This window comes from Xenopus laevis, chromosome 1S, assembly GCF_017654675.1.
Source record: "Xenopus laevis strain J_2021 chromosome 1S, Xenopus_laevis_v10.1, whole genome shotgun sequence".
Classification (NCBI taxonomy): domain Eukaryota; kingdom Metazoa; phylum Chordata; class Amphibia; order Anura; family Pipidae; genus Xenopus; species Xenopus laevis.
Window position 1 is genome coordinate 20,605,511 of NC_054372.1, and position 144,179 is coordinate 20,749,689.

Here is a 144,179-nt window from a genome sequence, read left to right on the forward strand (position 1 = left end):
TTTTGCCACAGCAGAAGAATACTTTACAGTAGAACGGATTTCTGTAGTAGATTGGACCTGGTTTACACAAATGAATTGGTATTTTGATTTGGTTGTCAAAATCTGATTTTGTAGGTTTCATACAATTGAAAGTCTTCTTTAAAAAATAGCATATGGCCGTATGGTATAATTATTGTGCATGGGGTAGGCTTAGCCAAAATGCAGAATTGTGATTGGCCGGGGTAAAACTTGTATACAATGTCGCCAGCCTCTCATAGCAAAAAGTCAGCCCATCATGGATTGGGTGGGTGATTCCTGTTTACACACTCTAATAATTGGCAACATTACACTCCTTCCACGTCTTTGTTGTCAACTAGATCAACTAGAACAAAGATGGCAGTAGCTGTAGTATAAATGGAGGTCCATGTGCTTATGCCCTAGACCAGGGATCCCCAACCTTTTGAACCTGTGAGCAACATTCAGAAGTAAAAGGAGTTCGGGAGCAACACTAGGATGAAAACTGTTCTTGGAGTGCCAAATACAGGCTGTGATTGGCCATTTGGTAGCCCCTATGTGGATTGTCTACCTACATTGAGACTCTGTTTGGCAGTACATCTGGTTTTTATACAACTAAAACTTGCCTCCAAGCCTGGAATTCAAAAATAAACACCTGCTTTGAGGCCACTGGAAGTAACATCCAAGGGGTTAGAGAGCAACATGTTGCTCACAAGCTACTGGTTGGGGATCACTGCCCTAAACCTTTCAGCCTAAGGAAGTGTTAATACAAAGTATAGATAGGACACAAGCAATGGATTCCTGAACTAGAATTAGTGCAGATCAAACAGTATATATTATCAAAGAAATAGCACCCCACTAGAAAAGAGGTTCCGTCTAAATATTCGGAAGGGTTTTTTTTTTACAGTGAGAGCTTTAAAGATGTGGAATTCTCTCCCTAATTCAGTTGTACTGGCTGATACATTAGATAGCTTTAAGAAGGGGTTGGATGGTGTTTAGCAAGTTAGGGAATACAGGGTTATGGAAGATAGCTTATAGTACAAGTTGATCCAGGGATTTGTCCGATTGCCATTTTTGAGTCAGGAAGAATTTTTTTCCCCTTTGAGGCAAATTGGAGAGGCTTCAGATGGGTTTTTTTTGCCTTCCTCTGGATCAACTGGCAGTTAGGCAGGTTAAAAAAAAGTTAAAAGTTTCAACTTGATGGACGTGTGCCTTTTTTCAACCTAACTTACTATGTATGATTAAGTGCCCCTTATGGACAAAACACGTAAGGCTATTTCATTGCTGAATACTTTTTGATCTGCACCAACTCAACCTTAGGGGCATGCATTGCTCATTGATATTTTGGGGCTTGGTTCCATAATATATTGAGTTCTTGGTGATGGTGACTAAGCCTTGCACATCTGTGTATGTAATAACAGAAAATAAACACAACCACTTGTGTAAATCAGGTTTAGATATTCCAAACAGAATACACATTCTTCTAGATTTCATTATTTTCATAAAGGATAATAAGCTTCTCCTAAACAGTCTGTATTTGTAGGGAGGTGGCAATGCATGAAAGCTGGGGACCCACCTGAGCTCTCTACCTGCAACTACCAGAATGCCATCACAGCTGAAGAACCATAGGTCATACTGCCCTGAGGAACATATTGAATATTTCTCACTATATATCTATATATCTATTTGTATGTTGTTCTCCTTAGGGGTCCATTGCTTTAAAACTAGTCCTCTTTCCCCCGAAAGAAAATTGGAAAAACATATTTTCCAAACAGTTGGTTCCATCTGTGTCATTGAAGATTTCACGGCAAATGAATGAAGTGCAACTAGCTGGTTTAACCTAACAATACAGAGAAACTCAAAGTAGTTTGGCGTAAAACGCGTTGGCTCTTTTCGGTACCAAAACATTTGCTTTCTCCCCATTCTGTACAAAAGACTCAGTGGGCTTTCTATATAGATTCTGTATACAAATAATGTCAAAGAGTGGAACACTACATCAGCTAATTAATATCTAACGATGTCTGGCAACGGAAGCATTATTCAAATGTAGCAAAAGGGGGTTTAGCGTCCCTATATTAAATTGTACCACTGGCCATATCCTAAGTAATCTGCCTATTCCTGTAATAAATAGGATAAAATAAACTGATAAATTATGTATTTCGTTAACAAAGGAATGAATGATCAGTATTTTGTCAGGATGCTTAAACTGTAAATAAAAAAAAATGTATATTTTATTTTTTAATATATATATATATATATATATATATATATATATATATATATATATATATATATATATATATATATATATATATATATATATATATATATATATATATATATATATATATATATATATTTTGACAAATGCCATAATTTAACAGTGCCGATGAATAACAACAACAACAACAAACAAACCGAACAGTGTTTAGACAGAAAGACATACCACACAAGGTATACAGTGCTGAGTTACCCAGCAGCATTCATAAAATTGATTTTTTTTTATAAAAAAATACACACACAAGCCTATTGTAAAAATAATCAATAGTTACATTCATTCCCAACGCATATTTGCAATAAAAACAAGAATCACTATCAACTTGAACAAAAACGAAAAAACACTGAGATGTTTTGCTTCTGAATCGAATGGGTGTGAAAGAAAACAAAATATGGTTGCAAAAAAATGGCAGGCATATTGTCCATGCAAACAACGGCCCGAAAGTATTTCAGTGCCGTATTGGAGGACAATGCAATAAAACAAAACTAAAGCATGAAACACGTTGACTTCCAGTGTGACACTTAAACATTTAAAAGGTCAGTATAATCTGTCACAAACACATAAAAAGGAAGCTCACCAAAGTATGGGATGAGTGTACTTAAGATATTATCTGTGCACCCGAATTAAAATAAAAAAAAAATGAAAACAGAAAAAAAAACCCACTCACACTTTTTGTTTTACAATCAATTATATAAGCATAAATTCAGCTTCCTAAATAGATTAGTATACAATAGTTGTTTCACCTTATATAATTACAATTGAATAGTCTCGATTAAGAAAAAAGTATTCAGTATTTAAAAGAAGGCTGCATTTACAGTGCATAGCTGTAACAAATAAAAGACATTGTCATACTTTATGTACAAGAACATAAAAATACTCCATCAAACCTGTTTCTTGCCAGTGGAGTGGGCAATGTTTGGCATCGCCCGACGTCTCTGGCAGGGAAGAAGGTTCATATCTGTAAATACTTTTACTACAAGTTTACAACGTAGCTTACAAACTACTTGGGCTTGCCTCCGATGTATTTATTATGTAACACCACATCCACTCATCAGAAAAAATAATGCTGAACAAGCTGTGAAATTGACCACGTGACAAGGCTTTTGATGTAGGAGGTCGACACTGTAGACAATTGCATGGGTGTCATGGGAGTCTAAGGACAGAGAAGCAGTAATAGTCTTGTGGCTGCTAGAAAAGAAAAAATATTTCCATGGTTTCCTCATCAGGTTCCCAATAGAAAAAAAATAAAGTCACTAAGGCATTGTCTGTACTGAACAGTTTTTTTCTCATTAGGAGTTTTGCTTTCTTGAAATGAAAGAAATGAGAGGAAGGATGGGGCGCACCATGGCATCAGTAGTTGTGAACCTAAGAATAATAAATATTTTGCCTTCACTGTAGAGCTTATCGAGTGTTCCCCGATGGAGGGCAGGTGGTCTTACCATTCATCAGTCATTGCTGGCACAATCCAGCAACACACTTCTGACACCCATGTTGGCCTGTGCGTTTTGTTTGATAATTACTTTGCCTCTTCAGTCTTCAGCAGCTTTGTTCATGTAAACCATTGTAATACAGAGTGTAAAGTAGGAGAAATTCCTAGGTTTAAATTTTAAGAGTCTGTTATTGAAGGACGCAATGTCCTTGAGGTATTCTCCATATTCCTAATCAGGCTTAGCGGCGTTGCTCGTTACCTACGCAGGCTTCTCTGCGCCTCCTTGAGCAAACTGTCAAAATCCATGGAGTCGTACTTGCTTTTGGTGGAAGCAGGATCAAAGTCATCTGAATTTGAATCTGAAACCGATAACAGACATTTAGGAAATCTGACCACAAGGTTGAGGCAAAATGGCTTTACACTTGCTTGTGATGAACTATTTACCTACTATTTACAGATATGAGATAATCAATGTTTCTGAAAATTAATCTGCAAAGAAGATCCTTCACTTGAGTAAATTACATAAAGGGGCAGATTTACTAAGCTCGAGGGAATAATTAAAATTGAAAAAATTTGAATTCCAAAGTATTTTTTAGTTACTTCGACCATCGAATCGGTCAAATTCGATCGAATCGAATGATTCGAAAAGATTCAAAGTAATAATTGTTTGACCATTCGATAGTCGAAGTACTGTCTCTTTAAAAAATACTTCGACTACATACTTCGCCACTTTAAACCTATTGAGGTTCAATGTTAGCCTATGGGGTCCTTCCCCTGCACTTTTGTAAGTTTTTGTGGTCGAATAAAAATCCTTCGATCGATCGCTTAAAATCGTTCGAATTGTTTGATTCGAACGATTTTATTGTTCGTTCGTTCGATTTTATTCGATTGAAGTATTTGCGGTAAATCTTTCGAATTCGTTTTCGAAGGATTTTACTTCAAGGGTCGAATTCAAGGGTTTTTAGTATTGTGATACGAAACTCTATAGTTAATATAGGTATGGTATATAGAATTTATATGAAAGTAGGGAGGGGTGTGTGTATGGATGCTGGGTTTTCATTTGGAGGGGTTGGACTTGATGGACTTTGTCTTTTTTCAACCCGATTTAACTATGTAACTATGAAATTCGACCCTTGATAAATCTGCCCCAAAGTGTGTAAATAACAATGAAGATCCATCTAATGGTAAAGCATAATGTGGTGTGCCCCTAGGTTACAGTATGATCTCCCTTCATGTTGACCAAGTGCCATTGTTGTATAAAGATTTGTTTTTTAAGGAATTGCTAAAACTTTGCTTGCATTGTACCATTTGTCAGCTGTTTGGTCATCAGTTTTGGTCATCATGAGGCTTCAATAATTTTTCTCCAAAGAAATGGATACCCAACTCATAGCAGTGACCACAAATATGTAGACATAGATGGCTCCCTTCTGGATTGATATCCTTGCATATGGCAAAACTTGGACATCAAGGTTTTGAGACATCATTTCTGACAACACCTTCAATGATCACCTGGGGCCCCACATCACAGAAGGTGGTGGACCAATTCATTTGTGATCTTGATCACATTTACATTTATAAGAGAAAAGAAAAAGGTATGAAGGGTACTTTTCTAGAAGCAGTTATAAAAATGTTTTGGCTGCACTAGAGCAACTTTGAAAACACAGCAGGTTGTTGCCTACTCGCCCATCCACCCCTTTCCCTGTTTTTAATGATACCAACTGGATTGAAGTAAATAATCCCATTTATACATAATTTCCCAAGGGAGCTTTCAAGTATCAGTAAATAGATAAGGGATAATAGAGGTGTTAATTTACAACAGAAGAGCTTTCAATCAAATGGACTTCCATGATATGCCAATAGGAACAAATGGATGTCACTCAAGAAATAAAAGATATGCATTTGCCAATAAGCAATTTGTATTGAAAACACATGAATATGTAAAAGGAAGTCATCCTTTGGATGTTAAGTATAATGTGGGCTAATTTCTTTAGATAAGTTAATCATGGAGCAACAGTGACTGTTCTAACAATCTATTTACACTCCAGCTAATGCAGCGCTATTCTACACATTCTCTATCCCATTGTGCATCCCCTGCTTAATACCTATCAAGTGTGAGCCAACACGGCTCTCTAAATGTCGCTGAACAACAACTCTCACATTTTAAGGCTGTTGGTGTGCTTGAAGTTCTGCTGGTTGCCTATAAATCATGTAGAGCACTAGTGGATTAAGGACCTCTTGGGTGTGGAGCTTCCAACTATAAGGGCAACCTCACTTTGGCAAATGCACAATATGTGTGCTCAAAATGGCAACTGCACAACTTAGTCCAAATGATCACAGCCAATGTGATGTGTGTGATCTCTATGTGTGTGTTTTTTTTATTGGGTGCTCCAGCACCCATTTCTGAACATACTGTTGTGATATCTACACATACTAGTTAGATATTGGATATTAATGGACTGGTGTACGGGAGGAAATTAGACAGTAAGATGAACAGGGACAGAAATGATTAAATGGTTTTGTACACAGTTCAATCTTGCTATATAATAAAAATATAATGATAATGCCCTTACCTAAGTCTGCATAGTTGGACTTGCACACCTGCTTTCTTTCACAAAAGCAAACCTCAAAGTCTGGCTCATTTGACCTGCGCAGCGTGTATCCATTTTCAAGAGCAGCAAAAGCGTCACAGGTGTAGCGATAGGTGATGAATCCGTAACAATTGCTGTAACAAACGTCACAATAAACATTGTGAGCTCTGGTGTCTGTACATGTTAAATAACATTCCTCAAAGCTCGGGAGAAACCCTTCCTCTTAACAGGAGCAGATTGGTACCATAGCGGCTCGTATAACACAGCTACTGCATTCATTTATCAGTGTGATTGTCCTGTCATGGAGCTAAATACTTATTTCTGAGGGAAGTGATCTCAACTAGCAAGACTAATAAATAAGAATGAAAGAAAATAAATAAGACTTTGAACTCAATGTGTCATCTGTCACTTCCTTCAGTATAAACTCCTACACCCACAATCTTGCTGCAATGCTTTCTCTTCCTGACTTGGAAGTCTCATCAGAAACAGCAATCACTGAAGTTTCTTACCCATCGTCCCGCAGATTTACTGTGCATTCCTCAATTTCTCCAAAAACCTCAAACCGTGCTCGCAGCTCCGTGCGGCTCATGCTAGATCTCATTTTACCCACGAAAATCACTCTATGTTCTTCCTACACAACAAAACCACACAGAGTATTTTAATGTAATAAAAGTAACAGACAGTGACTTATTATATTATTATATGGGATGAGAGGAGGAGAATATATAACAAAGGGAACTGAATGCTATAGATGTTGGTGGAAAAGAGAGGCAAAGAAAAAGAGAGACCAACAGATAGATGTTGCAAACTGAAAGACATATGGATAGGGAGGTAGTTAGGTGGACAGATGACAGATTATAAATGAAGAGCAGGTTGTCAGATAGTATACAGTCATATGAAAAAGTTTGGGAACCTCTCTTAATTCTTTGGAGTTTTGTTTATCATTGGCTGAGCTTTCAAAGTAGCAACTTTCTTTTAATATATAAAATGCCTTATCGAAACAGTAGTATTTCAACGGTGACATAAAGTTTATTGGATTAACAGAAAATATGCAATATGCATTATAACAAAATTAGACAGGTGCATAATGTGGGCACCCCAACAGAGACATTACATCAATATTTAGTTGAACCTCCTTCTGCAAATGTAACAGCCTCTAGGCGCCTCCTATAGCCTTTGATGAGTGTCTGGATTCTGGAAGGCGGCATTTTTTAGCATTTGTCCATACAAAATCTCACCAGTTAAATTTGATTGCTGCCGAGCATGGACAGCCTTCTTCAAATCATCCCGTAGATTTTCAATGATATTCAAGTCGGGGGACTGTGATGGCCATTCCAGAATCTTGTACTTCTCCCTCTGCATAAATGCCTTTGTTGATTTAAAAGTGTGTTTAAGGTCATTGTCTTGTTGGAATATCCAACCCCTGCGTAACTTCAACTTTGTGACTGATCATTATCCTGAATTCTTTGTTGATATTGGGTTGAATTCATCCGACCCCAGTCCCTGAACTAGCCCCACAGCATGATGGAACCTCCACCAAATTCGACAGTAGGTAGCGGGTGTTTTTCTTGGAATGTGGTGTTCTTCTTCCGCCATGCAAAGCACTTTTTGTTATGACCAAATAACTCTAAATAAAAATTTATGTCTCATCAGTCCAAAGCACTTTGTTCCAAAATGACTGTGGCTTGTCTAAATGAGATTTTGCATACAACAAGTTACTCTGTTTGTGGCGTGAGTGCAGAAAGGGCTTCTTTCTCATCACCCTGCCATACAGATGTTCTTTGTGCAAATTGCGCTGAATTGTAGAACGATGTATAGATACTCCATCTGCAGCAAGATGTTCGTGCAGGTCTTTTGAGGTGATCTTTGGGTTGTCTGTAACCATTCTCACAATCCTCCGCTTATGCCACTCCTGTATTTTTCTTGGCCTGCCAGACCTGGGTTTTACAGCAGTTGTGCCTGTGGCCTTCCATTTCCGGATTATATTCCTTACAGTTGAAACTGACAGTTTAAACCTCTGAGATAGCTATATTTTAGCCTTCCCCTAAACCATGATACTGAACAATCTTTGTTTTTAGATCTTTTCAGAGTTGCTTTGAAGATCCCATGCTGTCACTCTTCAGAGGAGAGTTAAACAGAAGCACAACTTGCAATTGGCCACCTTACTGTAAATATTGTACCTTTTCTCATGATTGGACACACCTGCCTATAAAGTTCAAGGCTTAACAAGCTAATCCAACCAATTTGATGTTGCCAGTAATCAGTATTGAGCAGTTGCATGCATTCAAATTCGCAAAATTACAAGGATACCCACATTTTTGCACAGCCAGTTTTTCACATTTGATTTCATACAACTGAATACTGCTTCGCTAAAAATGTTTGTTCAGAAAACACCCCATTTCATGGGAAAAAGTGGAGTAAATTATTATGCCGGCTGAGAGGGGTTTCCAAACTTTTTCAAATGACTGTAGGTACTCTATAGCCTAATTATATGTTTTTGCCGATTTTTCCAATATATTACAGAGCATTCGGTTTTAAAGACCACTGTATCTTTTATATTATAGTTTGCTTAATGTGAATTTTCCCTGGGCCACACTAAAGCCTAAATAATGACACCATTTCTCAGACGTGCATTAGTCAGGTATATTGAGGAAGAATGAAATATATAAGGTAATTAAATATGGATCACAGTCCCTCTTGTATTACTGCTGCTGATGGAACTGCACGCTACAGTAAATGAAAATGGTTTTAAAAATGGTTTCTATGGAACTTTAAAAGCACACTAAAACTTGCTGGATATTTTTTGAATGTTTGTCTGTTCAGAAGTATATATTGTTTATTATTCCTGTTGCATAGCTTTCCCCAGTGTTTAGAAATGCTTGCATATGCGGAAATTGCACATGTAAACCCTAATCCTCCCCTGTCAATGTAGGCCACATTTGATGATCTCACAGTACAACAGATAGGGAGACAGCCAGAATTCTCCAATGTATAATAGCAAAAACTTTGCACTGGTAAGGCAGACAAGATGGCCATACACTGGCCAATTGTGCAGGACGAATAGTTGGATAATAATAAGTTGCACGTTCTGATGATACAGTATAAAAATGTGCCCATCTCAAGAACCTACAACTACCCATAGATATCAGTTGGGATCAATGAATATTGCATGGAAAGTACGATGTATAAACAGCAAGTTTGCCAAAGATTATTATATTAATAGCCAGAAACACAGAACAACATTAACTGGATTTGGAATAGCAATGGTTATGGTTTAATTCAGAAGTTGTGGTTTATGGTTTGATTCAGAAGGTATGTTAGCGTCCCCTTTCCTATAACCCAACCCTGGCTTCCTGTGTTTGAATGTTAATGGATATTACAGATTGTTCCCGATGATTCTGTTTTTATATTCAGAATGTGGTTGAATGTTATTGTGCCTGCTTCTATTACTCTACAACAATTCTCCTAATGTGCATTTTACTTGATGTTTCTGTGCTGTTTATATGAATTTCCAGCTACTAGAGAAGAAGCAGTGAGGCAATGATTTATTTCTTCTGACTGCTGGTGAATTATGATCCCTTCCCCATTAATACTAAGCAACGTGGGAAAATCCATACTATGAGGCTGCTTTATAGCACTGTCCTTCAACTGTTATTCAGGAAAACCCTCCAGATGTAATGTGCCACCCTCTGAAGCCTTGAACCTCTGTTAAATAGGTGGCCTTACATGTGTATGATGGATTATTCAGTCCACCCAAGGGGTTTAACCACAGAAATGTGTATTTTTATACCTATATATATATTTTTTGTTACAGCAATTTAAATAACTAAATATAAGCATTTATATAGTAAAGGTGGACAACCTACGACCTTCCAGATGGTGATGCAGTTTGCATTATGTAATATATGAAATAATATACCTCTATAAAAGGAAACCACGGGGGGTACTGCGAACAACAAAAAACCTGAAGACCCATAGTGAGTGTGACTTATGTCACAGAGTTAGTAGCACTATAATACCTATAAATAAATGCCATGGGAAGGCATTAAATATAAGGTTATTTGATGTCAAAAGGAAGGATATTTCTGCTAAGGGATAACTTACAATGGCTTTTTGCCTTTGTCTCTCTCTTTGTTTTGCTCTCTCGGATTCACGCTTTTTATACTCCTTGCGGTACTCCTCCCTCTTCAGCCGTTCATGTTGGTATTCCTCATAGCTGTCATATCTATAAAATGGATACGCAAATGAACCACACGCTAAAAGCGGAGACTAAAAATGTAACCACTGTAAATGATCATAAATGAAAGAGGGTGCCAATGAAGCGTTCCATACCTGGGCCTACGACCACGCGGTGACCTTGACCGTGCATACATTGGAGAACTTTTTTCTCTGCAATGATCAGTCTCAGAGTAGCAGCAAGACCTTTAAGCAAGGAGAAAGACCATATTAAAATACAAAGCATGGAGAAAGGAGTTGATAAAACACCATGGTATATAGTGGAAATTATAAAGGGCTACTACAGCCAATAATTGCATTTGATTGTAATGTGTCCTTCCTCTCTTGTAACTGCAGACGGTTTTCAGATGCCCCACCCAAAATCACTGATCAACTTTGAGTTATTCATAAGGTATAAAGGGTAAGGTCAACATGAGTCAATTTGGACCCTGCCTTCACTCTTTGCACTTGTTTCCAGATGTTTTGCACATACTATGTGTCATGGGTCACCTGACTCTGTAATTGATATGCATTCATATACTCTTCTTCAGCTCTAATACTGTGTCTATGTAAAAATTCTTACGTAGCAGCAGAGGATGCCACACTGCAGCTTGTAGGGGTCTTGGACCTGAATGTCTTCCACTCTTTAAAGCAGCAAAGTTATTTAGAATACAATTGTTCTAGTACTAAATACGAGATAAGCAGGGCTCAAATGGCTCTCTATGTACTTTGATGCCAAGAAAATGGAGTTTTTTTTAAGATAGAATCAAGTGTTTTCACTTATTTGGTGTTATTGAACCTTTAACCAAATGTCACTTATAATGATAGCAGTTCATGCCATACAGGGACCTGTCATGGATATTCCCTTCTTCCATTTATCATTTGAATACATTTTTTCATTGTATTGTACAAAAATATTGCAGTTACCACAAACATGAATATATTTTTAAAACTTGTTTTCTGGTATTGAAGCAACCTTGTACAGATCAGGGAGACCAAATCACACCTTGTTTCTGTGTTTTCTGACCAATGCCCCAACAGAGATTTTTTTGGGGGGTCCCCAGTTAATAGTATATAATCTCCTTATATTCCACTTTATGGGAATAAGTGATTAGACATGTTATGTAGGTCAACTAAGAACTATTTAAAATTATATATTTTACAGCTGCTTATAATACCATTATCTTTCATTAACCCTTTTACCCTGCTTTTGTCCAGCTGAATTTCAGCTAGTATCATGATCTTGCAATGTTGAAATCATTGTATCTGAATCCAGTCTTCATGGACATGCACATTATTCAATAGTCTTATATTAGGAAACTATTCCGTATCATCTTCTAGATAAAATTGTTGATGGGTAATGGACGGTCTTTATATAGGCAACACTTTTTTGAAAATTTACCGTAAAAAAAAAAAAAAAAAAAAGGAATGTTTCTCTTGTAGGTTTCAAATATTCTATCCTTCATGTCCCTGTCATTACCTCCTGAACTATCCAGCAAGTGCCTCCTACACAATCTAATCATCCTCACAACTTTACCTCCTCCAGTATTTTAATCAATTTATCCTTGTTTTCAACCAAGAGCTTCTCCAGCTGAACTTCAGCTCGTATCCTTCTGAGACTTCTATCTCCAGCTCTTTGTCCTATTACACAATCTAATCATGCTCTACGGCAAACATATCCCTCTTTTACATTCTGAACGAACCGTGCACAATCCAACCAATTTTCCTCTCGCATGCACAATAATTCATTGTGTAGATATTAAACCATTGTTTCCTTCACATTTAACTAAATGCATTATGATTTTGCAAAGTTTAAATCATTCTATCCTAATGCAATCTTCATGGACATGTAAATTATTTGATTGCTAGTACATTCTTCTAATCACTCTGCATCTGCTTGGAATGATGGTTAATTACTCATATGGGCTACATTTCCTAAGTTAGAATAGATAACTAGATGACACAGGGTCTTATGACTATGTTTTATAGGCTTCTCAGATGCCACAAAGGACAGTTTCCTTACCCTCAATAACTGTTAAATAATGAAACAAAGTCCAGACGATATGAAAATATAACTCTTAGCAACATTCCAATATGTATGAATTAAAAACAGGCCTGGCGGAGAGCTGGCTTCTACTGCATTGTTTCTAGAGTCAGAACCAGTAGCACAGAAGGGACAGATGGAAACTGCTTTCAAATGCAATTGCATTGAGGATTAACTATAATATCACTGACCTTATATTGGGAAGTTGGCCTTCAGTATATACAACTGTGAAGAAATACATATATGGGAATGGGAGGAGAGAGTTCAGACTGAAGGTATAAGCATGGTTTTTATGGATACAATGATGTCCTTACTTATTACTAGCCTTTGCTTGCAGCTTATGGGATTGTAATATTACTCCGGTACCATCTACACTATAACCCATTTGCTTTCAGGCAGTTTTTGAGATCAACCGCACTTCAGCATTTGGTCAAGGTCCTAATCTCATACCAAGATAACAGACATCATAAATTACATTTGTGCATTAGCCATTTTGTTGTTGCTCAATGAATATCTAGACCCGAAAGTCAATCTAGAGCAACAAGCATCCCTTTAGGTTGGGATCCACTGCTTTGGACTTCTAGGGCTTTAGCCTTTAATGTGTTTCCAAAACAATTGGAAACACATAGATGGGTAAGAATCCAGGCAAGCCATATCCATTTATATTTACTGTACCTAAAGTCAGGCCTCATAAATATATTACATTCAGATATACACACACACACACGGAAACTTTAAAACCAAAACATACCCTGATGATGATCTGCTTGATGGAGATCTGGATCTTGAACGAGAATATGGAGAACGAGAAGATGATCTGAACTGTGAAAAGGACCTAGATCTTGATCTAGAGCATATCCTTTGTGAAAACAGGGATGTTGGTGGGGATACTGAATATCTACTTGGAGAATTAAAAGTAGAGCAAGACGGTGATTCATCAAATAATGAATATGACTGTGTTTCATCCCAAGTATAGCACAGTTTATCATTTTCATCCTCGCTGTCATCAAACAAACTATCTATTCCCAACCCGGCAGTTAGAAACAAAGGTAGTCTTGACAACTGTTCATCACTGTATTTACTGTCCACCAGTTCACTGATTTTAGTTTCATTGTTGTAGACTGCCTGCGTTGGGTGCCCAAAGTGCTTGTTGAGTTCGGCTCGTATTTCCTGGTCCTGGAGCGGTTTCCTATGGCTGTTCTGAGAACTTGGCATTGTGACTGGTAAGCTGTCTTTCTGGCATTGCTCTTGGTCAGTGTTTGAACAGACTTGCAGTTCTTTGCCAGGCAAAGGATCCTTACATTCAAGATGTCTTGAGGCCTGTAATTGTTGTGATAAACTAATATGTCTTTCAGATTTTGAAGTCATAAACTGACAGTAGTCGTGGTCTCCAAAAAGTCGTAAACTAGGTCGCTTTGATTTTTTCTCCTCTTGTCCAATTACCACAGTCGCTTTACTGAGCTGTGCATAAAGTTCTGATTGCTCTGGACCTTTCTTAGCTGGATATAGAACTTGGATACTGGAAGACTCAATGTAGCGTGATTTTTTAGCAGGTGGCACAGAAGATTTGCAAGATTTCAACTTAGGAGAGGTCCTGAAGGGGTTCTCTTGGTTGGCTTTGTGAGGAGGTGTTGTAGGTGGAGTTAATCCTATATGAAAAAGTACATTGAAATTTTATAAAAGAAAATGCCACAATAAACAGAGCTTTACAATCATACTCACACAACCGTTCTACATAATAAGACATATACGCACACATTACACAGAATAAAGCAATTACATTTTCACATTCTAAATATAACTAGTATTTAGGGTCAATGATTTGGTCCTGTCTGTATGCAGTCTATCAACAGAACCAAACAGTGGACATGCAATAAACACTCATTTAAGATAGACCAGAGAGTGCAACTGACAATATAATATTTGGATTTTGAGCAGCAAGAAAGAGATGGTTGTGCTATACAACAACAGTAATTTGGGTGGGTTGGTTAAGGGGGTTTAGCGGATCCTTAGAAGCCTTCAATTGGAAAGTTAAATATTGAATGCTGTACATAAGAATGCCACTACACTACCAACATAGTTTTAAAAAACAGTAAATGAAATTTACAAATTCACAGTATGTTAGCGTAGTTATTTTTATAACACTTAGTGGCAGATTTATTCAAATTCAAGTTTTTGATTTTTTTGGGGCCAAAACTCACAAATTAAAATTTAAAAGCACCAACTCGAATGTAAATTCGTATGCGAGATTTATCACACCTCGACCGTTCTAATTCGAATATTCGCCACCTAAAACCTGCCAATTTATTTACAAGTCAATGGCAGGGGTCAGTTGACCCCTTTGAAGATGTAAATAGCCTTCCTGACATTCAAGTTTTTTTTTCGGAGAAAAACTCAAATGAAGTTCATTTCAATTTGATTAGAGTTTTCGGGTCAAAATTTTATTATTTTTTCTTAAATAAGATAATAAAAGTAATTCGACCTTTAATAAATCTGCCCCTAATATGGTGGCCAACAGCTAAGCAACCTAACTATTGTGTTTTATTTTGTTTCTTCACTTCATTAACTTGGTAAAGCATTTCTAATGCACAAATATATAATTTTAAGCATAACCAACGCAGCTGTCAAATATGTGGGCAAATGAGCAATTTCGGTTACCACTGTGGCTTTTGAATTATTCCGCATAGATTTTAAGCAATAGCTAATGTCAGTTAATCTCACTCAATATATGCAATTATTGCCAAAGTATTACATTTCACTTATGGATCAATGATTTAATTGTTGCTGCTTCTAGTGTCCACATTCTAGAGCTTGAGTGGAACTTATTGAAGGAATTCTAATGCGATACTATGCTCTTAATACCCTGCGCCCTATAGTCCCCCAAAATTTTAAAGACTTGCAACCAGAATAAAGCTACGTCTTAGTAAGGTTTCATTTTCAGAAGTTATACACTTTGTTTACCTAAACTGTAGACTGGGAAATAATGATATTAATTGATTAGCTCAAAGGGAAATAAATATTGCATTTTAAATTTACTTTCTGAGCAAGTGCCTTAAAATAAAACCGAATTAGTATTAGTACTATTAAGTAATTATGTCGACAAACTCACCAGGCTACTGGTATTAAAACAAGTATAATTATAGTTTCAGTAAAATGTCTTTTTACGGAAAAACATGATTTTCTGTAAATTGTAGTTATCAAATGTATATTGGAGAGTTTCCAGGGATTGCATAGTCTTTCAATGCCAAAGATTCTCAGGTGGAATGAGATCAGCACTTTAGTGGGGCCACTATAGGATGTTCACCTATTTGTTTATCAAATGTGATTTTGTCTCATGTTCAGGGTCGTTGCCCTGTTAAAAAATGAACTTTTGCACAGATCTTTTTTTTCAGCAGCCTGAAACAAGTTTTCTAGCAGTATTTTTCACCATCCATTCTTGCTTCTACTTAATCAGCCCAGTCCCTGCTGATGAAAAGTAGCCCCAAAGCACACTGCTGCCACCACTATACTTCTCTGTAGGTATGGTGTTTTGGGAGTGGGAAGTATTCCCCTTTTTCCATGATGACCTGGGTGTACAAACGCAAGGTCCCACGCTTCTGGGCTCGCACACACTTTAGTCAAGCATAGAAGTTTAGGAAAAAACCACACTCACCGACGTGGAAGAGTGGCTTGGGTGCGTCGTCCTGAACCCGTAATTGTAGGTGATTTGCACTCAAGACCAAAAAACCGGCAAGCACTCCGTAGTCCACTCGTAGAGTAAAACGTTCAAGTTTGTTTCAGCAAGTTAAAAACATCACGTGCATTGTATCAAACAGCTATTTGAATCCACATTTCAAAAATGACATCATCAGCTAATTTTTGGTTTTAATTGGCACTAATTAGCTGATGATGTCATTTCTGAAATGTGGATACTATGTCACTATGTATGACTTCGATTCGAAACGCTTCACGATTGTGATGTTTTTAACTTGCTGAAATAAACAAACGTTTTACTCTACGAGTGGACCACGGAGCGCTTGCTGATTTTTTGGTCTAACGTATGTACTTGTCTAGCAAACCAGAGAAACCAATAAGCAGACAGCATTTACTAGCAAGCTGTTTGAAAGCAAATATATGATCGATATGGGTTACTAGATGTGTCAAACGTCAGACTACCCTGCAACCTCCCAACATTTTGGAAGTAAAAAGGAGGGACAAAAACATTTTTACCATTCAAAAGTAATTTTTTTGACCACGCCCTTTCTGTGGCCACACCCCCTAATTACCGTGTTCATTTTACAAAATTTGGCAGGTTATGGAAGATTGGAAATATTTCTCCTTATCTAAACTGTTTTTTTGTGTTTTTGTGTCTCAGAATTGTAACAAAGTATCTTATTTGCACCTGTTAGCTGTTCTGTGCTCTTTGCGAAAAGCCAATTACCCGGTAAGTGAGAAAACTTGTTTCTTTTTCGGGCTGTTCAGTTCAGAGAAAATAGGGACTTTCCAGTACAAATGAGGGACTGCAGGTTGAGCTGTCAAAAGAGGGACTGTCCCTCTGAAAAAGGGACAGTTGGGAGGTATGCTACACCATAAGATGTTAATGCTGTAAATTGTGGCTCTACAAAATATTACTATATGTACCCTCAATACATATTCAAACAACATATTTCAATTTAAAATTAGCCAATTCCATATATAATTCATTCATTTTCAGTTTCAGTAGCTTAAAAATAAAATATCACTAAATTACATTTCAGTATAGGATTTTTTATCCAGTAAAACGAAAGAAATGGTCAGGGACGTCAATGTATATTTAAGGCTGTTACTCATTTGAGTTCTTATTCCTAACTTTAAAATGTTTAGTTCAGGTCATCAAGCCGCATTACTCCTAACACGGGTGCAAAAATACCAGCGGAAATTGTTCGGGACATTATGAAATGACTGATCATTTTATTTTCTAATTGCTTATGGTGCTTAGCTGCTCACATTTTTAAAATGGCATGTCATTCAGGTCAGGTTTCAGTGGAAGGTGATCTTTCCACTTTAAGGATTGTTTAACTTAATTATGATGTTATCTGAAGTTTGCCTTGCCAGGTAGGACTGTTACCTTACAAACAGTGAAATTCCAAAAACTCCTAGCACTAACACACATAGAAATACAGGTGGCCATTACAGGCTGCAGACGACAGACACTGTAACACTTGCACAAAGTATAGGCAGTGAAACTCTGCTCAGAAATGTCGACTATGTTTTTTTATTGCTGTCTATTTTCTTTTGTCAAAGGAGCCCGCTGTGCACAGCAACCAACAGCTGCTATTACCAAGAATGTAATGGGTGTCAGACAAATCGCATAACACAAACAGTCAGGACTATGTAGGTCATATTTCTGCAGAGCAGAACCGTAGCAGTATTTATGATTGCACTATTGAAATGTGCTCTATAATAAACAAGTAGCTCTGTATCACTCACTTTTGGATTTTTAGCATCCATTCATAGTTTTACTTAAGGAAAAAATCCATATATTTTTGGGTTGGGGAAAAAAAACCAGGAAGCTTTCTGCAGATGTCTGCGTGTCTGTGATGTAAATTGTCCAAGTCCCATGGGCAGTCATTACTATTCCACCTGGGAACTCCATTTGAGATCCAGTAACACATAAGAAGGCTTTAGTCAAGCCTTCCTCATTAATGATTAAGATGATAGATCAATATAGGATGGTGATCAGAAAAAGAGAGAAAATGTCCCAAGGTTATGATGAGGGTAGTTTTTTATGGTGGTGTATAAATGTAGACACTACATAATCTACAATAACTACAATAATGATTCTTTAGGTGTATCCCAATATACTGTGTTGCCTGCTTAGTCAAATCAACAATGTCCAACCTTTGGCCTTTTGGTTATTTAACTACAATTTCAACGATAGTTGAGAACCACAATGGAAGTCATAGGGAAGCATTATGGGCTTCTCAGGAATAACCCTGCAAAATAGTTTTTTTTTCCTAATAAAATTTTCATAAGAAGTATATTATATTATATGGAAACAAACTTCTGTACAACACAATATATATACAGTTATATAGTTATATATAACTACACATTTTCTTCTTATTTAATAATTTCTATAAACATATATCTGTTTTAGAATATGAAACATCTGCCAATGCTTTTGCACAGTCAATGGATGCCCTCAATGATGCTTGGAAAGCCATTCAGTAGGTGAGAACAGCTTGAATAATGCACTGTGCTGGGTTTCCAAGTAGAATGGTAAATCTTTTATCTGTTCTTTGATTATATTGATGATATATGGAAGACGTCAAACTCGTAAAGCCCCCAGGTCAGTGTGCAGTGGCATGAGAGTAAAATCGCCTCTCTTCTCAAGGCATTCTTTTGAATTTCTAAGGAAAACCATGCAATGTAATATATATGGACATCCCATTCTACTCTACTGAAGAAAACACACATCAACAAACCTTTTTATGTCACCAAAGGGGGTTGCAATCTTCTCAGAAACAAAATACCAGCCTTCCTATATATTTTATATTTCTTCTCTATGCATCCCTATCTGCAAGTGATCCTCTATCTTACCTGAATATTTTTTCAAGGACTTACAACTAAGCTGAATGTCATGCATATGCTATTTCCAGGGTGACTAGCTTTGTTTTGAAATTTCTAGACCTGAGGCTTTCACTGGCCAAACAAGCATTTAGGGGTATGCAGTAAAAGAAAGAGACTCTGGTGGGCCCATATCAAGTAACGTCAATTTATGAACTAGTATGTCAGTATGAACTAAAAAAAAAAAAACAACCTCATCCACCTCATTCACTTACATCCACTAACTTTACTGAACTGATTTTGGTTGTCCTGTACCAGGAGGTATCAGAACCAATTACAATATTTATTTTAAATGCAAGCATTCGTTTTCTAGCTTCTGTTTTTTTTTTCTAGTTGACAATTTGCCAAATCATAAAACATTACTAGGTTAGCAGCTGATGTCCATGTAATGAATTGGTCTCCCGCTATACCTAGAGATTCCCCCCAGGATATGACAGCAGTAAAACACATAATATTTATTATGGCATTGCTGCTGCTGATGACCTACAGCAGCAGTTCCGTTATCAGATGCAGATATGCCACATGAGGAGTTCCCATCCCCATTGACGTCTTCTGTTAATAAATGATTAGGAGAAAATCCCACAGGAAAGTTGCCACAATAAGTCCTTCTAATTCCTTCAGTGGAAACAAATAAATGCTGTGAGAATCAATACATTCAACTAATTGCATGTGATTGGGGGCCTAGGTAACTCGGTCAAGCTCTTTAGCCACATCAGTCCTTTGAAGCCTACTCACCAATTCATGCATGCTCATTAAGGTTATTCTGTGCAGGTTACTTCTCTCTGGAAAAATTGCAAATTGACATTTCCAGGTTGAAATATTAAATTTTCATGTGCAAATTTACATGTAATATTAGTGTCATGGCTACCAACTTCCACAAACTCAGGTGGAACAATTAAAAAGCCCAGAGAGACTGTATTTGTACCTGGAGCAGAGAACAATCCTACTCCAAAGCCAAAGGAATTGGCTCCTGTATAATTGCAGCCTTCAATAAACTTCCCCACAACCAAGGTGATGTCTAAGTTGTTGATGTGACTAAATAGTTTTTGCTAAAGTGGAATGCAAAGGATATGCTTCTGCAGCCCCTTTAAAGTATATTGCTAGAAGAGTGCTGTAAACAAGCTCATGGGGGTCATGGGTTGCTTCAGTTGTGACCCTATTTCGCCACCGTTTGTTCTGATTATCAGTCCAAAGCAGTCACATTATTATTATTTCTCACATGCAGCTTTCCAGAAAGAAAACTAACCACCAACATCCTAACAGGCCCCCCGTTCAACTAATCCGCAAAACATGAGCCTGGAAATAACATCCTCCAGCCCAACTCATTTAAAAGCGCTGTAGGGTCTATTTGACATTTGTAAATCCATGTTTCAAAGAAAAAGTTTAGGTTTTGCTGAAAATGCAAGTTAGTAAAATAAAAACGCCACGAGAGGGAATTATCTTGTTGGATTTTATTAGATTAGAAGCAAGGACTTTATAAAAAGGGGAGCTACAGCGAAAATGAAATTTTAATATAAGCTTCATCATACTGAAGTAAGAAACTTTCTCAATACAATCAATTAAAACATCTGCATCATTTCTGAAATAATCAAGTTTATATTCACTATCCCTCTCTCAGCATTTGTTTCTCTTCATTCTGTCTTCATGCAGCAGTTGGGTGTCGGATGAATCCAATATATCTTATTGGGGGGCTCCTTTCCTAGAGCTCACTCAAATAACTGATTCCAGTACAAACAAAACAAATAACTGTATTTTGGACAAATTCTGCATGTAGAGAGACATAGGGGCCGATTCACTAAGCTCGAGTGAAGGATTCGAATGAAAAATACTTCGAATTTCGAAGTATTTTTTGGGTACTTCGACCATCGAATTGGTTAAATTCGTTCGAATTCGTTCGATTCTAAGTAAAAAATCGTTCGACTATTCGACCATTCGATAGTCGAAGTACTTTCCCTTTAAAAAAAACTTCGACCCCCTACTTCGGCAGATAAAACCTACTGAAGTCAATGTTAGCCTATGGGGACCTTCCCCATAGGCTTGCTAAACTTTTTTTGATCGAAGGATTTTCCTTCGATCGTTGGATTAAAATCCTTCGAATCGTTCGATTCGAAGGATTTAATCGTTCGATCGAACGAAAAATGCTTCGATCGATCGAACGAACGTTTAGCGCTAAATCCTTCGACTTCGATATTCGAAGTCGAAGGATTTCAATTCGAGGGTCGAATTTCGAAGTATTTTTTACTTCGAAATTCGACCCTTAGTGAATCTGCCCCTTGATGTCTGGTGATTTTAATAGAGTGAGCTCTAATACATCTTCTAGGCAAAAGGAGCCCCCCCCTTATAAGATATATTGGATCATTCATCTGACACCCAACTCCGGAATGAAGACAGAATAAAGAGAAACAGATGCTGAGAGAGGAATAGATAATTATTACTATGATTTTCCTTTTCTTTCAATTAAGTTCTGGGTGCCAACGTAACCCTCCCCCCCCATTTATTAGTTCACATGCATGCTTGGATCAGCACACAAATGACAAGAAGTTAAGCCCAGGGCAGTACACTATAATCTTAATTAAAAGGTATACTGTTAAAATAAATTAACTTTATCTGTATCTAAAAATTCTTGATGCACCAGGATTTGGCCAAGATTCTGGCTCTTTCAGCAGGATTTGGATTCAGCTGAACTAAATCCAAATCACTCAAACATGGAAGTCAAATTCTTTTTAACGGTTCTCTTTCCTCCTCATTTCCCTAATTGACATATGCAAATTAGATTTGCCGGTATTCGGCCGAATCCTAAAATAGTGGATTTGTAGCATCCCTACTAAAAACTGTGAGTAATATTATGTATAATTAGGTTAAAATCTTTTCTAGCCGCATTGGGGATTCAACTGAATTTTCCACCAAAGATGGTTGGTTTGAATACTGAAACTAATTTGAACATTTAAATTTCAGGAAAATCCCAAAATTGCATACATTATCAATAACATTCACCATTGTAGCTGACCACTGCAAAAAATACTAGGATCCAGCCAAAAATCAAAGTGAATCCTGGATTCAGTGTGTAAAATAATAAGCCGCAGATTACAGTATATTACTATAAGTTCTTGGGCCACAAATATCCTATACGATAATGATATTTAAGATGAATTGGTGTGTCAGAGCACTTTGTAAAATTGTCTGACAATGCATTTTTAACATTTAAAACAAAAAAAAAAAAAAAAGTTTTCATACCTTGGTGGAGCTTAACCTTGAAAATATCATACTATAAACCAGCATGTGTAAATTCTTTTAAAATCAAAACATACTCCTTCAAGTTTAAAAAAAGAAACCAGGCTTCTGATCTATCTGATCTACAGAGCGCCTGTTTGTGTACTGGTGTTTAAATAAGCCGGTAATGAGTGACAGTTTAAAGAAGGCAGCTGAATGCTATCTCTTAATACTTCTTTCTGCATGTTCTGTAATCTTATCACCAGCACGTTTCAATAATGGTTGCCTTTCCTTGTTACAGCCTTGCTTAAAGAAATAGGCCAACATAAGAACGGAGTTAGTAGTCATATATTAAAATAACAGAATTACTTGAATTAACAAACGGAAGTAGGTCCAGTGAGTGGGTCACCACAGGCAACGAAGACCCCCCTCTGCAACTTGTATTACTTCAAATATAAATCAATATCAATAGGGAATCTACATTTCAGATATAGAACAATCTGCTGTACAGAAGCCCTTCCACCTCTGCTGGCCAATCCACTTTCTTCCTTCAACAATCAAATGGGAAAGTTGGTCAAACTGGTGGGTTTGGACAACTGATCAAACCCTACACATTTTTAGACCAGCTCCGTGTAATGTCATCCAGTAGAGGTGGTCTATATAGTAGAGGTGTTCCATACTGCAGATTCTTGACCAATCTGGTTAAATTTGGATTGGGGCAAATCTAGATAGTCTTATACATTTCATTTCACAACAACAGAAGGTTCAGAATAATAATGGTCGTCAGAACCAAACTTCAAATTAAGTAGCTCTGTTTAAAAAACAAATTCAGGGAAAGCAGGTCCTTCAAGACTCCCACCCCCCATCTATCTCACACTGCAACACATTCCAAACAGACATGAACTGTGTAACTATGTTCCCCGGCAGCCTGTTCCTCTGGATCTACAACCTGAGCCAGCATTTTAAGCCTCATGGCTACGGTTCATGGAAAGAACAAGCCCACAATATGATGCAGGGAAATCACACACAGTGCTCGCTAAATAGGCAGAAGATATTGAATATAAAACCAGATCTCAGTTTTAATAGTTGGTTCTGAGCTGGTTTTTTCGTGCTGCTGCAGATAAAATGGATGATTTACTGTCCACTTCAAAAATAAACTGCTAGGTGTTTGGTAGCTGTAAAACAGTCCCTGAAGAATTTTATGTCACAGATATATATGATCACACAGAAAAGCACCGAGTAGGGATGTTAAGTGCATGGACCTGCTGCTGTCGGACAGAGGCTTTTGGGAGTTCCCAGCTACCAAGCTGCCTTCAGAATGTAGAGCATATAATAAATCTATATTATTGGTACAGGTATGGGACCTGTTATCCAGAATGCTTGGGACCTGGAGTCTTCTGGATAATGGATCGTTCCATAATTTGGATCTTCATACCTTAAGTCTACTAGAAAATCCTTTAAACATTAAATGAATTCAATAGGCTGGTTTTGCTGCCAATGAGAATTAATTATATCTTAGTTGGGATCAAGTAGAAGGCACGGTTTTATTATTACATAGAAAAAGGGAATCATTTTTAAAATAATTTTTACATTTTGGATTATTTGGATGAAATGGAGATGCCCATTCCGTAGTTCTCAGCTACCATTATATATTTTAGATTCAGGTATGGGACCTGTTATCCAGAATCCTTGGGAACTAGGGTCCTCTGGATAATGTATTGTTCCATAATTTGGATCTTTGTACCTTAAGTCTACTAGAAAATCCTTTAAACGTTAAATGAACCCAATAGGCAGGTTTTGCCTCAATAAGGATTAATTATATCTTAGTTGGGATCAAGTACAAGCTACTGTTTTATTATTACAGAGAAAAAGGAAATTCTGAGCTCTCAGGAAAACTGGTTTCCCTGGCCCTCTCCATATCAGCACTCTCCGGGATAGCTCCTCCCCTCACCATCAGGAAGAACCCCTCCCCCAAGTAATTAAATACCATCCACAGGAACTCACCCGCGTCTTTTTTTAGTTCTTCTTCACCAAACACTCCTTTGAAGGAGTCTTTTTCCCTGAAGGGTAGCAGGGGCCTGCGGAATGCGGTCCGGAACAGAGGTTTTTTGGCTGCAAAGCCTTTTTTCCTCGCATGGATGTCTTATTGCGGTAGGGTCCAATCCCTGACTGTCCTCCCGTCTGTGAGACTTGGTGGCTGGCCGCTTAAAGCAGCATCGGTAAGGTCTGTGCTGTAATGCTCCATGTTCCCCCGTTCGGCAGCTTACCCGATACGCGGAAATGCTATCGGCGGCCATTGCATACTGGGTCCTACCTCCTGCGCGCGACAGCACAGGAGCAGGATACGTCATTTTTGCCGGACGGGGAGGGTGGCGGAAGATGGTAGCGTGGTAGTATAAAGATACACAGGAAGTGGGCTGCGCTGAGTATCTGGCGTTCATTTGTTCTGTCCACGCCTGAGGCGCGAGCCATATCCTTCTCTGTAAGTAAGGTGCCTGGATGGATGCCTGTTGGGGCCAATTATTTAGTCCCAGTTTTATTTTATTTTGTTTTATTTTTAGGCATTCTCTGGGTTACCAGCCGCCACCCTCGCAAGTCTACCTTTCAGGTTGAGGTAAAAAAAAAAAAAAAAAAAAAAAAAAAAAAAAAAAAAAAGGGAGATATTGGTCTATTGGTCTCTAAACTTCTTTATTTTCTTATTGGCAGTGATGAAATCTGCTAGAACCAAGGCAAAAGAAAAGAAGGCCTCTTCTCCTGGGCCAAGTGCATCTGCTGAGGATTTGGGAACGTGCATAGCATGTTTGGAACCTCCTCTGCCAAATAAAAGGTTGTGCCAGGTGTGTTTGAATGAAGCAGCCGGAAGTTCGACCTTCTCTCAATCCGACGTCATGTCTTGGATTAAGAATGCGGTGTCCCAGGAAGTGTCTTCAATGGTTTCGGGCAGAAATACTAATCGGGGGCATCCTGATTCGGAGTTACTTCAGGAAGAAGCTATTGATGGGAGTTCCTCGTCGGAAGAGGAATCAGAGGATGCCGATTGCCCCTTATTTGATTTTGCCATGGTTAGTCCATTAATAAAGGCAGTTAGGGACACTTTGGAACTGGCTGATGAAGAACAGGCATCATCTTCCTCTGCCTTTCTCCCTGGAATCAAAAGGAAGGGTCAAACTTTTCCTTTACACCAAGATGTTAAAGAGCTCATTAAAGCTGAATGGGAGTTGACATCTACAAGATTGAAAGCCCAAACAAAACTTAATAGGCTTTATCCCTTTAAGCAAGAAGAGGTTAAAGATATCTGCACTGTTCCTTCTGTAGATGCTCCAGTAGTTCATCTGGCTAAATCTACGCTGCTTCCTATTGAGGATGTGGCTACACTGAGGGACCCCATGGACAGAAGGGTTGATACGGACCTGAAAAGGGCTTTTTTGACCGCAGGGGAAACAGTAAAACCAGCGGTGGCAAGTCTCTCAGTCACTAAAGCTATGGAGATTTGGCTAGAGAACTTAGAGGGGGCTATAAAGGAGGATCGTGAAAAGTCAGATATTCTGGAGGGTCTTACAGAACTCAGGATGGGAGTTTCCTTTCTTCTTAACACTTCAATTGATATGACTCGTCTAGCCTCTAAGTCCTTAGCACTTTCGGTTTCTGCCAGAAGGGCTTTGTGGCTGAGATCTTGGGAGGCAGATGCTACCTCAAAATCAGCCTTATGTACCTTGCCTTTTCAGGGACAAATGCTTTTTGGTAAAAAATTGGAGGAGCTGATTTCTAAAGCATCTGGGGGAAAAAGTCAATTCCTACCACAGAAGAAGCGAAAACAGCCGAAAAGAAACTTTCGCAGCAAGTTTTCCTTCAAGTCTAGAACTAATTCGGAACCTAGACCCTTTAGGGGTAGGAAAGAACCGGTGAGATCGGACAATTTCTCTGGAAATCAGTCAAGTTCCTTTCGGCAGTTTAGTTCCAAGCCCTTTACCCCTTCCTCATCCCGCAAGCCCTTCTGAAGGGAGGGGTCCCCAGGGGCCAGAGATAGGAGGAAGGTTACAACATTTTCTGGTCGCCTGGGAAAGATCCACAGAAGATCAGTGGGTTCTCAGCATTATAAAGGAAGGGTACAGACTAGAGTTCAAGGGTCCTTTGCCTCCTTCAAGGATCCTTACCTCACCATGGCCAACGTCTGTGGAAAAAAGACGAGCCATGCAATTTCATTTGGATCAAATGATAACCCAAAGGGTCATCATTCCAGTGCCCAGACAGGAACAGGGAAAAGGTTTTTATTCCCAGTTTTTCCTGGTTCACAAGACATCGGGGTCGTGGCGCCCAATACTAAATTTAAAGCCAATAAATCGTTTTCTCCATGTCAGAAGATTCAGGATGGAATCTCTGGAGTCCGTAAGAGCGGAGATTTGTCGAAACGACTGGATGTGTACCATGGACATTCAGGATGCTTACTATCACATCCCAGTGGCAAAATCACATCAGGTGTATCTAAGATTCAAGGTACAGGGTCACCATTTCCAGTTTGTTTCTCTTCCCTTTGGGCTAGCCACAGCTCCAAGGGTATTTTCCAAGGTCTTGATAACCATGGTGGCATATCTGAGATGGCAGGATATAAGGATATTCCACTACCTGGACGACTTGATTCTTCTGGCATCATCAAGAGAGCTGGCAATATCTCACAGGGACAGGGTAATCCATTTTCTGCAAGATCATGGATGGTGTCTCAATTCCGAAAAAGGCCAGAGGGAACCGGCACAGGAGGTGTCCTTCTTGGGAGCCGATCTGAATTCAAAAAGCGGCCGGATAAGTTTGTCCAGCCAAAGACAGCAGGACATTCGCGGGTTAGTGCATCAGGTTTGCCTGTCAACAGTCATCCCAGCCAGTATATTAGCCCGCCTCCTAGGGATGATGGCATCAGCAATTCGCCTAGTGTCCTGGGCTCATTGGCACATGAGATTTATTCAGGTTCTTCTTATTCGGTCAGGAGGTGTTCTCAATCCATCAGTACAGATTCCAGTCAACCAGAATCTCAGAGAGGCCCTGTCTTGGTGGATTCAGCCGGAGTGTCTATCAGCAGGGGTTCCTCTGTTTCCAAAAGATTGGACAGTTCTCACGACAGATGCCTCTGGTTCAGGATGGGGGGCTGTGCTAGAAGGAAAAGCAGCTCAAGGATCTTGGCTGCAGCCCTCATCAGAAGAGCCATCAAATGTTCTAGAGATAAGAGGCATTCTTCAAGCACTACAAAGTTTCCAAAAGGATCTGGAGGGTCGCAGAATAAAAGTCAGATGCGACAATACTTCAGCAGTCACCTATGTCAGGAGACAGGGAGGAACAAGAAGCCTTTCTCTATTGTCAGAAGCAGAGCCATTATTTGCCTGGGCAGAACAACACGTGGCGGAGATGACTGCGGTGCATGTTCCAGGCAGATTGAACAGGGAAGCGGACTTTCTAAGTCGGAGTACGTTGGATCCTCACGAATGGCAGTTGCATCCCAGGATTTTCAATCAGTTGATGAGGATGTGGGGGATACCTTGTATGGACCTGATGGCCTCACAAAGCAACACCAAATGCAAGAAATTCTTTTCAAGAAGGACAGATCCCAAGGCATTAGCAATAGATGCCCTAGTCCAACCGTGGCCAACGACTTTATGCTATGTCTTTCCTCCTCTTCCTCTGATTCCGAGGGTACTGCAGAAGTTAGTGGAGGTCAGAGGGGAATTGATATGTATTACTCCAGCATGGTCGAGGCGTCCATGGTTCCCGACACTGATCAGACTATCGGTGTGTCCTCCTTGGAAGTTGCCATATTCCAGGGATCTACTGATTCAGGGACCATTCATACACCCGGATCCAGCTCCCTTAGCCCTGACGGCTTGGAGATTGAGCGGAGGGGTCTAGAGGCTCAAGGTCTTTCAAACAAAGTTGTTGAGGTGCTAATGAAGTCTAGGAAATCCTCGACAGACTCAAGATATTGTAGCATTTGGAAAGCATTCATTAAAGAAAGAAGCAAGGAGTCTTTACATAACCCTTCGGTCTCAATAGGGGAAATCCTCGAATTCCTTCAAAAGGGATTAGACAGGGGATTAAGAGTGAGTACCCTCAAAATCCATGTGACCGCTATTTCAACCTTCTCAGGGGTCCGTTGGGCTCTACATCCGCTAATAATTAAATTTTTCAAAGCAGCCATCAGAATCCTTCCTCCTAAGAGACCATCCTGTCCACAGTGGGATCTTCCATCAGTACTGGAGTATCTTTCATCTGATCCATTTGAACCAATTCAGGAATCATCTTTGTGGCATTTGACTTTAAAAACCGTTTTTCTGATAGCAGTGACTTCAGCAAAAAGGGTTGGGGAGCTGCAAGCCCTAAAATGTACAGAAAATTGCCCTATTTTCTTCAGGATAAAGTAATCCTAAAATTTGTCTCTTCGTTCAAGCCTAAGGTGGTCACTGATTTCCACATTCGAGATGAACTATCCCTTCCTTCATTTAGAGGTAGGTCAGAGGAAACAGAAGATCATCCTTTACATCTTCTAGACGTGGGAAGGACAGTCAAGGCATACTGCCAAGCAACCCAATCCTTTAGGAAGGCGGATAGACTTTTTGTCCTTCCAGGCGGCAAGAGGAAAGGAGAGGCGGCTTCTACTCCTACCATTTCCAGATGGATTAAGATTGTGATCGTGAAATCATACACTGCAAGAGGTCTGCAGGTGCCAGCAGTAAAAGCTCACTCAACCAGAGGTCAAGCGGCTTCCTGGGCGGCGGAGACAGGAACTCCTCTAGAGGTGATATGTAGGGCGGCCTCCTGGGCATCACCCAATACTTTTATCTCACACTATCGCTTGGACGTGGCTTCAGCGGAACGTGCAGAATTTGGCCGTAATGTGTTGTCCTCTGTCTCCTATGTTCATTAAAACATTTTGCATTCAATTGCATGGTCCCGCCCTTATTCCGGTAGCTTGCTATATCCCGGAGAGTGCTGATATGGAGAGGGCCAGGGAAAAGGGAAAATTATAACATACTTACCGTGATTTTCCTTTCCTGGTACCTCTCCATATCAGCAATCCCCTCCCTAGGGTTCTTACCTGGTTCAAGCTTTTGACGCGACGCGGGTGAGTTCCTGTGGATGGTATTTAATTACTTGGGGGAGGGGTTCTTCCTGATGGTGAGGGGAGGAGCTATCCCGGAGAGTGCTGATATGGAGAGGTACCAGGAAAGGAAAATCACGGTAAGTATGTTATAATTTTTCCTTTTCTGGATAACGTATCCCATACCTGTACTGTGTCTTAAATTTCTTATTGTATCAACAAAACTGTGTTGTGGACACAGACAAGGACCATACGCAATCTTTAATTGTGTGTTGCAGCAGATAAAGTATGGTAATTTGTATGACAGTGTGCCAAAGGGCAAGCAGCCAACATGCCTGGATGTAATAACTAATCACAGGGAGAAGCTGGGTTCCAGAGAACATCTGCAGGGATATGAAATCACTTGGTAGCCGTTTAGTTACATGTATTGTTTCATTGTGGTATGTATTAAAATGAAGCTCCTAAAGATGTTACCTGGAGCTGCTGTTGAGCCGCCCTATACAATATATTCACAATACAATAAAAGTGCTCACCTGCAGTTCCAGAGAGCTCCATACATAAGCCTCGTTCAATAGTCTTGCTCTCAAATGGGGAACTCTTGGGGTCACTGGAAGACAGCGCATATTTATAAAAACAAGCTGAAATGGAGCTATTGTAGCCAAGACAGGAAGCCACCCATCCCATTCAAACGTAGGAGAGCAATGATTAACACTTACTTTGGTGACTCGGGCGTCAAGGGGAGCGACAAATTCATTGACCTGGCTGCGAAGTAAATAAGAAACCCAAATTAAACCCTGAGCATATACTATTAGATAATAATGAGCTTTAGAGAACTTTAAAAACACACCAAATCATCAGAATTTGGTCCTAAGAAAATGTAGCAATATAAGAAGCATAAAACCAACATGGGAATAAGGAAGTACAAATCCCTTTAGTATATACTGAAATATCACGTATATTCATTCATGAGCCATGACATATTTTATCCCATATGACTAATTAGCAGAGATGACTGGGATTCCTCCAAAGGGATCACACAGGAAAATCCCACTGATAATTTCCCTGCAACTTTTAAAGGTAAAGGTGCTTCTCAAATGACGTTTCTCATTCTAAGCAACTTTTCATTGTACATTCCTTGCCGTTTTCAAATTGACTTGTAAATGTCGAAAAGTATATGTTTATCCCTTTCTGCTCTCTGTTCCGGACTCTTGAATCAATGTAGTTCTCTTCTAGGTCTGTTAATTAGGAGGCGTCTGCTACATTGTTTTAACCAACAGTGCAACCAACAGAAACAGCCAAATGGATATTGCTTTCAACATAACTGAAAAAATTCCAGGTTTGCAGAACAGATGAAAACGTTGCATATATTATTAGATTATTTAAGAGCAGACACCCAATTTTGTGATTAGGAAATGCAAGGATTATTATTGACCGCCATATTGTTTTCCTTAGGAGTCAAAAGAATCAAACCATGACAAGAGGATACTGTGTTCCACAAAAGATGCTTTGTCATCGAACTGGCAAAACAATACACTTCTAGGGGCACATTTACTATCGGTCGAATATCGAGTGTTAATTAACCCTCGATATTCGACCGTCAAAGTAAAATCCTTCAACTTCGAATATTGAAGGATTTACCGCATTTCCATCCATCGAACGATCAAAGGAAAAAAATCGTTTGATCGAAGGATTTTAATCCATCGATTGAACGATTTTCCTTCGATCAAAAAAAGCTAGGAAAGCCTACGGGGACCTTCCCCATAGGCTAACATTGGTGCTCGGTAGGTTTTAGGTGGCGAAGTAGGTGGTCAAATTTTTTTTTTAAAGAGACAGTTCATTGGACTATCGAATGGTCGAACGAATTTTAGTTCGAATCGTTCGATTCGAATTCGTAGTCGAAGGTCGAAGTAGCCAATTCGATGGTCAAAGTAGCCAAATAAATACTTCGAAATTCGAAGTATTTTTTATTCTATTCCTTCACTCCAGTTAAGTAAATGTGCCCCTAAATGAATCCAATAGGCTGGTTTTGCTGCCAATAAGGATTAATTATATCGTAGTTGGGATCAAGTACAAGGCACGGTTTTATTATTACAGAGAAAAAGGGAATCATTTTTAAAATTTGGATTATTTGAATGAAATGGAAATGCCCTTCCGAGCTTTTTTTGGGAGTTTCCAGCTACCATTATATATTATATACAGGTATGGGATCTGTTATCCAGAATCCTTGGGAACTAGGGTTTTCTGGACAATGGATTGTTCCATAATTTGGATCTTCATACCTTAAGTCTACTAGAAAATCCTTTAAATGCTAAATGAACCCAATAAAATTCGAAGTATTTTTTATTCTAATCCTTCACTCGAGCTAAGTAAATGCACCCCCTGATGTGATGGTTTTTGTTATGAGAGCAGAGCAATAAGGAATAGTACAGAATGTGTTTTTTGTTGAGATTCCTGACATTTTGGCACATTTGCCTGAGGATAAGAAAGCATGTGAAGCGATATATACATCACTATTTAATAATATAGCATTCTAAGTAATGCTACATTGGACTGTGTACACTAGCTGATGCTTTTCTCTGCGGACTAGGAGTACAGAGAGTTACATTTTGTGCTTTATTCTCTGCAATGAAAACATGATGTTAAAATGCATCTTTTCCTTGTGTAGTTCTGCTTAACCAATGGTACGCAAGGTTCCAGGTTTAAACAAAAAATATGTTTTAACACCCATAAATAATTTAAGGGGGAAAAATAAGCTCAAAAGCATCAACTGCATAAATAAAGGCCAGTGGTAAGGTGACAATCCCAAACTACCTTGATAATGTGGCTGGGGCTGTAAGTACGGCTTCTTTTTGCTGCTGCATTTGTCAAGCCTGTTGTTTCTGCTCTCTGTCGATTTGGTCTGAGGAGGGTCGTCATTTGAAGTCAGGTACTTAAGGAGCTCTGAGCAAGGACGCCGTGGTGGCTTTTGGGAGTGACAAATGGCCTTCGGTTTATTGCTCCATGAATTCTCGGTCTTAAAACCCAAAAAAAGAGTAGAGAAGGAGAAAAAAAAAAATTAAAGTTAGTGGGCTGAGCCTTCCCCAAATGAATAAAGCGAAGAGATGGATTTCTCTGGTTGCTGTAACCTCTATATAACAGGGCTTGGGCTATGATCTGTGAATAATTGTTTGCGCAACATGGAAAGAGAAATCGCATTTCAAACTCCCAGATGCCGTTTCCGCAGACTTGGATTTTTATTTTCTCCAGCACTTTATTTATTCTCAACAACATGCAATCATCTTGTCTTTACAGTTCCCTCAAAATAAAGGCAGGGATTTAAAGAAGGTATTACTTAATGTTACTTTGCTCAGCAAAGCCACATTTCTCAGCTCTCCTAATGGCCCTTAAATGGTTCTCAATTCATTTAGATGAAAAGGGAAAACACACTGCAGGAAAACAAGTTTCTCCAAATTCTTTGGGCCTATAATGTGGCCCGAAGGCAGCTGTAATAGTAGGCAACAATGTCCTAAGATATCAATACTACGACCAGTTAACAGTACAAATGCTGCTATTGCAGAAATGCAAGCCACACTCAAGGTCTGGGCCAAATTGAATCATAACAGGGGCATATGTAGATCCAAGGACCACATCAATATGCAGGACATGCCCAAGAGGATTTTTAACCTGATTAATATCTGGAGAATCCTCAATCAGGAAGATCTCAGTTTGGCTCCATACACTGTCCAATAAGCTACCCACTTGTTTAGGAGGGAGCCAATCAGTATAGTGCTTTTAGCCAGCTTTAGCCACCAACATGCTAGGCCAAATTGGCTTATCGGATTGTTGCCTCTAGGGCAGTGATCCCCAACCAGTAGCTCGTGAGCAACATGTTGCTCTCCAACACCTTGGACGTTGCTCTCAGTGGCCTCAAAGCAGATGCTTATTTTTAAATTCCTAGCTTGGAGGTAAATTTTGGTTGCAGAAAAACCAGGTGTACTGCCAAACAAACCCTCCTATATGGTGGTAATTCACATAGAGGCTGCAAAGTAGCCAATTACAGCCCTTATTTGGCACCCCAGGAACATTTTTCATGCTTGCGTTGCTCCCCAACTCCTTTTACATCTGAATGTTGCTCACAGGTAAAAAAGGTTGGGGATCCCTGCTCTAGGGCAATGCTCAGATCATCCATTTGGGCCTACCGAGACCCTTCAGACGAGGGCCATGTCCACAGGCCAATGTGATCCTCCTCCAACAGGATTTTCTTATTGAAAACTGGACAATTCTCAGGAAGAAATCAGATGGGCAGGCTCATACACAGGCAGAGAAGCCGCTGATTAGGTCACGAAGGGACTGTAGTAGCAACTTAAAACTGGCCATGTATGTCCAGCTTCCCCCTTTATTAATATTATTCTAACTCTAGCTAAGAGATTGCTTCATGGGGAAAAGCCCTTTGCACTAGTTTCTCAAAGGCCATATGGAGGTCATAGGTCATTTAGTAATTTTTTCCCTTAAAAGTGCACCTTTAACATGTCCTGGAGGTACAAGGAAAAGAACATGTACTGTAAATTAGCAGCAATAAAACATGGGGTTCTAGTAGTTACGGTCTGTTTTGCCAAGATATATTGTTACTGCTGTTATCTTACCCAATTACTGCACACTGTAATGCCTTAGATTATTGTCTCATTAAGGAGATTGCACTGAAAACATACGTTTTTTGGAGCAAAGGCCATAGAAGTCTATGGGAGGTGGCATTCCTTCACTGACGGTGAGTCCTCCTGGTGTAACATTAGCCTTAAACTGGTTTTTAAAGTCAGTCGGTATAATTCTAACTGGAAACATTCACAGATGATTTAGAATTCACTGAATACAAGGGAATCTGTATATATATATATATATATTGTCAAGTTAAAGTTTGTACCTTAATAACCGAAGAATTAGTTCTGATCCTCTGACTGGAGCTGCCATGGTTCTGCGTAGTGAAACCAACGCACTCATTGTAAATCAGCTGAGCGTTAGCTGGAGCCAGTAACAGCTTCTTAAGCTAGGAACACAGAAAGAGCAAAAGCTAGTTAAACATACGTGAGAAGTGCTATGAATTGGCCTAAGTAAGCATTATTTAGAGTAATACAATAAAAGTCACAAGGTTTGCAACTAATCAGGTGGAAGGTTGCTATAGGTTACTAGACCCGGTGAGACTTACTATTACATTACCTCTATATAGAAGCGGGCTCACATATTAGTTACACAAATGTTTAAGAAGTATTACACTTAGCATTCTAGTATTCTATATATGATATATATAGTAGTGTGCACAGAACATTCCTTTTCTTCCTAAAACAGGAGATGCCATCGCCCTTGAATCAACAGCTTGTTTTCGTAGAGCTCAAATCAAGCGCTCATGAATAGCTCTTTTCATGCTTTATTTCAGTACAGGTATGGGACCGGTTATCCAGGATGCTCTGGACCTGGTGTCTTCTGGATAACGGATCAAAATCAAGTAAACATTTAATTAACCCAATAGGCTGGTTTTCAATCAATAAGGATTAATTATGGGATTCATTATTTGGAAACCCGTTATCCAGAAAGCTCTGAATTATAGCATCTCACATAGACTCTATTTTATCCACATAATCAGAATGTTTAAAAATGATTTGTTTTTCTGGATAACGGGCCCCATACCTGTATATAAACTGAAATGTTTTGCATAGCACAAAAACCCACTTATATATATTTTCCTTAAGTCTTAAATTACTAGATTTAAGAGGTTTGTTATGTAGAAATTTGGAGTAAAATAGAAGTATTTTCTTTTGCTTTGAATAACACTGCAAATGTGTTTTCCAACAGAAAGAAAGCAAAGGAATACTCACAGGTACATAACTCATGGAGCAGTCAATATCTAGATATAGCAATTATCCCTTCAGTGCCTTCTGTAAAGAGATTCCTACTGGACCTTACAATAAACTTTTAATAACAGAAGGATGTGGCACACCAAAAATAAGGTTGTAGTTGCTTGTAAAAGTATAGTATATTTATTTAGATATGCAAGAAGGCCTAATGTGGTTCGTGCCTGCATGGGGAGGCCTAATGCGCTTTGTGCCTGCATGGGGGGGAGCTATTGCGCTTTGTGCCTGCACAGGGAGGCCTAATGCGCTTTGTGCCTGCACGGGGAGGCCTAATGCTCTTTGTGCCTGCATGGGGAGGCCTAATGCGCTTTGTGCCTGCATGGGGAGGCCTAATGCGCTTTGTGCCTGCATGGGGAGGCCTAATGCGCTTTGTGCCTGCATGGGGAGGCCTAATGCACTTCGTGACTGCATTGGGAGCCCTAATGTGCTTTGTGCCTGCATGGGGAGACCTAATGCGCTTTGTGCAACTCAGATATATTTTTTACAAGGGATTACATCCTTATTTTTGGTATGTGTCCATTCATTTTATTATTACAACTTTGTTCTATTTAAGCTGTCTGTACAGGTGATACACCCCTATGCTTCCTATTATTATGGAATGCCAGTATATCTTTGATTTGCAGCAATGACCTAAAAGCCGTTAATATGAGCACACTATCCTGTGGCTTTCTACCTTATTACTCAGCACACAAACACACCAACCCACAGCACACCTACACGTCTAAAAACCTAAGGAGAAACTGATCAATATCTGCAAAAGCAGGCAATACAGTACTCTTGTCTTTAAATAGATAGAAATGATATCCGATAGGAGTCCGGTAATCCATTCCTACCCCTTTTTAAATATTTAAATAGCAGTTCATAAATAAGTCTCCATATACAGGAGAAGCCAATGGACAATCCGTTATATTATGTGCCCTTAAAGGACGACTAAACATGATCACAAAGTTTATATAAAAATTTTTTTTATAGTACTTCAAAACTAGTTGTTTAATATTCATTCAGTGTACAGTATATCTTTGTTAAAGTGCTGAATGGTATTGTCAAGTGATCAAAAAAGTGTTAATTAGAATTCAATTGTGGACATTTTCCTCTTTCCCTATTGTCTGTCCTCTACTAGACTAACAAGGCCATGGAAAAAGTTGCAAAGCGTGTATCAGCAACCAAAAATCATGTAGAATTTACTGGTTATACGTTTTAAATCAATATTGACTACTATGGGTTTCTAGTCCTTGCACAACCTTCACAAACAGTATCAGAAACTTTTATCAAAGGCAAAATGGCGAACCCCAATGATCAAATTTAACTCTTATGATGTCCTGGAACTATTGTGCATTTATTTATGTAAACTACTAAATTCCCTTGAAGAACATTATAGCAATATATTTCTTATGCTTTCTTCCTAAAGGTAAAGTCCAAACCTTATTGGGACTACGTCATACCCATGCAGCGGGTAGCCAGAAGCACATCCAATTCCTGTTAAACAGTAGGAAGGGTTCTTACTAGTGACGGCTCTTCTGCCTCCTGAATTGGAGGGGTGCCGTCAGGCATAGATGAAAGGCTAGGCTCATGTGCATTGGTCACATCTCCATCCGTCAGTGCATCAAATGAAGGCAATCCATCCTCATCCACAGGGAGACTGTCCAATGTCTCTGTAAGAACTGCTAGCAAATTCTCTTCATTCTCCTCGTCTATCTTCTAGAAAGGGTAGAAAGGGTGCCATTAATACCATTAAATGTTTTATGGACTTTAATCCTATGTCTAAGAATTGCCTTGTACAAATGTTATTGACTTGGTAGAACCAAGCAAACTGAAGTCTGGACACTGCCAAGGTAAAATATATTATCCATATAATACAACCTCAGAGAAACCAGCATGGCAGCTGGCCAATAAAATAAAAATCAGCAGACAAAGATGGGGGACACACAGGCAAATTATTAATTTATTTGTGGCTAAAGTCTTGACCAAAGAGCAGGTTGGTCAGAGACCCTTCATTATGTATATGAGACTACCTTTGTTTAGAGATCAGTCTAAAGAATAAAGTGTTGGACAAACACATTTTGGATGATCTAACCTTGGTGCTTACACACAAAACTTGGTCAACAAAAAAAGAAGAAAAAAGGAGCAGGTTAACCAGAGACCCTCCAGATTGCACATTATCTGATTGTTACAGATGGACATCTTACAATTAGATCCTATAGCCAGTTTAGGGCTCTTGATGCACAACAACCTAGGCCTATATGCTTTGAATAATATTTCGATATATAGAGGGTCAAATATTGACTATACATACCTATGTGTTTCTAGTTTATCTTGGAAATCTGTGGAACCCTCCTGAAGTTCAGGGTCCATATATATATATATATATATATATATATATATATATATATATATATATATATATATATATATATATATATATATATATATATATATATATATAACCCTTGAAGGGCTACACTTGTTCAGTTAATCACCAGGTTGAAAGTACAGAAGACAACAGAGGTAAGGACAATCCTACTGATGAATACGATACATCTTCCCTAGCCTTGATACAAGTGTATTTGAAAGGTTTTTAAACACTAGGCAAATTGCCTCAAATCATTGACCCTGGAAGGCAGAATTGCTGGAGTTGACCACAATTTGGGAAGGAATATACAACGATGACTAAGCTTGGGCAGCTCCACAATAAGCCTATATATTAAGCTGTGATACGGAACATGTGCACAAGGACAGTCAGGAGGAAGGTTGGCTTTGAGGTTTGCCCTTGTCCAGACCATGGTCATGTGCCTATTCCTTGAATACTACAAAAGTTATCGACAGAACAAATGCTGCTCGGTGTTTGCTATTACATCCTGTGTTATCAAAAACATTATTTAAGTTAGATAACTTTATTCCAAGAGAAATAATTTACCTAAACCCATTCAAAAGAACCGTTTTTAAGTGACCATGGCACAAGTAGTATATGTAAACCATAGATGGAACAGGCAATAAACATCAGTCTCCAATTATTGCCCTGAAAATAAAAGGCTACGACAAATATGAGGTAAACATTTGTTGAATATGGAACTCATTTTTCAGCAGCACATAAATATAATTGCCAGCAGGGCTCTTCGTGTCACCAAGAGGCTTTCAAATAGATGCCATACATTACAATGGCATGGTGCCACCGCTACAGCTGTGCCACTCTCATACAGCAAGCATTTATTTACCAAGCCTTAAAAGTTCCTATTCTTACTCAACAGCTTGCTCATTCTGGGTTTGTCAAAGAGAACATGAAGAATGGTGAGAGTCAGTCATTCATTTTGTGTCATTTAAAGCATTGCTGAGACACGAGTTTGACAGCCTTCTAATTCATCCGCAACAAAGACATTCTGCAGAGCCGACTAAGAGCCCTGAAAACACACACAAACACACTTGTGTGTGACACTAGAAATTGTTGATATTCAATAACACTCCTTTATTTACAGATGGCAGCAGAATGTGGGCCAATTCGCAGCCATTCAATAGTTGCAGTGTAACAACAACACAAAGACTAAAGGATGTATAAGCCGAGTTATATTTAATACAAGTAACAGTGCCCTAAGCCAAATACCACTCTAGATTACTCTTGCACATTTTATAGCCATTAAATATCTAAGACTGTATCCTACTGACCCTTTTTGAAGCAACTTCTAAGGTAAAACCAGTAGCAGTTCCTCTAGGGGCTTCAATCTGGCTCAGTTTTTCTACATTAAGGAAATGAAAATATAATATTGGTCATTAGCCTTTTCTGTAGAACTGAAAACTGGCAGCCGGCTCCGAATTACATATCCGTGGGCACTAGTCTTCAAGCAGACTCAATTAGTTCTGTACAAGTTTCAACAATCAAGCACCCAAGAGAAGCCGGCGCATGTTACAAAGATGACTCTGCTAAACAATTAATGTCACATTATATTATTGCCTGTGTCCCAATTTACATGGCAAATAAATCAATGTCATTGTAAATGAAGCAAACTTGCCTACTAACACATGTCTGTTCAGAACTGACATGGCAGCTCAAGCCATTACTTTAGCAAAATGACTCCGCACGGTAACCACTATGTTTATTTGATTCTGCTATTATTTCTAATTATGCCAAATTGCTATTTACTTCAAAACAAATCTTGTTGCTGCAGATGAGCGGGTGTACACTTGTTAGAGAAATGGTCTATCCATCAATGTGGGGGAAGAACACAAAGGTATTATTATGAATCAGTTCCAAATAAATTAAAAACCAAGTAGAACTTTTCCCCAATATGCCCACCTTGAGGAATACAGGCTGTCGGGGCAAGGACCACATTGAGGAGCCAATGAAGCCATCGGCTTAATGTGATTTGTAAACCTGCCACTGATATCGGCCAGGTGTTTTCAGGTATGCCCAGAACCATACACAGGCAGATAAGCTGGCAAGTGAAGGAGCCAAATTGTCTGCTCCAATTTGTCCTGTATGGCCAACATACGGGTAAATTTGGAGAGTATCCAAGGGGAGCCAGGCCAAATATTGTAAGGAGCAGTTCGAGTAGAACCAGTTTTAATATGGTAAAGTGGTCATAAGGCTCCAAAGTCAATAATAAATAAGCATGCCTATAATATAGTCCCTTAACTAACCTACTTGTAGGGGAAACCTCTTCAGCACAGAACTATACGAGAATACAAACCATAATCATCAGAAAGCATCTCTCTCGATTATATACTTTTAAATGCTAAAGACTGCAACTGCCCATAACAGCTAATCATTGCAGTCCAAAGGAAATACTTGGGCCATGCATTATTTATACAACATTAAGGACATTTCCAGCAACCCTAAAACATTGAACAAGGAGAAAGGCAGAGTTCCGAGGCATCCCTGTTTACTCACTGGTCCATCACACTTTACTCACTGGTCACTCAAGAGCAGAACCCTTGAGTGACCCTTCAGGCTCATATATAGATGTATTGTATACCTGATCCATTCCTCGTGCGTATCTAGGGCATGCAATGCATCAGCTGAATGCAAAACAAATAGGTCTAAGGGTGGTTAAAAGAGGGGGAGAGGAGAAAACTGAGCATGCTCAAGCCCTGCCCTGAAGGTTTATGCTGAAAACAAGAAGTCTGATACAGAAGCCCATGCATACACAATAGAAGGAAAAAATTCTGTGTTTGTTTTGACAGAGGACTCAGAGCAGCATTACTTTGAGGGTTTATTGGTGTATTTATATAGACCTTTCTGATAAAGCTTACTTAGTTTTAGCCTTTCCTTCTCCTTTAAACTGGTTGTAAATTCAGTTCTTTACCTTAGTAATTGATTCTACTCTCTTAACCATGGTCAAAACACAAACTGCATAGCCATTATACATATGCAACTGGGCGCTCCAGAGCTCACCTGCTTCTAGATTCCAAAACCTATTACATTCTGTGTAGATCATGTAAAACAACCCAGCAATAAAATAATCAATGTTTACGTGGAGCCAATAATGGATACTACTTTGCAATTAATCAAATATATCTATGGAGCCAAGGAAAGCAACAAAATGCTCTGCTGCCCTGAATCACTACAAAACTAAGAGAATGAAGAGCCCGACAAACAAGAGTTAATTGCTAAGGTGGCCATAGATGCACAGATAATATCGCACAAACCAAATTTTCATAAGATATTAGGTGCGTGTATGGTGGGAAAAGAGCCGACCAATATCGGCAGAAGACATAGATATCGGTCGGCTTGTCGATCGGGCTGGACGGAAAATTTTGATTGGGTACCTTTCAAGGCACCCAAACATCGGCCATTGTTAGTGCTGAATCATCAGATACAGGTAGAATTCTATTGTTTCTACCAGTATATCTGACAATTCAACTCTACACGTCAATATTGAAATGAATGATCTTTCTTGGAAAGATCTTTTCCAAGAAAGATCGTAATTGTTACATCTATGGCCACCTTTATTCCAGATCAACCAGCTCCCTTTCATAGCTGTATTGTTTAGGCACATCTCGAGTTTTCTTTTCCAGTTTATTTTCAACAGTTGGTAACTATATATGGCAGGCAGAATATGTGTTGACAAGACATTCATCTAGTGTGCTATAGACCAAAAGTTGAATATACACAGGCAGAGAGCCAGTCTGGCCCATATATCGGTATATGTATATAGTCATTGGCCAAATAAGGCCTGGAGCCGATGCCTGATCCCTTTACCCTGAGGCCTATGTAATGACTGGCCTAGGGGCAGTGTGTAGTGCATACACCCTATAAGTTTATTGGTAGGGCACTTGAGAGAGGTGCCAGCAACATTGTTCACCAAGTAGTCCGCACATTATTCTTTTCCATTAAATACTCATATATGCATACAATAATATACTGTTTATCTCCATTAGGGCTGTATGCATAGACTGTTAACAAGACACATAATATGGCAGCTTCTAAACATTCTACCATAGAATTGTGAAACAAAGCCCAGCTTAAATGAAGGCAATTTTTTCAGTCTAAAGGGGAAAGCAATGGCAGTCCTTGGAGTAAATATATTGTCGCCATGAATAACAAATACCAGAGGAAAGAGTTTTAACTGAATTGGACAGGTTGGCTTCCATGAATATCCCACTCCCCCCTTTCCTCCTCACAGATTGCTCTGCTATTCAAGCGCTTTATGGTGTCAAGGATTTGCATTCACTAATACTTCCACAGGCCTGGTCACAGCATACAAGTCTTAGGGATGAATGATGACACAGGGCCTCCTATAAAGCTGTTCCTTAGGGACTGAGCCATAAAAACAAGAGTCCGTGGGAGCAGGAGTGAAATATAGACGAGGCCAGATGATGTTATTGACATATAGATGAATAACAGGAGTTATGCATTTAGGTCTCAGGTACTCCCTGCCAAGCAGATGGTTCATCAAATCAGCCCACAGTAAAGCCACACACTCGGGGCAGGTCGTTTTTAAACCTCAGGTCATGAAGTCAAATATGGAAGTAGGCAAAGAAGCGAGACCTCCTCATTGGGGCTGAATAATCAGTTGTGGCATTAGTAATTTGGATATATGATAACAATAAAGCATGCAATACAAAGCAGGTTATATGAAACAGAGCTCAATGGATATTCTTTTCCTTTAGTTCAAAAAAGCCCTGTATGGGCTTGTAATATTTTATGGCTTGGGATGTGTTTATATGTTAATAGCTGCACCAGAGGCAATAAAGGTGGCAAACAGCTGTCAGCTCTTAGGGCTCATTTACAAACAAAGGTGCTAAACTGCACCAGCGTTGTTACCCATAACAGTCAAGGAGACCTTTGCCATGGGCCATTACTTAAGGCTTAAAGGAGAATTCAACCCTAAAGTAAAAAAAAAATCCTACCCCCTACCCTACATAGACCCCCTCCCTCCTCCCCTCAAGCCTAGCTGCTACCCCGGGCAAATGTCCCTAAGTCTTTACTTACCCCTCGGTGCAGATTCTATCCAGCGGAGTTCACGGCAGCCATCTTCCGGCTCTTCTGTAATTTTCGGAATGAGAGCGGCGCTTCTGCAATTTCTGTGACTTTTGGCACATGCGCAGTTGTCGCAACCCAGAAAATTGCTCCAACTGCGCATGTGCCAATATGGCACTTACTTCCCGAAGATTACCGAAGATGGCTGCCGTGAACTCCCCTGGACAGAATCTGCACGAGGGGTAAGTAAAGAGTTAGGGGCATTTGCCCGAGGTAGCAGCTAGGCTGGGGGGGGGGAGAAGGGTCTATGTAGGGTAGGGGGGTAGGTTTTTTTTTACTTAAGGTTGAATTCTCCTTTCGATAGTAAAATAACAGCCTAATGAGCCACAGGCAGGAAATGAGAAAAGCTTTACCAAATGTACTTGGAGTATGGTTCATCCTACAATTCAATCCATTATTGTTTGTACATAACCTGCAGATTTTACACTTTAATAATGTTAATACGCATGGTAATATCCTGACCCCTAATTCCACACACTAGTCACGCCTTTTAGTCAAGTCAATTAGTGATTAGATTTAACTTGTGTAAACCTCATATCTGCTGCGTCCTTGACACCAGGACCTGATAGTGAACAAAAGAAATATCCGAAAGCAAACGATCACAATGGCGACTATATTAGCAGACCCACGATAAGATACTGCTGGAGCCGTGGCATTGGTTGGAGGCCCAATATGAAAAATGTATGGTAATTGAAACCGTGGAATCTTTAGAAATGCAGTCAATTTGATTCAGTACCAAAAGGTCACTCTTTTCAATTTCTACTCGATGCGGAGAACAATATAAGGAGAGCACCTAAAAGCAAAATGATCTGATCAGTCTCCAGACCTTAACATTTACTGACTGCGGAGAGTAATTTGCTGATTAGTAAATAAATGCATTACCTGTAGCCATGATGGCCAGTACTGGTCTGGGATCGCTAAGATGTTTCAACGACAAAAGAACTTGACTTTGCTGAAGTCTAAGGTTAATTTGTTTTAAGCCCATTAACTGATTTTTGCAATGAACGGTTTGGTAGCAATTTAGAAGAAATATTGGAACTGGTTTTCTTTTAATTTAAGGGGCGATGCCACATGGGAGTCAGCTTGGTGGGTGGCATCATTGCTCCTCCATAAAACAAAATGGCAATTGTCAAGCAATATTCGCCTGACCTGCATTTACGCCAGCAGGGGCCCAGCCATTACGATCAAATTTAATGAAAGGGCCAGTGACCTAAAAGATGGGAGAATATGTTGGCCCTATACAGGTATGGGACCTGTTATCCAGAATGCTTGGGACCTGGTGTTTGTCGGATAATGGATCATTCCGTAATTTAGATCTTCATACCTTACATCAACTATAAAATCATGTAAATCGTAAATAAACCGAATAGGCTGGTTTTGCTTCCAATAAGGATTATTTTCATCTTAGTGTGGACTGTAGTGTTTTTACAGAGAAAAAGGAACCTTTCAGTAATTCAAAGCTTTCAAGACAATGGTTCCCATACCTGTACTTAATACACAATTCCCACAACTATCAATCATAAGGATTTTTTTTTGACATACACAAGGCAATACTGGGTGGTGATGGTGGTGGGGGTGTAATAATGTTTCTGGTTTGTCTTCAGAAATCTGAAAGGAGAACTTAACTCAGAAATTCAGCCTTTGCAGCAGTGGAGCTTATAATCTAAGGTCCCTCTCACATTCTCATACAACACTGTCAATTATATTAGGAGCTAATAAACCTAACTGCATGGGAGGAAACTGGAAAAACTGGACAAAAACCTACATAGTCACAGGAAAACACAAAAACTCCTTGCAGATAGGGTCATTGCTGTAATTGAATTTAGGACCCCAGGGAAGCAATTATAACCACTGCACAAAGGTGGAAGCCAAGAGTTTCTGTTATGCTTTTAGTTGTTGTAATTTAAGCTTTGTGAGCTAGTTCTTCTTTAACAAATCTTAATTCAGTATGCAATTAGTCATTTAAAGAGCTTACGGAGTTCTTTCAGCTGCAAAAATATTTTTTAAATAAAGAAAGAATATTCAATGCAACTGTGTTCTGTTGCCACAATGTTCCAGCCAGCTGCAAATCCCAGCGGCTACGTCAGAGCGACGGTGATGAAAGAAATATGTGACTCATTGACAGCAGACGTGTGCCAAGGAATATTATGACACTAGAATTTGCAGATTATTCATTATTGGCTTGTTTAAGCTATTTCTTTGAGCGCTTATGGGCTTAGTATGTAAGGCTGGGGCGGAAGGGATGCCTTGGTGAAAGCTTTACCCTCTGCCTATAAATAGCAGCCACTAGAGAATAATCTTAAATACTACAAAACTTGTTCAGCCCAGAGGATGAAGATAAGTGTCATACGCTTCCATTTTTGGTAATCGCTGTGCTTTTTATAGTTCTGATTTACACAGCTATTTTCTCCCTTTATCTTCTTTAAATGTCCACCTTTTTTTCAGTAGATTTGGGAGAGGCTGTTGGGGGCCGATTTCACTGGATTTTCCGTAAATAAAACTGCCTTTTTTAGGGGGAATACAGGCATAGTATAAAATAAAAACACCTCCTTTGGCTATCATAAATTGTGCTGCTTTATTACTAGGACATTTCTTGGCAGCAAAACACTAAGGAAGCTCTCCAAGCGATTGTCTATTGGAAACCCAGCTGGTTGGATACATGGGCAGCTTATGCTCACAAATGCAACGTTCACAACAATAATACAGTTTGACAGGCACTGAATTAGTTGCATTGAAACCACCTTCCACTCATAATGTTTAAAGTTGGCCATGAAACTGAAGACATTAATTTCTCTCCAGGGGGATCTTCAGTAACTGAATCAGACTCATCCAGGCCCGGACTGGCAATCTCTGGGTTCTGGCAAATGCCAGAAGGGCTGCCATAGAAAGTGAGTATTTAGTGGGCTGGTGGGAGCTGTTTGGGCCTCTGTGTACCTGAAATGCCAGGGCCTATTTTAATTCTCAGTCCGGACCTGTCACTCATCTGAGCATTCATCCTCTAGACCAGTTCATGGCCTGTGGAGCACATACATGGACTGACGTAGCCCTCACCCAGAGGATTTTGTTGCCCAGTATGATCGACATTTAAATGAGACATAATAAGCAGAGTGTCTTATTTTGGGGGGCAATTATCAATGTTGTAGGCTATTTGATTATTGTCAATGAGAAACAACCTGTTGCACTTCTTAACGTTTTCTTTAATACGCTTTGCTGCTGATTGAATATAGGGATGCACCGAATCCAGGATTCGGTTCGGGATTCGGCCTTTTTCAGCAGGATTCGGCCGAATCCTTCTGCCCAGCCGAACCGAATCCGAATCCTAATTTGCATATGCAAATTAGGGGTGGGAGGGAAATCATGTGACTTTTTGTCAGAAAACAAGGAAGTAAAGAATGTTTTCCCCTTCCAACCCCTAATTTGCATATGCAAATTAGGATTCGGATTCGGTTCGGTATTCGGCGGAATCTTTCACAAAGGATTCGGGGGTTCGGCCGAATCCAAAATAGTGGATTCGGTGCATCCCTAATTGAATAGACCCATGTGCCGTAGTGCTTAACCGATCATGTTTCCGCCAATAAGACATGAATTATTGAAGAAATGCGAGCGTGGGGGTTCAGCTAGCAGGTTTTCCTCTTGCAAAGGGTATCCCTTCAAACTTTGTCCTAGTCGCTGCTTTAATAAGTGCTTGACCCGAAAGCCCTCCATCTGTTGTGAACTACAACCTCAACATTCCTTTGAACTTGTAGTTTGAAACAGCCAGAGAGACAAATACTTAACATGCCGGCAGTAACCAGGGTTTTATTTATAGCTTATACTGTCTAAGGCCATTATAAACAATTACTCATTTTACTTCCACCTTGCCTAGTCTTTAGATGCATCCCTAAACTATCCAGACTCTTAAGGTCTTTCTGATACTTCTTGCAAATATTCCTACAAATGATTTCAGTACCATACATGTGTGTTACAGTGCCATTTTTAGTACCATTCCCCTTTAAAGAGACAAAGATTAGTCACCAAGCCTGCCGGGTTCATGTATATGTCTACAATGCAAATCCATGCGTCTGAGTGCTGGGAACACAGGCCCATCCTCTGAGTTATGTAACATAAAGCAGTCAGAAGCTGGAGTTCCATTTCACTAATCCTGTTCCCTTTGCTTCCACTCCCAAAGATCTTTTAAGCACCGCTTTACATTCCAGCAGCACGAGAGGCAGGGAAGCTGCTGGGGGGACACAGGATCCTTCTCCACAAATGGATCAATAAATTACCGGCCTGCCACAAATGCTCTCACAAGCATGCGATATAAAGAGTATTTTTAGTCTTGAAGGAAATGTTATTGACAATTGCAATAATATATGGATTCACACAGCCCCTTCCCATAAGGCACTGGAAACTAAACACCCTAATTACCAAAACAAACTACGCAGCATCTTCCAATTGGCAGAGGAGAAGATATATTTAGAAAGAGGTAATACAAATATGAACCCCTTCATAGGCACACTTACATATACATTTTCTATATTTTTTATGTTTTAAGTTTACACTGCTGGCATATCCCATTAACTAGTTATAGTTATTCTCACATCGGATCCTGCCCCAGTGGAGCTTACAATCTAAGGTCACATTACTTTGCACACTATGGTCTGTTTTATTGGGAGCCAGAGGTACCAGTGCAGGCAAGGGGAGAACATAAAACATAAAAAATATGTTTAAATGTGCTGACCATGGCTTTACACGTAGGGTCGACTGAACTGTTTGATTTTCAGCCTTATGAAACCCAAACAATAATCTGGCCAATACTGTACATGAAAAACATTTAAATATTAAGATATTCACCTCTCTTATTATTACAGATAGCAAATCAATCAAAAATAAGAGGTTTTTTTCTGAATTAGCATTGCTGTATTTCAAAGCTTTCCGGATAAATGATTTCTGTATATTAGATCTCATGCCTGTAATGAAAAGATTGGGCTTAATCATCAAGCAGAATATAGCTAGAGATAGGGGTGCCACCTGTATGGTTTTGAACTGGGCATCAACACTTTAAGGAAGCCTATGATTAAGGGAGTTGCTCCCGAAACGCGTCAGGCTATGTTGGTTTGTGACCTGTTGCAATTAACCACCCTCTTCTTTTTTACAGGAGTGCCCCCTGGATAGAAATCCAACCAGTTGAATCTAAGTGATGCAATAACCTTGCCCTGGTGTCATAACTCCACCAACATCATTGTGCCAGTTCCTACATCCCTGCCTCACCCCCAATGTTATCTGCCCGCTCCCCCTGTGTTCGGGTTTAGCCATCAGCAAAGGTGGCAACACTGTAATCAGCTCTTTTGTTTTTTTTCATTTTAAGTTGAGCCATGAGAATATTGCAAGGCCAATGGCACCCAGGTCACTTTGATCACCATTGTCATCCGGAAAACCATTGGTCAAATCACTCATCAGCCCCACAACACTCGTGGAATAGAGACAGGTGGGCCTGAATGCAAAAATGCTTGACACTGCGTTGTGAAAGGGCTATGCATCTTGACTTTTGCTAAGTCTCTGCTTTCTAAATCCCATAATGTTTCTTAAGAGCCCCTAAAGAGAAGGCCACTATTAACACCGCAGATCACAGCCCTGCTTCTGTAAATATTTTGGGTTTATGGGATAGTGTGTTCACAGCTGTGTTGAAAAGGGGAAAATATGTGATGGTAACACATTAGTCAATCATCCTCCATCTACTACTTGATCTAAGTGAATAAATATTACCCTTAAATGTTAATTTCCTTCCTTATATCCTGAAGGAATTGCATAGGCAAGCCACATGCAATACCCTTATCAATTTCAAAGTAAAGCATTTAAATAGCTCACTGATGAGCAAATGCCATCAGTTATCACCCATGTGCCTGATGCAGAAGTCTGCTTTGAACCTTCCTGTTGGTTATGAGAGATCTACTGCATGTGCTACTGTCATAAGGTCAGCAATGCTTTGCTCTTACTGGGGTCAGCCATGTACTGTTTTACCAAGGCTCTGCAGTGTGAACAAGAATGAAAAGCTTAGTGACATATCTATTGGCATTTTACTGTACAGATTAACAGAAATGCTCTCCCTCTTCAGATTGCTTGTGATACAGTCATCACTACTACTTTACAGGCTGCCTAAAAAAGTCTGCTTTGAAATGTCTTCAAATCTTTGGTCATGTACAGTATATGGCTGTGGGATAACAGATGCTGTATAATTAGATGATAATAGCCTCTGGCAAGGGCTGTGGGATAGCAGGTATAGTAGGGAGAGATGGTGTCTATAGTAACAGTGGATAATAGTCTCTGGGAAGGGAATGTGACTGTGGGATAGCAGGTATAGTAGGGAGAGATGGTGCCTATAGTAACAGTGGATAATAGTCTCTGGGAAGGGAGTGTGACTGTGGGATAGCAGGTATAGTAGGGAGAGATGATGCCTATAGTAACAGTGGGGATAATAGTCTCTGGGAAGGGAGTGTGACTGTGGGATAGCAGGTATAGTAGGGAGAGATGGTGTCTATAGTAACAGTGGATAATAGTCTCTGGGAAGGGAGTGTGACTGTGGGATAGCAGGTATAGTAGGGAGAGATGGTGCCTATAGTAACACTGGATAATAGCCTCTGGGAAGGGAGTGTGACTGTGGGATAGCAGGTATAGTAGGGAGAGATGATGCCTATAGTAACAGTGGGGATAATAGTCTCTGGGAAGGGAGTGTGACTGTGGGATAGCAGGTATAGTAGGGAGAGATGGTGCCTATAGTAACAGTGGGGATAATAGTCTCTGGGAAGGGACTGTGGGATAGCAGGTATAGTAGGGAGAGATGGTGCCTATAGTAACAGTGGGGATAATAGTCTCTGGGAAGGGACTGTGGGATAGCAGGTATAGTAGGGAGAGATGGTGCCTATAGTAACAGTGGGGATAATAGTCTCTGGGAAGGGACTGTGGGATAGCAGGTATAGTAGGGAGAGATGGTGCCTATAGTAACAGTGGGATAATAGTCTCTAGGAAGGGACTGGGGCTGTGAGATAGCAGGTATAGTAGGGAGAGGTACAGCCTATAGTAACATTAGTTCTATCATAAAAAATAAACTGTAGACAACCTGTGTGATACTGGCCCCAAAAGCAAGAAGTTAAAACAGATTAATTCTATTCAAAAGTCAAGATTTGTGGATCAGCCATTATATTCAGCATTGCTATAGAGTCACTTCATTATTCTGCTGCCATCATGGCACATGGGTGAAAAACATCCCCACCTTTTTCATGTCATTGTAAGGTATAAAGACCAATGCACCACTAGGATACATTACAATATTAACAACACTGTGAATCGATTACGAACTGAACTCTGCTACTTTAATTAGAAATTTCTCCAACACGAGTCAGAATACTATTTAGTACACTGTAGTATATTTAAACAAAATGCCATGGCAAAATGTTATCTACATTATGCCATAAATCAATTGTAAGTTAAATGTCCCCTTTAAAAAGGAAAGGCTAAGCTTGATAATAAGTCTATTTATTAGTCTCCTGCTGAACATAGGTGTACCCTGGCTTGATTTTTCACGTTTTGTTCCTGTAACAATGTAATCATCATTTTCTCCAAGGTGCCCAAGTGCTCACTGCGGAAGCCGCACAGACTGAACCTTGTGCGACGAAGCGTGAGATGAGAAGCCGAGGAAAATCCCTCTCACATTTCACTGTTCGGCTTTTATGATGTAAAGATAAAAATACAAATAAATATTCATTTGCCATTTCACAGAAAGTTCTTCCAGGGGTTTATCCAGAGACTGGGGGTTGGCAAGTGCCCTTTAGGTTATATGGGCTCCATAATTTTGAAACTACAGGAGCCAACTTGTCCAAATGTAAAGCCCATTTTATTCACACCTAAATCTCAAGCGGCAGACATTCTGGAAAATATTTGCTGTCAATCCCAGTTCCGATATATGGGAACATTTGACGAGTCTGTTAAAATTAAGGCTAGTCATTTGGAGGCTGAAAAAAAGCGCCATCTTGGCCCCTTCAGACCAAGTTGGCTGCCTATCGGCTGGTGTGTAGGGCTATCCTGACAGCAAGTGTAATACAGGTATGGGATATATTATCTGGAAACCTGTTATCCAGAAAGCTCCAAATTACAGAATAGGCATCTCCCATAGACTCCAAATCCAGATTTTTAAAAAATATTTCCTTGTTATAATAAAACAGCACCTTGTACTTGATCCCAACTAAGATACCGTTAATCCTTATTGGAAGTAAAACCAGCCTATTGGGTTTACTTACTGGGGCTAATTTATCAACACTGGGCAAATTTGCCCATGGGCTGTTAAATATAGCAACCAATCAGTGATCAGCTTTTTAAAGCCAGCTGCAAGAAGAACAATGAATGCAGCAATCTGATTGGTTGCTATAGGTAACAGCCCATGGGCAAATTTGCCCAGTGTTGATAAATGAGCCCCACTGTTTACATGATTTTCTAGTAGACTTATGGTACGAAGATGAAATTTACGGAAAGACCAATTATCTGGAGAACCCCGGGTCCCAAGCATTCTGGATAATAGGTCCCATACCTGTATCTATCTGAAACTTTTTGCCCTATAAAGAATGTGACAGCTGCAACCTTTATATTTGGTGGAATTTTTATCAGACAATAAAAGGTCATATAACTAAAAAAGCTCTTACTGAGATTCTGCTTTATGTATATAGTGTCTCCATGTTATGCAGAGATGTTAATCATTCACATCAGTCCGTACCCCAGTGAAGCTTTCAGCCCCCTACCAATCCCACCCGTTCTTGCTTTGGTACTTTGTCAGGGACCAATAACCCCAGAGAAATTATCATTTCTGGAGCAGCTTTTTGGGAGCTCTCACCTCATTACGATCCACATATGCACCCCAAACCACCATGCTTGAAATTGATAGACTCCTAAAAAATGCCTATTTTGTGTGTGGGAGAAAACCAGAGCACCAAAAGGAACCCCACAGAGACAAATGGAGAATGGAGACAGTGCCCGCCTGTTACTGAACACCCCTGGGCTGTAAGGGTGTAATGCAAAACCACTGAGTCACATGCCTTAAAGCCATATAGTTAGTTCTCTTTTATAAATATAACTATTCCTCAGCCCTTCCCCTAATAGCCAAAGGACAGCCTAAGGCTACTGCAACTGAACTTTAGGTATGAATTACAATCCCAAGAATGCCAGACCAGTAATTTACAGTCAAGTGAGCTTTCGTAGAACATTTTCTGTTGATTTTTTTCCCCTTGATTTTTCCTGAGATTAAGATAGCACAGATATGGACTAATATTAAACAGCACCCCAGTAGTAGTCTAAAGCAGGCCACAGAGGGGACCTTAAAAGCTGCAGACTTCCAGGCGGAACGGGCAGCTTACTGATCTGTGTATGGGGCCTTTCTGGCCAATATCTGGTTGAAAATCAACTAGACATCTACAGAGCAGGTTAGAAAATCCTAATGGACAAGGGCCACGTCGGCAAATTGAGATGGTCATGTCTAGACAGGACTTCATAGATCACCATTATGATCCAATCGTCGGCCTTTAGGATGATGGCAGACAGAGATTAGTCGCCCAGCGACAAATCTTCTCTTCTGCGGCAACTAATCTCCCCGAAATGCCTTCCCGTCGGCAAGAAACAAGTTGCCGGTGGGATGGCATCCAAAATGCTTCTGATTTCTGAAGTCGTCCAAAGTTGCCTCACAAGAAAACTGTGGGCAACTTCGGAAATCCCGCCAGCAATTAGTCGCCCGAGAAGCAAAGATTTGTCGCTGGCCGACTAATCTCCCTGTCTGCCACCAACCTTAAGGCTAAACAAATTGATCAGCCTGTTTTGGTCAAGCACATTGGTTGCTAAATTGGGCAAAGATCCACTTGTTTGACAACCTCAACAAACAAGCAGATCTTGCCTTTTTTGACTAGCTTAAAGCTGGCCATAGACACAAAGATCAGATCATACGAATCAACATACGATCGGACTTTCCCATCTCCCGACCTGCCACTAACCAAAAAGATCAAAGTCTTACCATTCAGAAATAGTAAGAACAGATCAGCCGATGTTCTGCCCCTGACAGCAATCGTACGATAGTTATGTCCGACAAAGCTACTGACAGTCTCCCTCTGAAAATCGTACGATCGGCAATACACGCAGAAATATTACCCGCAGCCGACAGAAATTTTCTAACCTATACGATCGACCAAACGACCGATCTCCGCCGGACGAAAAATGACGGGACATGGTCCGAATATCGTACGAATCATCGATTCATACGATCGGATATTTGCGTCTATGGCCAGCTTAAGAGAGAAGGCCAGCCAGAAAATAAAAGCTCTTGTCTCATTAGTAATAAACTGATGATTAATATATTGCTATAATATAAAGTCATGATTTTAAAGGGGTACTATACTGATCAGTGTTAGAACTGCAAATAAACAGATAGTGGCACAGGTCTGAATTCTGCCCCACTCCTAAGTTACTGCTTTGTAGATACAAGGCTGAGAAATAAATCTTTCCTGCTTTTAGGGAACAACGTACCCCCTGATTTAAAATGTAAGGCTATTAGGATGAGTTTCATGACCATAGACACACAAGGATGGAGGCTAAATGATTTTATAAAAAGAAAAAAGAACTTCAAGGTGACTTCCAGTATCCTCAAAGCTTTAAATGGAGCACTTTATTTTATTTCTTATGTCATATGAACAAAAAAATTAATTCATCACCGATTCCAATTGATGACATCACTAAGCACCATTCATAAGAATATATTTTAGAGGCTATGGATGTAAAGTGGTCATTTGGGTGGCTTTTTGGTACATAGCCCCTAACATAAATCATTGGCAGAGAATCTATAAATATTAAAAGGCATGGGCACAAGTTAAAAAAAAAAAAAGTTTAATTACTTAAAAACTGGTCATTCCTACCCAAGTTTGTGCCATGCATAAATGCACCATATTAAAGAGGTAACATGGCGAAAACAGATGTGCATGGAGACCGAAATGGATTTACGATGACCTATGTGTAAAGAAGGGCAACACATTTTTAAATAGTCCTCCTAGTTATCTGTAAATGTCTGTGTGGCAGCTGACTAGAGTTTGTATTTAGCTCTGTGACAGAGTACATCGTGTACTTTAGGGACCCGGCATGATACAGATAAATACATCTTGTTTGTTAGACACGGGGAGCCAGGCTTTAAGCACAACAGTGGTTAAAAAAAAGTGATCTGCTAGTGTAAAGCTGTGCTTGTGGCCAGTTACTTTTGGAGTACTCTAAACCTTGTCCCTTGCACAGGTGAAGCATTGGCATGGACTATGGAATGTCTGTATAACTGGATGGAACCAAGAGATTATTTGCACTTCGTTTATCATGTGCTTGCGAATGGCACGAGGCCATAGAAACCGTCAAACTACATGAGCTGACAGAGTAATTGTCTTTTCTTTCTCATAGCAATATGTAATTTTTGTTCCCAGTGCCTAATCTTTCAGCGCTCACTCCATCAAGGAGAAACAGAAAGGTTGCAGCCAATGTCAAAAGTTATTGGTAGAAGGCAATTAATATAACCAGCCATTTAAAGATTGAAAAGCCCAGGTGCAGAAGAAGGCCTGAAGCAAGTCGGGGCTTATTTATGCCACTCTTGATTATATTCATTAAAGGAAAAGGAAAGGCTTCGTGCACTTGGGGGTGCCAAATGTTAGGCACCCCAAATGATTGTATGTACTTACCTTAAACCCCAGGCTGGTGCTCCTATCAGCAGAAAACTGCACCAGCCGGGGTTATACCAGTGAGCACTACGGAGCCACCCTCTTCTGGCTCCTTCTTTCTTCAAATTTCCTGGGGCAAATGCATGTGCAGTGGAACAAAATAGTCGACTTTTAAGTTAAAGTTCGACCCCGAGAAATTTGAAGAAAGAAGGAGCCGGAAGAGGATCACTCCGTATTGCTCACTGGTATAACCCCGGGCCAGTGCAGTTTTCTGCTGATAGGAACACCGGCCTGGGGTTTCAGGTAAGTAAATACAATCATTTGGGGGTGCCTAACATTTGGCTACCCCAAGTGCACAAAGTCTTTCCTTCTCCTTTAAGACATAGTATGTCTGGCTAGCATATCTAAAAGTGTTTGCTGCCTATAAAAGTCAAAAAATCATGCTGCCAACAGAGAGTATCCAAACATGCTACCCTATGGGGCATCAGATCACAGAACAGTCAATGTTTACTTTGTGGGGGAAGGATATACATATTTAATTTATTCTGGCAAATTGGCCAAACCCAAATATAGAAAGTAAAATGCTGATTTTAATGATTTTCGCAGTCTGAGGTATCTTAGCACATTTTACACTAGGTAAGGCCACTACCAAACAAATGCTGCATGCTGTATTTTCCATATGGCATTGGCATAGGGGTCAGATGCAGTTGGCATTGTCTACAGAGAACGGTGAAAATCCCTAAAATCCCACCATGTACCATTTTCCTAAAGGTTACATCCGGATGGCCAAATGTCACAAGAGACTCTTGCGATGAACTATCTGCATTACACTCACTAGTCTTTTGGGTAAAGCAGTATCCTAATGGCCAATGCTGTACATCATCTATTCTAGAGCAGCTCCCCAACCCCTTGGATGTTGCTCCCAGTGGCCTCAAAGCAGGTGCTTATTTTTCAATTCCAGGCTCCAGGCAAGTTTTGGCTGCATAAAAACCAAGTGTACTGCCAATAAGAGCCTCCTGTAGGCTGCCAGTGCACATAGGGACTATCAAATGGCCAATCACAGACCTTATTTGGCATCTCCATTAACTTTTTTCATGCTTGTGTTGCTCCCCAACTCTTTTTATATTTGAATGTGGCTCGCAGGTATAAAGGGTTGGGGACCCCTGATCTAGAGGAGTGCCTCAATATTTTGTGGTACACCCAATCTCCCATAAGACGGGCTTTGGCATAGCCTACATAGGACAATGTTCGGTAACATAGGCCAAATAATTGTATTGTGAGACATGAATTGACTCTAAAGCCATTTTATTATCCCTGTAAAGCTTGAGAATGACCAAGTCGTTTTTATTGGGACCTGTGTGCCTCTTGAACTTCATGGCTGTTTGAATTATAATACGAGACAAGTCACCGGCATACAAATGAACATGCACCCCACACTGGGTTTGTTTACATTGGCAAATATGTTTCTTTGAGGGGTATTGATTACCGAGTGAAAAAAATTCAAGGTCAATTTAAAGAGCTCTCCAGGGAACCTTTCATCCAAAGGGCAGCTGATAAGACACAAGGACATTACTTGTGATTGCTGAGTGTAAGACCCATTCTGCTCAGAGGGAATGAAAGCTATATGGTTAGGGTGGAAAAATATTCATTATCAGTAAGGTTATGGGGGCAAATTGAATAGATACAAACATGGCTGCCTACACCTGACTAATAAAAAAAACTAGTGCTTGCTGAATAATGAAAATTAATTCAAACACTTTTCTTGTTCCCCCGAAAGAATACCATAATTCTCCTTCTATTCCCTTTTCTTGATTTGCTCATGCTTCAATAGTATTAAAATTGCAGGTATAATAGCAGTAGAAGCAGTCAGCATGGGGATGGTTTAGTAGTCCAGGGACTACCACTGCTGATGTGGTGCACTGCATGACAGCAAATGGCACGCTCAACAGCAGGGAAAAACTCTAATAGCTTTCCTGGTGATTCCCAGCATCTACAATACATCATCATAACGTAATCATTCCCATAAAGCTTTAGTTTTCAAATTCCTCTCTCACATATGTAAATGCTGTATGTTTTAACTTCAGTATCTCAGTTATGCAACACAGAACTTCAATCTGACACAATGACCGAGGGGAATACACTGGATTATGAACAAAGGTCCACCTGTCACATCACTAACCAGAGGAAAATCATCTTACATGATAGAAAATATCTAGTTCTGTTTAGCCCTATGGACTCATCATAAAGACAATTCAAAGGTCTTATCTGCAGACTGTTGCCTCCCTCATTTATTGAGCATTGTGACAATTTAAACCCTTTCACTTTTCCTTCCACTGGATGGGTAATGACAGATATTTCCACCGACACACGCTGTCCCTCAATAAGTCAGAGTTCCTACTAGCAGGTTGTGTCATAGGTAGCGCTTTTGCACTACAGTCAATGTGCTGTGGATTAAAAGCAGAGAAGGGTGTTATGATCACAGAGGTTCTCCCTGGAATCATCAAAACACCATGTTGGACGTGGGCCTTAAAGAACAACTTAATTCTAATGCCAAAGAAAGTTCTTATTGTCACTTTAGTTAAGGATCCAAACAGGGCATGACAAAATAACAAAAACACTTGCTCTTCATTATAGCAACTATTATCCAGAAACTTCAACCTACACCTTTTTAATTCCTGCTAAAATTACAATTCCAACTATGACTTGGCCTAAAACAGAAGGCATAAATAAGGAACACATCAGTTTAGACACCATCCTGACATTGTGAGCCAAAGATATGATCATGTCGCATCATTCCACATCCTCGACCAGAATTCACTCCTGTATTTCAGTTCTTCTGAGCTTTCCCAAAATATGACATCTCCTATGAATTAATACAAACTTAAAGGGTAACTATCACAAAAATGAAAATTTAATATAAGCTTCATCATACTGAAATAAGAAACTTTCTAAATACAATCAATTAAAAATTCTACACTGTTTCTGAAACTAATGAAGTTTATATTCACTATTCCTCTCTCAGCATCTGTTTCTCTTCATTGTGTCTTCATGCAGCAGTTGGGTGTCAGATAATCATTGACAGTTAGATCCAATATATCTTATAGGGGGGCTCCTTTTGCCTAGAAGATGTAATAAAGCTCACTATGAAAATCACCAGAAATCATGTCTCTCTACATGCAGAATTTGTGCAAAAGTTATTTTGTTAGATTTTGTTTGTACTGGAATCAGTTATTTGAGTGAGCTCTAATACATCTGCTAGGAAAGGAGCCCCCCTATAAAATATATTGGATGTAACTGTCAATGAATATGTGACACCCAACTGCTGCATGAAGACAGAATGAAGAGAAACAGATGCTGAGAGAGGGATAGTGAAGATAAACAAGATTATTTCAGAAATGGTGCAGAATATTTAATTGATTATATTTAGAAAGCTTCTTATTTCAGTATGATGAAGCTTATGTTATTTTTTAATTTCTCGCAATAGTTTAATGCAGGCAACCAGAATCTAATCTGTTGATTAGCGCAATAAAATAGTGTGTCGGTGCTCAAAGAAAGGGAATATATATGTTCATATTGATTGTGCTGCCTTGTGAATCAATACATCAGTGAATGTTGAATAGGCTGCAAGAGGTAATGCAAATGTTCTAATTTATTAGATTTCTGTAATCAGTAAGAAATATATATATATATATATATATATATATATATATATATATATATATATATATATATATATATATATATATATATGTGTGTGTATGCAAGTGAGAACATGGGGGGTGATATAAACAGCTCGTCAGCTAACCACATCTGGGACTAAAAACACAGGTGAGAGAAAATGGGAGCAAAGAGGAGAACCTACAACTAGTTTAATCCTTTAAAAGCTTGTATTCTAGGGATAGGCATTTATTTACCCCGGCTCATACACAATTATTACCCCTGACCAGCAAGCCCCTTAGAGGTCAAAAGTGTGTCTAATGTCTAAGCTTCAAAAGACTGGCCAAATAGTACTGACCATGGCCTGAATGAGCACATCTGAAAGCTGCATGTTCTCTTGCTTTCCCAGCTACTGATGTCTCATCTACCCACCAAGAGAAGGTATGTCTACCTTACAGTTCACATAACCTTAGTAAGCCACTTAAACATAACTGCTTCCAGGTTATGTCATCAACGTCTTTGGTATTTAGGTAGGTAGGTCAATCTCCAAAGTTGGCCCACCCCCAAGTGCTAGGAGTGGATAGTGGGAAATGTAGTTTTACAGCTTCTATGCTTTAAGGCTGAAGTTACCAGTGAGTTGGGGCTAATCTGGAAGGTCCTTTCTCATTACCCCAAAAGACAGTGTTGCAGAGGGTTCTGAGAATTGCAGTTCAAAAACAGATGGATGGCTGCAGGTAAGGCGTCACTACAGAAATGAATAAACCGACATGTGGTTATTAACAAAGGATGGTCCCTACTGTACTTGTGCATAGCACAACACAAATAGCTTTGAGGCTTTCCTGCAGATCTCTAGTTATTCAACCCCACTGCACCACCTTGTAATCCTGAACTGAGTGGCAATAATAAATCATGCTGATTTGGCACTGAAGGGCATCAGCCATCAAAATTCCACTACACTGACTCCCCTGGATCAGGTCTCCTTGAACTCTAAGCCTCAGGCAGTGGAACTGCCTGAAAATTAAAAATGGGACGACGGGGGCCGGGGATGCGGGAACAAAATCATGTTCAGAAATTCTACAGAGGGTCAGTTGTCTGAAAATGGAAAAAAAAAAAAAAGATTAACGCGAGTCACATGTGGTAGTTTAAAAGTCACACCAAGTCGCTTTATGCAAGATCTGGTAATTCATTAATCTGCTACACTCCTACAATGAATAACCTGGCATAGTAAGTCAATGGGCAAATATAAATATGCTGAATATTTAAATAGAAGTTGGTTTAGTAATGTAACATGCGTGACCACCTTTAACAGTGAGGGTCCTGCACAATTAAGTTTCAGAATGGTATTATTTCTTTAACACAGGAATGTACAACCTGTGGCAAGACCAATGAAAAAATCATGTAGCTGTTGGTAGAATTGTTGATGTTTCCACCTTGCCTTACTATACCTGCTATCCCTCAGTCACACTCCCTTCCCAGAGACTATCATCCCACTGTTACTATAGGCACCATCTCTCCCTACTATACCTGCTATCCCACAGTCACACTCCCTTCCCAGAGACTATTATCCACTGTTACTATAGGCACCATCTCTCCCTACTATACCAGTTATCCCACGGTCCCTTCCCAGAGACTATTATCCCACTGCTACTATAGGCACCATCTCGCCCTACTATACCTGCTATCCCACAGCCTCACTCCCTCCCCAGAGACCATTATCCCACTGTTACTATAGGCACCATCTCTCCCTACTATACCTGCTATCCCACAGCCACACTGCCTTCCCAGAGACTATTATCCCACTGTTACTATAGGCACCATCTCTCTCTACTATACCTGCTATCCTACAGCCACACTCCCTTCCCAGAGACTATTATCCCACTGTTAATATAGGCACCATCTCTCCCTACTATACCTGCTATCCCACAGCCTCACTCCCTTCCCAGAGACTGTTATCCCACTGTTACTATAGGCACCATCTCTCCCTACTATACCTGCTATCCCACAGTCACACTCCCTTCCCAGAGACTATTATCCTACTGTTACTATAGGCACCATCTCTCCCTACTATACCTGCTATCCCACAGTCACAGTCCCTTCCCAGAGACTATTATCCCACTGTTACTATAGGCACCATCTCTCCCTACTATACCTTCTATCCCACAGTCACAATCCCTTCCAAGAGACGATTATCCCACTGTTACTATAGGCACCATCTCTCCCTACTATACCTTCTATCCCACAGTCACACTCCCTTCCCAGAGACTATTATCCCACTGTTACTATAGACACCATCTCTCCCTACTATACCTGCTATCCCACAGCCACACTCCCTTCCCAGAGACTATTATCCCCACTGGAACTATAAGCACCATCACTCCCTACTATACCTACTTTAATCCCACAGCTAACGTTCCTTGCCAGAAGCTGAGCTCTATAATGCTACCACGACCATTGCTCTGAAAGACCCAGGGCAGCCACACTTGCTTGTAGGTATAAAGAGAAATAAAAAAAATCACTGTCACAATATGAAACTATTGGATGTTTGTGAGCAGTTGTTCCTCACTATAAATCTTGCCTTTGCAACTATGCCAAATGATGCTTTTCTGTGCGGACTCCATAAAGGGACAGTTCCTCACCAGGACGGAACATAGTTATGCTTTTTATACGAGATGCCAGGCGAGTGCATTTTTTAAAAATTGTTTTACAATAAAAAGGTTTTACACTATTCGCTACCGCATATCTTTTAACAGCTGCATAAGAAGGAGAGTGAGATTGACGCAGGAAAGTCTCTTTATAGGCCAAGCAATAAATTTACGTTTGTGAGTACCCACCTTGAAATCTGTTAAGGAAAGTTCATAAAGTCTTTCTCTATTTTCAATATTTAGGTGGTGGCAAGACTTACAAGGGTTCACACTTAGCGGTGATATAGCTAAGCCCTACTCCTGAGCACAAAAGTGGTGTTATTTGAAATAATATTCCCCTATATTTTGTTTGTTGGTCCTGTGCCTATGGCGCTGGCTCTTTTTTTCTAGAAATTATGCTTTTCTAACGGATGTATTCTCCCTGTTCTTTTTTTCTGGTTCTTGAGACTGAGCAGCTGAAACCATGCTGGACCATTTCAAATATCAGCAAAACAATTTCTGTTTCTCACGAATATACATGAGCCAGGCATTACTGTTAAGATATGTAAATGTACAGTGTATTAAACCCGGCTACTGTGCCATGCTTGGAATGTCATTCGTTTTAACTATGGATGTAAAGCAGTTGATTTAGATCAGATTCCTAAGTGAAAAAAACTCCTGCGTTATGTTGACTCAACACCCTGCAGTGTGAATGATTACAGGGTGACACCTGCTGGTTGACTAAATAACAATGCTACAGGCAGTCATTTCAATAGCCAAATTCTTTGACCACGGGATTAATTTAACTCATTTAATGCTGCAGAACAACAGACTTATCTTAACTACTGACATAGCTAATTGTGGTAGGGCCAAAAATGTTCACAATCTGCATTGGCCTTAACCTGCAGTGGTAAAGCTGTAGTGAAAACCAACTCCCAACATTCAAAGATTGGAGAGTTATACTGTGGATTGTAGTTTACAATTCTACTTTAAATTAATTATAAAAGGCCATATCTGTAGAAATAAGTTAAATCAACTGGACTTACTACAGTAAGTCCAGTTGATTTGACTTATTTCCACAGATATATCATGACCTGGATGATTGAGAATTATGAGAAAACAAATGGTCATACACTGGAAGATCTCTACTTGCTTGGGGAGGTAAAGGAACACTGGCTTTGGGCCAACAAGAGAATCACTAGGGGTGAAAACAGGCCAATAAGCTGCTTGGGGAGTCACCAAGTTGGTAGCTAGTGGCTTGGGGCAATGCAAGTCCAATTAAGCTTAAACAAAATACTGGAAAGGGCTACTGAACTATGACAGTTAGCTGCACCCAACAGTGCTTCAAAACCCATAGACAATGAAATCATCTAACAAGTGGTTGTCTAGGAAAACATAGTTTTGCTTGACAAGCCTTGGCACAAGTACTTGTCAGGGAGTTTCAGTGCAAGTCTACGAGGGCTACTTTGGTACCATATTTTTGTTAGGTTTGTTAGTTTTTTGTAAACACAAAATTATGCTTTGTTATACTAATTGGGTTACACTGTGAGTTACCGTTGACCAAGTGCTAGAGGACCACAACTTGGAAATCCATAAGACCCAACCCAGCCTTCCTACACTACTTGGGAAAATATTTTTTTGTGGCCTATTTGTATATTCTACAGCAATATCCTAGACAAAGGGAGTCTTTGACTTGACTCTGTATAAATGCTCCGAGTTGACAATAAGCAAGAGAAAGAAAGTCAGAGGTAGTTTGTCCCTGCTGGGCCACCAGACTCACAAGTCACTGCAGACAATATACCTGTTGTCATATGTCAGTGTCTCAGTCCTGTGACTTTATTACTTTTTTTTTTCCTGTATAGCAGCCAGACCAGGCAACCAGTCTCTAACAAATATGCCATTCATTCAGTGCTCTCTGGTACCAACTGGCCTCCCACTGGCTTCAGCCAGAGTTACATAGTTACAGCAGGAACGAGCAGCCCCAGCTAAACTATTTAGTACAGTATGCATGTGACACTAACACGGGAGCAAAAGGTACACAGAGTATAAGGGTAGGGCGAAAAAAGGTACAAAGTGAAAGAAGTTCATAAAGGTATAGACGCTAGAGGCAAGATCAGAGCCATGCGCTCTCAACATATAAAAATTCTTTATATAGGTGGTATTTAGAATACCTTTATTGCTACTACCCTGCATGTGCAGCATTTTTCACACACTTTGGCCCTGAGAACTTACAATCTTAGGGCTCATGAAGTCATGCTGGCTGTTATTTTTTGTTCATTAAGCAAATACTTGGCAGGGAATGTATATAAATATAAGGGCAGGCAGATAATTGCACGTAGGCATAGCTTTAAGGCGCTGATTGAACCAGAAGCAGTAGAAAAGTCTATATTCATGCAATATGCAGCCAGTGTTTTCCTGCTGTACCTGGTGACCTATTATACAGGCATGGGAACTATTATCCAGAAAGCTTGGGACCTGGGGTTTTCGCCATATTTTGAATCTTCATATGTTACTAAAAAAATATTTAAAGATTGCATAAACCCAATAGGCTGTTTTTGCTTCTAGTAAGGATTAATTATATCTTAGTTTGGAGCAAGGAAGTATTATTACAGAGAAAAGGGAAATCATTTTAAAACATCTGAATTATTTGATTATAATGGAGTCTATGGGAGATGGCAATTCCCTAATTCTGAGCTTTCTGGATAAAGGATTTCATACCCGTATGTATAGCCTTGCACTTTTCGGCTCTCCACTGCATTAAACTAATGTAATGCAAAATACTGTGGAACAGGGGTAATCCTGGCTATCAAGGCCCTAACACATACACAAAAATGGTTGGCCATACTGTTGTGCCATGCACAATGCTGTTTTGGGGGCAAAGTTTTTTTTCGGTGACAGTTTTAACAGATTATACATTCCACACAGAAAACACAGTGCACTGTGGCCTTTTCTAGGCCCATGGATGAGGCAAAGCTAACTGCTGATATTTGTGGATAAATGGCCTGGAGCAAACGATTGTCTTCAATACTTCTTTCCTAAAAAACATATTACTGAACATTTTACTCAGCGAGTAGCTTTCTAGATGCTAATTACCACTCAACGCCTTGCAACAGGCTTACTAAGGATTGTAGTTGAACATCATCTGCTAGCTGCTCTTGGATAATTCAATTTGTCCCTTAACTGCAGAGGCCTGTGCGGTCAAAATGCCCAAAATAAACATTAGCTTAAGGCTAGCACGGATTCTCTTTTGTAAACTAATAAAAGACAAAGCCACATCTTCCTATCTTGTTGTAATGCAACAAGAGATAAAAATGCAACAGATTAAATCTTGCAAGGTTTAAATATATCAGCTATGAGTTTAATGTAACGTTTCCATCATCAACCTCCTGTAACGTGAGTAAGGCACGTGGCCATGCTCTCTCTCTGGGTTCTGTTGTGTGTTTGTGCCAGGGTAACGTTACACTGAAAAAAGAAGAACGGGTGAAGTTCAAGGGCAACAATTGAGGCAGCTGACTTCTCAAGCATCTCACTAAAAGCAGGCCCTATTTGTCAGTGTCTCTCAAAAGGATCCTCTTTCTTTCAGCCAGTGTATTGGAGCTATAAATCATTAAAAAACACTTTCTGATAAAGGGTCCATAACCTGGGCTGAACTATTGCCAAGCTCCGCAACGGCTAGTAAGGTGTTCCTAAACAAACTATTGGGTAAAAGCTGCAATTTAGCAAGAACTCGTGGGATTCCAAGAACTCCTTTGATTCGACAAGTTAATCCCAGATATTACAACAGTCGCTGCTACAGTAACAGCCAAACTTTATAATATCCAACACAAGTCATTTCATAAATAGAATACAGCACGAAATATATATATATATATATATATATATATATATATATATATATATATATATATATATATATATATATATATATATATATATATATATATATATATATATATATATATATATATATATATATATATATATATATATATATATATATATATATATAAATCAGTAGCACTAAACAGCCGCTATTCCTATACAGGTGAGTGTCCCAAGTGTATGTGCAACATACTGTGCGGCAGTGAGGGTGCCGCACAGTATGTTGCACATACACTTGGGACACTCACCTGTATAGGAATAGCGGCTGTTTAGTGCTACTGATTTATGCACCACTAATTAGTGACGCACCCAGGCTCTGATGACATCACAAGCTGATGTTTGGCGCCATTTTATGTTTAAATAGATTGTTATTTGCACTGTATATTTCACCTGAGGAAGGCTCTAGTATCAGAGCCGAAACGTCGCAATAAAATTTTGTTTTCTTTCATTCATACAAGTCCTGTGTGTGCGGTTTTTCCAATCCTTGTACACATTTTTATTAAACCTGCACCCAGGCAGTTGGCCTCTGTTTGTATGAGTGCTCCAGTCCGAGGACAAATATATATATATATATAGGCCTAATTATATATGGCAATACATATACTGCCTGTATTTCCATGCATTGACTAAGTAAATGACAAGCCATGGATTCAGAATAGTTCACCACTTAGATAGTCTTTCCATTTCAAATGCCTGTACAATCCATCTGCATATCAAAGCAACACTCATGCAGACACCTCAAGTGCCAAAGAAACTCTGCACGACATTACAAAGCACTCATAGGCATTTAACAAGTACATGGGAATGGCGCTAGAATTGGCATGTGACCTATAGAACATGTTAGAGCCGCTACCCTCTCTCAAATGTTCTACATTGTTCTGTAGGTTAAGCACGACAAGTGCCTTCAAAGGGTGGACAACAAGTTGCTTATAAAACAGGATTACGGCATCTACTCCCTTGCTTTGCACTGATATGATATCAGGAATGTTACAAATATTCATTGCTGTTTAGATGCCTACATTAAGGGTCCTCACATATTCATGTTAAAGCTTTTGATGGTTTATAAAGTTGAAGAATGGCTGGGGGAGAGGAGGTTGAGGGAATATTTTCATTTGCATTGTTCTCTGCCTGGTCAACAGATGGTGTTGCCTACACTTTTCAAGGCCTGTCTTTGTATTGAACAATGTTGTTCAACTTGTTGCATTACAGTTGTTGCTGGATGCCAATTCTTTGCCTCCTGTCAGGGAATTGTGGGAGTTGTGGTGCAGCAAAAGATGGAGGCTGTGAGTAAGACTGCCCTAATGTGTATATTAAATTGAAGGGGTGCTATTATATACTGTTACACATATCGTGAATAACCTCTAAAAAGAGAAAAACATGTAGGACCCTGTGGAGTTTCTATCCAACTCTGTGGGCAGTGGTCCCTGCTGCTAAGACCCTTTTAAAACAGTTCTGAAGTTGAATTCAGGGGTGTAACTACAGAGGAAGCAGACCCTGTGGCTGCAGGGGGGGGGCAGTCGGTCTAGGGGCCCCAATTCATATACAATGTCAATAAATATTGGTAAACAGGTCAACCTCTAGACATTTTGAGGGCCTGAAAAATAATTTGCTGTGGTGCCCCGTAATATCTAGTTACGCCACTGATTGAATTATAAGAGGCCCTTGTATTATAGTGTTCTAATGTTTCCTATATAAAATACCCAGATTAAGGAAAACCTTACTCTAAATGTTCTTGTTCAGACAGATGCTGCTGAAATACTCACCAATTACCTTTCCCAAATGATATATTGCACCTTTTTGCTTTCTGTTTTTTTAATTAGAAACCCAACTGGAACACCTTAGAGAGCATGCCGTGCTAACAAATGCTGGTCTGTTCTAACACCTGTATGTGCGGATATACATTTTCCAACTCACTGTCAACAATGTCCATTAATAAAATACAGTTAACTGATCCTCCGCTTCCACCGTAGAAAAGCAAAAAAAAAAAAAAATATTGGTTGGTGTCCAAGCGGCATTTTTTTTATCCTGATTAAACAAGGTTGTAAAACAACATGAACCTGTTGGCGCGGGCCACGCTCATACCTCAAATATGTTGGATGATTCGCTGCTGTATTGATTGGAAATGTTTTCTGATTGGTCACTGTACCACTTTAATCCACCCAAGAAGCTGTCGGCATCTAAGTCATTAACATCAAGTTCAGAGAGATCAAGTTCAGGAAGATCGGGGCACAGAGGCTGGTCTTCACCGACCAGAGCAGCACACTGCAAGGATACAAGGGGAAAAAAAAAAAGAAAAAAAAATTAAGAAAAATCACTCTAAAACTTTAGATTTATTAGCTGTTATCAACATTTAGCTATGATCAACTGGTCTCTGTGCTTTGGCCACCAAGGTTACCCTTCGAATAAAAAGCCTGGAAGGAGTCCAAGTTGAGCAATCCTTCAAGCATCCCAATGCCCATCAGGAGATGGCTTAAAGCCACAACCCATAAAATCACAAGTAAGGGTCGGCAGATGCACTATCGCAATCATATTTTTTACATTTTTGACAATATGGATCATCTGGGTTCAATTCAGCAGTTTCATATAAACCCTCCCCCCCCCCCCCCCAAAAAAAATAAATAAGGTTTTTTGAAAGTAAGTAGCTCTATTGGCCATGATTTAATTTTTTTTTAACCCTCCCGTTCTACCTATAATCAAATTACGAGTTCTGGTAGACATGAGAGTCTATAAATCAATTGCAAATGTCTTTTGTGGATGGAGGTAATTAAAATGGGTGCTACGAATGCACAATGTTGCATGGAGAGGACTGCTGCTGCTGCTGTTGTTTCAGAGCATGCATGTTCAATATAAGAAAAATCTTATAGGGAAAAAAATAAGATTAATGCTGGCGGACACTCAATCCTGCTCCTACTGGCGAATGCTCCTGTTGCACTTTTAAACTGAAGACACATTGGTAGGTTAGAAATGACAATGCTGCTGATATACATTATATAATTAGCCTTTCAGATATCTCAATCTGAAAAGACACATTGTTAGTTCATCCATTTCCCCATACATCTGTAACAGGTGCTAAGCAACATGGCTGGGATTAAAGCAGAGAAGGGAGAAAGGCATTTGCCCTGGGGCCAGGCCTCGTAAAAGCCAAAATAAAATTCTAGGCAAAATTACACGAGTCATTACTTACAGAGATGATTAGTATTCACACCATATTCCGCCTGCTACAACTACAACTCCCAGCATTACTTGGCCCCCCCTCTACTCCAGCATTGCTTAGCAATGCCCAGTTCTTAAAAATCAATGGTGGATAATAATAAAACTAAGCCCCACGAACCACCAGGTGAGGGCTGGGAAGCCAAGGCCAAAATGATCATCCGAATACAGGAAAAAAAATCATTGCAATTTTGCACTTTATTTTTTATGAATCCAGATTAAAAAAGAAGCCAATAAATTGCCTTAACCGCTCCAGCGATGGGAAAGGAGCATTGCAATTATGTTTAATTTCCCATTAACCTTTGGAGGGTTTTTTTTTTTTCCCTTGCCTCTGATAGTCACGGCCCAAGAGAGAGGAGCAAGTGAAGTATGGCGGTGCTAAAATTAACCGCTTCATCCCTGCTCCTGGCTCAGTCATTCATATGAGGGAACCAAATGGCACAGTATGAAGTAAGAAACTTGTTGCAATGGCCCGGTGAGGCTGACCCCATCAATCTCTGCAGTCACCTTCATTAAAACCTGCAACATCTGGGAGCTGCGTGGGTCCTTAGGACTAGGAACATCAGGCTGACCCATGCAGCAAGCACACATACACACATTACAACCTCTGCCAAGTGTCTGTTCATCACTCCCCAAAACCCTTTAAATAGACTACCAAACTTAACCCCTTCAGGAGCAGGCACCCTGCTGTGCTGCAATATGTTGCTGGCCCACTTGGCAGCGTAAGTGTTCATTAATTTGCTTCCTAGGAAAGAAGCAGCGTGCAGCAGTGATTTGATTACGAGGGGGGGGGGAAGGCAGCAATGTATGAGTCAGGCTGCAGCAAGAGTTAATCCATCCATGCATTTCATGTAAAGCGCAGAGAATAACCGTAACATGAAATTCCGGACAGCACCCAAGTGTCCCTCAGATCAATAGCTGCTCAGAACTGTTTTTTGCACCCAGTCCTGTCTTTACAGAAATAATCATAACAAAAAAAAATAAATCTTCCAAATTTCCATGCTGCTTCCTTCAGCTCTGAGCAGCATCGGGAATAACGTAGGATGAAAATAAATAAGGGACCCAGCAGCTGGGGGAGAAAAAAAAAAAAGGCTAATACCACACAGGATCCTCGGAAATTGGATCAATTAAGACTTGGGAATCATCTAGCCTGAAACTGTAATCTGCATGGAATTTTATTTGTAATAACTGGAAAAAAAAATAGATATTTCCCTATATGCGTGCCTTTATGTATACACAGAATTTGTCAGTGATCTGCATACAAAACAGTGAGTCATTTTTTTTCTCTCCCCCCCCCCCAAGTAAGAATTGGGTGATACCTGCATTTTTAATTATTGCAATAAAGTTTTAGATAACTTATAGCTCTTTAATAAGGTTCTAATCTGTAAAGTGCCACCATGCAGAATTGGAGGAAAATCTGTTTCACCCGCGTTCTCCAGGGAGCGGGGGGGGGGCAGAATTGTTGTTTTTTTTTCCTTTATGAATTGTACCAAGCTGTAGATTTGATGTACGACCTTCTATTTTTACCCATACGCTCCCCTTATCTTTTTTGCTTTATTCTAAATAAACAGCGGAGAGCAGAACAGCTGATCACCTCTTAGCACAAGCCACTTGCAGACTGGCAAATAGAATTATGGTTTGGGTTTTTTTTTTAAAAAAAAAAAACCCAGAGGTTTTGGTGTTTGGGTAAATGTGGCGCCCAAATGGCAAATATGTGCCTAGGTGCTTGCGTTGCCAAATAGCGGATCAGAGGGGCTGCTATAGGAGAATGGGAAGATTAATAAGTGAGATTATTTGAAGTTAATTGTTCTATCAATAGGCATGGCAGGCTTCCAAGCAGGCCACTGGAAAGACTTGAGAGACTGATGAGTGTCCCAGGGGCTGCTGCATGTGACGGGCCGGGGGAGAGCCAAGGGGCACAGGCAAATACTTTCCAAGTGCAACAGACCCTGATGACAGCAGCTTTGCACTCGCAGCATCGCAAGAGGAAAGACTTATAAATAGACAGCTGCTGGGGCTACAGCAAAATAACAAAAGGCATTTTTTTTTTTTTAATTTAAATCCACCCTCCTCCAAAAAAAATAAATAAAAAAAAAAACAATTCTGCAATATGAATTTTAATATTTTTATATCAATAAAAATGATTGGAATGAATAAAAAATAAAAAGCTAAATGATGATGGTGTGTGGGTGCAAGGCTTACCTCTATGTCACTCCATACAGAGTCCTGGTTACACATGTCCCACGCCATCCAGCCCCTGATTGGATCTACAGTCCCCAGCAGCAGCAGCAGCAGCAGTCACACACAGCTCCACTCATGCAGGCAGCTCGCCTCTTACTGAGGCTCAACTGAAGGTACCTGTCTTACTACTGCTGCTGGTCACGTGACGCGCCTATCACATGGAGGCTGGGCTGTCTCTTCCCCGGCCCTCCTCTCTCTCTCCCCCGGCGCTACCGCTGACACCTGTGACGTCACGGGGAGGCTGAACTCGTGCGAGTTAAATGGTAGGGGGACAGGTAGCCCGTGGCTCTGCCGCATTGCAATTGCCTCCTGCCCCACTCAGGGAAACAAACCTGTACTGCAGGTCCCAACATGGCAGGAGAGGATAGAATTATTGTTTGACAGCATATATGCCTCTCGCCATCCAGGCTGCAGCCGAGCATGCTGGGAGCTGTAGTACAATAGCAGCTGGATATAGTACAGGCTGGGCATCCCTGTTTATTTACACCGTCTCCCCTTACTTGCCAGGACCCTCCATTGGAGCTGCAAGACCCTTCACCTAATGAAGATTTGCGGATAAACTACAACTCCCAGCAGCTCAGGACAGCCAATTGCTGATATAATAGACTGGTTCAGAGTTCAAAGGTCAACAGGTGGAGCCCTGCAGTCAGGACAGGGAGCTCTATAGTTCTTGTTATTGGACTTACCTTCCCACCCCCAAAAAAAACTGAAGTGGAGTAAGCTTGGGCGAATTTAACACGTTTCGCCTCGCCAAAAATTCACTCGCGTCATTTTTTTATTTTTTTTTTGATGCGCGACTAGGTTTGCCACCTGACCGGTATTTTAAAATACATTAAAAATAACGGTTGATCCCAATGTTATTAATAGGGAAAAAAGATAAATATATAGGAAGGCTGGTATTTTTGCGGCGAAAATGGAAACAAATCCGCCCATGCCTGATATGGAGGTACGAATGGGGTTGTTTCACCTTTGACATAACTTTAAGTAGATGTAGAGATTAGGGATGCACCGAATCCACTTTCTTGGATTCGGCCGAACCCACGAATCCTTCATGAAGGATTCGGCCGAATACCGAACCGAATCCGAACCCTAATTTGCATATGCAAATTAGGGGTGGGAAGGGGAAAACATTTTTTACTTCCTTGTTTTCTGACAAAAAGTCACGCAATTTCCCTCCCCGCCCCTAATTTGCATATGCAAATTAGGATTCGTATTCGGTTCGGCCGGGCAGAAGGATTCGGCCGAATCCGAATCCTGCAGAAAAAGGCCGAATCCCGAACCGAATCCTGGATTCGGTGCATCCCTAGTAGAGATTGATATTTTAAAACGATTTGCAATTGGTTTTCATTTTTTTTGTTATTTGTGGTTTTTGAGTTATTTAGCTTTTTATTCAGCAGCTGTTCAATTTGCATTTTAAACAATCTGGTACGTAGGGTCAAAATTCCCCTAGTAACCATGCATTGGTTTGAATAAGAGACTGGAATATGAATAGGAGAGGCCTGAATAGAAAGAGGAGTGATAAAAATTAGCAATAACAATACATTTGTAGCCTTACAGAGCGTTTTACAGAGGGGTCAGCGACGCTCATTTGAAATCTGCAAAGAGTCAGAAGAAAAAGGCACATAACTATAAAACTATAAAAAAATAAATCATGAAAACCAACTGAAAATTTGCTTAGAATTGGTCATTCTATAACACAGCGGTCCCCAACCTTTATTGGCCTAGGGACGGGTGTTAGTGTCAGGAAACCAGGGCACGCTCAGATTCAGGGAGATTAGTCGCCTGGCGACAAATCTCCTCTTCTTTAGGGCGACAAATCTCCCAAAACTGCCTCCCATTGGCTAAAATGCAAATCGGCGGTGGGATGGCAGTCGGAGCGCTTCGTTTTCCGAACTTCAGGCGACTTCAGAAAGCGAAGCACTCCGAGTGCCATCCGGCCGACGATTTACATTCTAGCTGGTGGGAGGCAGTTTGGGGAGATTAGTCGCCCCGAAGAAGAGGAGATTTGTCGACTAAGCTCCTCGAATCTGAGCGTGTGTCCTGACCCTAAAGGAAACTTTTTTGCATTTTGCAAGGACCGGGGAGGGGTTTCCATCAGAAATCTTAGCCCTCCCCCGTACTACTACATTGTGAGCACTTGCTGCCTGTGACCAGTGGAGTGGAATCTTTGTAGTTAGGAACAAGCTGATGCCATGCCTGCCAGATCCGAGTGCCAAGGCCCATTGCTGTCCAGTCGTGCTATCCTAAAATTACCCCATACAGCAGTCTCAGCTGCTCTCTACCTTTATAGTTCCACCTCTTCATGTAGCTTGTGAACTCCAACACCAATCATTTTTGTGAAGACAGCTAAGAATTCTGGGACACAGTGTTGCAATGGCTGGATATATCTCTGCTCTAGACTGTAAGCTCTTGGAAACAGGGTTCCTTACACTTGTACTGATATGTGTTTATAAATAAACCACTCCAATCATTAGGACTGTCTCTTAACTTGTCAACCTGCTTTTTTCCGAAAAGCCCAAATGTTTCAGATTTTTGCCCAAAAAGTCAGAAATAGTCGAATTTGTGAGCTAATTCCAGCGCAGAAACTTTCAAATAGGATAGGGACCTCTCCCATTGACTTATATACAACCTTGGCAGGTCTGAGATGCAGGATTTTCGGATTCAGACTTTTTCTATCCTCGGGGTATAATAAATCTCGAAAGATTTGAGGTTTTTTTCCACTAAAATTCAGATTTTATAGTAAAAAAAACACTTGATTTTTTTGAGTTTATGGCATTTGGACTTTAATAAATAATGTCATGGGCAGAGTTAATTTATGCATGCTGCAAACTTCACTGATTTATGTACAACCATGCATTATGCATCCAAACTGATTCAGCATGGGGAAGCTTTATAATATTATTTACCCAACAAGTCAATTTGATTCTCTGCACGAAACACGGAATCTTGGGATCCTCCCTAATCTTGCCCACTTCTTATCTGAATTTCTATATAAGTCTGTGTTCCCCCAGCAAGGCCTGGTTTATTTTTAAATAAACAAAGCTGCAGAAACGCCCAGGCCCGGCAACTGTCAGTCAGAACTGGAGCATGGTAAACAAAACCCAGTTATGTCATTATTTGCCGGTCGCTGAACTGGTATCGAGAATCTGTAAGTGACATAGGAGATCATCTGTCAAGGGCCATAGATGTCACTGATTCTCCAACGTAATGTGTAAGTTGTAGTCTTAACAGACAGTGCCTCGTTACAACAAAATACCTTGCTACTGAAGAGTTCATGCTAATACCTTTCATTACACTGTGGCCACTGTGCTGTTCATTGACATATGCAGAAGGTATATATTTGGGGGGTTGGGGGCGTAGTTCTGTTATAAGGTATATAGGGCATTTGCCCGGGCCTACCATGGGGGAAAAACTCGAATCTAATTAAAATCAAATTTGAATCGAGTTTTCCTCCGGAAAAAAAAACATAAAATAAAAAATTTTGACGTGTGACATTTGTTTCTCCAATTGGAGTCTATGGGGCGTCATTTTCAAAGCAAAACTTGGCAAAACTTTGGCTCATCACTACTATTAACATCTTCAAATAGTTCAAGGGACCTCTGCCATTGACTTCTACATTAACTCGGAAGGTTTTAGGAGGCGAATAGTCGAATTAGAACTGTTTCCAGGGTGCTAAATCTCAGAAATCTCAATTTAAGAATTTGTGAGTTTTGACCAAAAAAAAAAACTCAGGAAATCCCTAGTGCAACCAACTGCCCTACGCATGTTGGGTAGGGGCATCTCTCTCTAAACTAGGAAACACAAATCAATGTTGGCAAAGATAAAGCAGAGTGCCACGTAATGTCAATTCTACATTTCTGCTTTTCATGTTGTTCCACGGGGATTGTGTCTTGCTGAGCTATACACTTCGGCTTGTTGTTGGCATTTTCAGGGTTACATATAATACTTATTTCTAAATGTTTGATTATTGGCTAATATTTATTATAGTATGTTATTATTGTTATTAAGCAACGCCCAAGATGCCGCCACTTATGTCTCTACATACCAGGCAGTGGCCCTACAGAACAGAACCACCACCAACCCCATCTGTGTTGTCAGAGGGACACTGAAAGCTGTAGTTATGCCGCAGCTGGTCCCTGCTACACTCTGTCCCATAAATGAGCTGTAAGGATTGGGCACAGCTATATATCACTTTTATTGTGCAGCTTTGGAAGCCAATATGGGTGGTTTTATTCAGGGTTACATAAGTGATTTAGCGGATCAGGTTTCATTGGCGGCATTTTGTTAGTGTCATTTACAAACAAAGCAGCAAAATTAATGAGTTTATGTTGAGGGTTTCACCATTTATGATTTAAGTATCAGGCAACACAATTCCTATAGATATGTATTTGTAAGGGCATTTTATGTATATTTCGACAGAGCCTAATTTTAGATCATTCTCTTCATGTTTTAAAGTGCAGGGAACCTGCTTTAAAAAACATGTTGATGGTGGATTTAAAAATGCAGGTACAAATAAAAATGACAAAAAACTTTAGCATCAGATTGATAGTATAATAAGGTGCAAGACTTCATAAAGAATCTTACCAAACTAGCACGTACATATCAATTAATACTGATCTTCTACCTTTAGCCACCATTTTGAATACCTCCCAACAATCATCCGACCTGCTACTAACCCTTCAGAATAAATAAAGTAGTGAAAGAACAAATCAGACGATGTTCTGGCCGCGACAGCAATCGTACGAAAGTTATGTCCGACAAATTCTGTCACCCATTGACAGCAACAGGTTGGCAACAAAGGCAGAGATATTATTGTTAACCGAAATCTTCTAACCTGTCCAATCCACTAAACAACTGATCTCCATGGTACGAAAAATGATGAGATGATCTACACATGGTCCATGGGGAAAATTTATTAAAGGACTTAGTGGCGTGACGTCAATTCGGCACTTCGCCGTTTTACTAATGTCAGCTGGCGTAAATTTGCTGGTGTAATTTCGCCAAGGAGATAGACTCTGGCGCAACTTCGTCCTCTAACGCCAGGCAAATTTTCGGTAATTCACTAAGTTTTTGATTTTACTGACCGTTACCTCTATCGCCAGACTTGCCTTCGCCACCTCAGACCAGGCGAAGTGCAATAGAGTAGATAGGAGTTCCTCAAAAAATAGTTGAACATTTTTCTAAGTCCCAAAAAACGCGGGCGTTTTTTCCTATTTTAAATTTGCTAACATATGGCACCTAAACTATACTGTGGGCACGTGTGTAGGGCATTATAACAACTTTATATAATTTTATTAAGGTTCCCTGGCCTTGTGTAGTGTAATGTATTTGCTGCAGCATATATGTCCATTGTACTTTAACTGCACACCGTATGCTAATTAGCCATCGCTAGCGTAAATTCGAACTGCTGAGCGTTCGTTACCCTGTGCGCAACTTCGGATCTTCGTGAATTAGCGTTGTCCAGGCGAATTTACACCTGGCGAAGTGTTGCGATGTGCGTGAAACCAGCGCTGGCGAATTTTCGCCAGTTAGTGAATTTGCCCCCATGGCCAGCTTAAAGGAACAGTAACACCAAAAAAAGTTTTTTAAAGGAATGACAATATAATGCAGTGTTGCCCGTCACTGGTAAAACTGGTGGGGTTGCATCAGAAACTCTACTAGGATTTATAGAAACAAGCTGTTATGTAGCCATGGGGGTAGCCATTCAAGCACAGGATAGACAGTAGATAACTGAAGTTTTTAAGAATCCCATTGTATACTATAGAGCTTATCTGTTATCTGCTGTATATCCTGAGCCTTTTCTCCTTTTTTGGCTTTGAATGGCTGTCCTCATTGCTACACAGCTGCTCGTTTAAGTAAACTATAGTAGTCTTTCTGAAGCAAAAACACCAGTTTTACCAGTGCAGAGCAACAGGACATTATATTTTTTGGTGTTACTGTTCCTTTAAACTACAACCACACCTGCTAAGCAGGGGGAACCCAGTCTAGACTGTGAACTACACATTCTCCACTCATGGATGTGTTAACCCAAGTGCTCCCTCTCAAGTCTGAATCCACCCACCCGTTCCCTGCTCCATTTGCCTCCCAGAGTTTGCAGGTCACACAGATAATAGACTGAGCTCCATGCAAGTTTAAATGGCCACTGGGTGATGCTGGAAAAAGCTTTCGGCCTGCTGGGTCAGACAGTAAATGCACTTTGAAAAAAAAAAGCACCCAGTAGCACTGATCTACTCCATTTAAGAAACCCCTTTGTTTTCTATTCAATCTCCTGTTTGCCAGTGCACTCCCACCTCAAAGGAAATTACTTCAATTAGCAGCAATAATGTTGTCTTTTTGAACACTTCCCTGATTTTCCATTGAATAAGCAATACACCCATTTCTCACCATCATGCCCTATACGATCACTGGAAGACGCTCCCCTCACCAGACATATTTGGGATTTACTCCCAGTGGTTTCTGAGGGTTGGCTGCTTTTATTTCCGATACCCATAAATCAAAAAACAAAAAAAAACCCTGCATCATTTGTATTTGTCTTTCACTTTGCCCTCCCTAACAGTATGTTTATGCAAGTGTTTGGTCACTACATTGGGCTGTGGTGCTTCTTGTTACATTACATCTTAACTCTACTTCCCCAATGAAGAAATTGTAATTCTAAGCAACTCTTCGAATGTTATTTGGATACAAAGCATTGAACAATGTAGCAAACATTAGTTCACCTCCAGGTCTGATAATGAGAAGGTTTTTTTCTACATTGTTTCAGGAGTCAGAAGCTGTTGTGCATAGGGTTGCCACCATTTCTAGAAAAAAATACCGGCCTTCCTATATATTTATCTTTTTTCCCTATTAATAACATTGGGATCAACCATCATTTTTACCGGCCAGGTCAGTAAAATACCGGCCAAGTGGCAACCCTAGTGATTTTTAGATGCAGTTGCATTGACACATACCTTTAAACCCACTGAAAAAGTTTAATTAAGGGATACCGGAGAGTTGCTTAGACTTACATTTTCTTCCTTTATCCAAGGAACAGTTTTAGGTGGAGGACCCCTTTTGAGTGCTGTGGAATGAAAGCAGTGCAGTGTGCACGTGCATGTTGAGATAGCATTGTTAGGCCACAAGAGTCAGCCAAAGCTCGAGTGGGCACACTAGTATCTCTGTATGACAGCACAGTTGGTTCCTTTGCTAATATGTGTTTACACAGACAGGGCCCTTGCAGTCTTCCTTGTAATTCAAAGTACAAGTAACTCTTTCACTGCCGAGTTAAGGACATTTGGCAGTAATTGAAGGGGTAGCGGGAGAACAATGTGCTCATATTGCTCTGGAGATGCCCTACTGTATATTTAGCCTGTGTAATTCAATCCATCTCAGTTTGCAGTAGCAACATTTGGTGACAAAACAAAAGACTTGTTTTTGGACACACAAATTCCTGAGGCTGAAGGCTGAAGCTTTCATTCTGGGAGCTAAAGGTTCAGAGTCGAATGCTTGCTTCGTCCAATTAAGTGGAATGCACAATAATAAGTATGTTTCGTTGTAAACCATAGGACAATCTGGTTTTGTAAAATTTTAAGCAGCTTGGGGACAAAGTCTGCCATATCATTGTTTTTGTAATGAATAGGAGGAGGTCAGTAATGCAGCTGCACTGTATATCTGGCTCTTTAAACACACAAACATACGCATATATAATAATATATCCACAACTGTAGTTAAGAGATAATGTTCCCCCTGGATATTGACAAGTAAGCAAGGCGTTCTGCGACCATATAAAGGCACAAGGCTGCAGTACATTTATACAGGTCATAGAATTTCTTTGTGACTCTCCGTACATTTCATAACATGGGGTGGAGAGGAACAAGCAGTTGAGAAAGTTTTGAAATTTTGCAGCTTTCAAGGTGCCAAATTATTTGCCAAATGTGGTGGGACAGTGATTGAAATAGATAATTTCTGTTAAAATCTACAATTCATGCTTTGTTTTAAGAGTTTGAAGTTCAGAACAGATATAAAATATTTTTCAGCAGTTATAAAGGGTCATTTACAAGTGCAGTAGCAATGATGGAGTCCTAAAACTCAGAACTAACTCCAAGGTCCCGGTCGCTGCTCACTCTTCTGCCTATAACAACCACATTTGGCTTCAGGAGGAGCCCTCCGTTACTCAGGGGCCGCCAGGTCTTAACGTGAGAGGACCAGGGAGAGAGTTCTGGGCAGGCAAGGCAGCTGAATGTTGTAGCAGGGAATGCAGAACAAGGCGTAATCTGGAACAGGCCTGGATTACCAAACAGGGGAGGCAGTATAGATTCAGAAGACGGGAGAGTAGTCAAGGTCACAAGGCGACATACACACCAAAATCGCAGCACAAACAGGATCTGATAGAGAAGTCAAATACTCAAGCAAAGATCAGGACAGGCAGCAGACAGCCTATAGGCACGAAACGCGTTAGGTCTTCATGTCCTAATACATTTTTCTACTTTTTATATTTGCCTCTTTATTTTTGGAGACCCTCACACCCTTTGGATACAGTGTTTTTGGTTTTTGAACCTTGGGACTGAGGTGAACTGTGAGTGTTTTCTCCTTATTATTTCTTCTATTATATATTTTCGTATCTTTACTCATCTAATATTTATTTGTTGAGTGGTACCATAGATACTTTTTGTTATGTGGCAGTAGCACAAACCAAAGTATTTTCAGGCAGCAGACAGGACAAGATCAGGGACAGACATGGTCAGGTCAGGTCAGATCAGGAATACTCAGAACCACACCCAGGGAACTAAAGAATTAGACCTTTACCTTGGGCAATGTACATAGAGCAAAAGGCCCTTTAAATATTCAAACTTTGCACCAAGCGATGACGTCACTTTGTTGCTTCCAAATAAAACCAAAGATCCCCGAGCAGGGCGAACCCGGAAATACCTAAGGAGACAGCGCACGAGTCAAGCAGGCGCCGCAGAAGAAAGCAGTGGCAGCAGGTGTCCCTGCTGTGGGTTTGACGGGCGTCCCCGTCGCACCCCCCACTAGACCACCAGGCAAGTTTCTCACAGACGTTGCACTAAAACGGACACAACTTTTGCACTTATTGACTTGTTCATTAAACATTCTTGCATCCAAACACTCTCCTTGTACTTTATAGTTGTGCTACGTGCCCTTGTATCCCTTTTGCCTCTTCTGCTGAATTGTACACAAGTGCAACTATTGACGCTGGGGAGCCCTGAAGCTACCACCACCCTGCAAGTGATGGGGTGCTTGTTGTTTATATTTCCCCCAGTGCATCATTGTGGCTAAAACATGACTTACTTCCATGCACCCATGGACCATCCAAGGTATAATTATAAGTCATTGAGGAGTTCCATGACTTTTATACAGGTCATGGACCTCCGAGGTTACTTCTGATATCCTCATATTTTCCAACAAGGGGTACTTTATTTATTTATTATAATTCACAAGTTTTAGTGAGTCATGTGACAAAAATAACATCACTAGTCACCGTTTATAACTGATGGCATCACTAGTCACCATTTATAAGTGTATAATTTACAAGATATTCATGGCTTATGTGTATTATATATACATAGAAAAAAAAATGGTAAAATGAAAAAATATATAAATATATATATAGAATTCTTCTAATTAGCATTTCAGCAAAGAGGTGCCCTCTCAAAGTGCTTCCATTAACCTGTTACTTCACTCTCCCCAAGAAAATAGACTCATTTCCTTTGCAGTGTGATTCTGATTTAATGATAAAGCTGCAGTAAATTATTGAGAGAAAGGCTAAAGGTCACTCCCTCTACCCCAGTACACTGAACTGTGAAATAATGTTGTTGGCTGACTGATAGGAGTGTAGTCAGTCTTTAATATAAATCCTGTACAGGCAGGAGAGGCTCTGAACATTGCCTAGCCAAAGGCAGTGTGTGGCCTGTCCTACCACGAAGGGTTAAAACTTATCAGTGAATTTGAGCTCAGTAACAGTCTGGTACAATCAATGTTCTTTCTTTTAATTTGGTCCTTTTATTGACTTCAAGGAGAGCATTGTTTTGTAAAAACAAATACTTATATTCTTGCCTCTTTATAAGAAAAACATTTGCACTGGAATTCTGTCCATCCAGGACAAGTATTTTTATTTTGCTTGAGAAATGCGTGTAACCAAATGAACTGCCCTAAAAAGCAATATAACAAGCCCCATCAAATGAGTTTTACTCTTCAAGCAAAGCTCTTGTTTGTTTGTTTTTTTTTGAATGGGAAAATTCAATTTCCACACATTTCAATGGTTCCCATGGGTCTATTTATCAACCTTGAAATGGCCCACAATCCAATTGAAATGGCACACACACATAATTCTATTTACACATCACCATTAAGCTCAGCTAGGTCTTGTTACTATGCATAATTAACCACTTAGCTGCCATATGTAAAATCAACTGAAGGGATTAAAAGAAATAATCCATACATATATGTCTTTGAAGGTGGAAGATTCTGCCAAGGACCGCATTAGGCTTCTGATATGGCCTGTGAGCAATGGCTTTGGATGGTGCCTTCTTCTCCCGGGCCTAGAGCAGCAGAATTTTAGGGGGCGGCATGCAGACCAACCACACTCACATTGGTTCAGAAACACTGGGAATGCACAGGAGATACAATTGTTTTTTAAATTTCCTGTGCACCAATCCCCATGGCTCTGGTCCCGATGATGACAATTTGCGCAAATAAAAAGGAGGGGATGGGGGCGATGGACGTCAGCGGCCTAGGGGTGCCCACTATGTAAATCCGGCCCTGGCCTTCATGTGATCTTAGTAGGCACCATGTTGCAGTTGTACTAACTAGTGATGGGCGAATTTGCGCCGTTTTGCTTCGCCGAAAAATGCGGGAATTTCGCTCGAAATTCGCGAAACGGCGAATAATTCGCGAAACGTTTTTTAGACGTTTCCCCATAGGCTTTCTAAGTATTTTTTATTGAAGGAAAATCGTTCGATCGAACGAAATGCGGTAAATTCTTCGACTTTGATATTCAAAGTCGAAGGATTTTACTTCGACGGTCGAATATCAAGGGTTAATTAACCCTCAATATTCGACCAATAGTAAATGTGCCCCTTAATCATAGGCCTTGTGCTAACCACAGTTGCAATAATCCAATAACTGTCCAAATGGCAGAAAGTTTGGATGTGTACATACCAAGCATCCCCTTGTTTGCTGACATGGTCAAGCAAGTACATTAGCTTGTGTGCAACTATGTTTACACTGGTCTTCTAGATATTACTCCAACATAGCTCTCACTAGCAGTAAAAGATGTATTTTACCAAAAAGTGAAAACACAGTTTCTCTTTAAAATCCTTAAGCTCTATAAAAGAAAAATTGTCTTCTCAACTTCTCAACTTTTAGGCTGATGGCACACCAGTAGATGGTGGGAAATCATTTACAGGAGATTAGTCACCCGCGGAAGAGGAGATTTATAGCAGACAATTAATCTTGTGGATCACTGCCTTATTATATATTTGTATATATGGTCCGTTAGTGTGTCAGGACTGAATGTAGTTTGTGCCTCATATCTCTAATGGTACTCTACCCTGGTAGATGAGCCTTTCTACAAGGTCTCTAAAGAGTCATTCCCAATTGGTCTGTTTTCTTACTGCCGTACCCAGCTGCCTAACTCGGCATACCACATAGCGGGACCATTTAGGTATGTGCTTACTACTAATGGGCAGATTTATCAAAAGTCAAATTTATGTAAATTTTTTTTTACTCTAATAAACTCCAAAACTAAACAAATAAACTCCAATGGGAGGTTATTTAAAGGGATACTGTCATGGGAAAAAACATTTTTTTCAAAGTAAATCAGTTAATAGTGCTGCTCCAGCAGAATTCTGCACTGAAATCCATTTCTCAGATTTTTTTATATTCAATTTTGAGATCTGACATGGGGCTAGACATTTTGTCAATTTCCCAGCTGCCCCTGGTCATGTGACTTGTGCCTGCACTTTAGGAGAGAAATGCTTTCTGGCAGGCTGCTGTTTTTCCTTCTCAATGTAACTGAATGTGTCTCAGTGGGACATGGGTTTTTACTATTAAGTGCTGTTCTCAGATCTACCGGGCAGCTGTTATCTTGTGTTAGGGAGCGGTTATCTGGTTACCTTCCCATTGTTCTTTTGTTTGTATGCTGGAGGGGGGAAAGGGAGGGGGTGATATCACTCCAATTTGCAGTACAGCAGTAAAGAGTGATTGAAGTTTATCAGAGCACAAGTCACGTGACCAGGGGCAGCTGGGAAATTGACAAAATGTCTAGCCCCATGTCAGATTTCAAAATTGAATATAAAAAAATCTGTTTGCTCTTTTGAGAAATGGATTTCAGTGTAGAATTCTGCTGGAGCAGCACTATTAACTGATTCATTTTGAAAAAAATGTTTTTTCCCATGACAGTATCCCTTTAAGAAACAATTTGAACAATTTGAACGTCTAATATCGAATAGTGCTGACCTGAAATTCAAATTGAATTTAAATTTACTATTCAACCTGTAATAAATCTGCCCCTAAGTAGTGGTTTAATGCCCTAACTGTCAAATGCAAAGTTTGCAGCGGGTCTTGTAAACTGTAGCGACCAATCAGATGTTTGCTTTATCTACTGATTGATTGCTGTGAGTTACCAGACATGGTGTGAACAGTGAAACTTTTATTAAATTACACTATATCTTAGGCCACAGCACAAAAGTTTTGGAACTTCATCCTACAGAGTTAGTTTGTGAAGTATTTCAGGCAAAGTCTCCCTTAGAGAGGCACATAGCAACATTATTGTATACCTAAGAATTTGCAAATGGGTTTTGCACCCATATGTTGAAGCAGTTCATCTGTCAAGGCTCCTAAATCCCACAGCAGCCATTTGTTCTGATGTTTCTATTATTATGTCCCTGTTTTCATTATATAGACTCTTTCCAGGGTATAGAAGAAAACCAAAGGTAAAACATGATGTGCAAAGCTACCAGGTCAGCATGAGTAAAACTGAAAAATAATCTTGGATTTATTAGAATTGTTTGTTCACTGAAATGTTTTTCGAACATGTTACCAAGTTAGATGGTAAGCAGAAGGCAGAAGGCTGTGGTCATTTCATCAAACTTTGTATTACTAAGCATGTAGACCAGATGCATTCAGTTAAACAGTTCTTGAAAAAGAGTTTGGGTGGTGGTTCTCATTAAACATTTAGTTGGCGCACAGGTGGAAGAAGGCAAAGCAGATTCAATAGATTTAAATTAAATAAAATAAGGAATGAATAAAATCTAGGAAATGTGAAACTACAATTTAATCACAGCAACACAGATATACAGTTTATAACTACATTTTCTGTTGTCTCTTGTAGTGATTTGCTCCTGGTAATTGGAGGATTTAACCAATATACAGTATATATTCAATGAAAGTTGCAAAGATTCTGCCAATTTTTTATGCCATTTCTGTTAGCAACATCCTATATGAAATGAAAGTCCATCCAACTCAGCCCTATGTAAATCCCATTAATATTGACCAGGCTGAAGGTCAGAAAAAAATACCCATTGAACCATAAGCTGATTTGGCCACAAGAGTCAAAAATAAATTCCATTTTGATACTAACAAGACAATCAGATTTCTCACTGTTCAATAACCTTGAAAACCTTTAGTTGCTAAAAGCCCATTTATTAAATTCTTACATCTTTACTAAACTAGCTACAAGAACATATTCATACAGTGAACGCCATATGTTTAATGACAGCTGGTAGAACCCCATTCCTTTGTTTATTTTTAAATCTCCTTCCCTACAGTGGCCAGGCATGCTCCAGTGTCACTAGATACAGCACTGTAAATGGGAAGGATTGATTGGACTGCTCTTTGAAGGTTTTATTGAGATGAAGCCTATTCCAGTAAATTAGGCTTTTTTAATGGAAAAATAAGTAATTGGGCAGACCTATCTATCATAACTCAAATCCACAATCTCCAGCAGAACGGTGCTGCCCCTTTTATAACTGCTTTCGGATTCAGTAATATCCTACAGGATTACTAAACTGTACCCCTTTTTATAGGATCTACATTGAGAATAACAGGGGCAAGAGTCTATTCCTGCCTCTTGCACCTGTACCAATATTATGCATGATTGTACTCAGTGATACATTTAGAGCTGTAAATAGCTTAGCTACTCTCCTTCCAGACTGTGAGTCCAAATGCATATAAAAACTGGCATTATTACCAAGCCCTTGATACACTTGCTTAAAAATATCCATAAACAATAATTCACTCATCCTCGTCTTTCTAGCCAAGTTCACACCCCCCTTCCTAGGCCAGATTTTGTATATTCATTTTCTATGGAGAGCAGTGTATAAAGCCTAAAAACTAGCTAAATAGAGTATATGTATAATATATATATATATAATTACAGAGTCTCGGATAAGTAAATCTGAGATATATGTATAGAGTATTAGACTTACTGGTCTATGATTCCCAGTAGTGGATCTGCAGATGCCATATTCATCTTGACTTGCTGCTGAATCTATGTCTACACTAGTTAACATACACTGCATTTACTATACTAAGGGGGTTATTTATCAAGGTCTGAATTTATCTCAATATCGCTGCTACAAACTCCGATCTAACCCACTCGGGTTTTTAACGCTTATTTATTATTACATTTTCCCGAAAATTACCTTTGCGGGAAAAGATTTTCATGAATTTTCCGCGAAAACTTCTTTTTCTGAGTTTGCACCCGAAATCTCCGAAAACATAGTGAAATTGCCCGACACAACCAAAAATCAATGGGACTGTTCCAATTGACCTTTATGCCACCTCGACAGGTTTGAGATGCTGTGTTTTTATATACGTTATATGCGTTTAATAAATTTGATTTTTTTTTTTTAAGCCTATTATAACACAAAAAAAAAATCAAATTTTTCTGATTTCCGGGAATTTCGGGTATTCAGAGCTTAGTAAATAACCCCCTAAACGTTAAAACAGAATTTTCTTTATAGTCTAAACACCCAATAAAGATCCAGACTAGTAAAGAGGGGCATTGTAAACCAAACATGATGAACTTTCTCATTGAAGTCATGGCTTTCCTGATCCCATATATGTATTTGGATAAAATAGTGTCTGTGGGAAATAGCCTTCCCGTAAGTTGGAGCTCTCTCTCGATAAAGGGTTTCTGGATACAAATCCCATACCTGTATATATAATTGTGAAACAACAGTTGCACCTATGCACCTAAATCTGTAACTCAAAAATGTCCAAAGCCATCTGGTTCCTCACTGGAGGAACCTTTTTTTGGTTGTTTATATTTTGGTTGTTTTGGCTGTTTATATTTAATGTTTGGAGGAACTTTTTCCAGCTCTTGGATCTAAGTGCTTAAAATCAATTTTCGTACTTAAGATAAATACTAGCGATAAACAGGCTTTGTTTTTGGAAAGCAAATAAGTATGGATTGATTTGATCAAAAGCAGCATAAGTGGCCTAGCAGGGAATCGAACGCGGCTGTGTGCTGTATTTTCACAGCTGATGCAAATGCCTTGGGATTTCTCATAAACACAATAGAATGAAAGACTGCAAGATACATGGGCCCATTATCTGCATTATCTAAAACTCAATTCATGTCTTTGCTATTTTTCTTTTTTTTTCTCCCCCCCTCTTTTGTTTTATGTTTGCTAAAGATCTTGACAGTCATTTTCACTAAGCGCAGGTCAAAGGACAACAAAGGCATCAGTTCCTGCATCTATTACTTCAAGATAGGCAACACATGGGGTTGAAACCCAAAAACAAGGTCATCTCTGTGAGTAATCTTTGGTGAGGGTAAAAACAAACACCTTTGCCTGCCAATTGCTACTTGATTTTATCCTTTCCTGTCCATCCAGGACTAAACTCCATATTTTGTTGGATGGTATCGGTTTGGCAAAATGCATCCTACATATCGGATGTGTCAAACTATAATGGGACTGATACAAAAATATGATGTGTAAACTACTGTACATGGTGTAACTAGATATTACTGGGACCCACAGCAAATTATTTTTCAGGCCCACAAAATGTCTAGAGGTTGACATGTATTATCAATTTTTACTGCAACTGTATATATGAATTAGGGCCTCATGGGGCACCCATACCTACTGGGCCCCCTTGCAGCCGCAGGGTCTGCTTCCTCTGTAGTTACACCCCTGGTCGGAACAAACTTTATCTGATCTGACTTTACATTCTAGCTATAGGGGGATCCTATTGTGTAAGATCCTACAAATCTCATGCTGTTCTGTAGTATTGCATGATAAGATCAGATAAAATCTGACTCACAAAATGTGATAAAAATTTCCTGTATAGTTTTACCCAAATGCCTACAAAAGTAACAAAGAAAGTAAGGATGGAGGACACTTTTCCATTTACAGTAGTCACGGGAATCCTTCTAATAACCCCATCCCCAATCAGATGGGATTATTAGATGGAGCAAGTTACTTCTAAATATTAATTATAATTAATTATAAATTATCTAAGAAAATGGTTATTGTGTAATTGTGCCCCTCCCTAAAAAAATGGCACCTTATGTGATGTAAACCCCAAAACAATTCTGAAATGAAGCCTATACTTTTAGACTGAGTGGCTTCATGAGACGTGATGACAACTAAATGACTTTGGGAGTAATTCATAGATTATAAAGTGACTCCTGGATGATTTCTAATGTAATTGTGTTTGGCACTGACAGCGACAGGGGATCAATAATTCCCAGCAGCAAAGGTTTATATACAGACTTATTAATCAGTGGAGCAGTCATTATAACACATCCAGCTGTGGTAATGGTTGCACATTTGCTGTCATCTCCTGATATGGAGCATGTCTAGTATACTGAACCTGGTAACACAGCGAATGGACACTGCAAGGTTTATTTATCAAAATCGGAATTTTTCTGATTTTTTAATTACAAAAAAGTCCGACCAAACTAGAATCCACAATTTGACCTTATTAATAATTTAAAATCTTGATTTAATCAGATTGGGAAAAACTCGATTGAATCGAGCGAAAACACGAATCTTACGTTTTTTTCTGGGCTTTCCCCTGAAAAGCCAACATTTTTTTTGATTTTTGAATGCAGAAAACAAGAACTTCCAAATAGTATAGGGACCACTCCCATTTATTTATATACAACTTTGGCAGGTCTGAGATGGCGGATTTTCGGATTCTGTTTTTTTGCAAAATCTTTAAAATTTTGAGTTTAAAAAAAAAAAAATTGAGCTTTGCCCCAAAAAGCCTGACCAGTGTTTAGTAAATAACCCCTGCATGTTTACATCATTATTGGCTTATTTAGTTATTGGTCCTAGAGCAGAAACTCATAACCAATGAGATGCTTGCTTTAATTATCTAGCTGTCCTAGACATATCCAAGCTATTCAATGTTGTTGATAGATCTTACTGTACAAGGGCATATTTGGTACCAGATACATATACTAATCCTTATCTTTCCAAAAACCCTATGAGTAGTTTCAGTGTTGATTATGTTTTGGCTCCACAGGTTTTATAAACATTAACACAATAAGACACGAGAGAAAAGTAGAATTAAAGCATTTTCTAATTGAGGATGGCAACCAATAAAATGTATATTGCTGGTGCATACACTCTTCTTTTTAGACGGTAGAGTCAAACTCCTTTTTTTCCCCCCGTTTTCTCTCTCATTTTCTCTCTGTTAAGTTCGTACTACTTGGATTCATGACACAGTACAGTGTGTGCTTTATATCCTTACAGTACAGTACAGTTTGCAATAGGCATTGTTAAGGTTTAGTTCTCTATAAGGACTGATAACTAGAAGAAAACTTTGAAGTTTACTCATTACAGGTTTGTGGGTCGAGGCTGAAACAGAAAACCTTTTCCTGCAGTCCTTGACTAGACATATAAATAGGTTGAGCATGAAAGGAGATCAGAGGTCAAATGGTTTCTGAAACTATAAAATGGATAGGAGTATGGTGTAATAGTTGGGATTGAATGGCTCTTGTCTAATATCTATTGCCTAGACTTCAGGACCAGTAACAATACTGGGATTCTGGGACATTTACTAGTAACATGTACACACAATTATACTGTATTTGTACAGTAAGTACAGATGTTCAGTTTCCTCCAGCAGAATGTCACTTTATTTGTCAATTAAATAAGCATGACTGCTGGGAAATAGAATGTGAGTTACTTATGGAAATTAGATGTTTAAAGGGCATGTAAAGGCAACAAAATAAAATCCCATTTTTACTTTCTTTAATGAAAAAGAAACCTATCTCCAATATACTTTAATTAAAAAATGTGTACCGTTTTTATAAGAAACCTGACTGTATGCAGTGAAATTCTCCCTTCATTTACTGCTGTGGATGGGAATTGTCAGATGGTCCCTAACTGCTGAGCAGGGAAACAATCATACTTATGAACAGCAGGGGGAGCCCCCACCTTACTTCCCAGCCATGCAGAACTCAAGCAGCTTTGTTTATGATGATCCCTAAGCAGCCCAGACCACACTGAGCATGTGCAGAGTCTTAGTCTTGCAAAGATGTATAACAAAGTTACAAGATGGTGACCCCCTGTAGCCAACTTTGAAAGCATAAATTATTTGTTTGATTAGGCTTGTGGTGTAGTAAGTTCATGTTTATATTTAGTATACAAAATACATCATTTCTAGCCTTATTCTATTTTAGACTTTACATGCCCTTTAAGGAGAAAACAGCAACCCTTTGTAGATATTCCCTAAAATTCTATAGTTGGAAAGTTTCTAAGAATTATTGACTGATACTATGGGGCCTATTTAGGGTTTTTGGGGGGTAATAGCAAGGCAGACTATGAATTAGATAAAACAAATGTGTATCCTTAGGGGATAGTTCTCTATGATGTAGAGAGTGATAGTCTGAGACTGAGAAAACTAGCAATAACAATCAATGTGTAGCTTTCAAGAGCATTTGCATTTAAATGGGGAATGTGACCCCCATTTGAAAACCAGAAAGTGTCAGAAAAATGAAACGTTAATCAGTCAGTATATATATGAAATCTGTATGTTTCATTTTAAAGGTTTTTGGAATGTTGGAACTCTAAATTAATTATAATGTTAATTATTGTGTTGTCTCTTTGACTTATCTTTAATGGGGTAGGTCACCTTAAAGTTAACTTTTAGTACATTGTAGAATGACCAATTCTAAGCAGCTTTTCCACTGGCCTTCATTCTTTATTTTTTTTATAGTTTTGGGATTATTTCAAACATATCAATTAATAGTGCTGCTCCAGCAGATTTCTGCACTGAAATCCTTTTTTCAAAAGAGCAAACAGATTTTTTTATAGTTAGTTTTGAAATCTGACATGGGGCTAGACATATTGTCAGTTTCCCAGCTGCCCCTAATCATGTGACTTGTGCTCTGATAAATTTCAGTCACTCTTTACTGCTGTACTGCAAGTTGGAGTGATTTAACCCTCTCCCTTCTCCCCCAGCAGAACAATGGGAAGGTAACTAGATAACAGCTCACTGGTAGATATAGTGTAAGAACAGCACTCAATAGTAAAATTCATATCCCACTGAGACACCTTCAGTTACATTTAGTAGGACAAACAATAGCCTGCCTGAAAGCATTTCCATAGTGCAGCACTGGCTCTTTCTGAAAGCACATGACCAGGCAAAATGACTAGTGATGGGCGAATTTGTCTCATTTCGCTTTGCCATGAATTTTGTGAATTTCCCCCGAAATGCACAAAACTGGCGATTTTGACCCCGGCAAAATTCGCCGGCATCAAAATGGGCGCTGGAGTCAAAGTTGGCATCGAAATTGAAACTTTCGCCAGCGAATATTCACAGCAAATTTGTCTCAAATCCGTGCCTGCCGAATAAATTCGCCCATCACTAAAAATGACCTGAGATAGTTGCCTACACACCAATATTACAACTAAAAAAAATACACTTGCTGGTTCAGAAATGAAATTTTACATGGTACAGTGAATTGTTTGCAGTGTAAACAGTCTAATTTAAAAATAAAAAACAACACCATAAAAATCATGACAGAATCCCTTTAATGCAATTATACTTTGTATTTATTATTGTTATGTCCAGTTTGTTCTGTTCATTTATTGTATTACTGTACAGCAAGGCACATAGAAAGAAATACAAATAATAATATGTATATACATACATAAATAGAAATTATCTTTTAACAATAATTTTACAAAATAAAAAAGTTATTTTTTATAATTAATTGGTTGCAGGACTAATTTTTATGTAATACAAACTGATACTGGTGTATCAGTAAAATATGTAGAAGAGAAATAAAGAAATTATACAAATATTTGTTACATATTTAATGCAGTTTCCTCCTTGCATGTTAATGCCATTATAATGCAAACTGTAACACAAAAATGTTGTTTTACCTTTTGCTATTTTAGTGAGTGGAGAGCATACAAAAAATAAGTAGGGTAAAAAGCAATGTTCTAGCAGAATTTTCGTCATGATTGTGTTGACACAAGATAAACTTTGAAAATCATGTCAGTAAAAAAAAAAGCAAGAAATGTCAGCAATATTTGGTAAAAATGGGACATGGTGTGTCATTTTTTGTGTTTGCAGATGCATGTGATGTAAGAAACTGAATTCTTTAGTGTCTGCATGGTGCAGACCCTAAGCACATATTTTGCAATTCATCATGCGACACCTCACACCATTTCTAAAACCAATTGCACAAAAAAACAGAGTTTAGACTCCTGATCAGATCTTATTTGTTGTTCCTTATTTTTAAAATACAAAAATGATGAACAAAATCCAAATCTAAATATTGAAGCCTGTAAAATATAAGAAAAATATCTTCCATCTCATGCCTATCAATATTGTTTTTTTATTTAAAAATATGATGTTTTTTTCCATGCCCTAAATCTGCAAATATACCATATATACTCGAGTATAAGCCGAGTTTTTCAGCATCCAAAATGTGTTGAAAAAGTCTACCTCGGCTTATACTAGAGTCAGCGGGCAGTAGCTGAGATTGCAGTCACTTTTAATCATTCCTATACCAACAGTTCGCTTGGGGAGAGACTGCAATATCACACAGCGCCCTCTGTTGGTTATATGAAAGAATAACAGTGCGCCCTCTGTTGGTTATATGAAAGAGTAACAGTGACTGCAATATCACACAGCGCCCTCTGTTGGTTATATGGAAGAATAACAGTGACTGCAATATCACACAGCGCCATCTGTTGGTTATATGGAAGAATAACAGTGACTGCAATATCACACAGCGCCCTCTGTTGGTTATATGAAGGATTAACAGTGATGACTCTCTGCACACACAACAGCTTACTGTTTATTGGCTCTAATGCTCAGTTTGTGCATTTAGAGATATAAAACAGCAGATGATACCGGTGTCATTGGTGTCTTTGTTTAGCATCTTACCCCATGAAGCCAAATTCTGTACCAGTTTCTTTTGCAACAGAACAAACAATAAACATCCACAAATAAAAGGGATCAACATCTTTTCCACGTCTACTGTAATGCTCAGCGTCTGTCTCTCTTAGCCAGGATCGCTTTAATCTGTCCTTTTTCTACGGGGCCCAACTTGTGGCTTTTTAGCAAGTACAAGAGTGCTGAATTGATCATGCGTTTACTAGTGACCATTGAATGCAGTTTCATTATTTTTGCAAAATCTTTTGTTTTAGGTGAGAAAATGTATTTTAGGGCATTGGTATGATTGAAAAAAATTGCAAAAGTGGGGGAAAATGTATTTGCCCATATCTCACAAATCAAATCAGAATCAAATAAGATTTTTTTTAAAAAGTATGCATACAAATATTTGTACTTGAACCTAGAAATTTCTTGGTTCAAATATACTTATGAAGGTAAACTGCCTTCTCTCTCTTCTGTATCATTATTATATAGAAAGTGCCTTTATTCACCCTGAGGTCTCCACCCACACCTCAAAGTGTGCCAGTTGGATTGCCAAAAGTGATCCTTTTGGTTAATTTTACAGCAGAACTAAAGAGAAATCTCTGCCACTCCTGAAGCAAGTGAGCCCCTATAACTGCACCCACCATGCCTTAATTGCTCATCATTGTACATACAGACGGCATTTCTATGGATTCACATTTTATAAAGCCATCAGTTAAATTCATTTTAACTAATACAATGATCTATTGGTTAATTCAATTAAACCGATGGGGTCACACAGTTATTAAACACTGAACTGAGGAATTCTGATCATTCTTATGAATTATCAAAACTTTCCTGAAAAAATTCATCAGTTGACCCATTTATCAAAGCTGATACCTGTGTCCATTCAGCAAAATGTGTTTATCTGCTTTGAGCAGTCGAATACATTTATTTTTAATTTGGTTTTAAGGATGAGGGCTGCTCAGCTGCGACACCCATGGGAATCATTAATCCCTGGTGGAAATGTATATATTAACAATTCTGACCATTAAAGGTTTGTGGCCTCTTATACAGAATTATAGGGACCTGGGGTTTTCTGGATAACTGATCATTCTGTAATTTGGATCTTCATACCTTTAGGGGACAATTCATTAACTTCGAGTGAAGGAATAGAAGAAAAAAAACTTCGACCTTTGACTATGACTTCGACTTCGAATCGAAGGATTCGAACTAAAAATCGTTCGACCATTCGATAGTCGAAGTACTGTCTCTTTAAGAAAAAAACTTCGACCCCCTAGTTTGCCACCTAAAAGCTACCGAACCCAATGTTAGCCTATGGGGAAGGTCCCCATAGGCTTGGCTAAGTTTTTTTGGTCGAAGGATAATCCTTTGATCGTTGGATTAAAATCCTTTGTATCGTTCGATTCAAAGGATTTAATCGTTCGATCGATTTCATTCCCAGTCGAATATTGAGGGTTAATTAACCATCAATATTCGACCCTTGATGAATTTGCCCCTAAGTCTACTAGAAGATCACTAAAACATTAAATAAACCCAAATAGACTGGTTTTGCTACCAATAAGGATTAATTTGGATCAAGTACAAGATACTGTTTTATTATTATTACAGAGAAATTATTTTTAAAAATTTGGATAAAATGGAGACTATGGGAGATGGCTTTTCGGAATTCTGACCTTTTTTGGATAAAAGGTTTCCAGATAACAGATACCATACCTGTATTTACATTTAAAATCATAGCCACTTGTAAATGTTTCCTAATCATGGAAATAAATGTTTAAATCTATATGAATCAGTAATGTAAAATAGCCAAAATTTAGTAATTTGAGGACCTAAATGTAGAATTCTGCAACTATACCCATGAAAGCTACATCTCAAAACACATTAAGCTAAGGCGTTTAAATATATTTTGATTCTCTATTCTTGTGAAGAACAATACAATTTCTTTTTCATGGCTGCAATTCTCCAGAAAGCAGGTCGATCAGCTATTCCATTGTTGGTCTGATATTGTAAAGGACGGCAAGAGGGCATATGGCTAAATAAAGGAATGCTGTTTACATTCACTTTGCCATATTCTTTAAACAGGATTACCATTTGACAGGCACTGGGCATTCATCAATCTGATTAGGATTTCAGTTTGATTTCAAATGCAATACCTAAGAGTGTTGTAGGTCAGAGGTGGCTTCTAATATTCATTTCTTTTATGATATTTTGCCACACAGATTCACCTCGCTTCTTGTGAAGAATGCTTTATATTATCTAGGTGCCTTTTGTGTGATTTAATGAAGACAGCACCCCTTTCTATATTGTTAGGTAACATATGATTTAAGCACATTAGGGGGCAAATTTACTTATGGTCGAATATTGAGGTTTAATTAACCCTCGATTTTCTACTGCCGAATGGAAATCCTTCGATATCGAAGTCGAAGGATTTACCACAATTCGTTCGATCTAATGATTTTTCTTCGACCCAAAAAAGCTTAGAAAGCCTATCGGGACTTCCCCATAGGCTAACATTGACTTTGGTAGGTTTTAGGTGGCGAACTAGGGGGTCGAAGTTTTTTTTTAAAGAGACAGTACTTTGACTATCAAATGGTCGAATAGTCGAACGATTTTTAGTTCGAATTGTTCAAGGTCGAAGGTCGAAGTAGTCCATTTGCAAAGTAGCCAAAAAAAAACCAATTTGAAATTCAACGTTTTTTTTCTTCTATTCCTTCACTCGAGCTAAGTAAATGGGCCCCTAGGTGCTGCAGTTTGGGTTTATGGCAAGTCTTTTTCTTATGGATATTGACTCTTGCAAGGATATTCACTAAGGCTACTCTTCTTACACCAGAAAATGTAATTTTGTTCACAGGCTTGGTGTAAACCTTCTGTACCTGACATCTGTCTGGATGTGTGGATGTACCTGATGATTAAAGGAGATGTTCTTTGCAAAAATAAAACTGGGTAAATAGACCGGCTGTGCAAAATAAATAAATGTTTCTCATATAGTCAGTAAGCCAAAAGTAATGAATAAAGGCTGGAGTGACTGGATGTGTAACATAATAGCTAGAATACTACTTCCTGCTTTTCAGCTCTCTTGGTTTACACTGACTGGTTACCCTGTAACCAATCAGAGACTTGAGGGGGGCACATGGGTCATATCTGTTGCTTTTGAATCTGAGCTGAATGCTGAGGATCAATTACAAACTCACTGAACAGAAATGTACCATGTGGCCCCCCTTCAAGTCACTGACTAGCTCAGAAAAAGCAGGAAGTAGTGTTCTGCCTATTATGTTACACATTGAGTCACTCCTTTATACATTACATTTTTGGCTAACTAACTATATTAGAAACATTTTTTTATTTTGAACAGCCTGTCTATTTACACAGTTTTAATTTTGGCACTGAACTGTTCCATTAAGCTGACCATACACGGGCCAATAAAAACTGCCAACTTGGTCCTTCCAGACCGAGTCAACATCGTATGCTCTGATTTATGAGGCCCATTAAATAACCTGCCTAAATAATATCTGGCCAGAAATTGTCTGGCAGATTTAAAAATCCATTTGGTTGATGACTTCATTGCAGTGTCCCGATATCTGGCCGAAGGTTGGCAGGTTAAAAAATCCCGTCGGATCCCGGCCGCATCTGTGCATGTATGAGGTCCCATGACCCGACCGTCCGTATCAGGTGCATTATGATTGGATCAGCCTGATATCACCCACTTCAATGTGAGCATATCGGGGAGAGATCCGCTTGTTTGGCGACATCGCCAAACAAGCGGATCTCTACGTCTATGTCCACCTTCCAAATTAATATGCAGATAAGCATCATCACCAGTTGCGAAACAGAGAGGGCCTGATAATAATCTACAACCTCCTCCTCCACCTTGTTTAACGGGGGGCATGTCCTCATTGAGTGGGTGTTGGTGGGTGCTGGCATGGGTTGTGGGGGCCATGTGTCTTAAGCTACATAATGATTGAGATCCTGACACTTTCTAGAAACTTTTCACTGAATATTAATATAGTGTGTTAGTACAACACTATGGGGAATATCTTTTAAAACTTGTATTTGTGACTTTCGCTCTCTTTTAAATTCACTCATTTAAAACATGGGACATACGCATAACTGCTAAATCAATTCATAGGAATAATTTTCACTTGTTTATGTTCCTTTTTCTTCAAATACCATCATGCATTTATGCACCATAAAAGTAAAGAAGCAGGTTGGATCAGGTTAGTTGTAGTAAGATCAGTTGCAAGAATATAAGAGACAGTTTAATACTCTGGACACCATGTTGCTACAATCCAGAGTACAGTAGATTTCTTATTTCTAAAATATTCTTTTTTAATACAATGAGTCCCTGAGTTACAAACATCCGACTTATCAACAAGTCACACTTAAGGTGGCTATACAGGCACCAATATTATTGTACCGATCTTCGGTGCATGTATTGTGGGAGATATTGGCAGAAGACTTGGAGATTGGCCAACTTAAAGGGATACTGTCATGGGAAAACATGTTTTTTTCAAAACGCAGTTAATCAGAATTCTGCACTGAAATCCATTTTTCAAAAGAGCAAACAGATTTTATTATATTCAATTTTGAAATCTGACATGGGGCTAGACATATTGTCAATTTCCCAGCTGCCTCCAGTCATGTGACTTGTGCTCTGATAAACTTCAATCACTCTTTACTGCTGTACTGCAAGTTGGAGTGATATCACCACAGGACAATGGGAAGGTAACGAGATAGCAGCTCCCTAACACAAGATAACAGCTCCCTGGTAGATCTAAAAACAACACTTAAGCTGGCCATAGACGCAAAGGTCCGATCGTACAAATCGTGGATTCGTACGATTTTCGGACCGTGTGTGGAGAGTCCCGACATTTTTTGTCCGTCGGAGATCGGTCGTTTGGTCGATCGGACAGGTTAGAAAATTTCTGTCGCCTGCCGATAATATCTCTGCGTGTATTGCCGATCGTACGATTTTCAGAGGGAGACTGTCACTAGTGTTATCAGACATAAGTATCGTACGATTGCTGTCAGGAGCAGAACATTGGGTGATCTGTTCTTATTTGATCGGAATGGTAAAGACTTTGATCTGAATGGTTAGTGGAGGGTCGGGAGATGGGAAAGTCCGATCGTACGTTGATTCGTACGATCGGATCTTTGCGTCTATGGCCAGCTTAAGGCTTAGTCCACACCAGGAGATTCGGGGAGATTTAGCGCCTGGCGACTAATCGCCTCTTCTTTGAATCACCTGGTGTGGACTAAGCCTTAATAGTAAAAGCCAAGTCCCACTGAGACTGATTCAGTTACATTAAGTAGGAGAAATAACAGCCTGCCAGAAAGTAATTCCATCCTAAAGTGCAGGCATAAGTCACGTGACTGGGGCAGCTGGGAAGCTGACAAAATGTCTAGCCCCATGTCAAATTTCAAAATTGAATATAAAAAAATCTGTTTGCTCTTTTGAGAAATGGATTTCAGTGCAGAATTCTGCTGGAGCAGCACTTTTAACTGATGTGTTTTGGAAAAAACATGTTTTTCCATGACAGTATCCCTTTAAGAACAAACCTACCGAATTTCGTACATAACCTGGGGACTGCCCGTATTAAATATCTGGTGTTCTTTGTAAAATATATTCTAAACCCCCTTCCCAACAGATTGATGGGGACAGTGTATTTTTTTTGGGTTGCTTGTTTGTTTTTATCTCTAACTATGTTCAGTGATGGCCACCATAGAAACATTTCTTCTACTACTGATAAATATACATAATACTTATGGCTTTATTCCTGGCCGTTTGGAAGCGCTGCCTAATGAGAACACATTTGTCAATTGTATTCTTAGATCTGTGTATGCAGCCCAGCTGTAAATGACCGACACTGACAACAGCATGTGTTCAGCACTCATTTTTATAGGCAATCATGTAGAAGTCATCTGCACTTGACATGAAACTCTTCATCCACTTCATCAGATTAGACACACGATCCACTTGCTGATTTCAATTCCCCGAAAGAATGTGTTGTAAGTTGAGATACTTTAAATAAAAGTAGAGTTCTTCAAAGATGAACTAATGTGTACAGAGAGTTAGGGCGGCTTATTGTCTGTTTTGCATTGTACATGGAAAGGTGTCAAAAATATTTTGACGCCGGCACATTTTTGCAGCAATTTCACTCATTTATTCGCCGGCGGTGAAACGCGATCAATTCATGCATGCTGAATAAATTCGCCCATCACTATTGTGAATATGTATTTGCTCTCCTAGATGTTTTTCTGACTGATACACCAATATTTTGATATATCTGTAACATTTGTATTTGCCAAAGGAGGCCCTGTCCATAGGTTGGAGCTTCAAATGGAACTTGAACTGAAAAAGTCCAAAAGTTATATCTTGTGACTGACAGTTGGCCTTTGGTATGTTTAATGCCAAGTTACAATCTCCATGAAGCTTAAAGGGATACTGTCATGGGAAAAAAAAAAAATTCCAAAATGAATCAGTTAATAGTGCTGCTCCAGCAGAATTCTGCACTGAAATCCATTTCTCAAAAGAGCAAACAGATTTTTTTATATTCAATTTTGAAATCTGCCATGGGGCTAGACATATTATCAATTTCCCAGCTGCCCCAAGTCATGTGACTTGTGCTCTGATAAACTTCAATCACTCTTTACTGCTGTACTGCAAGTTGGAGTGATATCACCCCCTCCCCCCCAGCAGCCTAACAACAGAACAATGGGAAGGTAACCAGATAGCAGCTCCCTAACACAAGATAACAGCTGCCTGGTAGATCTAAGAACAACACTCAATAGTAAAAACCCATGTCTCACTAAGACACATTCAGTTACATTGAGAAGGAAAAACAGCAGCCTGCCAGAAAGCATTTCTCTCCTAAAGTGCAGGCACAAGTCACATGACTGGGGGCAGCTGGGAAATTGACAAAATGTCTAGCCCCATGTCAGATTTCAAAATTGAATATAAAAAAATCTGTTTGCTCTTTTGAGAAATGGATTTCAGTGCAGAATTCTGCTGGAGTAGCACTATTAACTGATTTGTTTTGAAAAAAACATGTTTTCCGATGACAGGATCCCTTTAAGAAACACCTTTACACAAACAAATAGTGAAGGGCGAATTTATTCGCCAGGCATGAATTTGCAGCGAATTCCCGCGATTTGCCACCGGCTAATAAATTCGCAAAGCCGCCGCAAAAATTCACCAAAAACGTACGGCGGCATCCAATTATAACTGATGACATCACTAAGCAACATTTATAATGATATAATTTAAAATTTTCTATTTTAATTACCTAAAATAATTGTCTCATTTTGGAGTGTCTTCCAATAGTCATAAGTAGGCTTATTTTGAGTGTAAACCTCTTTTTGTTTGTATTAAAATGTATGATAAAAATGCTTGTCTTAGAAATGATCTCCAGAGATCTCAGCAGCAATAATGTTGATGAAATAAACTCTACTAAGAATACGCATATGCAACAAAGGAAGTTTCTACTTCCAGTGATAAAACTAGATATCAGCCAGGTATGTTCTACCTTTAAAAACAATATTCTTGGTTTTTATAATTGGAAACGGTATTTAACTTTCCCCTTCGTTTCTCGAGGATATCCCTGCTTAGGATCAGTTTATTATTCTCCAGTATAAAGCACAATTTCAGCAGATCCTGTAGGTAGTTTCAAATAAAAAATGGTATTTCATCATTGTATTTTTAGCAATTTATTAAACCAAAACTGCATACAAGAGAGATGACTGTGAAGGAAACCCCCAGGGAGGTAAGGAGGTGTATCTCCAGCTGTTTTTCTTTTTCCCTGCATCTTTCTTGAAGAAAAAATTCTGAAGATTTGTGCTTGAGCTCAAAAAAAAAATTTCAAAAGCACTTTGTTAGCATTTTTCATTTTGTTTGAAAATGGATTTTAAAACTCAGCTGCACTCCTATGTTACACATGCACAGTGATTAAGACGGCGGAGGAAATAGTTCCACAACCAAGTTTTTAATATTCAGAAAACATTGTCTGAGTGTGACTAAATCGTTTCCCATTTCCCATGCCAAGCCTTTGCGGATGATGGTCCTGAGAACATCTTCATATAGCTAAGCTGTATTCAAAGGGAAACCAAAACCTTCTCAGAAGGAGGGCTTGTTTTCTATATATTTTGCTTAGAATATTAACGTATCCCTGTATCCACTGAAAATACTTTTCTTTTACTGTGGTGCTGGGGTGCAGTGCTTTCACTGTATAATGTGTTAGAGTGTCAGTGCCCAGAGATTTCTCCCTGTATATTGTGCTGGGGTGTCAATGTCCAGAACTCTCACTGTATAATGTGACGGGGCTTCAGTATCCAGTGCTCTCACTGTATAAGGCTTTGGGGGTGTAAGTACCCAGCACTCACTGTATAATGTGCTGGAGGTGTCAGTACACACTGTTCTCACTGTATAATGAACTGGGGGTGTTAGTGCTCAGCATTCTTACTGTATAATGTGATGGGGCGTCAGTATCCAGCCCTCTCACTGTATAAGGTTTTGTGGGGTTAAAGTACCCAGCACTCTCAATGTATAATGTGCTGGGGGTGTCAGTACGCATTGCTCTCACTGTATAATGCACTGGGGGTGTTAGTGCCCAGCATTCTTACTGTATAATATGATGGGGTGTCAGTATCCAGCCCTCTCACTGTATAAGGTTTTGTGGGGTGTAAGTACCCAGCACTCTCACTGTTTAATGTGCTGGGGGTGTCAGTACGCATTGCTCTCACTGTATAATGCACTGGGGGTGTTAGTGTCCAGCATTCTTACTGTATAATGTGATGGGGTGTCAGTACCCAGCGCTCTCACTGTATTTGTGGGGTGTATGTACCCAGCACTCTTACTTTTTCTCCGAAAAAAACGAATGTCAGGAAGGCTATGATCCCTGGACCTCTCCCATTGATTTATACAGTAATTCGGCAGGTTTTTGGTGGCGAATAGTCAAATTCGAGTTCTTATAGGGACAGATATTTAGGGGCAGATTCGTCAAAGGTCGAAGTGAAAAATCGAATGAAAAGTCCAAATTTGATTTGAATTTGAAAAAAAATTGAAAATTCCAATATCGAAATGTATGTCTCTTTAAATTCAACTTGGATCATTCGCCATCTAAAACCTGCCGAATTTCTGTGTTAGCCTTTGGGGGACCTCCTAGAACCTATTTGGAGTCAATTGATGGACTTTGAAAAATCAAAGGTTTTTTTTGGAAAAACTTTAATTTGTACAATTCAAATTCGGACTAATTCAAACAAATACGGACTATTCACCTGTAAAAAAAACTTCGATTTTTTTTAAAATAAATTCCGGTTGTTCTTTTTGAATTAGAATTTTAGAAGTTTTTCAAATTCGAAAATTCGACCCTTGATAAATCTGCCCCTTAATATCAAAATTCAAGGGCCTTGGGTCAAGAGTAGGGATGTAGCGAACTGCCGATTTGGTGTTCGCGAACGCCGTTCGCGAACACCGGCAAAAAATTCGAACGTTCGCGGACAGTTCGCGAACTTCGAACACCCGCTAAAATCGTTCGATTCGAACGATCGAAGGATTTTATTCATTCGATCGAAGGATTTTCATTCGAATCGAACGATCGAAGCCATTCGATCGAATGCTTTTCATTCGATCGAATGCTTACAATCGTTCGAACGAATGGAAATCGTTCGATTTTTAGCGGTCGAAGGAATTCGAATGGTCGAACGACTTGTATTCGAATCGAACGCGAACTCAAAATGCGAACGTTCCCAAACGTTCGCGAACATTCGGTGGACGCGAACGGTCGAAGTTCGCGCGAACTAGTTTGCAGCAGAACAGTTCGCTACATCCCTAGTCGAGAGGGACAAGTGTTCAAAAAATGTGCGAGTACATTCCCTAAACCCCTATAATATCACCCTGACTTGTAAGCGCTACCCTTAAATAAACAAAGAACTTGTAAAGATATAAATATTACACGTGCCCATGTTTAGTCTTAATCATACGGACACACTGTTATAAATAGTTTCGACATAACATGCAACCTTGGTCATTCTGCGGTGGAGAAGCAACAGGCCTTTTGACTTTGTTATGTCTGGAATGCTCATTAGCCCCTGTTCTCTCTCGTTACGATATTATTTGACATCGCTCTGCAGGAATGACCTTGATGGATAGAATGGTCACATGGTAAATCCAAAGTTATATCAGCAGAGATTTCATTGTAAGACTGGCAAATATTAGCAGTAGATTGTACAGGCGCAAACATTAAAGGGGAACATGGTTTCTCTTCCATTTATATTCCCTGTATCACATGAGGGACTGGCTCAAGTCTGTATGCAGAATATCCCTTCTAAGAATATTAGCAGTTTTACACATGGAGTAGTGGCTGCCAAATGGAACAGACAGCAAATCCAACAACAGAAACTATTTATGACTGCTGTGGGTGATATTCCATTCCATTGATCCATTGCTGCTTGTGACAGCCTCACATGAGCACTTAGCTTGGCTTGCTTTGTTTCTAAAAATACAAAATACATTTTTGAATTCAGTTTTTCACTTTCAAATTCAAGGTTTTTGAAAATAAAAAAACTAGCATGTTTCTGGTGAACCAGAAAAACTCAATGGCGGTTAGTGGAAGGGGGGAAGAAATCACCTTCTGTTGACTTCTATAGAAGTTTGGCAAGTTCTAGATTTTTCAAATTTATTTTTCAAGATTTTGAGAAATCCTAATAATTAACGGTTAGTAAATTTTAATCAAAGGACATAATGAGAGTTTTTTGCCGCAGTTTTCTGAATTGCACAAAAAAAATTTGATATTGAATTCCTGTAAAGAAAAGTGTGAAACTAGGGATGAGCAAAATAATTTACCTCTTTCACCAAGAAAAAAATGGCCAATGATTTTTAAGGGATAGTAAACAAATGTCACACAGTTTAAAAATTGTTGCACGGTTTGAAAAAGATAAAATTTGTTGCCCATTGATGTCAATGGGGTATATTTATCAAAGAGTGAAGTTGGAGATCACCACAGTCCTCTAGAGTGAAATTCCGCCACTTCATTGCTATGGGATTTTTAAAAGAGTATTTATCAATGGGGGAAAGTGAAAGTTCATCCTTTGATAAATACGCGTTTCAAAATCCCATAGAAATGAATGTAGAGTGGCAGAATTTTACTCTAGCGGATTGTGGCGACCTCTAACTTCACTCTATGATAAATATACCCCATAGTGTTTGGCGTTTTTTTTTCCGGTTCACAAATTTTTGGCGATGCAAAATGGGTGAGATTTGCCCATCACTATCATATTTAGATCACAGATCTACAAAAAAAGCTGACTAAAGGCTGCATTCTGGATCTTCCTCAAGAGGTCTAAAAACGGATCCATGCATTGTTACAACAACATAAACCATTTGCTTGTAAGATCTTGAAAATTTGAATTTGGAAAACTCAAATTATAAAAACTGAGATCAAAATTGACTTTTTTTTCTGTGATTTTCTCAAATCATGAAAAAAATGTGATGTTGAATTTGATGAAATTTGCTCATTAGTGTTAGTTGTAGTGTGGAAAGCGTGAAGAGGCAGATTGTGGGTGAATCAGAGACAAAGCAGAGTCATGCCAGGATGGAGGACTAGTTATTACAAATTTTAGGAGAGGTAATTTGTAATGCCGGCCCCAGCCTAAACTGGTGTTTTACCAGCTGGCCAGATGGCAACCTTAGACTAGTGATGGGTGAATTTGGGCTGTTTTGCTTCACCAAATAATTCGCAAAACAGCTAAAATTCGCAATTTTTGATGCAAGCAACAATTTTTATATGCGCGACTACTTTGTCCAAATGCATTAAAGTCCATGGGCGTCCGAATAATTTTGACGCACGTCAGTTTCAAGAAAACATTCGCGGGTGGCGAAATGAATCCATGCCTGGTGAATTTACTCGCCCATCATTACCCTAGACACAACAAAACGGGCCAATTTATCGAACATTCACCTTCCTATTACAAACTCTAAGGCAGTTATCAATCATCGGTGGACGTGAGTATTAAAAAAAAATAGCTGACAATAGGCTATAAAAGTGAAAATGTTTCCCTTTAATGGACACAATAGAGATTGCTCAGAATCAACAGATGCTGTAGGATAAGCCAAATGATCATTCTACATTTTCTTTAATGCTGCTGTAAAGAGCTTGATTGCAGAGAGGCAAGGAGGTTACTGATATTACCGGCTTATTTTTTTCATGCCAGCACAGTTGAAACCCAGACAAAGCCAAGCATTGTAGCCGTACTGTTGAAATATAAATAAAGGGCATAAAGTTGTCTTTGTCTTGCTGCCTGCAAATGGTCACCTGAATGCAGAACTGCTTATTTGTTATAATAGCAAATTCAGTAATATCCTATAACAGAATGTCCACTTGCTACAGTTATAGTTGCTCACGGGCAGCCATAAAAGGGAACTGTCACGATAGAATATCTACTGACCGATAGTGTATCGTTAATTGATTTTTTTTCACCAATTCAATTTTTTTTTCTTGTGGCACCTATGGGGTAATGGGGTAAAGTCGCAACATTTTCAGCAGGTTTGGTAACTCACAGAAACCAATTCGATATCTGCTTGCAAACTAGAGCACAGTAAATTCCACAGTAAATTCTACTGTGCCACCGGTCAGTCACATAAATGATAATCACATAACGCCGCCGGTGATTTGTAGTTTCCAGTCTGAAAATACGTGAATGCTCATTTCTGAGCTGAGATCTGGTTGCTACCCTCATGAATGACAAGTGGCGTGGAGAGGTATGGGCTGTTTCTCTGCCAGCTGAGATGTTCCAGCAGAGAAACATTTTGGATGCCATAGAAGCCTTAGGGGCAGATTTACTAAGCGGCAAATTTGCCAGCGTTCACTTCGCACCCAGCGCGACACTTCGGAGAGGAAAAATCTCCCTACGCTAATTCACTAAAATGCAGAGTTTCAGATCGGTAGGTATGGTGGGCATAAATATGTTGAGCGTTCTATAGAGAATGTGTCAACCAAGCAAGAATACGGTGTAGTGGTGTAATTAAAATACCTCGTCCTGGTGGTCTAGTGGGGGGACGGCAGGGACGCCTGCCGCCCCCTCGACGGGGACGCCTGTCGCGCCGCTCTGTTCTTCCTGTGCCGGCTCTCTAGTGTGCGCGCGTATGCACACTTCTGATTTAAAGGCGCATGCGTGCTGACGTAATGACGTCAGCGCGGAAAGGCGCCAAATTCAAAAGTATTAAAGGGGCATTCCCACAGTTGTCATTGCCCGTGATAGGATTTGTTCCTGGTGCTTTAACTGTTGCTATTCTGTGTGAATCTGTTCCTGATTATCTGTTTTGACCCTTTGCCTGCCTGTTTGACTATTCTGATCTCTGGAACCTGACCCTTGCCTGAAACCGACCTTGACTCTGCTTAATCCTCCTGTTTGACGTTCCGGTTTGACCTCTGCTTGTTATTTGACTCCGATTCTGCCTCAACCCATCTGATTGATTACCTGGTTTTGACCCTTTGCCTTCCTGACGATTCTGTTATCCGCCTGCCTCCATCCAGCCTGTCTGACCATCCGCTTGCCTTGTCCTTTTGTACCGTGACCTTCGGCCTAAAGACTTTGCTAAACAGCCGTGCCACTTTGCCAGCCAGAACATCTCGCCTTGCACCTCTCATTAAGTCCAGGTGGCACCCAATTAAGCTGAGGGCTCCTCCCGAAGCCCAACGGTGGTCACACTACTGGTGAAGCCGAGCCGAGACCAGGGTACTTGGCATTTGTTCTGGTATCGGGTGCCGGCCGTGACAAGTGGAAGGAGATACATATTGCTCTTACCTCCCTAGGTGCACATTTGGGACAGATTTACTAAAGGGCAAAGTGGCTAACGCTAGTGATATATCGCCAGAAATCCCATCTGCAGGGACATCGCCATGTAGATGACAATTCGCTAGCCAACTCTAGCATTTTATCGCCAGGCGACTTTTTGCTCTGGTCAACTTTTTTGAGTTTACATTTTTCCCCAGACATTTGAGGGCCATGGAACATTCATTTTAGGGTGGGGCATTAAATGATCTCTCTTGTTTTTATTCAGGTGTCTCGGATATTTGTAAGAAGAAGTGGCTAATTCAAGCATTTGCACCAACATTTCTTATACAGACATCAATGCAACTTTAATGTACCCGACCTATTCATATTGACCTAAGTGTAAGAGGACTAACGAAGTTTCGCTAGGCAGAAGCGATCGCTAGCGTAATTTCACTTTGAAACACTCGCACTGCCGAAGTAATGCTACTGAAAAGTCGCCAGGTTCTGCTGTATTTGTTAACAACAAGATAACTAGTCATTATTCCTCACCCCATCACTGAACCAAGATGTGACACAACATTATACTGTGCTTTGTCTTGCAGGCAAGATTAGGAAGCTGCTGGGTGTATACTTGGGTGACGAAGGATTCCAGTAGGGAAAAGACAATAATGGGGCTCATTATCAACACTGGGCAAATTTGCCCATGGGCAGTTACCTATATCAGTGATTAGCTTTTTAAAGCTAGCTGCAAGTAGAACAATGAATTCATGGGTTACTGCCCATGGGCAAATTTGCCCGGTGTTGATAAATGACCCCCAATGATTCTTCAATCATATTGGCTAGGGAACAACAATATATATATTCAGAAGTGAAACAGGGTGCTGGGTTCTAATCTGAACAGAACATCATACAGGCAGATTAATTGGGTATATGTGCATTGTAAATACTTCAGAGTGTAAGCTCCACTGGGGCAAGGACCAAAGTGAATGATGAACAAGCTCCTACACTACTATAAATAAAGGATAATAAAAATGGCAGCTCTCATCCGTATAAATAAAATATGCAGAGAAAGAACAATCTGTACAATAATGAACTCGCGTTTCATGTCTATTGATCAAAACATAAATTCAAATAAAGCCTTCTGGCAAATTGGGTACAATGTCCTTTCACTCAAATATTGTTCTTCTCCATTCTGCATGAGGAGAGTCTGGGGGATACCAACTTCAAATACAGCCATACATTGTATTATGGGGCAAATTTACTTATGATCGAATATCGAGGGTTAATTAACCCTCGATATTCGACTGCCGAATTGAAATCCTTCGACTTCGAATATCGAAGTCAAATGATTTAGCACTATTCCTACGATCAAACGATCGAAGGAATAATCGTTCGATCGAACGATTAAATCCTTCAAATCAAATGATTAGAAGGATTTTAATCCATCGATCGAAGGATTTTCCTTCGATCAGAAAATTGTTAGGAAGCCTATGGGGACCTTCCCCGTAGGCTAACATTGGCCTCGGTAGGTTTTAGGTGGCGAACTAGAGGTTGGAAGTTTTTTTTAAAGAGACAGTACTTCGACTATCGAATGGTGGAATAGTCTAACGATTTTAAGTTCGAATAGAAGTCGAAGGTCATAGTCGAAGGTCGAAGTAGCCCATTCGATGGTCGAAGTAGCCAAAAAAACATTCGAAATTCGAAGTTTTTTTCCTCTATTCCTTCAATCGAGCTAAGTAAATGGGGCCCCTATATGTATGACAGGGACCCTAATATATTACTTATACAGAGCTCAAGAGTGATAGGTGGGTTTTTGTAGTGGGCATGAGTATTATCAATACAAACTAAAGGGTAAAATGTTAATTGGTAGTAGTAGTAATAATAGTAGTGGTAATTAGCACCAATAATATCATCCAAGAGAGGTTTGCTTTCAAGCAGCTGACCAGTAAATCCTACCCACTACTTGATTGCTATGGGTTACTAGAACCAGTGCTGTTTTTATAGCATCATCCCCATTTAAACCTCATGCAAAAATCGGTAAAACAAAGCTGTGCTGTAGGTACATAAATGCCTGGTAACTTCTCCCCCCCCCGTCTCTATACTGAAGGGGAACCCTCTATCTCCTGAACAGGTTAAATGTAATCGTTACATTGCATTTTAATTTGCTCATTTAAACAAGTCTAAAGGGGCTGTTAAGACAATTTAGCTCAGTTCTTTGTGCTTTGGAACTCAGTGACTTTCTGTGATTGCATAAGCCTCGTCTGATTCCCACCGAGTAAATTTCGCTCAGCGTGAATATCATTATCGCTGAGTATCATTTTAATTGACTAACTCAGAATTACACATAAATATGGCTGTGGTAAATGACTGTTCAAGACAGCAGAGGTCTCAATTAAAAGCAGAAGACTAACTTAGTAACGCTGTTCCCAGATTAAAAGGGATCTCCACCCAAAAGCTATTTTTTGCACAATGGAAGTGTAATTCTTATAAATCTCCCAATGTACATTCATTAAAGGAGAGTTAAGGCTTAAAGGAGAACTAAACTCTAAAAATTAATGTGGCTAAAAATGCCGTATTTTACATAATGAATTTATTGTACCAGCCTAAAATTGTAGGTTCTCAATAGCAGCAATGATCCACGACTTCAAACTTGTCACAGGGGGTCACCATCTTGGAAAGTGTCTGTGACACTCACATGCTCAGTGGGCTCTGAGCAGCTGTTGAGAAGCTAAACTTAGGGGTCGTCACTAATTATCCAGCAGAAAATGAGGTTGGTCTGTAATATAAGCTGATGCTACAGGGCTGATTATTAAATTATGATGCTAATTGCACTGGTTTCTGTGCTGCCATGTAGTAATTATCTGTATTAATTACTAATCAGCCTTATATTGTGACATTTCTATTCTATGTGTACTGTATATTGTGAGTGGGTCCCTAAGCTCAGTAAGTGACAGCAGCACAGAGCATGTGCAGTGAATCAGCAGAATAGAAGATGGGGAGCTACTGGGGCATCTTTGGAGACCTTTACTGCTAAAGGACAGTGGTTGCCTTGGGCTGGTACAGAAGCACAAAACATATTGCACAACATTTCTAGCTACTTCTTTAGAAGTTCTCCTTTAACAATGAAGTAGGGCAGAAATGCTAGAACTCTGCTTTATACATATTCCTGCAAATGGTATGGCACTGGTAAGCCCACATTCTGTTCCTGGATTTGACATTTTCCTGGGTTTTATAGAGAATTGTTGGGTCCTGGACACAAATGTAAAAGCTGCTGTTCCTGCACGCATCAGGGCACACGCATGTGCCGTGCCTGCCTTCTTCTCTCTGCAGGTGTGTCCGACTGGACCCGGCAGTGCAAATAAAAATAAATATAAATATAAAATAGATATAATAATTGAAAAAAAAAGCTATAGCCTAGGGGAGCCTGTGCATTAATCACAGTCATATAAACTTCTTGCCTGACAATAGACAGCAAAACCGAGCAGAATCGCTGCCGAACCCAGATGTATAAAGGCTCATTATGAATGCTCCTAGCAAGGGAATGCCCTGAGGAGTTGTAATTTCCAGAGTTCACTTGGCATGTTGCACCTGCGCACAACTGAATAGCACCTAGTGAATCGCACATAAAAATTTTCAAGCTGTGTGCCCAAAGTTATTCTATCCCCCTACAAATACCATAATTCACCAAAAAATTATCACAATCTGAGTCTGTATCTAGTAGAATGCAAAGTCAATTGGATTAGAGTTTTTCTTGAAAACTTTTCACGACTACCCTCAAGGGTTTAAATGCTGGGCGATTCCCTACAGTTAAACTGAAGAAGCTCCTTGGCTGAGTGGTAAAATGTTTTCAAGCAAAACTTTTTTAAGGATCAAAGTGAAAATTTGAATTAAAATATAAAATTTTTTTTTTGGTCAAAACTCTCAAATTCAAATTGTAAATTATCCAAACTCAATTTGAGTTTTAATTGAATTTGAATTTTGAGATTTATCATACTCTGGCCCTTTAAGAACTCTCATTTGACTATTCACCACCTAAAACGTGCCGAATTACTGTATAAGTCAATGGGAGAGGTCCAGGAATCAATTTGGTGATGTTTATAGCCTTCCTGACATTCAATTTTTTTTCTCCAATCGAGTTTTTTAATTCGAATCAAGTTTTTTAAATACGAATCGAGTTTTTTTAAATTTGAAACAAGTTTTTTAAATTCTAATCGAGTTTTTTAAATTCTAATCGAGTTTTTTAAATTCTAATCGAGTTTTTTAAATTCTAATCACGTTTTTAAAATTCTAATCAAGTTTTTTACATTCGAATCGAGTTTTTTTAATTCTAATCTAGTTTTTTAAATTCAAATCTAATTTTTTAAATTTGAATCTAGTTTTTTAAACTCAAATCTAGTTTTTATTATCCGAATAGAATTTGATTTGAGTTTTCGGGTTGTTTTAATTATTTTGAATTAAACAAATTTGACCAGTCGAATGTTGAATTTATGGGAGTTTAGGGGAGTTTAAAAAATTCACATGAATTTAAAATTTGACCCTTGATAAATTTGCCTCTCCATGTCCAGTTGCCTTTGAATTAAATCTACTATATACTTGTATCATGACCTGGAGAAATGAGAATCTTCAGAGACAATATGAGCCTGCATCTGCACTGATAAATGAACGCAGGCTACAATTTGCACATACTGCTGCATTGTGGGTCAAAAAAGGTTCAATAAAGACCTAGTGTAGCCAAAAAGTCACTATTATATGTCTTCTCTGAGCAGTTTGAGCATATCAGCCATTGTTCAGAGTGATCCAGGCTTATTCTTTATACATATACAGTACGTTTTAGCACTTTGCACAATGTACTTTTGTTCGTAAATGAACCTTAAAGTGTCTCAAAACTGCTGCATTGTAGGAGAAAGAGATTTAATGATATACTTTTCTCTGCAAGCAGAAAATAAAGAAAGATGATTTTCTAAATTTAAGTAATTCAGTTTCCCTATTTTACTATACTAAATACAGGCAGGGCCGGAACTAGGGGTAGGCACAGTAGGCACAGCCTCGGCAGCAAAGTTTGGACGGCGCGTTCATGTACGAATGTGGTGGAGCCCCGAATACAGGTATGGAATTTGTTTTTACGGGACCTGAGGTTTTCCGGATAAGGGGTCTTTCTGTAATTTGGAATTTCATACCTTAAGTTTGTTAAAAATAATTTAAAGGAGATTAGCTACAATTGTGCAAGCTAGAATGCTATATTTATTCTGTAGAATGTTTTACCATACCTGAGTAACAACTCTTGAAGCTCTCTGTTTGTTTAGGATAGCAGCTGCAGTATTAGCTTGGTGTGACATCACTTCCTGCCGGAGTCTCTCCCTGCTCACTTATAGCTCTGGGCTTAGATTACTGTAGAGAAGGGAGGGGGGGAGAGGAGCAAACTGAGCATGCTCAATGAGGTTTAAGCTGAAGGCAGGAAGTCTGATAAAGAAGTCCAATAGAAGGAAAGAAATGCAGTGTTTCTTTTGACAGAGGACTCTACTTTGAGGGTTTACTGGTATATTTAGGTGGACCTTTCTGATAAGGCTTATTTAACCTTTCCTTCTCCTTTAACTATTAAAGAAACCCAATGGGATTGCTTTCCTACCAATTAGAATTAATTATATCTTAGTTGGGATCAACTACAAAGTACTGGTATGGGATCCGTTATCCGGAAACCCGTTATCAAGAAAACTTGCATAGACTCCACCTTATTCAAATAATCCAAATTTTTAAAAAATAATTTCCTTTTTCTCTGTAATAATAAAACAGTAGCTTTTACTTGATCCCATCTAAGATATAATTAATCCTTATTGGAAGCAAAACCAGCCTATTGGGTTTATTTAATGTCTTCTAGTCAACTTAAGGTATGAAGATCCAAATTATGGAAAGATCCGTTATCTGGAAAACCCCAGGTCCTGAGCATTCTGGATAACAGGTCCAATACTGCTTTATTATTACAAAGAAAATGTGTTTTTAGAACATGATTAAACTGGAGTCTGAGGGGCAAATTCACTAAGCCGCGAAGCGCCGAACGCTAGCGTTAATTCGCTAGCGTTTGGCATTTTCGCTACTGCACAAATTCACTAACCAACGCTGGCGTAGTTTCGCTAGTGTTACTTCGCAACCTTACGCCAGGCGAATTTTTGCTAGCGACGAAACTACGCAAATTCACTAACTTGCGCAGTGTACTGAACGCTACCTTTTACGCTAGACTTCCTTCGCCACCTCAGACCTGGCGAAGCACAATAGAGTAGATAGGGATTGTTTAAAAAAAAGTCAATTTTTTTTCTAAGTCCCAAAAAATGCTGGCGTGTTTTCTACATGATGGCTGATCCCCTTCCTCCTCCCTACATTTCCTGACTCATGGCAACTTACCTAGACAGTGGGCACATGTGTAGGGCAAAATTAAATTTTTATTTGCTGATTTGAAGGTTTTCTAGGCATTTGTAGTGCAGATACGTATTCCTCCATTGAAATTTGAATTTCGCGCCGTATGCAAATTAGCCTTCGCTAGCGTAACTTCGCTTTATATAGCGAATCAACGCTAGCGCAACTCCACAACCTTACACTACCCCTGTGCGCAACTTCGGATTTTAGTGAATTTGCGGAGCCCTGGCGAAACTACGCCTGGCGAAGTGCGGCGAAGTTGCGCCGGGCGCAACTTCGCATCTTAGTGAATTTGCCCCTATGGGAGACAATATTCCCTGGAATTCTGAACATTCTGGATAACGGGTTTCTGGATAACAGATCTTTTACCTGTGCCTGCATTACTCATTGTTTCCCATATTTCCTGAAAGTCTTCCATATATGTGAATAGACATAGATCAGATAGTACCACAGGCAATAGTGATAATGTACCAGGAGTTACCGGTGACCGTTTGAACAATAAAATCAAGCAGAATGGAGACTTGATGCAACAACATAATTTTTAGCTTTAGTTGCAGGATCACAACTTTCAAATATAAATTCCCAGAAGGACTCTCAATATTGAATAAAAATAGCTTTCTGTAAATGTTTCACCGGGTTAGTTGCCCATTAAAGAGCATAGTGCTCAGTGTCGTTTGCGGTCAGAGATTTTTGCAGGATCTTTCCTCTTCTAGTAATCAGTGTAAAACAGTGAAAACGCTAACATGAAATATACTGAATAGCAGGAAAAAACATACAAGGCATCAATTACTTCCTGCACCGCAGATCTGGGTCCATACATTTCCCGGCAATCAGTTGTGTGAAAAATCCCTTTCATTAAAGATACTTACACCAACATATACGGCTCTTGGCTGCTGCCTTACTCCTATTCAGAATCAAGTGCTGATGTAGCTAATGATGCCGCAGAATCCCGGAGATACTGCCACCAAACCAGGCAGTATTACCCCTACTGTTACTATTCACTATCCACCTGCTATAAATGTTATCTCATACCAGCAATTGTTTCTCCCAGAGACTATTATCCCACTGCTACTATAGACACCATCAGTCACCAGTACATAGGAATGTACAACCTGTGGCAATTAGTTACAACTTGCAGACCAACGAAAAAAATCATTTGGTGGAATTTTTGGTGTTTCCACGATACCTTACTATACCTGCTATCCACAGTCACAGTCCCTTCCCATCCCAGAGACTATTATCCACTGTTACTATAGTCACCATCTCTCCCTACTATACCTGCTATCCCACAGTCACACTCCCTTCCCAGAGACTATTATCCCACTGTTACTATAGGCACCATCTCTCCCTACTATACCTGCTATCCCACAGTCACACTCCCTTCCCAGAGACTATTATCCACTGTTACTATAGACACCATCTCTCCCTACTATACCTGCTATCCCACAGTCACACTCCCTTCCCAGAGACTATTATCCACTGTTACTATAGGCACCATCTCTCCCTACTATACCTGCTATCCCACAGTCACACTCCCTTCCCAGAGACTATTATCCACTGTTACTATAGTCACCATCTCTCCCTACTATACCTGCTATCCCACAGTCACACTCCCTTCCCAGAGACTATTATCCCACTGTTACTATAGGCACCATCTCTCCCTACTATACCTGCTATCCCACAGTCACACTCCCTTCCCAGAGACTATTATCCCACGGTTACTATAGGCACCATCTCTCCCTACTACACCTGCTATCCCACAGTCACACTCCCTTCCCAGAGACTATTATCCCACTATTACTATATGCACCATCTCTCCCTACTACACCTGCTATCCCACAGTCACACTACCTTCCCAGAGACTATTATCCACTGTTACTATAGGCACCATCTCTCCCTACTATACCTGCTATCCCACAGTCACACTCCCTTCCCAGAGACTATTATCCCACTGTTACTATAGGCACCATCTCTCCCTACTATACCTGCTATCCCACAGTCACACTCCCTTCCCAGAGACTATTATCCACTGTTACTATAGACACCATCTCTCCCTACTATACCTGCTATCCCACAGTCACACTCCCTTCCCAGAGACTATTATCCACTGTTACTATAGTCACCATCTCTCCCTACTATACCTGCTATCCCACAGTCACACTCCCTTCCCAGAGACTATTATCCCACTGTTACTATAGGCACCATCTCTCCCTACTATACCTGCTATCCCACAGTCACACTCCCTTCCCAGAGACTATTATCCCACGGTTACTATAGGCACCATCTCTCCCTACTACACCTGCTATCCCACAGTCACACTCCCTTCCCAGAGACTATTATCCCACTATTACTATATGCACCATCTCTCCCTACTACACCTGCTATCCCACAGTCACACTACCTTCCCAGAGACTATTATCCACTGTTACTATAGGCACCATCTCTCCCTACTATACCTGCTATCCCACAGTCACACTCCCTTCCCAGAGACTATTATCCCACTGTTACTATAGGCACCATCTCTCCCTACTATACCTGCTATCCCACAGTCACACTCCCTTCCGAGAGACTATTATCCCACTGTTACTATAGGCACCATCTCTCCCTACTATACCTGCTATCCCACAGTCACACTCCCTTTCCAGAGACTATTATCCCACTGTTACTATAGGCACCATCTCTCCCTACTATACCTGCTATCCCACAGTCACACTCCCTTCCCAGAGACTATTATCCACTGTTACTATAGTCACCATCTCTCCCTACTACACCTGCTATCCCACAGTCACACTCCCTTCCCAGAGACTATTATCCCACTATTACTATATGCACCATCTCTCCCTACTACACCTGCTATCCCACAGTCACACTCCCTTCCCAGAGACTATTATCCACTGCTACTATAGACACCATCTCTCCCTACTATACCTGCTATCCCACAGTCACACTCCCTTCCCAGAGACTATTATCCCACTGTTACTATAGGCACCATCTCTCCCTACTATACCTGCTATCCCACAGTCACACTACCTTCCCAGAGACTATTATCCACTGTTACTATATAGGCACCATCTCTCCCTACTAACCTGCTATCCCAGTCATCCTTCAGGACTATTACCCACTATTACATATGACCATTCCCCTAAACTGCTATCACAGTCACACTACTTCCGAGCTATTCCATGTTACTATAGGCACCATCTCTCCCTACTATACCTGCTATCCCACAGTCACACTCCCTTCCCAGAGACTATTATCCCACTGTTACTATAGGCACCATCTCTCCCTACTATACCTGCTATCCCACAGTCACACTCCCTTCCGAGAGACTATTATCCCACTGTTACTATAGGCACCATCTCTCCCTACTATACCTGCTATCCCACAGTCACACTCCCTTTCCAGAGACTATTATCCCACTGTTACTATAGGCACCATCTCTCCCTACTATACCTGCTATCCCACAGTCACACTCCCTTCCCAGAGACTATTATCCCACTGTTACTATAGACACCATCTCTCCCTACTATACCTGCTATCCCACACACTCCCTTCCCAGAGACTATTATCCACTGTTACTATAGGCACCATCTCTCCCTACTATACCTGCTATCCCACAGTCCCTTCCCAGAGACTATTATCCACTGCTACTATAGGCACCATCTCTCCCTACTATACCTGCTATCCCACAGCCACACTCCCTCTCCAGAGGTTTTAATTACCACTGTAACTATAGGTATGAAAGTTATTTCAGTCACTTTAAATTATATATATTTCTCAGTTTCATAATGTTAAAATAAAATGTAATAACATTTTAAATAGGAAATATTATAATTACTTATTGTCTAATGCATTTTCCTTTTTAGGCCCATATGTTTACACTTTTGGAAAAGTAAAAAAAAATGGCATCTTGGATCATTTGTATTGAAGGCAGCGGTGGAACATTCTGTAATCTGTGTTTTCTCCCATGAAAGAGTAGGAGATAAAAAATGGGCAGAATCCATTACTTAAATCAAAATATGTTTTATTTATTTTTTAAAAGATTCAATTAAACTTACAGGGTGATTTTATTTAATAATAAAAAAAAACTTAAGATTAAATGAAGGGAGAAAAAACTCACTATACTTTTTAATTAGAAAAAGACAGAAGAAACACTTCTCGTTTGTGCTTTACTTTTTAAACCTAGAGATAAAAGAGAAGCGCAGATCTTTTAATGTACGTATTTAGATTAGACTTGGAGATAAGACAGCTTTGAAATGAGAGGAAGCAGAAATCATAAACTAGGTCTTTGCTGCAGTATTTAAAACTATTCTCAACACTGTGCTGCAGAGGAGTATATATTTTACATCCCTTTTCTCTCCACTATTACAATATCTCACCTCTGCATAACACATTGACTTGACAAAAGAGGGGTCATTGACTGACAACAGGTGCAGTTGTGTAACATCATAGTGCCAGATCCAGCGATTGGGAGACACACCTTGATAAATTCACCACCATATTTTACTATAGGCTCCTTTTCTACCTACTATACCTGCTATCCCACAGTCACACTCCCTTCCCAGAGACTATTATCTCACTGTTACTATAGGCACCATCTCTCCGTACTTTACCTGCTATCCCACAGTCACACTCCCTTCCCAGAAACTATTATCCACTGTTACTATAGGCACCATCTCTCCCTACTATACCTGCTATCCCACAGTCACACTCCCTTCCCAGAGAATATTATCCACTGTTACTATAGGCACCATCTCTCCCTACTTTACCTGCTATCCCACAGTCACATTCCCTTCCCACAGATTATTATCCCACTGTTACTATAGGCCCCATCTCTCCCTACTATACCTGCTATCCCACAGTCCCACTCCCTTCCCAGAGACTATTATCCCACTGCTACTATAGGCACCATCTCTCCCTATTATACCCTTTCCAGAGGCTAATATGCCCACTGTGTGATTTGTAGGTGCTGGAGCTCGCAATTGGGGTGGGGGGCCCACAGCCACAGTCCCTTTCCAGAGGCTATTATCCCACTGTTACTATAGGCACCATCTCTCCCTACTATACCTGCTATCCCACAGTCACACTCCCTTCCCAGAGACTATTATCCACTGTTACTATAGACACCATCTCTCCCTACTATACCTGCTATCCCACAGTCACACTCCCTTCCCAGAGACTATTATCCACTGTTACTATAGGCACCATCTCTCCCTACTATACCTGCTATCCCACAGTCACACTCCCTTCCCAGAGACTATTATCCCACTGCTACTATAGGCACCATCTCTGCCTACTATATACTTAATATCCCACAGCCACAGTCCCTTCTCTTCATTTTCATCCTGCACATTTACAGTATTCTATTACATAATTTCCCATTTTTAATCTGTTCTTGTCATCTGCTTTCCACTTTCTACTTTTTAAATTCTTCCCCGTTCTTCACAATCATCCTCTCCATTAGGGTTACATACAGGTGTAAATTCAAATCATTTGAACTATTCTATTGCTTCCCCATCCTTGTAATCCCATACATTGTTTTACTCTCTAATTCATTCCATTGTCTCTGTTTCCCCTCTTCTTCTGTCCACTTATTAGTTCAACCTCTCTCACTCTCAATCTGTCTCCCTATCGTTATTGCTGTATATAAGCCATCATCTTTCTATCAAATATAATTCTTTCTCATGGAAAATATGTGGCTGAGTAATGATGTGTGTTGCACTGTTTAGATTGTCACAACAATTTACATTAATAATTTAATGCATGTAGAAGAATGCAATATATTGTGGAATGGTAAGATTGTGATGATGCATAACTTACCATTTTCAAATATTGTTTATTGTACTGAAACAATAAATAAACATCATCAATAAAATGCAGACATAATCATTAAAAAAAGATTGTCACAACAATTTTATATATATTTTTCATCACAGCCCCCTCTCATGCCCAAGGGCATAAACCACATACAATGTCACCAAATCCTGCAGACACTGCTAAAAGCACAAGAAATGACTCCAGGCTGGGCACAGAGCAAACATTTGTTGAGGGGTAGAGGTGCTGGTGAATCTTTCTATCAGTAGCTCAACCGCATATATGATTTACAGTTTTTTCACTAGAGAAATAAATCTGAAACAGTAACTTGCTTAATGCATTTTATTGTCAGATGGATATTAAGGAAAAAGGAAGTTTTAATTTTAAATTAGTTATTTCAGAGACTTAGGAAAATGAGGCAAATGAAATGACTAAACATAAGGCAAACCAGAAAAGGGAATGCCAAATAAAGATTCCTCATATATGGACATTTCTAGTAAAATATTGCATTAATGCCCCTTTGATAAAATGATTCTGAATTAATAGACTCATTTGGGTCTTGTGTTACATGTAGATTTGACTGGCACATCCAGAACGTTTTTAGATTTTATTTTATCTATTCCTTGGCTGACTTGTTGATGTATCTGTCTGCTGGACATTGATGGTCTACATGCACACGATACCTGTCTCCAAAACAAAGAATAATATTTGTACTCTGCTTCAGAAATTATTCCATGGGAAAACAGTATCTAGTGGAGATAAGTCTAAAGGAACTGGATTTTCTTAAAGGGATCCTGTCATCGGAAAACATGCTTTTTTCAAAATGAATCAGTTAATAGTGCTGCTCCAGCAGAATTCTGCACTGAAATCCATTTCTCAAAAGAGCAAACAGATTTTTGTATATTCAATTTTGAAATCTGACATGGGGCTAGACATTTTGTCAATTTCCCAGCTGCCCCCAGTCATGTGACTTGTGCCTGCACTTTAGGAGAGAAATGCTTTCTGGCAGGCTGCTGTTTTTCCCTTTTCAATGAAACTGAATGTGTCTCAGTGAGACATGGGTTTTTACTATTGAGTGCTGTTTTTAGATCTACCAGGCAGCGGTTATCTTGTGTTAGGGAGCTGCTATCTAGTTACCTTTCCATTGTTCTTTTGTTTGGCTGCTGAGGAGAAAAAGGGAGGGGGGTGATATCACTCTAACTTGCAGTACAGCAGTAAAGAGTGATTGAAGTTCATCAGAGCACAAGTCACATGACTTGGGGCAGCTGGGAAATTGACAATATGTCTAGCCCCATGTCAGATTTCAAAATTGAATATAAAAAAATCTGTTTGCTCTTTTGAGAAATGGATTTCAGTGCAGAATTCTGCTGGTGCAGCACTTTAAGTATTCTTAAAAACATTTCTCCACTCATCTGAGCAGCTTCTTTAGTCCAGCTGAAGCCACTTGGATGTGTCCTGAAACATTTAGAAGAATGCTCAAAAAGTCCAGTTGCTTTAGACTTATCTCCACTAGATACTGTATATCATGACCTGGATGACTGAAAATCTTCATAGACATCCAATGGGACATTTCATGAGTTTTTCCAGGATTTATCTTCACGAGTATTTGTAAATGAAATGCCTCTTCAGATTTTAGCAGTTTACTGGGCCTTTTGACTACTGCAACAAAGTCCCTTCATGCAACATAATGCTACTGAACTAGCCTAAGGTTTGCTTGTGAAACATTTTGAGGAATACTCAGAAAGTCCAGTTGGTTTAGACTTATCTCCACTAGATACTGTATATCATGACCTGGATGACTGAAAACCTTCATAGACATCCAATGGAAAATTTAAATGAGTTGTGCCAGGCTTTATCGTCACAAATATCTGTAAATAATGCATTTTCAGATTTTAGAATTTTTGTTTGACCCCTGCAGCAAAGTCTCTTCATGCAACATAATGCTACTGAACTAGCCATAGGTTTGCCCGTGCTGTTACAGAAATACACTTAAGGCCACAGCTATATCCAAAAAGATACAACTTGTAAAAATATATACCATCACATAAAATAGCAGCAAAATTGCTCTTTAAACTGCCAAATTAGCTGCTAAAAATGTGGGACACACAACATCTACCTAAACTGAATTGTGGAAAGCCATAGGAATAAAAACCATTCAATAAAAATTGATTTAATTATAACTACCTATTCAGTTTAATGTTCTTACCATCCATATGCCAAGTGCAAGCTTGTAATAGATAGTACAATCACTTTCTAATTAAGCCCAGCTGTGTTTTATATTAAGCTGAACCCCATAAACATTATGGGATAACATGTCTAGCAAATATTAAATACTTTCTTTTTCTGTATATTTAAGTGCTTTGTTTGTAGAGGAACTCTCCCTGATAATCAGCATTTCTCTCAAAGTTGAGGACTATAAAGACAATTTAGGACATGTTAAGTGAAGATGATCTAAGAATTTAAGTCTGTAATAGTAGTATTCAGCGCCGGATTTGTTTGCCGGCCGTCCCTAGGCCGCGAGGTCCTACCAGACGGGCGCGCGGTCCTAGCGCCGCCTACACTTCCCCTTCCCATCGCGCCAGTGAAAAAGTACCGGCGCAGCTGGTGTAATTGAATGGGGACGCACACGTCCCCATAATGCTGCTGGGCGGCATGCAGCCCCTATTTTTTGCCGCCCTAGGCCCGGGCCTATGTGGCCTCGCCACAAATCCGGGCCTGGTAGTATTACAAGTACAGATATGGGATCCGTTATCCAAAAACCCATTATCCAGAAGGCAGCCTTCCATAGACTAAATTTTAATAAAATAATTACGATTTATAAAATGGATCCGTTTTTCTCTGTAATAATAAAACATCACCTTATACTTGATCCAATCCTAGCTATAATTAATCCTTATTGGGGCAAAGTAACCCTATTAGGTTTTTTATTAATATTTACATGATTTTTACAAAGGTATACAGATCCAAATTACGAATCCCTTATATAAAAAACCCAGATCCTGGGCATTCGGGATAACAGGTTGTATGTCTGTATACTGTACAAACAGTAAGATTTGTAGCTGCTACTTGTAGCTGTCGATAAACAGGTTTTATTTCTGTATTATATTTCTGTATTATAAAGCTAGGAAACTGTGGTCTACTACATATAGCAACTGAAATATTGCATACCTGAAGGCTGTATGGACAATCATAAATGCCAATTTTTACTGGATAGATTCAGTGGGTCTGTAAATAAAAGGGATGGGCTGATTTGTTTGATTCAGTCCAAATTTCAGCAAACACGAACGTCTAAAAATGTCTATGAACGTTACAGGAAAACTCTAACAAATGTGTCCCCACGTCTACACCACTGAGGAAAGCATGATACCAGTTATTTCAGTTGGGCTTTTGAATGGAGGTTAAGAAGGACATGAATACGCATTATCTAAGGATCCATTAAACAGAGAAGATAAGATGGGAACTTGTTTTTTTTTTCAGTTAGTAGGTCACAGTTATCACTGGGTAGGGCCCTGGACGTAAGGCATTGAGATATCTAAGATTTAGTAACAGACCTATCATAAATCATAACTAGAAGCCAATAGAATAAGAAAATCCCTATAGCCAAGTGTGGCCTGGCTCACTACCAACACCTCACACATTACTGAGCTTCATCATTCCAAAGGAACATGCAGATATTGGAAACTGTATTATATTTGCATGTCCTCCAAACAGCGAATATCTGACTCCATTAAATGTGATATATTTTAAACTAATAACTCTCACTGTTGTTAGTACTTGGCATGGCCCAATAAAATACATTTGCCATCAGTCCACTTAAAGAGATCAACACGCTCATCATATGCAGCCCTAACCTTCCACTGTCCTGACGAAAAAACACATCAGGAAGATTTCATTTTCTCCATATAATCAGAGGTACAATACAAACGAAGAGGTTAGCAATGCTTGATAGGGTTTTAAACACTTTATAACCTTGATATGACATTGCAGCACTTTACATAACACATTCACATTACAGAAAGAGGTTTTTTTTTTAAACTGGTTGTGAGCAAGAGGTGGGCAAATAAGATCTGGAACACCTACTGCTGCTGGGAACATGCAAGTTCAATCAGATTACACCCATGTCCCACCCATATGTTGCTCCTCTTGTATAAGTGTAGGCAGCTGCAAACTAGGGGTGTCAAGATGCTTTGTGAAAAAAAACATGGTACTTTGCATCTCTCTTTTGCACTTTGCACCCCTGTTATAAATAAGCACTAATGTGGCAATGTATTCTATGCCCTCTGCTCTGGGTTACAATAATAACAGCTTGAAGTGGAAGACATAGCCTATTAGAAACTCTACTTTATCAAGTGAAATACTCTGTCCTAACTGGTTGTGATGCAAATCTGGAAAATTTAGCAAAATGGTGAAAATTCCCCAAAATGCATTAAAGTCTATGGGCATCAAAATTATTTTGATGCACAACAAATTGTTTTTAAATGTAACATTTTTTTTCACCCATTGGAGTCTATGGGTGTCATTTTCATGGCGAAAATTGGAGAATAATTTCACTAATCACTAGTGTAGTGTATCTAAATAATTCTCATCTTTTAGTATTCACTCTACTCACCAGTTATTTTTAATGCTGTATTTCAAGGGATACTGTCATGGGAAAACATGTTTTTTTTCAAAACGCATCAGTTAATAGTGTCACTCCAGCAGACTTCTGCACTGAAATCCAATTCTCAAAAGAGCAAACAGATTTTTCAATTCAATTTGGAAATCTGACATAGGGCTAGACATATTGTCAGTTTCCCAGTTGCCCCCAGTCATTTGACTTGTGCCTGCACTTTAGGATGGAACTACTTTCTGGCAGGCTGTTATTTCTCCTACACAATGTAACTGAATCAGTTTCAGTGGGACTTTGCTTTTACTATTGAGTGTTGTTTTTAGATCTACCAGGGAGCTGTAATCTTGTTTTAGAGAGCTGCTATCTGGTTACCTTCACATTGTTCTTTTGTTTGGCTGCTGGGGGGGAGGGGGAGGACGGTGCTATCACTCCAACTTGCAGTACAGCAGTAAAGAGTGACTAAAGTTTATCAGAGGACAAGTCACATGACTGGGGCAGCTGGGAAACTGACAATATGTCTAGATTTCAAAATTGAATATAAAAAAAATCTGTTTGCTCTTTTGAAAAATAGATTTCAGTGCAGAATTCTGCTGGAGCAGCACTAGTAACTGGTGCGTTTTAAAAATATAACATGTTTTCCCATGACAGTGTCCCTTTAAGGGCACTGTACTCAAAAAGCATGGTGCTTGACTTCATCAGTGGACTTTCATGGCCACATAATGGTTACTGGGAACCAAATTTCATAAAAAAATACAATTGGGGGAGTGTAATATGTTTCATTAGCACAAAAAACCTTGGCAAGGACCATTGCGAATGTAAACGACCAAGATTTTCATTGTTTGTATACTTTTTGAACAGTTGCAAACCTCAATCACTTCCTCTCAAAGTTGAAGAGGTGACAACTTCCCTTTGCAAAATATTTTGTAACTATTCTGTGAATAGTGTGCACAATGGCAAAAGTTGTAACTGTGTGTGCCAAATGCTTCAAGTAATCCAGCTTCATCTATACATTGTATGAATTTCTACCCTTAACTTAAAAGGGTTATTCACCTTTAAATTCACTTTTAGTAGGATGTAAAGAGTGATATTCTGAGACAATTTACAATGATTTTCATTTTTTTTTTATTTGTAGTTTGTGAGTTATTTAAAGGGATACTGTCATGGGAAAAAAAATTTTTTCAAAATGAATCAGTTAATAGTGCTGCTCCAGCAGAATTCTGCACTGAAATCCATTTCTCAAAAGAGCAAACAGATTTTTTTATATTCAATTTTGAAATCTGACATGGGGCTAGACATTTTGTCAATTTCCCAGCTGCCCCATGTCATGTGACTTGTGCTCTGATAAACTTCAATCACTCCTTACTGCTGTACTGCAAGTTGGAGTGATATCACCCCCTCCCTTTTCCCCCCCAGCAGCCAAACAAAAGAACAATGGGAAGGTAACCAGATAACAGCTCCCTAACACAAGATAACAGCTGCCTGGTAGATCTAAGAACAACACACAATCGTAAAAACCCATGTCCCACTGAGACTCCTTCAGTTACATTGAGAAGGAGAAACAGCAGCCTGCCAAAAAGCATTACTCTCCTGAAGTGCAGGCACAAGTCACATGACATGGGGCAGCTGGGAAATTGACAAAATGTCTAGCCCCGTGTCAGATTTCAAAATTGAATATAAAAAAATCTGTTTGCTCTTTTGAGAAATGGATTTCAGTGCAGAATTCTGCTGGAGCAGCACTATTAACTGATTCATTTTGAAAAAAAATTTTTTTCCCATGACAGTATCCCTTTAACTTTTATTCAGCAGCTCTTTAATCCTACTAACCATGCATTGATTTGAATAAGAGACTGGAATATGAATAGGAGAAGCCTGAATAGAAAGATGAGTGATAAAAAGTAGCAATAACAATAAATGTTTAGCCTTACAGAGTATTGGTTTTTAGGTGGGATTAGTGACCCCCGTTTGGAAAATGGAAAGAGTCAGAAGAAGGAAGAAAAAAAAATCCAAAAAAGAAACAATGAAGGACAATTAAAAAGCTGCTTATAATAAGCCATTATATAACATACTAAAAATTTAAGTAAAGGTGAACCGCTTCTTTAAGAAGAAGTTTCCTTAAACAACCCTCCATAAATGTTCTGCACATAAATGCCCATAACTTTGCAATCTCGTTTAGTAATCCAGCGTACATACTGTATCGCTTTAACTGGATAGCCTGCTGTAAATCCAATGAGCATTATGTGCTCAGGTGTAATTGGCCATAGCAAGATCTTTAACATCTCCATGTTATATTTAATGATAATCTGTTTTGCATATGATGCTCTTCTTTTAGATGAGCTGCGTTACAGAGCTTGTGTTTGTCCCTTGTGCCACATTCCCTGTTGGAGGAGACTTCTTGATAACTGTTATGTTAAAGTGACAGTAAATAAAGAAAAGGGCATTACATTTGGGCCATTTTACAATGTGTATTGTTTAATGAAAAATTACAATTTTGGAAAAATAATGAAATGAGTTAAATTCTGAACACTGTATGTCATGCCTATGAAGGTGTTTTCATTTAATCTGGTCATAGTAATAATTCTGAAGATATTGGATTTGCTAAGTTGTCTTGAAAACATAAGAAATTCACCAGCATTTTATGAACTTAAAGGGGTGGTTCACCTTTAAGGTAACTTGTATTATGTTATAGAATGGACAATTCTAAGCAACTTTTCAATTGGTTTTCATTATTTATTTTTTTTATAGTTTTATAGTTATTTTTCTTTTTCTTCCCACTCTTTGCAGCTTTCAAATGGGCGTCGCTGACTCCCTTCTAAAGAACAAATGCTCTGTAAGGCTACTAATGTATTGTTATTGTTACTTTTTAGTACCGATCCTTCTATTTGGGTCCTCTCCTAGTCAAATTCCAGTCTCTTATCTAAATAAAGGCATTTGGTAAGGCATTTGGGTAATTTGGACCCTAGTTACCAGATTGCTTAAGATGCAAATTGAAGAGCTGCTGAATAAAAAGCTAATTAAATCAAAAACCTTCAATAATAAAAAATGAAAACCAATTGCAATTGTCTCAGAATATCACTCTCTAATTCATACTAAAAGTTCTCAAAGGTGAACAACCCTTTTAAGCTAATGCCACATGGGGGTCTGCTGAAATACATAGGCAAAAAATGAGCCCATACCCGGGCATTAGCCTCCTCTCCAGCCTGCACCCAGAACTGTTAGTTTGGGTGCAGCTGCAAGGGCAAAGAAGCACAAGAGTTTGCAAACCAACACTCCGGCTGCAGCGAGAAAAGAAGGCTAATGCCCAGATAGGGGCTGATTTCAGCCCCCCATGTGGCACATGGCCTTAAAGGAGAAGGAAACCCAGTCGGCGCAAAAACCCTCCCCTGTGTTGCTTCCCCTCCCCCTCCCCCCTGGCCTACCTGTCTCGCTGAGCAAATGCCCCTAACTTGTTACTTACCCTTCTGCGCAGGTCCAGTCTACGGAGTTCACAGACGACATCTTCTTCCAAGCGCTCTTCTTCCTGCTTTGACCGGCATTTTGGCGCATGCGCAGTAGGAGCATTTCACCGGTACAGATCTACTGCGCATGCGCCAAAAGTCACAAAGTTTTCCAATTTCACTTTGTGACTTTTGGCGCATGCGCAGTAGATCCGTACCGGCGAAATGCTCCTACTGCGCATGCGCCGGTCAAAGCAGGAAGAAGATCGCTTGGAAGAAGATGGCGTCGGTGAACTCCATAGACTGGACCTGCACAGAAGGGTAAGTAAAAAGTTAGGGGCATTTGCCCAGCGAGACAGGTAGGCCAGGGGGGAGGAAGGAGGGGAAGCAACACAGGGGAGGGGGGAGGGTTTTTGCGCCGACTGGGTTTCCTTCTCCTTTAAGGGTAATACAATTACTAGATTTTTTAATGAAATTACTTTTAAGGTTTAACAATGCAAAGCAATTCTCTTCAACCAAGTTAAATGAAAGAAGCCGCTTGGACGAGAGGTGAAATGTTTTCAGGATTACTGATTACTTTTCAAGTCAAGTTGCTTTAGACTTAATGCTACTAGATTTTACAAACGTTTGTTAATCCCATTAGGTGAGTGTCCAGGACGTCCAACCTATTCACTCTTGGGTCGAATTGTCAGATATTGTGGAATCTGCATACCTACACATATATCTAAATAGCACAATGAGCAGTTCCAAACAGACATGAGGAGGTGCTATAATTTCTGTATGGATGGATGGATGAGGTTGAACTTGATGGACTTTGGTTTTCTTTCAGCCCAACTTAACTATGTAACTATTGTATGTAAAGTAGGAGCATTTGTAGAGGAAATTTCAGTTGTGGGAAGAGAGATTTCAAGCCATACATGCCAAGACACGCTAATGGTATAGTCAATATCAAACGAACCAACTGCATGTGAGCATGCATGGCCACCTTTCCTCTTACAAAAGTTCTGCAATTATTTGTGGCTAAGGTGTATTCAAAACAGAATATTTAGACCAAATAACCTCACAGCAAGAGAACAAAAGTCTTTCTGAGAAATAACCTTCCCAGAAGCTGGAACATCTGAGCTGTTAGTCAACCTTCAAGAATTGTCTATTTTTTTATCTACTTTTATTTTGTGCTTTTCTTCAACACACCAAGACTATTTCACCTTAAGATGAACCTGTTTTAAGGTGCTATTCTGAGATAATACACAACTTTCCCATTCCTAAACATTTGTTTTACAGTTTTTTAAAATGATCCATATTTTGTGTTCTTCGGTTCTTCAGTATGACATTTAACTGCTATTTGGTTTCTAGGGTCACTGACCATTACGAGCAAGCGCTGATCTGAAAATGAATAGAAGCGGCTTCGCAATCAATTTGCTTTTTGGTTGCTTAGCACATAGACCTCCGTTTTAAATCCAAATGGCAGTAGAAAAATACAGTAAAAAAAAATTCATTTTAGAAATCTGCTTGGAATGCTTTGGTCTATATATTACAAAATTGGCAGTTTAGCATGTGAGTTTCATTGACAGGTTAGCCATATAGGTTAGGCAGTGAGCGCATACATGTATCTGGCATTTAGTAGACAAGCTTTAATATGGCACTTAGTACAGTGGCTGTACATATTACATGGTGAATGTAGCTAAACCACAACCTTAAATAAGTTCCAGTAGATATAATGACTGCATGATATGCTGAATTAAAGTTATATAAATAAATGGTTTGCAATGAATTTAACCTTAATGAATAAGTCTAACGTTTTGTACTTGTACCAGTGAACTCATTTACTGACAGATACCGAGGTTAAGCTTCTTATTGCCACTGAAAAGCTGACCTTGCTCGGAAAAAAACCCATATAGGTTTCTCCACCAATTCCAAGATGCTCTATATTGTTGGCTTATTAAATCAAGTCTGGGCTCGTTTAGGACAAGTAAGACAACATAAATATATAAGATCTGACAGAATTCATTCATCATGAAAAAAAGAAGAAAGAAAAGAAAAATGGGATATGCCGCTATGAAAGAAAAAGCAGCATTTCTGGATTTGATTTTGTCAAAATCAAATCTTTCTCTGCCATTGTTGCGAAACACAAAGCATATTGGGATCTAAAGCCTTGAGCAGGGAGGATTATCAAAATCAGACAGAATATGTTTTCAATCCTGTAACTAGCGAGTAGGAGAAAAATATGTCATATCTGATTGTGATGAGGTGGCAATCAAAGGATAATCATAGTATATGCAGACGTGCAGCCAAAGCATCTAATTAAAGCTTCTGTGCAACACCGAGGAAGGGGAGTGTAAATCCACAAAAGACTGGGAGATACAATTTCTTATTTTCCTATAATTCTCACTAGGATAACACTTGGTTCTCACCGCTTATTCAGCAAGCAGCCACCCATAACAGCTATTTGTGGTTACTATTTTGGTACTATTGCAATAGTTGATATAGTTGTTTTTTCTGCTATCAAGCCTTCCTATCTATCATGCTGCAATTAATATACGTTTGGGTGGCTATATACCACCAGTTATCAAGGGAGGATGCTTGTTTTATTATCACATGCTCTACTGGATTCCTGTAAAGAAGTCACTAATAGGGGTGATCTGTGGAAGGTGATAAGGATGTGGTTAGGCATTATAAGAACAATGGAGGCCTTTGCATGAATGCTTTTCCCCATAAGGCAAGTTACATAGGTTGAAAAATACTCTCCAATATGCCTCATAGAGGATAAACATTTATTTCCTGACTACAAGATGGCGATCAGACCAGCCACAGGATCAACATTGTACTGAAAGCTACAGTAACCAGGGACGGACTGAGCCATTTGGGGCCAACCGGGACTGAGACCTAAGCGCCCTCTTCCAAGCACCCAGCATCCAACTTAGCCTTGTGCGCTCATGCCACTTACCTCCTCCTCCTTTATCTCCTAGCGGGTCCAGGCGGGGGAGAAGCTACATTCTGGCCGAGGTTGCGAGCTCGGTTACTGGGGCCACTGGGTTTTTTGGAAACCAGGACAGGAAGGTTTCACCTGGACAGCCCAGTATTTGGAAAGGGCTGTCCAGGTGAAACCTTCCTGTCCTGATTTCCAAATTAGGAAATCCAGATAAGACATTAAAAATAATGACATGGCGAACAGCCAATCACTTATTGCCAGGTCATCAATCCAGCCACTACATCAACGGCCATGCCTCCCAACATCACCAGTCATGCCCCCGCCCACCTCTGAAATCATCAACCCCCCCATCCCATTTTCCAAACAGGTGGCAACCCTAGGGGGAAGGGGTGATTGATTAAAACCATTAACCTTAGTCAGTCTTCCTCTTTGCTGAATATCACACCAGCCAGGGGTATTACATAGTAACATAGTAAGTTAGGTTGAATAAAAACATCCATCAACTTCAACATTTTAAGTCTATATTTAACCTGCTATTTTATTGTACTGCACATGGTCTGACAGCAGAAGGGACCATAAAAGATGGTGGTGTGGCACTGCAAGAATGATATCCCAGAATGGAATAATATTCAGCAATGAAGAGCATAAGTCTGGGTTTTAAGGCATTTGTAAACAGTGGGGGTACCAAACATATTGGTACCCCTCAGAGATTTGCACTTGTCTTTTAAAGTATTGGTATGTTTTACCAAGCTAATTAAAAAAAATACCAGCAGCTGATAAATTAGACCCTTGACCTATTAATTTATATTTTCTAAGAAACCAATTCACATTATATTTCTAAGTCTTTCAGTGTTAGAATAAAACAAAAATGAAGAAAACATTGTTTGCTGTCTGTGAGTTAAATGCACAATAGAAAAGGAGCCTCGTTACTAGGGTGTAGTGTTACCAGTCCAGCCTCTATTCTTCTCCGTCTCCTGAATACTAGGCACCTTTGAAAAGTGACAGCTCCCTTTTTTTTGTTGGATCACCTTAGAAACACAAATCTGTTCCTTGGCAGCGGCTGTAGTAAGTACTAGATCACATGCCCAAACTAGTTCTCACTAACAGCTTTAATTCACACTAAGTGGCGAGAAACAAGGTCAACAAGTCTCAGAGCCACTTTTACACCTCAGCCCCTTCTGTAGCGTCGGCCCATTATCCTGTTACACAAACAAATGCTTTTCCCTGCCCGATGGGGCTTCCCATGCAGAATAATAAAATGCAGATCAGCTCCTTCATATCTCACACTAGAGTAAGCTTGTAGCATTGTATTAATATTTAATTTAGTGTTATACAAAGAGCTTGACGATAAATAAAACTGCATTCTATAAGCCAGTTAACAACCTGCTCTATGTGAAATTGTATTTATATCCATCATGGGCCATCATAAGAAATTGAATTGAATGTGAAAAGCCTGTATTCATATATATACAATTTATTGAGACAGCTTACACTGTAAGGCTACTTGTTATTTTGGGCACAAATCTATTTATCTTGAGCTTTATATGTATTAATATGAGCTGGAGCTGCCCAGAAGTGGAATAATAAAAGCAACTGACCCTTCCAGTTCCTGGGGTTCTAGGAGTACAGAGGGTCATTTGGGTTTTATTTGATGCAAAGTATATCATTATAAGATTTTAAGAGATTTTGATGCAATGGGGCCCCCAATTACTGGTACATAATATATAAGTAATATTGCTGGTGCCATGTTGTTTATTCTCATGAACTTAATCATGTATTATTATTTATTACAGGTATGGGATCTGATATCCAGAAACCAATTATCCCAAAAGGTAGTCTCCCATAGTAATCCAAATGTTTAAAAACGATATGCATTTCTCTGTAATAAAACAGTACCTTGTACTTGATTCCAACTAAGAAATAATTAATCCTTATTGGAAGCAAGACCAGTCTATTTAAAGTTTACATGATTTTCTAGTAGACCTAAGTTATGGAGATCCAAATAACAGTAAGATCTGTTATCCTGAAAACACAAGGCATTTTGGATAAGGTCCCATACCTGTATTTATTATTACTGGGTGTACTCTGGATCATTATGTAAAAGGGGTCCCATAAATATTACATGCACCAGTTCCCTAGGGGAAACAAGTAGTTTTCTTATAGCAGCACTGCATAGATTTGCAAAGAGACAACTTCCCCAATCACTGATCATTCAAAATGGCATAATGCTTGCTTAGCTTACCCTGACCAATTACTATAGGTTCTCTTTCATTCACAGAAGCACTGGTTTTAAAACCCATAGAGGTAGAGTATCCCTACTAAAAGCATGAAATAACTGAATGCCTTCTTGTTGCACATTTATAGATCCTTGCCGACAAAGCTTACTAACTTGAGTAACACCTGTTATTCAGAATGTGGTGTCTGTTATCCAGAGTACTCTGGTCCTGGGGCTTTCAGGATAAGGGATACTTCTGTAAATTGAATCTCCACGTCTTAAATCTACGAAAAATAGTAAAGCCTGTAGGATTGTTTTGCCTCCAAGAATGATTAATTATCTTAGTTTGGATCAAGTATAATTTACTGCTTTATTATTACAGTAAAAAGCCAATAGTTAAAACAAAATATTGAATTATTTGATTAAATTGGAGTCTAAGGGGGATGGAGTCCTTATAATTTTGAGCTTTCTGCATAACAAGTTTCCAGACAGCGGAAAAAGTAAAACGCTGTACTACTAGTGCAGATATTTTGCACTGTATATTGCAAAACAATACCAGTACCTTCTGCCAACGGTCACAGAAACTCTGTAATATCGCTTTGTGGAACACAGTGCAAAATGATCACAATGGTTATCTGGCCATTCAGTTGAGAGAAGTATATAAAAGGGACACCTTGTTTTTTCTTCTACAAAATCAGTGAGAAAATAAGAAGCCATGAGATGTGTACACTGAGAGGGTTATTTATCAAGGTCCAAATGCCAAACACTGGAAAAATTCACTGCAAAATCAAAAATTTTTGTGGAAAAAAAACCCCTATAATTGTTTCAGCAATTATTAAACAACGAGGCTGCAAAAAGTCAAAATCCAAAAATCTGGCACCTCGCACCTGCCGAGCATGTATATAAGTCAATAAGTCAATGGGAGAGGCCCCAATCCTATTTGGAAGTTTCTGTGTTCTGCTCTGGAATTTGCCCAGAAATTTACAAACTTTTCAGGCAAAAATCCGAATAATTCAGGCTTTTCGGGAAAAATCCCAAGAAATCATACGATTCAGGAAAAAACTATGAAAAAATAAGATTTTTTTTACAATTTGTTCGGATTTTTACCCTAACTGATTAATTTGTGCTTCTTAAATAATAAATAAGGTCAAATCATGGATTCTAGTTTGGTCTGACTTTTTTAATTTAAAAAAAATTAGAAAAAATGGGATTTTGATAAATAACCCCCTGAATCTCACAAACACTATAAAGGTACAATACTGACTAAATATTTGTAAGATCTAGTACCTTGTGCTCCTGTATGGAAAAACGCAAACTGTAATTGCATAGCTGGGCACTTTTCTGCCTCCTGCTTTTTTTATTAACCTAGATCTTCTGGCAAGCTGAGGCATGGAGAATGATGACGGTGCCTTACAGAAAAAGTTTGGGCATCATTGAATGTCGAATGTCAGACCAGCAAAACATAAAAGAAAAAGTAGAATGCATGATAGCTGTAACTTATAAAAATAATCAACATTAAGCATTTTTATTTACTGCAAGTAGCACACTGAAAAGCACAGCTCTGTCAAGGCATATCATACATGCAGTGACCAAGTGGGAATAACATATGGTATACACTAGTAGGGATGTAGCGAACGTCGGAAAAAAAGTTCGCGAACATATTCACGAACTTGCGCAAAAACGCGAGCGGTTCGCGAACGGTTCGCGAACCCCATAGACTTCAATGGGAAGGCGAACTTTAACATCTAGAAAAGACATTTCTGGCCAGAAAAATGATTTTAAAGTTGTTTAAAGGGTGCAACGACCTGGACAGTGGCATGCCAGAGGGGGATCAAGGGCAAAAATGTATCTGAAAAATCTGCCTGTGTGTGCTTGGAAGAGATAGTGTAGGGGGAGAGCTGTTAGTGATTTCAGGGACAGATGATAGTAAGTTTGCTGGCTAGTAATCTGCTTGATACTGCTCTGTATTGGAGGGACAGAAGTCTGCAGGGATTTGAGGGACATTTTAGCTTAGGTAGCTTTGCTGGCTAGTAATCTACTGTTCTCTTTAAACAACTGCCATACGTTGACCTTGTAGGCATTGTTTGCCCAGTTTTTTTTGGACGCAGCCACTGAAGCACAGTTGCCAGAAAAAATATGCCATATAAATGCTGAAAATAGTCATTTTTCGCCATACGTTGACCTTGTAGACATTGTTTGCCCAGTTTTTTTGGACGCAGCCACTGAAGCACAGTTGCCAGAAAAATTATGCCATATAAATGCTGAAAATATAAATTTTTTTGGTTGCAGCCACTGAAGCACAGAGGCCAGAAAAATTATGCCATATAAATGCAGAAATATGCATTTTTTTGGTCGCAGCCACTGAAGCACAGTTGACAGAAAAATTATGCCATATAAATGCTGAAAATATAAACTTTTTTGGTTGCAGCCACTGAAGCACAGAGGCCAGAAAAATTATGCCATATAAATGCAGAAAACATGCATTTTTTTGGTCGCAGCCACTGAAGCACAGTTGCAGAAAAATTATGCCATATAAATGCTGAAAATATAAATTTTTTGGTTGCAGCCACTGAAGCACAGAGGCCAGAAAAATTATGCCATATAAATGCAGAAAATATGCATTTTTTTGGTCGCAGCCACTGAAGCACAGTTGCCAGAAAAATATGCCATATAAATGCTGAAAATAGTCATTTTTTGCCATACTGAGTCAACGTATGGCAAAAAATGACTATTTTCAGCATTTATATGCATATTTTTTGGCTCTGGCTCAGTGAGCTGCGGCCAAAAAAATGGCAAACAATGCTACAAGGTCAACTCGTGACCTTGTAGCATTTTTGCCAGTTTTTGGCCGCAGCCACTGAAGCACAGAGGCCAGAAAAATATGCCATATAAATGCTGAAAATAGTCATTTTTTTGGTCGCAGCCACTGAAGCACAGTTGCCAGAAAAATTATGCCATATAAATGCTGAAAATATAAATTTTTTTGGTTGCAGCCACTGAAGCACAGAGGCCAGAAAAATTATGCCATATAAATGCAGAAAATATGCATTTTTTTGGTTGCAGCCACTGAAGCACAGAGGCCAGAAAAATTATGCCATATAAATGCAGAAAATATGCATTTTTTTGGATGCAGCCACTGAAGCACAGTTGCCAGAAAAAATATGCCATATAAATGCTGAAAATAGTCATTTTTTGCCATACGTTGACCTTGTAGACATTGTTTGCCCAGTTTTTTTGGTTGCAGCCACTGAAGCACAGAGGCCAGAAAAAATTAAACCAGTAGGGTTTGCACCCTAGTTTGTAACGGTGGCGGAGGGAGGAGGAGGACGCTAAAGGACAGCTGTGTGTGGAGTCATGAGGCTTGAAGAGAAGGACAGCTGCATAGAAGTCAGAACAAGTCTTCCGGCGTGCAGTAACCCTCCGAGATCCACCCCTCATTCATTTTAATAAAGGTCAGGTAATCGACACTTTTGTGACCTAGGCGAGTTCTCTTCTCAGTTACAATCCCTCCTGCTGCACTGAAGGTCCTTTCTGAGAGCACACTTGAGGCTGGGCAAGACAAGAGGTTCATGGCAAATTGTGACAGCTCTGGCCACAGATCAAGCCTGCGCACCCAGTAGTCCAGGGGTTCATCGCTCCTCAGAGTGTCGATATCTGCAGTTAATGCCAGGTAGTCCGCTACCTGCCGGTCGAGGCGTTCTTTGAGGGTGGATCCAGAAGGGTTGTGGCGCTGCCTTGGACAGAAAAACATTTGCATGTCTGACGTTACAGACTGGCCAAAGGGCTTTGTCCTTGCAGGTGTGCTCGTGGCAGGATTACTGGCACCTCTGCCCCTGGAATGTTGATGAGTTCCTGAAGTGACATCACCCTTAAAAGCATTGTACAACATGTTTTGCAGGCTGGTTTGTAAATGCCGCATCTTTTCGGACTTGTGGTATGTTGGTAACATTTCTGACACTTTATGCTTGTACCGAGGGTCTAGTAGCGTTGCGACCCAGTACAGGTCCTTCTCCTTAAGCCTCTTGATACGGGGGTCCTTCAACAGGCATGACAGCATGAAAGACCCCATTCTCACAAGGTTGGATGCAGAGCTATCCATCTCCGCTTCCTCATTATCAAGGACTGCATCATCCACGGTCTCCTCCCCCCAGCCACGTACAAGACCAGGGGTCCCCAAAAGGTCACCACTAGCCCCCTGGGAAGCCTGCTCCTGTTGGTCCTCCTCCTCCTCCTCCACAAAGCCACCTTCCTCCTCTGACTCCACTTCTGGCACCTCTCCCTGCGTTGCAGCAGGTGCCTGGGTTCGTTCTGGTGATTCCGACCAGAAATCGTGCGCTTCCAGCTCCTCGTCACGCTGGTCTACAGCCTCATCTGTCACTCGTCGCACGGCACGCTCCAGGAAGAAAGCGAAGGGTATTAGGTCGCTGATGGTGCCTTCGGTGCGACTGACCATATTTGTCACCTCTTCAAAAGGTCGCATGAGCCTGCAGGCATCGCGCATAAGCACCCAGTAACGGGGGAAAAAAATCCCCAGCTGTGCAGATCCAGTCCTACCACCCAGTTCAAAAAGGTACTCGTTGACGGCCCTTTGTTGTTGCAGCAGACGTTCCAACATAAGGAGCGTTGAATTCCAGCGAGTCTGGCTGTCAGAAATCAAACGCCTGACTGGCATGTTGTAGCGCTGCTGAATGTCAGCAAGGCGTGCCATGGCTGTGTAGGAACGTCTGAAATGGGCCGACACCTTTCTGGACTGGGTGAGAACGTCCTGGAATCCTGGGTACTTGGAGACAAAACGTTGGACTATTAAATTTAACACATGTGCCATGCAGGGCACATGTGTTAAATTGCCTAGTCTCAACGCTGCCAACAGATTGCTTCCATTGTCACACACCACTTTTCCGATCTGCAGTTGGTGTGGGGTCAGCCACCGATCGGCCTGTGACTGCAGAGATGACAGGAGTACAGATCCGGTATGGTTTTTGCTTTCCAGGCACGTCATCCCCAAGACAGCGTGACAACGGCGTACCTGGCACGTCGAATAGCCTAGGGGGAGCTGGGGGTGCACAGGTGTGGAGGAGGAGAAGGAGGACCCAGCAGCAGAGTAAGAAGAAGAAGAAGACGAGGTAGAGAGCGATGGAGGAGTAGAGGTGGTGGCAGAACCGCGTGCAATCCGTGGCGGTGACACCAACTCCACTGTTGTTGTTGAGCTACCCATTCCCTGCTTCCCAGCCATTACCAAGTTCACCCAGTGGGCAGTGTAGGTGACATACCTGCCCTGACCATGCTTGGAGGACCATGCGTCAGTAGTCATATGGACCTTTGGCCCAACACTAAGTGACAGAGATGCGGTAACTTGGCTCTGCACATGTTGGTACAGGTGTGGTATTCCCTTTTTAGAAAAAAAATTGCGGCTGGGTACCTTCCACTGCGGTGTCCCAATTGCTACAAATTTGCGGAAGGCCTCAGAGTCCACCAGCTGGTATGGTAAAAGCTGGCGGGCTAAGAGTGCAGACAAGCCAGCTGTCAGACGCCGGGCAAGGGGGTGACAGTCAGACATTGGCTTCTTACGCTCAAACATGGCCTTCACAGAAACTTGGCTGGTGGCAGATGACTGGGAATGGGAACAGGTGGTCAAGGTGGAAGGCGGAGTGGAGGGTGGTTCAGACGGGTCAAGGAGAGCAGAGGTAGAGCAGTAAGATGCTGGACCAGAAGGAGTGTGGCTTTTAGTTTGCCTGTTGCCTTTGAGGTGTTGCTCCCAAAGTGCTTTGTGCTTGCCGCTCATGTGCCTTCGCATAGAAGTTGTACCTATGTGGCTGTTGGGCTTACCAAGGCTCAGTTTCTGACTGCACTCATTGCAAATTACAATGCTTTTGTCAGAGGCACACACATTAAAAAAATCCCACACTGCTGACTTTTTGGAAGTGTGCGATCTGGCGGTAACAGTAGAAGTTGGCGGAGTTGGCGGTATTGGCGGCAATGGCGGGTGCGTTGGCCGGCTGAACACAGGTGCCGATACATGTTGTTGCCCTGCTGATCCCTGCGGGCTGTCCTCCCTGCTTCTTCTAAGTCTTATTCTCCTACTGCCTCTCTGACTCTCCGTCTCTCCATCTGAACTACCCTCCTCTTGCTCTCTTCTACTAGGCACCCACAAAACATCAATCTCCTCATCATCATTCTCCTCAGATGCATCAATTTCTTCTGACACATCACAGAAGGAAGCAGCAGCGGGGACCTCCTCCTCATCACTCATTATGTCCATCTCTATCGTGTTCTCTGCCAGAATTAAATCTGGTGTAAGGTCCTCATCTCCTTCATCTTCTTCTGGCAATAATGGTTGCGCATTACTCAGTTCAAGAAACTCATTGGAAAATAACTCCTCTGACCCCAGTGAAGAAGGGGCACCGGTGGTGGAGGAAGTGTTACGTGGGGTGGCCATAGCAGTGGAGGATGAGGAGGATGTTGTGGTAAAGTTAGAAACGGTAGAGGATGGGGTGTGCTGTGTAAGCCAGTCAACTACCTCTTCAGCATTTTGGGAGTTCAGGGTCATTGGCTTTTTAAAACTGGGCAATTTGCTAGGGCCACAGGATTGCATAGCAGCACGGCCCCTAGCACGGCCTCTGCGTGGCGGCCTGCCTTTGCCTGGCATTATTTTTAAAAAAACAACAACAACAACAAAACTCAGTTGGTTTTTCTGGAAACGATAATACACACAGCTAGATGGCGGGTTGAAGAAAACACTGTGCAAATAATGCCTACAAAGTCAACGTATACACTACTACAGCGGTGGATACGGATTACGTAAAATATATGAATGCTGCTTGAAAAAAAGTAACTCAAGTGGTTTTTCTAGAGACGATAATATTATCAATATTTAGACAAAATGTGAACAAGGTCACACAGCTCGATGGCGGGTTGAAGAAAACAGTGTGCAAATAATGCCTACAAGGTCAACGTATACACTACTACAGCGGTGGATACGGATTACGTAAAATATATGAATGCTGCTTGAAAAAAAGTGACTCCGGTGTTTTTTCTGGAGACGGTAATATTATGGATATTTAGACAGAATGGGAACAAGGTCACACAGCTCGATGGCGGGTTGAAGAAAACAGTGTGCAAATAATGCCTACAAGGCCAACGTATACACTACTACAGCGGTGGATACGGATTACGTAAAATATATGAATGCTGCTTGAAAAAAGTGACTCCGGTGTTTTTTCTGGAGACGGTAATATTATGGATATTTAGACAGAATGGGAACAAGGTCACACAGCTCGATGGCGGGTTGAAGAAAACAGTGTGCAAATAATGCCTACAAGGCCAACGTATACACTACTACAGCGGTGGATACGGATTACGTAAAATATATTATGGCTGCTTGAAAAAAGTGACTCCGGTGTTTTTTCTGGAGACGGTAATATTATGGATATTTAGACAGAATGGGAACAAGGTCACACAGCTCGATGGCGGGTTGAAGAAAACAGTGTGCAAATAATGCCTACAAGGCCAACGTATACACTACTACAGCGGTGGATACGGATTACGTAAAATATATTATGGCTGCTTGAAAAAAGTGACTCCGGTGTTTTTTCTGGAGACGGTAATATTATGGATATTTAGACAGAATGTGAACAAGGTCACACAGCTCGATGGCGGGTTGAAGAAAACAGTGTGCAAATAATGCCTACAGGGCAAATAATGCCTAAAAGGTCAACTTATACACTACTACAGCGGTAGTAAAATAAAAAAAAAATGAATATTAAAAAAAAAAAAATTAAAGTTGGTGCTGCTGAACTACTAGGAGCAGCAGATTAGCACACCAGTCCCATCCCCAACACTGCTAGACTAATAGCACTGGGCTCTTATAGTAGTAGTAGTAGTAGTAGTAGTAAAACAACAAAAAAATAAATAAAAGCAGTCCTTACAAGGACTACTGTTATTGCAGCAGTCAGCAGATGAGATCAGAAGCAGGACAGCTGCCCACTGCAGCTACATACAGAGCACTGCAGTAGAAGGTAGATTACTAGCCAGCAAAGCTACCTAAGCTTAAATGTCCCTCAAACCCCTGCAGACTTCTGTCCCTCCAATAACAGAGCAGTATCAAAACGATTACTAGCCAGCAAACTTTCAACTGTCCCTGAAATCACTAACAGGCAGCAGCTCTCTCCCTACACTATCTCTTCAGCACACACAGGCAGAGTGAAAAAACGCTGCAGGGCTTCGTTTTTATAGGGAAGGGGAGTGGTCCAGGGGAGAGCTTCCTGATTGGCTGCCATGTACCTGCTGGTCTGGGGTGAGAGGGCAAAAAAAAGCGCCAACAATGGCGAACCCAAAATGGCGAACGTCGCGCGACGTTCGCGAACTTCCGGCGAGCGCGAACACCCGATGTTCGCGCGAACAAGTTCGCCGGCGAACAGTTCGCGACATCTCTATACACTAGGGTCTACTCCATGTTTCACTGCTGGATCGTATCCAAAATACTTTATCTGCACCATATTGACAAAGATGTTTTCTGTTCTATTGATCTAATAGTTTATTGTGTGTCTTCTATCTTGTCTGTAATGATCAGACAAGATAGATGATATTATACTAAAGATGAATAAGATGGCAATGAACTTAATATTCCTGTTGAATTAGTAACGCATTCACAGAAGCCAAACAAAGGACAAACAATACCAAAGAAAAACAACCACACATTCATCTTTTTTTATTCCTATTACAGAAATACAAAGAGCAAAATGGAAACTATAGTCACCCTATTAAGTGTTATTCGTCTTATTGCTGAACAGATCCCTTAGTAACAAACCACAGCAAAGTCCAACATTTAAAATACACAACCATATTATTATCCAAAACACTTCAGGTTTCATAGAAAAAAGAAACCTGTAATCTACACGCAAGGTCCTTCACGAAGGGGAGACTGCAATATTCTCACTTACCCTTCTAACCCCCCCCCACACACACACCACACACACACACACACACACACACACACACACACACACACACACACACACACACACACACACACACACACCACACACACACACACACACACACACACACACACACACACACACACACACACACACACACACACACACACACACACACACACACACACACACACACACACACACACACACACACAAAACTTAAATACAAAAATACAATAATATTATCAAGAACATTTCCCCTTGACCAACTCAATAGAAAGCCTGTGACTGTGTCCGCCTCTACACTATGCCTTCTCTACCTTCTGTGCCCAAGCCTAATCCCAGACCTGCCCCTCCCGAAAAACACCTGCCCCTTCATCTATTTCTCCCTTTTTTGGCTACCCACCAGGGGAACCTAACCTCACACCAGAGCTGCAACTAATGCAACCAACCAATCTCACTTAGGGGCTGGAAGGTGGCCCGCTGTCTACACTCCTGCTATCCATGAAGTAATGACCCAACCTCTTCCCATTTCATGCTTATATTTCCCATACCTTTCTTCCTGCTCCTTTACAAACTACAACTCCAATCACCCCCCACCTAGTCAACCTTCTCTGTCCTTTATTATCCTGAATCATGGTCCCTTTCACTCCATATGTCTCAGTCTTGCTCCTTGGGGTCACTTTCAAAGCATTGCAAGAGACTGAAGTGTGGCACAGTTCTACAGTACATCTACAGTATATGCTATTGGCTATGTTTTCATCTCCCATAGATACCACCCATACTTTAACAATGGTGGTCCAACTTTTGGAAATGTAGAAAAGTGAAACCAATGAATGTAAATGTGCCTGTTGGCTCATTTTGGCCTTCAAAAGGGCACGGTCACTATGAGGAAAATCATTCATCCACATTTTAACCGCAGTAATGTCGTGTGCACCGGGCAAAGCGCTGATTTCTGTCATTGATTTTTTTTTGTTTCAGTTGTTGCTAAATAGAAAGAAAAAAACAGCATGACTCCAGTCTCCTTCTTTCAATGTTTAGTAGGCTCCTAAAGTCCTAAAGATTTACTGTTCGAAAATTGTCAATGTCTTAACTTGAAATCAACATCAGATTGATGAACCACTTATCATCAATTGACTCTGGCTGAAGTGACTTTAGTTTACATCGGATAAAGTAGTAGGAATGACTTGACAGCAAAGCCCAATATTCCAAGCTTTGGTTACACTAGAGCTATTGTAATATTAGTATATGGCAAATGTATTGGTCTTGTCTTTATTCATGGCAGAATACTTATTAGCCCATCAAGCTTTTATCAGGCTTTTATCAACTGTAAGGCCTATGGTGGAAAACAGGGATTTGGGGTGTTGGAGTAAATGTTTTTTTTAAGAATTGTGGAGAAACATACGGGGGCACATTTACTTAGCTCGAGTGAAGGTCCCCATAGGCTTTCCTAGCTTTTTTTGATCGTAGGAAAATCGTTGGATTGATGGATTAAAATCCTTCGAATCGTTAGATTCAAAGGATTTAATAGTTCGATCAAACGTTTTTGCCTACGATTGTTCGAACGAACGAATTGTGGTAAATCCTTCGACTTCGATATTCGAAGGCGAAGGATTTTACTTCGATGGTCGAATATCGAGGGTTAATTAACCCTCGATATACGACCAATAGTAAATGTGTCTCCTGAAATCACTGGAGTTGTGTCATGGGCCTATGGCCACCTATACACAGGTGTTTTTTTAATGCATTTGACATTAGCAAATCAGTCTATAGGTCTTCACCCACGGGCACACATTTCCCATATTTTTAGAAAATCACTGCAAAGAATGTAATTTCTAACTTTTTCCCTTCTAAGGGGCCAATTTACTAAACCGCAACTTTTTTTTTGTGCCAGGCTTTTGTCATTAAAAACCTGCAACCTGAAAAGGTTGCAGTAAAAAGAGTGATTTTTTCAGGATTTATTATGTTACAAAACTGCAACAATTCTAAATCCGAAAATACTCCAGCTAAAACCTGCTGAAATCATGTAGAAATCAATGACGATGTCCCTTTCACAACTGGAAGATCTTTCTTTGCTTTGTGGTTTTTGAGTTTTTTGGGTGTTTTTGATGCTGGCTTTTGTGCGATATGACAAAAAAGTCATAGTGTCACGGCCGGCACCCAATACCAGAACAAGTGCCAAGCTCGGCTCGGCTTCACCAGTAGTGTGACCACCGTTGGGCTTCGGGAGGAGCCCTCAGCTTACTTGGGTGCCACCTGGACTTAACGAGGGGTGCAAGGCGAGATGTTCTGGCTAGCAGAGGGGCACGGCTGTTAGCAGAGTCTTTTGGGCTGAAGGTCACGGTACAAATGGAGCAGGCAAGAGAATCATCAGACAGGCTGGGTCGAGGCAGGCAGATATCAAGAATCGTCAGGCAGGCAAGGGTCAAACTGGGTAATCAAACAGATGGCATCAGGCAGAAAGAGTAGTCGAGATGCAGGCAAAGGTCAGGATTTGGATATCAGAATTGTCAGGAACAGGCAGGGATCAAAACCGGAATAACAGATAAAAGCTTTCATGAACATATAGCACAAGGCTTCAGGAACCACCAGAATCAAGATTCTATCACGGGCACTGGCTGGGGGTCAGAATGGGCCTTAAATACTGTCCCAGTTTGTGGCAAAACGTGCGCATATTCGCGTCAATGCGCGCTGGTGACCCCGCCAGCGCGCCTGTACCTTTAAGAGGCGCACAGGCGACCCCGCCACGCAGGTAATTTTATTACACATAGCTATCCTGTGACAAGTCAAAAAAGTTTCGGTTTTCACGACTTTTCTGGGGCTTTTTCCTGTTCATACTTTTTCATTTCGGATCTTTTGATAAATGAGTTTATTCATGGTTTCAAAAGCCTCTAAAACCACTAAAATGTGACCTTTAATATTTCTCCAAGATTTCTAAACTCCAATTTTGAAAATCAATTGATCAAAAAAAATCCAAATGCAAGAATTAAGCAACTAAGCTTGGGAGTGTATTTTCTACATTCAAGCTGTTTTTTGAGTTTTTTTAAACAGTCAGAATTTTAAAATAAAAACACAATGACATTTTCTTGCCATTTTCCCACAACTTAACAGTTTTTCCTGTTCAAATGTTTTTGTAACTATGCCACCCATAGAGAATTAAACTGAGAAACAATGAGTTTAATCATTGTTTTTAAATAAAGAATTGGATTTGAAAATCAGTCAGTCACCCCACTACCGGCTTGCAAAAAAAGTGGAATAATAATAATATGATAACAGATCATACAAAAAATATAAAAATCTAAGAAACATAAAAATAGTTGAATGAAAGTATTGGAAGCACAGATACTGCATTTCCTTTGTGTGGATGTGGAGAAGTATTTTTTTAGTTAAACTATATTTGAAAAAAATCACCAAGTTCCTTGAATAATACTACAAATTCTAGTATCTTTTGTGTGTGATGATACCACTGCCCTCAGGCCTTTGGGGTTTGTAATTTATAAAAGTAATTTATAACATTTTCATCCCTCTGACTCACTTCTTCATTTGACTATTTCAACAAAAGATTGTTTGTGGATGAAATGTGCCTTCTGTAAAGACACGTTTGACTGATTTCAACCTTAATGGTCAATCATCTGAACTTGTATGCCAGGTTGAGGGCATTTCATCTGATCATTGTTTGGGATTGCAGATGATTGGCGATGTTGACAAGTGCATGGTGTATAAGCAGAAGAGGAAGTGAATAGGAGCAAGAGCTCCTCTTTACTTCTTGTAGTTCCACTTTGTAACATACCCTGGTGGTCTAGTGGGCCGTGCCGTGCCTCTGATGGGATGCCCGCGGCATGGTGCTTCCTCTTATCTTTGAGCCAGTTTGTCCTATGGCGCACGCGAGTTTTAGGCTCAGTGTGTGTGACGTCATTCAAAAGGTATTTAAAGGGGCATCGGGCTGAATTTTTTGCCCATTGTTAGGTCTAACTTGCTTAGTATCTGGGTCAGATTTCTGTCTTGTTTGATTCCAGCTTTGATCCTTGCCTGCCTGACTATTCTGAGCTCTGCCAATCCTGACCCTTTCCTTCCTGACTATTCTGAACTCTATCGATGCTGGCCCTTGCCCGTCTGACTATTCTTTGAACGTTGCCTGTACTGACCCCGGCCTGATTGACCATGCTTGAACTCCGCTTGTAAAGACCACTGCCTGTTTGACCTTGCTTGAACTCAGTCTGTACCGACCCCGGCCTGCCTGCACTGTTCGTCTACTCCTTGAACGGTTGCCTTCTGTTGAAAACCTTGGAAACGCACGTGCCCCTTTGCTCATTCAGAACACTTGCTTTGCTTCTCTCAAGTTAAGACCTGGCAACATCTAAGTAGCCAAGGGCTCCTCCCGAGGCTAAAGGTGGCTGCTACAGGCAGAAGATTGAGCCGTGACCAGGGAGATTAGCACTTGTTCTGAATTTAGGGAGCCGTATGTGACGCACTTGTTGGGGCAATTGGCCTGAACAACAGGCTTCATTGTATAATTCCTTCGATGTATTCAAAAATATTTTGATTTGGATGGAAAAGAATGCAATGATGAATAAACAGAACAGTTATATTTACACTTTTTTATATTAATTTAGTGTTTGAATTTGC

At 39.8% G+C, this 144,179-nt stretch overlaps 1 protein-coding gene across 2 annotated transcripts; it reads right to left on the reverse strand.

The window, feature by feature from the left end:
• Positions 1-3,208: 3,208 nt before the first annotated feature.
• On the reverse strand, positions 3,209-70,302 carry ppargc1a.S (PPARG coactivator 1 alpha S homeolog). 2 transcript variants are annotated; one of them, XM_018243070.2, is made up of 13 exons: positions 70,052-70,302; positions 66,722-66,901; positions 36,813-37,007; positions 34,325-34,447; positions 32,239-32,440; positions 30,144-30,189; positions 29,961-30,034; positions 13,300-14,197; positions 10,622-10,711; positions 10,394-10,514; positions 6,799-6,920; positions 6,272-6,423; positions 3,209-4,060 (listed from the first exon to the last, which is right to left on the reverse strand). In XM_018243070.2, exons 1-13 carry the CDS (start codon positions 70,097-70,099, stop codon positions 3,957-3,959), a joined length of 2,355 nt encoding a protein of 784 aa, XP_018098559.1. In that variant the 5' UTR covers positions 70,100-70,302; the 3' UTR covers positions 3,209-3,956. The 2 variants fall into 2 exon arrangements, with proteins under 2 accessions (XP_018098559.1, XP_018098560.1); XM_018243071.2 differs by lacking the exons at positions 66,722-66,901; positions 70,052-70,302 and having other exon boundaries at positions 36,752-36,886.
• Between the last annotated feature and the right edge of the window lie 73,877 nt (positions 70,303-144,179).

Excerpts from the sequence above, each read along its gene's own strand:
- ppargc1a.S (XM_018243070.2), bottom strand. The coding sequence starts at position 70,099 with ATGGCGTGGGACATGTGTAACCAGGACTCTGTATGGAGTGACATAGAG. Across the intron at positions 14,198-29,960 it reads GGAGCTCTCTGGAACTGCAG|GATTAACTCCACCTACAACA; the intron begins GTGAGCACTTTT and ends TTTTTCATATAG. Across the intron at positions 10,712-13,299 it reads TCAAGCAGATCATCATCAGG|GTCTTGCTGCTACTCTGAGA; the intron begins GTATGTTTTGGT and ends CCTTGCTTAAAG.